General features: G+C 39.0%; 1 protein-coding gene across 2 annotated transcripts; it reads left to right on the forward strand.

Annotated features, from left to right (window-relative positions):
- Window positions 1–44,386: 44,386 nt before the first annotated feature.
- On the forward strand, window positions 44,387–121,405 carry SLC2A9 (solute carrier family 2 member 9). Of its 2 annotated transcripts, none has more exons than XM_036382309.1 (12): window positions 44,387–44,473; window positions 48,071–48,169; window positions 52,975–53,135; window positions 56,946–57,070; window positions 58,363–58,508; window positions 73,135–73,267; window positions 81,168–81,355; window positions 84,768–84,878; window positions 92,889–92,990; window positions 95,509–95,584; window positions 111,747–111,874; window positions 120,949–121,405. In XM_036382309.1, exons 1-12 carry the CDS (start codon window positions 44,387–44,389, stop codon window positions 121,204–121,206), a joined length of 1,614 nt encoding a protein of 537 aa, XP_036238202.1. In that variant the 3' UTR covers window positions 121,207–121,405. The 2 variants fall into 2 exon arrangements, with proteins under 2 accessions (XP_036238202.1, XP_036238204.1); XM_036382311.1 differs by having other exon boundaries at window positions 44,387–44,464.
- Window positions 121,406–121,896: the final 491 nt, after the last annotated feature.

The raw sequence follows: 121,896 nt of genomic DNA on the forward strand, positions 1-121,896 counted from the left end.
CCCCCCAGCCAGAGCTGCCAGGCAGGGAGGTGCCGCAGCAGAAAGCGGTGTCTCAAGGGGAACAGGGCTGTTTGGCAAGGGTTTTACAGCCGGTACATTGTCTCAAATCACCGGTGCACCATAATGATGAACACCGTTCTTTATTATTTACTATGTAGAAAAGGGCCACTGAGAGGGATAGAACTTAAGCAGGCAAAAAGAATCATAAAATCCTAGAATGGTTTGGGTTGGAAGAAAAATCACCAATCTCCCCTTGTTGTGGACAGGGACACCTTCTGTTAGACCACATTGAAATAAATAGATGAAAAGGTAAGCAGTGTCAAATATGCATTAATAAATGTTTGTTATATTTATATGACTATGTTTAAAGGTAATTTTGTGACAGTATTTCCTTATAAGGGCAGAGAAAGTGATGTCTGGTCTAACTTGAATCAAAGACAAGGTGATGAGTCCTCAATCTGCAAGGCAGGACAGAGGACTTGGTGGAAAAAGATGTGTGCACTGGAAGTTTAGCACTTGTAAAAGTGGTCACTGCAGGAGTTGAACAGTGCTAAGAGAATAATTTTGGTGTTTGATCAGTTCGGAAAACCTCACAACTGAAAACAGTGGAGGTTTGTATAATGGCTTTGATACTGTAACAAAGTATGAACAAACCAGCCCTTGTCAGGTGACCAGATCATCTATGACTTACCAACAAAACAAGTAATCAACTCCCCTTTACTGTGGTCAGCACAATTTGATTTATTAATGTCTAGGTTAACAAAGTGATTGACAGCAGTTTATAACAAGGCAGCAAAATCAATTGTACAAAGATCTGGAGCCGGAGCTTTGCTGCCTCTATTCTGATAACATTGAATGCACAGAAAACGTCACAGCTGGACTGTGCAAGGGTCAGTGACCAGCTGAGCCAACAAAGAACTCATATGAAGGGAAGGTCTTTCAAGGTGGGTAGATTACACTCCTTGGCAGGGAAGTGCTGCTGGGTTTTGGAGCAGCCTAGTGCAGCTGACAGGTTTGAGCAAGCTGCAGAGCCAGTCGTGCACTGGCACTGTGGGCAGGGTCTCAAGGGCTATGAAGGATGTGCCTCAGCAGATACCCAAAAGACAATGCCTGACAGACTTAGGTCTCCCAGCAGCATAGCTGCTCCAGGCTTCTTGGCGATGCAGCTGTGCGTGAGGGTACATACACAGCAGTCTTCCTTGATAATATCATTTCATCCTCTCACATGAGCTTTTCTGGCAGGACAGAGGAAAGAGGCTCACCACCAGTGATGATTCTGGTCACCATCTCTCCAGTCGTTCCTCTTCATATCTGCAGAGGAATCTGGATAGGCTGCATCAATGGGCCAAGACCAATGGTAAGAAATTCAACTAGACCAAATGTTGAGCCCTGCCCTTGGCTCTCAACACCCCCAGGCAGTGCTACAGGCAGAGGGCAGAGTGGCTGGAAAGCTGCCCAGGGGAAAAGGACCTGGGAGTGCTGTTTGACAGCAGCTGAACATGAGCCAGAGTGTGCCCAGGTGGCCAAGAAGGCCAATGGCACCTGGCTTGGATCAGGAATATCATAGCCAGCAAGAGCAGGACAGTGACTCTCTCCCTGTATTCAGCACTGGTGAGACCACACCACGAGTTCTGGGCCCTGCAGTTCAGGAAGGACATTGAGGTGCTGGAGTGAATCCAGAGAAGGATTCAAAGCTGGTGAAGAGTCTGGAGCACAAGTCTGATGAGGAAAAGTTGAGGGAGCTGGGGGTGTTTAGCCTGGAAAAGAGGAGGCTCAGGGGTGACCTTATCACTCTGGACCTGGTTATGGAATATCAAAAAGGAAAGGAGGCCAAGGCTCACACCGGTTCAAAGTAATTCAGCTGAGTTGGGTTGTCTTGTTAGGCCCAAGGGAGCACAGCACATCTGGGCATGGCATTGTGCTGGACCATGTGGCTGCTTGAGTTGTGTGTCTGGTGTGAATCAGGCTCCGTGTCCCAGCAGCTGGACAGACAAGGACAAAGTTGCCAAGTGGCCCTACTTGGCCCCTGACAGCCTGGTCCCTGGAGAACACTGGTGGGATGGGAAGCTATGCCTGCCCTCACCAGAGCTGGGCATACTCAGTGGAGGCACTGGGAGAGCTGAAGGTGGGCACATGGCCTGGGAGCCACACAGGGGGAGTAGCAGGGTCTGCAGGGAGGTTTTCTGGGGACAGAGGCAGACAGTTTTCCCATGCACACAGAGGAGACTGCGTAGAGATGGCTGGATTTTTTCAGTGATCTTTTTCATTCCATTTTCCAGAAGATGAGCATTTCTTTATTTGAAAGTTCATAGTTCAAATTTGTGTTATAATCTAGAGTCAAAACTCTTTCCATGAGCCAGAAATATGCATTTTAAGGAAGAAGCACAGGCAGTTGCATTTTTCAATTAGGTTCCTGTCGCAGTAACTGGGATTGGGTAGAGGTTTTGTATGATCTGTTTTGTGTATCTTACCTGGCACTTCTGTTTGTCCAGAAAAATTACTGGGAGCTTGGGGGACACTTATCATCAACTGCTATCAGCTTCTACTATTTCAGTTGTTAAGAAGTTAAAGAAGTTAACCTCATCTCAACTGTGGCCCACCTGCAGAGAGCAGATGTTGTGGCACACCCACATGGACAAGTGACTAAAAGAGAGTTTTTTAATAACATGTAGGAGGAAACATCTAGCTCAGCCAGCCAGATAGCTCTGTCCTCTCTGAGAAATTGCTGAATTTCATTTAATAAGGCTTCCAATGAATACAAGTATAAAAAACTGCTACTTTTTGCCAGACTCTAGCCCTATCATGGCTTTTGAAGACCTTTTTGGTTTTTGGATCTTTGAAGAGGACCTCCCTAAGATCAGCCCTCCAGACCAAAAGAAAATCAAGCCTGTTTCTAAAGCATTGCTGCTAGGCCCATGTTTTATCCCTTGCTTGGATCAGGTGTATGGCTGGGTGTCCATGTGTCTGCTCTCCCATCCCGTATGCTCCACTGGGAGAGCAGTGAACCTCTGAGCACTGGAGCACTGAGAGAAGATCTCACCCATCACCACTCACTAGCTCCAATGTGATGGTACTGGTTCCCAGAGGGTCTCAGAGTGTCTTCACCAAGTCCTGCTAGACCTTTGGTAATGCTGTTCTGAGACAGAAGCTACTTCATTTAAATGCTTTAGGTCATTCCATCTCTTCCTGTTGCCTTGGAGTAGGTTCTGAATGACCTGATCAATGCACTCTCTTCCATAAGGGAAGTGATGGTCAGCAGAGACAAACCCATTTCTGCTCTGAAGCTGCCTGGCTTATGAAAGGAAAACTTGAGATAAAATCCACCCTGTGCTCTTGCTGGTAGTTTTTCCCAGATCCACAGAGAGTTTACTGGAATGCAGCATCCACCCAGCACTGTGATCTGGATATCCCATTTATGAGCTTTTATCCCTTTTTTCAATGTCTCCTCCTCGTACCTGGTGATACACAGAAATGTAAGACTGGCTTTGAGTGATTATTTACGGAAAGGTGAGTCACTTTCCCAGCTATTGTTGCTCTCAAGCTTCTCTATCACCTTGGCATGAAGATATTATAAGTATTAACCTCTGGAACAGCTTCATTGCAATTGAAGCAGCAATGGTGCAACACTGGCTTTTAGGAAGGTAGAGTGCCAATCACTTACTAAAATTGATTCAAGTTCTGCCAAGAATTTTAAACTTTCTGGATATTTTTAAAGAAAAGGAAAGCAGTTTGGATAATGTAAACTGAGTGTGAAAGATAACATCATCTATGAGGGGCTTTCTAAATGGTGCCAGGTTCTGATAAATGTAATAGATACTATTTTTGAATATTGATATATGTGTCTGTTTTGGCATTGTGTTGTGAAGTTCACTTTAAATCATTAAGCTTTACATTATTAAATTATGATGGTTCCATAAAAATGCTATACTTTGAAGAGGGATTAATATATAAATCATAATGGTCCTGATTCAATTCACAGTGGTTTGATTTCTCCATGGAACCTACAATCTTAAAGAGATAGGCTGTTAAAGAGATCAACTAATTTATATTTTGTCTGCTCTTTTAGGTCGAAGTCAATTAGCTTAAAATTCTTCAACCATAAAATCCTTGTTCTTTACCATCTAGGCAAGCCCTGTAATAACCACACTGCACTTACTGGTATGTAGATTGGAACTGAATTCTTTTAAAACTGGAATTCTATACCTTAAAATCTTCCTCCTGTATTTTTAGATGAGTTTGTCCATTATTGGCCAATACATGATGTATCAAATACTTCCATGATGCATCAAATACTTCCATGATGCATTCTCATGGCCATCAGTATGCTAGTGCAGAGCAGTGTGTGTTATTGAAGGTATGTATGGTTTGCACTGTTTATTTGTCCATTTAACTCCTCCTTTTGCTCAATTATTTGTCTTGTTTATTATTAGTACTTGCCCTTTCAAAGGAGAAAGCGAGCTCAAATGACCACCAGCAACCACATCATGAGTATTTTGGGAAGATTGCCCTTTAGAGATGTGCAGACAGTGTGACCACCTCCCATTCGCAGCACAAAAGGTCTCACTTCAAATGGTTTTGGTAGAAGAGGAGCCTCCAGTCACTCAGTACAGAGTCTCTGCTGAGTCACACGTGCCTGCCTCAGGAGCACGGCAGGATTGGTGCTCTGCCAGGATGATACCCTGCCAAAATTGTGTCCTGTGTGCTGTAAGTGGCCATTCATCAAGTGCAACTGATGACATCCCGACAACTGAGTCAGGTTTATTTGATTTTAGAAGAGACTTTTTCATTTGCAAGCTGTAAGTGGAACAATCTCCTGCTTGCTATGATCACAGTTTCCCTGTTTCTTTTGCAACACATACCAGTATAATACACCTAAGGTAACACCTACATTACAATCATTGCTGCATGCCAGCAGATTTTACAGGAATATTTGACATGACCATATGTTCCTGTTACCTTATTTAACACAGTGCTCTCTTAGTACTTTTTTTTTTTCTCGTAAATTGTGTCATTTCTTTTCTTAGGCAAGAAGAGGCTTTCCCTGTCACTTATTACCTGAGAAGATGGGAATGTATCATGCCAAAAAAATTGCTAAAGGAAACATTTCAGGCCTCTTTTCTGTGGGCTGTAATTGGCTACCCAGTGCCCCCTGGTGAGACACCTCCCCACGCAGCATATCTCACCCAAGTTAAGGTCACAAGGAACTATTAGATCATCAAATTTGGCCTGATACATATCAAAGGCATTCAAGTTTCACCCAGGAATGTCTTGCTTGTTACATATTAAATTTTCAGGTGATAAAACTATACCATTGTCTAGTGCTTAGGAGAGGCTGAGGTCACTTAGTTTGTTCAGCCTGGAGAAGAGGGGCCTGAGGGAAAACTTCATTGCAGTTACAACTTCCTTGTGAGGGGAAGAGGGGGGGACAGACTCTGATCTCTCCTGTAGTGACCAGTGACAGGATCCAAAGGATCTGCTTGAAATTGTGTCAGGGGAGGTTTAGGTTGGATATCAGGAAAAGGTTCTTCACCCAGAGGGTGGTTGGGCACTGGAACACCTCCCCAGGGAAGTGGTCACAGCAGCAAGCCTGGCAGAGTTCAAGGACAGTGCTCTCAGACACATGGTGTGAATTTTAGGGTGATTCTGTGGAGGGCCAGGAGTTGGACTTGATGATCCTTTCAGGACCCTTCAAATTCAGAATGTTCTATAACTCCATGGTTTAACAAGATTGATCCCTCCCTGTGCCCCAGCAGAAATATTTCTTGTTCCCGCCAGGACCAAGAAGCCTGGAGGCCAAAGACCCCAGGCTGCATACAGACTGCAAACAAGCAGAGCCAGAGACACACTGCAAGATAAAGCCAGGTTAACGTGAACAGCTTGCTCATGTCCACACCACACTGTGCTTGGATTTGTACCTCTCCCAAGTGCTACACGTTCTGATGAGTTCAACAAGTCTGAAGTTATACAAGTGCTGTGTTGCAACCCATCAGGGGCATAGTTTGATAACATGACATGACCTGGGTGTGTTGCATGCCTTGAGAAATTGCCTGAGGGTACAAAGTCTGCTGGGATAACATTGGAGGATTGTGAGGGGTGGAGGAGCCAAACCTGACACAGTTTTGTCCATAATGCCTATTGTGAATGCTCCTTGCAGTCTGTTGTCTTCTGGACTGGGCCATTGTCTTCTCGTAGTGGGCTAACTGGGACAGGCCAACAACATGTCACATACTGACAGCTGCTGTGGTGTTGTTTCACCTAAGGGTTGGTTTTACCTAAGACCTGAAGGTTACTGTGGGTAACCTTTCAGAATTCTGCAGGTTAACAGAACTCCCATATCTTGTAACTGTGTCATGCAGGCCTTTCTGACTGATATAGGGAGAATGTGATTCCAGCTTAGAATATATACCAGTACAGAAATGGGACCTAGAGTTAGAAGATCTGGCCTGTTTTTTCACCTAGAACTCACAAACTCATGTAGAAGTCACAGACACATATAAAGGTTTTTGTTGACTAAAGATGTATTTTCTTTGAACATCCATAATGAAAATGGTTGATGATAGAATAATTCTGTCTTTTCCTCCTGAAAACCTCAACACTGCATGAAGGATGAACCTACTTTTACAACACAGGAGATTCCTTGATTTTGTAACAAACTGCCAGACAAGGAAATGGCTGGATGTAGAATTCCCCGGAGTGTCAGAAAAACCTGATTTCAGTAGGGTTATGCTGACATAAATACTGAAACAACACAGTCATTGATCAAGTAAAAACAGAAAGGCAATATTTTACTTGTTTTATTAATTCTTTTTCACAGCAACTTCATCATAGCCATTAAAACTACTTGATTTTTAAATTTCATAATTCTCTTCTAATATGTATAATAATTTTAGAGAATCATTGAGTGGTTGATGTTGGAAGGGACCTCTGGAGATCATCATGTCTACACCCCAGACTCAAGCATGGCCTCCTACAACCAATTGCCCAGGACTGTGAATAGATCATGTCTAGACATAATTACAGTAACACATATATTTCCTTCTGATGCTCATGCATGAATTTTTATTATAATTTCATCATTGGCTCTTTGAAAAGCAAGCTCGTGCTTTTCATCATCCCCAGACAAAATCTTTGAGTGTCTATGAGGAAGTCTAATAATTTCAGCAGCACTGACCTTGGGAATCTGTGTACTCCAAGATTACATGTTAGGGATTCCAAAGAGATTATTTATCCATTTGTGGACTATTATTTCCTTTTTAAAGTTATGCTCATGAAAAGATTTTCAATTCCTTTTTTTGGGAAGACAATTTTGGAAATATGGACTAGGAGTCTCATGGTCTAGATTGGTCTTCCTGAATCTACCAATTTCTTTAAAGAGCTCTTCACTGACTGTGAACTGCCTTTTGGGATTCTTAGCAGTACAGCCTACCATACTGTTTGTTCTTTCTTTTCTGATAATTTTTAAAGATTACTATGTTTCCAATGAGTCCAAAATTCCCCAATTTTTACTTAGTTCCAGTTTGATTCATGACAGCACTCCACATAAAACATCTGTGACCAAATAAAAACCATGAACAAGCAGCAACTCAATCGAACTTAATCTTTAAGTAATTGGGGCTCTACCTGAGAACATGTTATTCATTAATAAAGAAAGATTTTTCCTTCTAAAAGCCTTGCTGCTGCATACAACAACTTTCCCTGGCCTCACTGTGCTCTATGGTTCTGCTGCAGATTTCAATCCAGTTTGCCATGTCTTAGATTCTCAAATGTTTCTCACAGTTCACCTTAAATATTGAACTTGAGAAAGGACTTGAATATTAGAATCTTTTCCCAACAGAATCAGAGCATTTTCTTCCTTCTGCAGCCTGGTGACTCAACTGGACAGGACAGCTCACTGGTTCCTGATGCTCCACTCACTGCACAAGGGATCAGCCTGTCTTCCTTACAATTCCAGGTACCTTGTAGTTTAGCACCGTTTTAAAAAGATATTTGGAGTCCTGTTGTCAATGCTATGAACACAGCTTAACAAAAACAATAATCTAGATATGACAAGAAATAACACCAAAACATGTATCTCAAGAGCAAACCAGGTTCCTTATCCAAGTGTGCAATTTGTTTTCCAGCTGCTTCAAAAACATAACAGCAGAGCACAACTTTGAGGTCTTACCTATGAACAAGCAGCAACAGAAATCTGATGTGAGGGAAAGCTGCAGCATGTTTGTGCAACCATGGCAGAGCAAGGTTAAGACGAGTATTGAGGTGAAATATGTGTTGGCAATGCCAAGCCAGGTTATGGGTTAAAAAAGGTCATTGATTTTGCAACAAAAGTACTCTTTGGGTGTAGGGCACATGTTAGCCTTAACCCATCAGACACTTGATTCAGTATTGTGGCTTTCCTCATAACAATAGCGAACCTTTAAACTGAAAATATGAGTAAGAGTTACAGTTATAAATAATTGGACTTTCTATCAGTAAGCAAGAATTAGGATTCTTGTGCATTTTTTAGTAAATTAATATGTTATAACATTTTTCCTTATTGCCAAGTTCCACCCAGGATTGTCCCTAGTAAGCTGCATGACAAGATGCAAAGGTTTGGAACAGGCCACTTCACTGTGCACATGAATCACAGCCACTGCAGAGTTCTTGCTTCAACAACTTAGCTGTTGCTAGATCCTGCTGACGCCGTATCCTTGGGAGGACTAAAGGATACCTACTCCATTTTCTGTTTTCCTTTTTAAACAAAAATCAGCCCAAATCATCACAAATGCTAAGCCTTTTGAGACAAGAGGGCAAACACCAAGGATTTTGAACTTTTGTTCCTAATCCTAATTAGAAAACCTCACTGGTAATGTTTTCATCATTGTTTATACCATCCTGAATTTAATAGGTTCAACTTAACTGGCTTTAACAGAGAACCAGATAAAGAAATCTCCAAATTGGCAACTTATTGAGTTCTTTTCCCACCACTTCTTAAACTGAGCTGAAAGATTGCATTTTGTTTGAAATGTGAGAAAAGATGCAGAAGACATTATGTAACTGATGCCAGTACCAAAATGCCCATTTGTTTCAATAGGTCCAGGATTCATATGTGGTCTGATTTTTGTTCGTAGGTATTTCATTATTCATCACAAATCATAGACTCACAAACCCAAGGCCCTGCTGTTTTCAATGTTGTACAAATGCAAAAGATCTGTTCACTTTCTGTCTCTCTCCAGAGCTGCACTTCATAATTACATGTAAGATACAAATCCGCTTAAAAGAGAACTCATTTCATGTGACTCAGTTGTGAGAGACAGATGGGGCCATGTTTACAGCCAGGTAAATTCTTTGTTGTTCGGAAATTTACAGTATAGCTAACAACGTTCACAAATGCATTCAAGGTAAAAAAGGGCTCTACCTCCAGTTGTTTTGGAGTCTGTGTGTAACAAATAAAATGCTGTTCTTCTTGTGCCTTGATGCAGATCTGCCCAGAGCTTTGCAGTGCCGAATATTGTCAGCTGAGCTGCTTCAGGTGCCAAAAGGAAAAAGCCCACAATGGCTCAGTGCTGCCCTAAGGTGGAGAAGAAGGCTGAAAGTTAATCATTTGTATTCTTTGTGTGGCAGGAGTACCCAGGGAGACGGCAGTGCTACACAGCACATGCAACCATTTTGTCCATATTCTCTCTTGTAAAAAAGAAAGTTGAATCAAGCTCCAGGGTTTTCCTGTGCAGGGTCAGGAGCTGGACTTGGTGATATTTCTGTGTCACTTCCAAATCAGGGTATTCTATGTGATGCTCCACAGAAAGCCTATTCTAAGGGGTAAATTGGAAATGTAAAATATATCAAAAGCCCTCTTTTCTAGAAAATTGTTCCAATTAATTAACAAGAGACATAAAACCAAACTCAGCCTTTGAGCTGCCAAATGCTGTGACACAAGTATTTCCTTGCAGAGCTGAGTCTTAGGGCACTTGGAGAACAGTCAGGAAAACCCATCAGAGAGTATTACTAATGAATCGACAGAGGCTTCACTAGAAGGCTGTATGTGGAATTATTTTATTCCCAGCTTCACTATCCATGCTTTCTGTCCAGCAACACTCACTTTTTGAGGTCTTATGATTAAATCTGACCTGCCAGTTCTGTGGAAATTTCCTACTCCTGTTACTGCTCAGCCTTTTTCATGCTGTGTCTGTCACAGCAGCCACTTGGTGCACTTAGAGAGAGAATACTGCTCATCTTGACAGAGTATATGGACAGCCCTACACCAACATGTTATTATGTTGAAACTTGTCCTCTTTTAACCTTACTGTTGCTATTTCAAGAGCAATTTTCATTTATACAAATTAGACCTAGTGAAGCACGCAAATATCAACCAAATGTGAACTCATGGAAATTTCTCCTTGCTGAACAGCGGCATTTGAGCAATTCAGAAGATTTGTATTTCCTGTTCATAAATAAAAAATATCTAATTTTATATTTTTGCCTGGTATCTTTATTGTAATTCTGTGTTCTTCACTTTCATTCAAAATGTTTATCCTTATAAGACAGTTTGAAGTCGACTTTAACTATAATATATACCAAATACCTGGTAAGAGAAGACTGTCTCAGACCAGATTAAGACAATTTCACTAATTTTATTTGCTTCCAGTGTTTTCTGGCATTTTTGAAATATTCCAATGGTCAAAAAGAGTAATAATTTAGACAGAAGCACGCTGCCTTTGCCCCTTGGCTGTCACAGCCATTTTGGCATCAGCAGATTTCTTTTTAACAAGAGAAGAGAATGAAATGAGATCTGTTTGTTGGTAGGATTAGAATTCATAGATCAAAGCCTCTCAGAGAATTTTGACGTCATGCTATAAAGCCACAAGAGGTTCAGAGTTGTATAAGGTAAAAAAAGATGTCTTCCCCAGGCAGTTGTTTCCTGAAACTAATATATAGTCTTTGTATTACTCCTTGGAAAAAGAAGTGGGTATTTTTTCTGTTTCCTTAATGTTTGTGTTTGCTATTTGTGCCATTTACTCTGTGTAAGAAGAAGGAAATTCAAGACGTGTAATGTGATGGAAATGCCCCAAGGAAAGTAGCAGACATGGATGTAGATCTGAGTCACAGAATAGGTAAGGTTGGAAGGGACCACTAGTCCAACCTCCCTGCTCAAGAAGGGGGAATTTTGCTCAGAATTGTGTCCAAACAGCTTTTTAACATCTCCAGGGAACAAGACTCCACAAACACTCTGGGCAGCCTGTTCCCACAAGGGCTCAGCTGTCCTCACAGTAAAGAAGTTCTTCCTCATTTTCTGATATTCAGAGGCTCATTCTACCTGTTTATCACAGGTATCTGTTACCCCTCTATTAACTACCAAAAATATGGCTTATTTTAATTTTCTGGAGTACTACTTTTTTTTTTTGTAGTATTTGGCAGGAACACTCTGATAGATTTTCTTTAAATTGAAAATTTCTGAAAATATGTTCATTTGGACTAAACTTTCATTGACAACCAGGAGAAAATTAGGAAGGTAACTCTCTCTGCCTTGCTTTCAGAGGACAGACCACAACACAGTCACTGCAGTGTTCTTTAGGATATCAGAAACCACTGAGGTGGTTTCTTCTTAGTATAATAAGGGCAGGAGATAAGAAGATATATTAATGGAGAGAATTTCATTTCAGGGAGAAATTGTGTGGCCAAGGGTTGTACAAAGCTCTAATCTCTTAACCTGGGTTTTCTTCCAAAAACATTGCAGTAAAACATTCTTGACGTTATCATTTGGACTAATAGACTCAGGAGCTGAAACAGAGGATGAAGAATTTTGTTATTAATGCAGATAAACTTTTGCACTTGATCCTATTTGTTCAGTGTCAGGCGAGCACCTAGGAGCCCTTTGCTGACTGCAGCGTCTCTGAAAGTGTATTTTTAATGCAGATAGAGTAAAGGGCTGTGTTCCCTTTTTTTTTCCTTAAATACTTTATTTGGTAGTTTATTTCCACAAATCTTCAGGAATACACTTGAACATTGAAACCTATTAAAAGCTGAACGAGTAGCAATGTGAGTGGTTTCCCTCCTATTTACAGTATAGTTTATCTCCTAGAAACTTTATAAGGAATTACTCTACAATTAAGAAGCACTTAATTTTACATATATATTATTTTAAGGTGGGCTGTGAGAATTCACACCACATTATTTACTTCCCACAGTGTTAAATGATCACATTTCTAAACCTGCTTTTAAAACATTGTGATCTGAGTCGATGACAGCTCTTCAGCAAAAATCGTGGGTCTGCATGCAGTAAAAAGTGATAGAAATGGCAACTCCATTCTCCAGTGCTAGTCCTTGTGCTGTGGCCTGTTCCATTAGCTGGGAGCTGAATATGCTAGAAAAACTTTTTTGCACTCCCTTGCCTAGAAGTTGGATCTGGGGAAAAAGAAGAGCTGCTCTTAGGAAGGATATTCCTACCTGAGCTTGAGCATAGGCCTTGGCAAAGCACCGCACAGATTACTGTGTCTTGGTCCCTAGAGCAGTCTAGTGTTGCCACCTGGTTTGCAGTAATATCTGTTTACATTTGCATGTTCTCCTCTTCCCCGAGTTCTCCTTCAGACCCAAGCCCCATAAAAGCCCCATTCAGTGATACTGCCTCAGTCACAGTGAAACAGTACTCCTACTACAGGAAAAAAATTACTAACAATTGCATCATGACAAACAAAGTACCTGAATTGTCAGGAGTTGGCATAAATCAGGAAAACATTTATTTTTCCCCTTGGAAGAGGCCTTAGTGCAATAGAACAAGACACGGACAAAGAAAGTAGATGTTAACAAAGAAAGGAGTATATCTTGCAGAGGAAGAATTTGCTGAGAGAGAATAAAAATAATAAAGAGGACTTGGTTCTCAGCCAGACAAAAGTTCAGCAGAGAATTAAGCTGTGCTTACAGCAACCTGATAAAGGAGTAGAGCCTGGCTTTTCTGGGCTTCTAAAAAGGAATCAGATGTGAAGGGTGAACAGAAAGATCATTGCATTTTGGAAAGGGGACCATTTCTAAACGATCTTTACTTTCTTGTTCCTACCCTAGAATAAAAAAAAATAGAATCTTAAAAACTCCATCTAAAGACAGTCTGTTCATCTGCTTGTTTACATCAGTCATCTCTGAACCCAAGACTATCAGTAAATGAGAAGATTCAAATTTTAAAGAGGACTGTGTTGATTTGAGGGATTATTACTAGACATTGGGATGGGTAATTGGCTCAAGGACTCTTGTGTCTCAGGTGGAAACTGGAGACAGGATTATTATTTGGTAAAACAAGTGCTTGCAGCCTGGGAGCTGTGATATAAAAATGTATAAAATGCATATATACATATATACAATACATGCATATATCTACAATACAATACAATACAATACAATACAATACAATACAATACAATACAATACAATACAATGCATATATACAATATACATATATAATGTCATATATAAATGAATTATATATTTTAATATTCATTGGCCTTGCAACACATGATTACATTTATATATTAAAATATGTGATTTTTTTTGTAATATACAAAATATAAGAATGTGTTAAGCCATAGAACATTATAAGTCTAGAGAATCTGACATGCTAAAATGCTGTACCCAACTTTCAGAACTTACAGGCTGTTCCACAAGTGACCTTTTCAGACCTTAATTTATAAAACTCAGTGAGTATGAATTAGATACTTTATTAATCAGTAATTTGAAAAATTTAGAGGGAAAGTCTATTTTTTGTTATTTAGTATGACCTTGGTGATAACTCTGGCGTCCATGAAGTTCCAGTTCCAAAACACTCCCAGACAAAGTCCTAGTATCTTCCACCAAAGCTGAAGGACTGTGCTTAGTTTTAATCTGGAAATATGAGATGAAATTGGGTTGCAATACCTGCATTTGTGATCTCATGGAAAAGTACAAATGAGGAATCTCTTTTTATGCAGTAAAAACTCCTGTGTAATTTGAGTATATGGTTTATGATGTCAAAGGGAAGAATTTCATATAAAAGAAAGTCATGACACTGCAATCAAAGTTTATGGTTTTATTATCTATAAAATGTGTCTGAAATATTTGTATAAAAACAAAGCAGTAACTCTTTTTGTATGTATTTCAATGTATAAATGTTGTCATTTCCTACTTTTCTCTCCTTGAGGTCTATTACATGACTGTTCTATTGGGCAAGTCATAATATTAGTTATGTTTTATGTTCTGGCATTATCTGTTGATCCCACAACAAGCAACAATCAATCATACACCTTGTATCTTAACCTGTAATCTAGAATATTTCATCTACTAATAGCTGTGTTTGGAAAACTGCTGCCAGAAGGACAATGGATAATATAGAAATCCAGCTTTACACAAAACAGGTCTGGGTTATACTTGTTATGCAACAACAGCAAGCAAGCCTTGACTCAAAATGGGTTGTGTTTCACTTGCATGGTGACTATAATTCTGAAATATATAATTCTGATGCATTTGATGATCAAAGGGATGGAAAATCTGCTCGGTGAGGAAAGACTGAAGGAGTTAGGTCTTTTCTCACTGGAAAAGAGAAGATTCAGGGAAGAGCTTCACCACAGAATTCAGGTTTTGAAGCATGGCTACAAAGAGGGCAGAGGCTCTCCTTTCTCAAGGAGCCACAAAGAGAAGGGGCAAGGGATGCCAGTTATTCCAGGGGAGGTTTCCATGTAAGAAAGAAATCTTTCATGGTGAGTACAGTTATGGGAGCAACCCCACGTGGTAGAGTTCCCATCATTGGAGGTTTTCAAGGTGCAAATGAACAGGATGCTAGGCAGTCTCACCTGGGCTCCCTTTCTCATGAAAGATTGTGTCAGACAATTTTCTGATGTCCCTTCCAACTTGGCCTGTTCTGTGATTCTCCAAAAATTTTGTGAAGAAACCCTTCCATGCGTTCAAGAATTTAATTCTGGATGTGTTTGAAAATTCCTGGGCAATATGGGTCAATGATACATATCTAATTTTTATTTCCAAAATCGTCATTCACAAAAATGTTACAGGCTAAAAGATCAGGGATTCATATAGCCAAGGGACCCTACAAATAAAGACATATTAAGACCACTAATACAAGGTCAAGAGTGGTGGGAAACTGAATATCTGTACTGTAGAATTGAAGCAGTAGATGACTGTACATTTAAAGACTAAAGTATAGTACATATAGAAAAAGATCACCCAGGAGTGTAAGTGGTACATTCAACATTAACTTCTGAGTCTGAGTAATTGAGTATTTTACCATGCAATTATAAGGTATGGGTGAGGTGAGGGAGAGCATGGACAGTCCTTATTCTTCTTCATCAATGCCTCTTCTGTATTTGGGCAATTACTTCCAAATCTGTACTTTTATTTTCCAGTGAAGGGAAAAGGGAGAGAGTGGTTTCCTTGGGCCCTTGTCCTCCTGTGCATTTAGGACATTGAAGTGAGTGAGTGCACCACTAACACTGTCAGCTCTGAGTTCACCAGGTGAGCAGCCCAGCCAGCCCACAGCCGCAGCACCTGGGTTTTAGGGAATTGCAGGTGTTTCCAGCTTGATAATCACATTAACTTGTACCTATATTTTCTTAGGCATGTCTAAGATTAAGAACAGCATAAGAACTGTTCAATTTCTAGTAAACATGTTTTCTTATGTCTTTACAAATGCTGAGTCTGACTAACCAGTCTGAATTCTAGAAGGAAGTCAATACCATGACGGATGTGCTTACAAAGTGCCCTAATATCCAATGAGTCACATCTACAGATAATCAAGGGAAGTTATCGCCTCTCAATCATGGTTGTTAAACACAAAAAATAGGTCACTTGGCCTGTATGGATGAGAAGTGAATCTAAAGAATGAAGAAGCTCCATATGCAAGCAAGACACTGAAGTAAGTTGAAGGATGACTGTGATTTACTCATAGATGGAAGCAGGCTGCACAGACTGAAATCAGAGGTGTGTGAAGTCTAGACATTGCTTCCTGGCATAATCTTCAACAGTTTTCCTACTCTGTCTCTGTCCTTAAGGGAAAAATCAGCTACGCTGCATGCTGTGTGAGAAGGCACTGTACCCTGGGAGATCTCTCCCTGGAGAGAAAACAGATCTTCATGAAATAGAGACACCATTTTCTGAGAGGAAAACAAAGGGAAAAAAAAGCATATGGGCACTGACAGCACCAGAGAAAATTAATGTGTGTTCACAAGAGGCTTAGGAAGGATGCCAAGGATTTCTCTAGAAGCCCTGGTTTGTGGAGACACCAATACTCTGAGCCTTCAAGTGACCCTCCCAAGATATTTTCTGACAAACCAGAAGAATTCCAACATACACAAACCAGAGGAGCAGGATTTGAAAGGAGCCCAAATGTGGACTCAGAATCTGTTGTTTATTTTTTCACATTTTAAGAGTTCTTGGCATGCTGTTATAGTTCCACGTGACACTGAGAGAGAGGTGTTGGGATGGTCTTTAATGAATAGTAGGCATTTATTCTGGCTTATACTTCAAATTTGAACAAAAGCCTATTTCTTAATCTGAGGGTCATATTTCCACCTTTGGCCTTCACTTTGATCTTTTTCTTCACATACTGGATCTTACTTTTTTTTTTTTTTGAGAGAGAAACTCTGATTTTGAGTTTGAACTTATATTTCCTTTTTTATATGCCCAAAAGACACACATTGGCACTAATAAGGCAGGAGAGGCCAGAAAGTGCTCATAGCCTTTAAACCTCTGTCCAGTTAGTCTTTGTGCAGTATGTCATGATAGTGAATATCAGAATTGTGGACTTTACAATTGCTATGCCTCAATTTCCTCATCTCTAAATAAGGTTTGTTGATAAGGGTAAAATTATCCATGTACTTAAATTATATGTAAATCAAGCATCTAATAAATGTATAATCTCTCAGCCTGAAGACTTCCTGAATTTAAAAGGTACTTGAGGGTCCCCTATAGGTTCATTTCTATCAGAAGGAGAAGTCTGCCCTCAATTCTACATTGTTATACACAAAATCAAAATATTGCTGCTGGCAAGCTGCTGGCTGAACAGCACAGTGCTGGATGGTATCTGAGACACCAGGGACCTCAGCTGCTGTGCACTACAGAGTAGAAACGAGCATTTGCAAATTCCAGAGCAGTTTGGGAATGGCAACAGAAGGAACTGAACTTTTGAAGGCAAGAAATCTGCCTGTGGGAAAAGAGAGAAGGAAGGCAGAGATTGGTAATTAAGAACCAAGTGAGAAAGATTAAAGAGCCATGAGAGTCCTCATGAGCAGAGGGCAATGGGCAGCCAAGAGAGCCATCATCCCAGCTTCTTGCTTATCACAGAATCAGATAGGTTGGAAAAGACCCTTAAGACCACTGGGGGCAAGGACAGCTGGCTAGTACTGTATTAGAAAGGTCAGGAGCTCAGTAGATAGAGCTCTTCCTAAGGATGTGTGATATATTGGTGCCCAGCTCCATGGAAGGATGGAGGTGAATGCATGAAAGCAGTATTAAATATAGCTGGAGCAGACAGAGAAGACTAAAAACACAAATAGCAGGAAAGAAAAGATAATGATAAATAACTCTCCAATTCAGTAAGCTAAATAATCATGAGAGAGTAAACTATAAATAGGCTAGTATTAGGGTAGAAAAGATCTTCATTTTCTTTTTGTGAGCTGCTCCAGCTTGTCATCTATATAGTCAAAATATCTTTTAATATGAAAAGTGTTAATGAATGTCATCTAACTCCAATATTCAGACTATTTCTAAACCTTTATCACAGGCTATGTTTACAGACTGTACTAATAACTGGCTTTATCTGCAGTGCAGGAAAGCTACAAAATGGAGCAGAAATAGAAGATTACTTAAGGTCATGGAAACCACGTTGTGCTTAAAATTTATCAAAGACATGTCAAACACAGTCAAATGTATAGGAAGATGTAACTGTAATCTTCAGTCCCCTTTTGCCCAAACCTAATTAAGCTGAAGTTTGTTGACAGAGAATTATATTTTTGTGGTCTGTCTAATGAATAGATGAACAGAAAGTTCTGTATTTTAGATTACTAAATGATATGGAAAGTAATTTAAGTACCAACTTGGAATATGCATCCTGATCCTCCATCTCCTGCATTTTAAAGATCTTTGTAATTTACATATATGATTGAATCAATCATTTCCACAATAATTTTGTGAGTTGCCTAGAACTAACTCATCAAACTACAGACTTGATGATGGCTATGGTGGCTAAAAGAAAAAGGTTCTAAAATTTTCACTTTGCCTTGACAAAGTTCAAGATTAAAAGAAAATATCAGTGGAAGACTATTAGTTTTAGGCATATCATGTATGACAGAAAAAAAACAAAACAAAGTATGATAGGCAGAATATGCTTGAAGAATGAAATCTTGGAGTTGACAACAAATTAACCATTTCTTGCAAATCCATAAAGTTCCTAGGACAGTGAGCTTTACCCAGAAATCAAACAGCTCAAAGTCCAGTGGGGAATGACAAATAGCCTGAAATATTCTGTGGCTGTTAATGTGCCATAATAACAGCCACAATATTCCTCAATACTGGATTTGATTTCTACACTTAATCAGAAATGGTTAAGATTTGCACATGTACTATCCTCATGTTGACCACTTACTAGGGATTTGGACTGGAACTACAGGAGGCAATTGTCAGTTTTCATTGGTTTTATTAGTCTGACTGCTATTTTGGTCTTTATACACAGGAAAAGATCTAAAAATAAAGTGAAGTGCACCAATTAGAGAGCACTTTTGGTAGTATAATTTATTTCCTTAAGGGAATTGGTATCATTTATGTTGTCAAAGGCTATGTCTATTAAAATTATTTTGTCATATGATCATGAAATAATTTAGATTGGAAGGGACCTCTGGGCTTCACCTAGGCCAGATTTCTGGAGTAGCAGTGTGGGAGTAACTTCAATGCTAAAACAGTTTTCTCAGAAGTTGCTCTGTGTACCTCTTTAAATGATCCATTGTGAACATTATCTTTTTGAATATACAACCAGAATTTCCCTTCCTGCTTCAAAGAAGAGCTTGTTCATGTCCTTTCTCACCTCCCCCTACCTGATGAAGTGTAAGACAGTAATTAAATTCACTCCTAAGCTTCTGCTTCTCCAGACTGAACTCCTTCAGACTCTGCCTCTACGCTGGATGTTCCAATACCCCGAGCAGCTCCTGAGTTTCCATCCGTCTACACATCCCTCTCTCGTCCCAAAGGACCCAGAGCTTGGCAGGGTATTGCAGAGGCAGCACTGCAAATGCCAAATCATCCATTATCATGTCCCTTGACTTACTGCTGAGGCTGCCATTAGTCCTGTAATCACTTTTTAGAACCAACACTTGCTCATATAGAAATCTCTTTGAACACTAAAGAATTAAACTAACATATTATTGAAAAGATCTCAGAGATATAATTTTTCTTTGAAAGTCTAGTTTGGGAATTTCTCTAGATTGTGTGAGTTTAAAGATCTGTATTTATATCTCAGAGTAGCTAAATCCCTACCCTAGACTTTTGCTAAAATATAAGAGGTATTATGGAAGAAGCCAGCATTAACTTATCATGTTTCTAAAGAAATCACAAACCATTTCTTATAGGAATTTCTTGCCCAATTTTACTTTGTTTGGAATCAGAGAACTTCTGAAAATACTGAACAAAAGGCAGAATCTTATGTTCTTTTTTTCTTTAAATTGAATACAATTCATATGATATTTTAATTTTTTTTCAAGAGCAATATTCATAGGAAAATGCTCAAGGAAATAGTTCCATTTTTCCCAACAGTCACAAAAGTGTGAGCATTTCTCTCAGAGTGGGGTAGAGTTCTTCCCTTTCCAGGAACAATTGAGCAGAGGAATGCAGCTGAACAGCTTTGTTTAATTAGTGAGTTTTTCTGAATTAAGGATGGACTAACACTCTTAGAACAAACACTCTAAAAGAGGTTTGGCAATGATGAAAAGGAAAAACTGAAGACTTGTTTTTGAAAGAATGAGTAAGAGAATAAATGTCAGCCTGAATTAAGACCTTAGTAAGTAGAATAATATATCTAAACAACCCCTTTCTTTTTACCCATTTATTCGTGTATTTTACAAGCTGGGATGTTGAACTGGGGAGTTCTGAACTAGTTAAAAGAAGAGTGTAGGTGCCAGGGGAAAGTGGGTGGTTTGTGCCATCTTAATTTTGTGCCTTCTTCACCTGTGTATAAATACAGTATATATATATATGTATATGTATATGCATACATGTTGCATAGATTGTGATCTGTTTAATGCTTGTATGACCAGACTCCTAATGAGCTGACTAATACTGTCTTCTTATAATCACTTGGATTTCTCCACATATATATTTTTGTCTTTAATTTTATTGGGTAAATTTATTTGACTTGCATATTTTTATAACATATCTACTACAATTATCTTGGCACACATCAGAATCCAGGTCTTTCTTCCATTTATATTTCCATCTTCACATCCATTAATCCATTGTTGTGTTCAAATAACTCAGGATATATCTTCTAGGAGAAAAAAAGAATGTTAAGTGATGGTAAATTTGTTTTCTTATTTTATTTTATTTTTTTGATTTTATTTATAAAACACCTTAAAACTGAAAAGTTTATGTCCCTTGACCTGCCTACAGAACTGGGAAAACTTCCAGAAGGGATTTTTTTCCTTTGGCTATCTTTCTAATTACTATCACTGCTGAATAACTGATATTACAATTGTTTGAATTAGCCATAAGAACCCCAGAACTGCCATCCTTTGGGACAGATAATTAACCACAATCTATTCTTGAATAAAATTTAACATTTGCCATAAAATCCCAGAGGCATATTTATATTTTACAAAATCTTAGTTCATCACATGGTGCACAACGGAGCATATTTATTAGCAGAGCCTAGTCTAGTACTGCTACCTCTCACATTAGCATGTATTTACTGGGATCAGAGAGGACTGCTAGAAAGGAATTTCTCATTCAAGACTAAACTCTGCTTTAAGGGTAGATATGCTTCCTAAGAAGAAGAAAAAAAGCAACAAACAGTACAAATACTAATAAGAGCAGAAATATCTGTTAAACTGATATGGTGTTATGAAATAATGGAGCTTGTCCTTTTATATTTTCAAGTAAGTATTTGTGCATAGTTCATATGATTCTTGAAACAGAAACCAAGTTAATTTTAAAGGCCAGGTCTTCAATTTTTCAAAGTATAAATATTATACACTGAAAGCAAGTTTGGGGTTTTACTTATCTTCCAGGGTTTCTAGTTATCTTCTCCTTGGTCTGTGCTCCAGGATTAAGTATGGCTTGTTCTGGCTCAGCCTAAGGTTCAGATATATACAGATTCCCTGTGGAAAATAAGAACATGTGTCTGGACTGCAAATATATTTGAGGGAATATTGAAGTCCATGACATTTCTTCGTTTCATCAAAGTTTTTTTCTCTGGATTAAGTTCTTGTGCATTTCCACAGAGAAGTCATCCTGGTACAGGAGTCATCAAGTTACATGAGCATGCTGTCTCTCGAGATCAGAGATTAATCACTGGGATAAATACCTGATATTTTTTAGCTGTGGCTTGTGTCCTTCCAGGATATATCTAAGCTCAGTTTAACTTGACCAATGTGGGTTTAGCAGTCCTTGATCCTTACCCTACTAGCTCAACATTTTCACCATATTTTCTTGTCAATAGGAAAACTCCTTAAGGTTTATTTCAGTAGAGTCAGTCCTATTTTTTCCAATCTGCAGCTACTTCTGCAGTGGCTGTAGGAGCACAGAGACTCCTGCACCCACACAGTGAGCTGGTACACACTCCCAGCCCAGTGTGACTCGGAGGTGAGGTTCCAGGTCTGGGTCTGTCCTGTACCTTGCCCCACGTGCAGCTCTGTGGACACGAGGCTGCTGTGCCTAACACTGCCTTTTGTCTCTGAGCCAGCTTGGAGACTCCCCACTCTAATCTCCTGTAAATCCTGCTCCAGGGTGGAATGATGATCACTTAGTGGCTGCAGATTAACAAGATTACATGGGGATTTATTTGGCATATTAGGTTAAATTCAATGCAGGACTTGGATGGAATTGGAAGATTCAAAACTGGCTTTATAAAGTCAAGCTAAATTTTATTTTCAACTCAGTTGTGTGAACTGGATAGCCATAAACATAGTAAAAAACTGTAGTTGTTTGCTGTTTCTGCAGCAGCCACAGTGCTCAGTTTGGGGTGAGATGATAGAAATCATGTCAAGTAGGAATTTGCTCTGAGCAAACTGAAAACTCTCTAACCAGGTGCTTTTACTGCATGCCTCAATGTAGCAGCTAGGAGCACACCTGACAAAAAGAGGCAGTCACAGACATGAGCTGGAGGAGCAGCTTCAGTGACCTCTTCATTCCAGTGACTTTCAAAGGCTTGCTCACCCCCAGACACAGACTGTTGGCTGCTCTTGAGTGGCTGAAGGGATTAGGATTGTATCACTCAGCAAAAGTCCCACCAAAGGCAGTATTTCTTTAACTCTGTGTGGTGAGAGTGACTCCAAGGGTCTGTACTGGAGTGCCATGAACAGCTGTGTAACAGCATCAAGCTTTCCTTTGGCTGTACATTTTTCCTTTTCATTGCTGCACACTCAGTACCATTTTTTGCCGGACAGGTCATGGCAGTGCCTTCCAGGTCTCCAGCAGTCCAAGCCTGATCTATGGGAACTGGAGGAATAGAAATCACTCTCCTTATGCCGAGTATGAGACTGAAGCAAAGTTCCCCACTTGCTGTTGCTGTTCCAGGGGATTATAGTGGCATTGCTAGAAACGGTAACGCCCAAAGTTTTTAGGGGAAAAACAAACAGGCATTGGGTGTTAGTCTGTTCCCACAGAGAATGGCTGCTGGTATTGTCTTCCCAGCAGGTTTCTGAGCCATAAATCTCTGAAACTATACATAGGCCATGGTTACAAGAGACAAACTGAGCAGCACACTCTGTGACTCATTGTTCATGGTATATGTTTGTCTTTACACCGTTTGCATGGTCCTGAGACGAAAGTTCCTCAGCAAACTCCTCATGGCCCAACCACAGTCTTGAAAACTACCAACTCTTCATTACTTTCTGAAGTACCTCACTGATGTTTTAGAATGATCCTGTACTATGCTGGTCAGAAAGTTCCAGCAGAATAAGATGAACGTGTATAGCATGACTGACTTACTGGGACTTGCCCTTTCTTCTTTTGTTTGTTTTTCTCATATTATTTTCTTCACCCCAAGTGCAGTGAACTCCCTACAAAGAAGCTCTTTATCTGCTGGATAGTGAAACAAAATGGCAAACCTGGGGCTTGTAGTCACTACTGTGTAAATATTTAATACCAACGATAATGGTTCTTTGGGAATAAAGGGTGTATCACCCATAATTGTTACTGGCATTGCTATTACAGTCTCCTGGATCCAAGCCAGGAGGTCTGGCAGATGCTAGAGGAAGCACACTCAGACCCTTAAGTGAGGCACTAATGTAAATAGAGCAGTGTGTCCTCTGTCAGTGCCTATTCAAGCACTGTGTGGTCCCTTTGACAGGACAGGACAGTGCTGAGTCTGAGGAAGTTGCTGTGATAATTGTGAACCCAAGGCTGAATTCCAATGAAGTTCAGGCAGAGAAAGATACTGGTTTGAAAAGAGTTCTGAGAAAAACAACTAGATTCTGGAGTCACCTTCCAATTTACTAAATTTATTAGCATCCATGTGACTAAAGCTGAAAAATGCAGAATTTCTTAGATGTGTCAATTCTTTAAATATTCAGCTTGTGTGTTCTTTTAAATGCTCTCTTTGTAAGACTGAATGAAAAACAGCAAGTACAGAACTGGGTATTTCAATGAATAATAATTCTATATTATTGTATTAATGCTGAATTTTAAATGCCTGTTCCTTTTTTTTTCTTAGCTCAAAGGCTTCCTAAGACAGGTGTTATTGTCTTTCTAAGGCTTTTGTTGCAGTGAAACAGATTGCATGAAAACCAACGAAATGAAGAAAAACATGTTGTTTTCTCTGAGGAATTACTTCACTGATTTTTTTTCTTTCAACTTTATTCTACTACAATTAATGACTTAATATTAAGGCAACAGATTACCTTATCTGCTGTGTATTTCTTCCCCCACCAGCTGACTTTGTTCCTTACATACTATTCAGTTTCTTCCCTCCTGAGGGAATTAAGGCTGAGTACTTATCAAGCCAACGCAGGCAGGGAATATGCAGGACATGTTAGGAGCTTTCTTGGGGAGCAGAGAGGTGTGTCTTGTGTTGCATTTGGTTACTGTGCACCAGAGGAACAGAGGGAGCCCTGAGCAGTCTCTGCCCCATAGGGAGGGCAGTGACGCCTCCCCCGCCCCCTTCAGCCATGCACTGAGTGAAATTCCACTTGTGGGCAGAGGGCTTGGCTGTCCAGAGCCTTTTCTGCTCACTGGGAGGGAAGGAAGAACTTCTTCTCTTTGTCATCCTTTCTCTTGAGTGCCAGCACAGCAGAGGATGCCCAGCAACTCCCCATCTCTTTACTGATTCACAAAAGGTTTGTTTTTATGGGGAATCTTCTGACTGAGAGGAGTCTGTGCATGTAATGTCCCAGGTTTTATCTTCTGGAGGAACTGTTCTGTAACTATGGCATTCCTTGGAGGCAAAAATATTCTTTAGTGCTTTCTTTAATTGATGTAAGTATAGATTAATCATATGCTAACTTGGCAAGTGGCTTTATTAAAAGTAATTTCTGTCTTCAAGCAGTACAGCTTATTATAACAAAATAGTAAAAAACTCATTATAAAAAGGAAACAAAAATTCACGGGGAGTTGAAGCTCCATGGCACAGATTGTGAGTAGTAAACTTGGAGTCTGACATAAATATTCTAACCAATATACAAGGGAACAATCTTGCAACAATAAGATCCAAAAAAAGGCATGGTTGTTTCTTAGAATGTGCAGTAATTTATGTGGAAACTCATAACAGATAGATGGGGACTCTTGTATCCTTGTTTGTTTGATTTTAGAGGGATCAAATATTTCTGTTAATGGGAATTTTTTCACTCAATCTTATGGGACCTACTATGAGTCTAAATACATTTTGAGAACTGTGAAGGAAATTTTCTTTCCACCATATCCTTTACAAAACAAATTAAGACGTTCCTTACTCAGCCAAGGGTCCTAATTCTGTTTTACATATGTTATTTCTAGTGAGGCAATTCAGGGGGCAAAGATTTACATTGATCTCCTGAAAACACTGAAAAGTAGTGTACACCATACAGTACTGAGGTTGTGATCTTTTATCTTTTTTTATCCTTTATCTTTTTGAGTCCAAAGGTAGAAGAAAGTAATTCACAGAAAGCACCCTTTGCTTAGCCACACAGTGTGAAAGGCAAGCAAAGATCACAGACTGCCTCAAGTCTGTCAAGAACATCCTAAGAACAGACCCATCTCTTTTTAATTACCTTCAGTATTAAGTGATTTGGAGTAAATTTTCACTTCATGATTTTTGAGAAGAGTACCTAACACCTGTAAAATTCATTCTTCCTGCAAGCACTTTTTGGATCATCTATCCTCAGAGGTAGGAGACAAAAACTGGCAATATCACAGACTTTATTACCTGCTTGCTTTGAATTTTGTTTCTATGTTTCTGTTCTAATGCTCTATGGTCTAATGGTTGTCCCCAGTCTTTTTGAGTGCAACATTATGGTTAAATCACCAAAATTCTTTATTTGGAAATTCCACTTCCACTAAGTCATAGAGTTAAAGACTCTAAGGCTGAAAAACTGCAAGTTAGACAGGTCAAGAACCTGGTTTGACAGTGGGTACCTCCCTCTCCTACTGGTAGACTCTCCTAGTGAATGTATTTAATGCTAATCATAAAAGGATGAATCAAAATGAATACAAAATGTGTATAAAATCCAAATCCCTTAGTCTCAAATACCTGTGAAGGTTGGTCAGACTCACCCAGTCACATTGTCAGGGAACTGGAGAGCCAGCTGATGGCAGGCTCTGCATGCTGCCCTGTTTGCTCCTGAAGCAACCTGATACCTCCCAGGCTCCTAGTCCAGTCAGGATTGATTCTCTCCGTATTAGCCCCTGTTCAAGTCTCACTAACCTCCTATTTCTCATTCTTCCCTTCCTCTGCTCCTCATGTGAGGAAGGGGTTTGTTCCTCTGCCTGTGTAGGTGAGATTTGCTCTTTGTTGCTCAGTCACAGCGCTGAGAGGGCAGGGGTAGAAGAAGAGGAAGCTAATGGCTCTATGGAGAAAACAAAAAATGGGAAAAATCTGCTTCTCAGTTCTCATAACGTGGGGTATGTGTGGTGGTGGTGGTTTAGTGGGTTTGTTCTGTCCTGTTTTGCTTTTCAAAACAAACCTTTCTAAATAGCACTATGCTGAAACATGGAGTAGCCCTCCCTATCCATTGCCACATCCAAAAACCTTGATAATCTCTCTGTACTTCAGGAATTTGTGTTTCCCAGTGAGTCTCATGTTATGGAAACAAAAAGTCAAATATAGGTTCTATAATTTTTACATGTATATAGGTACAGCAAATCACTGAAAAATAATCTTCAGTCCTTCTTCACAGTAAAAAAAGGGGCTGATAAGAAATAGAAATTAACTACTTGTTTCTGACACTAATCTATAACGTCAACTGTTTAAAGACAGTTAATCTCTATTTCTGGATTTCCAGTCAAACAAAACTAGTCCATGAATGAAAAAGAAGAAAATGGACAAGTAAAGGAACGAGGGGTTTTCCTTCTTTTCCACACTGCACTGAAACAGAGGAATCCTACCAAGGGATACAGCTTTCTCATTACTTTGTTTTAGCAGACAGACGTTGTTCCTCATTCCTAAACTGTGTGTTACAGTGGAGAGGAAAATGAAGCTTTTGACTCTTAATAGAATTTTACTAGGAAAGAATTTTATGAACAAACATCATAGACAATGGGTAGAAGGAGAAGTAGTAGAGATTTGTTTACAAAGAGTTGTCAAATAAGGTTTCTCTAATTGCAAAATGATTTTGAGGTGTGCCACAAAGTTTGGAAGATGTTTATTACTGTTCCATTACTTTATTACTGCTTCTTAGTTTACAAGTTGGCAAGAGATTTTGTGGTCATACAACAATACATTTTAATTTAAGTTTAAAAGGAAGAACAAATAGGTAATATTGGAAGCTACTAGGATTTCCAGATGAAAAAAACCCTTCAGATTCTGCAATAGGAAGCTATTCCAGTAAAAATCTTTTTGATTGCAAACTGTTTTTAAAAGGATTAAAATCCCCCCCAATTCGAGTTCTTGAGCAAGTGAAGCAGATAGAACAAGATCATAACACAGAGACTGGAAAATTTGAAAGGAATGGTATCAGCTCCTAGACTTGGACAAAGGGCTTGGAGTCTACATTGCTACAGAAACCAAATCATTTAATTTCATGCTAAAACACCTAACAGTAACCTTGAAGAGGAGAAACTGTAGTTAACATAATGTTTTGTCTGCCAAGCTGTTAGTATTTCAAGGCAATACTTGCAAACATGAAAGAACATGTAGAGAAGAGGGCAGCTTAAAGGAAGTCAAAACCAGATTCCTCCCTCCTTGGATTTTTGAAAAAAAGCTAAGCCACTTGTGATCTAAAGCTGTGAGATCTTCTCAGTCTCCACAGTTGCTTGTAGTTGTCACATTATCCCTTTAATTGCTTTCATATCTATAAGATCCCTCACTCTGAAGTCCAAGAATTTCCTTGGGAATTTAGGTGGAAGAATCTGTATCAACAGTTCAGATCACTTCAGCTGAGAGGCAACAGTGAATTAGGAGAGCTTTGGATGGTTGGTGTCCAAATGCAGTTGGAATCTTCTCCATGCTTTCTTTCACCTAAAGCTTACCACAACATAAGTGTAGATCCAAGGAGTAAGACCTGAGAAGTAACGTCACATGTAATCTGCTGTCTCTAAAATCTGTGGTCAGTCCTAGACCGACAAACAAGACACAAACAAGGCTTGATTAGGCCAGAGAGGGCTGTGGCTTCCGTGTAACTATGTGTACAGGCATGAATCAGAGCAAAGATGTGCATGGCAAGGTGATGCAATCTAACCTCTGATGTGGGAGATTATCTTGTCTCTGATATATCCCACCCACAAAGGATACTAGACCTCAATCAGCTGATGTAGGTCAGGACAGAGGTCACCAATGAGGTCTGAATGCCATAGAGCTTGGTATGGTACACAGTCTTTGGCTGTTATATCTCTTGTGGATTTTTGGGTAAAGAATCAGTATACAGTTATGTCCCCATAAAGAGACCAGGAACAGCATAATATGTATTAATTCCAGCAGGAATTAAATTACTTACACACAGAGAAAGGAGTTGAAGAGTTAAAGCTAGGGTTTCAAACAAAATTGAAGCTGTGATAATTGCAGACAGCAGGATATTGGGGCAGTGCTTTGCACCTAGAGGGAAAAAAATATTAATCAAAATGATCAAGGATGGGGGGGCCATGTGGCAGTACTGAGCCTCAGATAACACCATATTATGATCTGGCAGAGATAGGAGGAAAGGCAAGATGGGGAGAGCTTAAGGAGTTTCATGAATGAATTAACTAAATAATTTGAGGGGCAGACAGGAAATTATAGTAAGAGAAGAACAGGAGAATGAATGGAGAAGATCATAAAAATTTTCCAAATTTCTGTTTCAAGAGAAATGCAAAACCTCTTACATCTGAAGAATATGGCATTTATCATACCTTGCTGCCTTGAGGACTGTTGGGAGCATATCAAACTACAGCTGACACCAGCATTTAACCCTTTCAAGCACTTAGATATATTCTGGGTGTTCCATGAAAAGAGTTTATATGTTTGTAAGTATGAGCTTATGTGTCTACCCAATGCAGCTTTGGTGGCAGATCCTGCAGAGAGAAAAGTTACTATGGTATGTCATCATTTTCCTTCCTTTGAGACAGTAATTCATGCAGGAGTGAGAGAGACTACATTAAATGTAGCACATCAGCACACCAGGTGTTTCTCACAGGCTGGATAGAAGCTGCAAGCTCTTTTGCAACTGCAATTATACAAGTCAGATTTTTAGTGCTCCTGCTTCCCTGGGTTATGTTTTTTCCAGTCCAATGAAACAATCAGGCAAGTTTCCAGCTGTTAGTTAACTGCATGTGAATTTTTTTTTTGAAGAAAGGGAAATATCAGAGTCTGTAATAACTAGGGAAACACCATCATGAGTTTCAGTTTATACAAATGCATGGTGTTTCCCTCTTCCATGGTGATTCTTCTCTCAATGTCTATTAAAATCTTGTGCAAAAAGTTGGAAAAACTGAATGCTGTGGCATTATAATCATGTTTGCTTGCAAATGATTATCTTGTTCTCATGCAGCAGATAAAACAGTAATGGTTCTATTTAAATGTCATACCATTTGTTGATAATGAGTTATTAAACTACAGGGTGGATATTTGCTCTCACTACTTCTGCAGAACACCATATTATGCCTATTAAACTGTTTCATCTGAAGCTTAAATGCCACTCAGAAGATTCTTTCAGGGACAGGATTAATTATGTTGTCTGCATCTCACTAATTGATACATGACGTATTATGGAACATCAACAAACTGTTTTAGAATTAACCATCTCTGGAGCAGACCTCACAGTGGCATTTCAGACAGTTTTATGTTCACAGTTCAGCTGTCAGGAGAGTGAGGATAAGAAGAAGAGCAAATGTGCATAAGAGAAGGATTTTACTATACCTATTGCTAAAAGCTCTCAATAGTTCCTATAAGACACATCTGTTTCTGCTGTCTCAGTTACCTGCCTGGCTGTCATCTTGTTTTTGACCAGACCTAGTCTCACTAATTGAGAATCCACTCTATTTTGCAAAATAAATGAGAGGAAAAAGGTTAATGAATTTCCCTATTTGCCTTGTACCCCTCTATAGTGAGATTTGTGAGTCATGGTATTGAAGCAGTTTGCAGGGCTCCAGAGCACACTCAACACTCACAACATGCACAAACCTTTGCTGTGCAATATCAGTGAACAAAAACCACTCTGAAAGCCTGATGTGCACACTCTGGAGAGGGGTTGGGCAGGGGGAAAAAGGGAGCAGGCATGCCAGGCACTGGTGGTATGTAACACTCTGATTCCTCAAATACAACCCATCTCATATATAATTCCTCAGCCACAAAACCATGCAAGTACAAGAATCTCTATATTTTTGCTTAACTACAATATTTCTTTTTCCAGGACTTTAGGAATAAATGGTCAGAAACCTGTGCCCCTCTGCTCCAAAGACAGTACAAACCTGTTTTACCACAACTGAAGTAGAAAAAGCATAAGGATTCATCTAAGAAGATGGGAGTGAAGGGGCGAGAACTATAATTAAACCTTTTCTGAAGAGGAAATAAACTGAGCAAGGAATTTTTTTTCAGGAATCTTGAGAGGATGAAAAATATGGAGAAAAATTAAGTTAATTAAATATTGCCCCAAGGCAAACTAATAACTCAGAGTAATCTAATAGAGGTCCAGTCTTCAGTCAAGGTGTGATTGATTGCCTCTGCTCTTTACTTCTTATTCTCAGCCTCTTGCCCTAAGAGAGTACACTGAGGACTCTGCCTCTGTAGGCTGTAGTGCTCCATATTGTTGATAATTCTGCTTTGCTACTTCTGATGCCCTGCTTTTCCCTGTCCTGGAGCATCTGGCTCCAGCTCAGGTTTGTCTGTGCTCTGAGTGATCTCTTGCACCAGTTCCTGGCACTACTGCAGCAGGTCAGAAAAAGAAGTGAAGAATTTTGCCAAAACAGACATTTCCTGTCCATAGCAATTCCTTTTGAAAATAAACACACCACAACACTCCTGGCAGAGGAGAAACCTGAGGCTGAGGTTGCCTGTTACAGCATTACATGAAGAGAGATTCCTTGGGCACATTGGAGAGGTTATGGTGCGACCACAGTGGTGTTTTTGTTTGAGTTTCAGCAAACCAAGACATGTTCTGGCTAGTAAGGCAGAGTAGCCTTGAAGCATGTGGACTGGATGTCTTGTAAAGTCTAGGAAAATGAGAACTATTTTAGTGACTAATATATATACAGCCTGTGAGATGTAACTGCTTAATGTAGCACAATAGGAGTGTGCCCAAGGGACCAATGCAGGGATGTGCAGGTAAACCTGCACAACTTCACTTAGGAAGAGTATGGCTGATAAGTCTCACAACACAAGAATTAGGGAAATTCCAGATAAGTAATCAGAAAAGAAGTCAAAATTGACAACCCTGTCAAGATAAAATTGAACCCTGTCAAACTCATTGCCACAGGAAGCTGGAACAAACAATATAAGTAAATTGGGCAAGTGACACAGAAGAATGGAAAGTGGATCCAAATACATACTTTAGTTTGGGAAGTTTTTAAGGAACCTATTACCAGAATCTGGACACATAAACTTTCTTTGTTTCTCATAAGATTAATTTTATTGTTTTTCTTGTTTTTTTCTGTCTCAGAGAACTCAACTGTCAGCTTTCTAAGACTATTCACAATGGTTTCAGGATCTTTCAAAAAATAGCTACATGTGAGTCCATTTCTGTGTATTTATTAAGAGTTTTTCTACATTAATATGCATATATAGCAATTAATTTTATCTGCCACTTGATGTACAAAGTGACTTTCTACAGGTCTTTCTAATCAGCCTTAGATTTGAGTGTCCCTAGTTCACTTTTATGTGAACTTTCTCCTTACATTTCCCCTTCTTTTCAAAATAACTCATTGATAGGTTGAGCAATACAATTCTCAGATAGCCATATTATTGTGTGTTGTTCTTTCATTTAATGGAATTGATTTGATACAGAAGCAGCTCAATTCAGCAGTATTACCAAGGCCAGGTTTAGCATAGTGCTTTAGCTCTTGCATAACTTGTTTGTGTGTTTGGATAGCATTTACTTGCATCCTATACTGGTGTGGAACAGTGAATGACCCTTCAAGCAACAAAGCCACGGGAAGTATTTAAAAACCTGATTTTCATGACAACCATAAATGGGAGATAAGGGGACCTATAAACAGAACTCTGCTGTGCAGCTATCAGTAATTCCAATAATGGCTTGTGGAATAAGATGACTACTTTGAATATTCTTCTCAATGGCTTAGTGTGCACTACCTATAGATTCCTGTTTCTGTTCTCAGGTTAATGTTTTATTAGTTGACAACATAAGTCTTAGCATGAAAGCAATGCCCCTTGAACCAACAGCAAAGTGGAATGCAGTAACATAGTGTTGTTACAGGATTTTTTTGCCATACATGGCATGAGTCATGCACTTGGACATAATTCAGTCACTATCACACCCTGTTCATATAATTGGCAATAAAACTAGGAACAATTTCACTGTTAGTGACTTGCCCTATGTCAGTGTTCTTGCTTTCACACACTACACCATGAAATTACAGTAGTTTGTTCAATTTTTGAACCTTTAATAGCAAGAGTGGGCAGAAATCAACTCTGACTGAACCCTAAACCAGTACTTAAGTCTGAAGAGACCAAAAGGTTGCTACAGTGGGAAATGCTGGAGTAGAAGGGAAGCAGAAAAGCTGGAATACAGTAGCTGTCAGTAGCAACACAAACAAAGAATATTGGGCTATATAGGATGTCATACAAATTTATAACCTGGGGATTTTGCGTTGCCTAAGAAGCTGTGCATCTGTCTGGATACTTGTGCAGTTCCAGAGTAGGCTATCACAGAATCATAGAATCATTTACTTTGGAAAAGACCTAAGAGTGATAAGGTCCCTCCTGAGCCTCCTTTTCTCCAGGCTAAGCAACCCCTGTTCCCTCAGCTGCTCCTCATAAGAGAAGCTCCTCCCCCATCATCAGCTCCTTTGCCCTTCTCTGAACTTGCTCCAGGACGCAAATGTCCTTCCTGAACTGAGGGGCCTGGAACTGAACATAGGATTCCATGTGAGGCCTCCCCAATGCTGAGTACAGGGGGAGGATCCCTGCTCTAGCCCTAGTCTTTCTCTCCATAGGAAAGTCTGGACCCTAAATGATGGCTTTCTGTCAGTGTCCTTTTATTTCATAAAATGAGATAAAGAATATCTTATTCACTCAAAATTACAGTGACATTAATTTAATTTCTAACATCTTCCTAGGATACGCTGTTCTGCTTACATAATTATTTCCATGAATGATTAGACCACCTAAATAATTAGGTGGTTAAAAAGTATTACTTACCATCCTAAGCAAAGATTGACAATGAAGTTTACTGCAGAAAAATTGTTTTACAATTCAACTGCAACTGAAGCAAAGATGATCTTTTATGGAGAATTCCATTTGCTGTCATTAGTGCTCACCTGCTGAGAGAGTCCTGCTTTTGACAAATAAAGATACTGTACTAAACGTTTGCAGTATCTTCTACCTCCCTGTCTGGACATCACATTTCAAGTGACTGGCTTTCAGAGCAGAAAAACATGGAACAGAAACACTGCCCAAAGCATTGTTTACTGTCAAAGAGGAAACATACCTTAGATCTATTAAGACTTTACTGTTAACTGTGAGCCTGTTTCTATAATTGAGATTTTAAGAGTCTCGCTATTAGTCCAGATCTACTTATTACAGAGAAAGAGAGAACAACAGTGAGTCAGCAATGTTACCCCACACTGCTCAGATCCTGCTCCTCTCCCTAGCATGACACTCATCCATCCCCTGCTCCTCCCAAGGCTGATGGTTTCACCCTGGTGGGGGTGGGTTATGGCAACTCACCTGCACCTCCAAGTCCTTTGGTTCTGGGGTTTTTTTTTGCCTGCAACTCCACAGATGCTGGATTTATGATATAATTGTGTCTTTCATGCATGTTTGATACTATTTCTTTGACAATTTCTTTGTTTGACTTCCAGTCACCTGGTAGCAGTGATCAGGCTCAGCCAGAAGCGCGACCTGCCCTGGTGATGAGGCAGGTCTGGGGTTCAGATGTGAACTGAAGTCACCAAGCCAGGGCCAGATACAGCCCTGTGACCAACAGGCAAGTCCACAGTGATAGGGCAGGTCTGAGTTAGTCAGGGTAAAGTTCAGTTTTACCTGGACTGAGGACAGGGCTGAGAACGTCCCTTAGGTGCTCTCCTGAGGGAGGTGGAGGGGAGTCCCCCTCATGGCTGGCTGCCATGAGCTGCTGAAAATGGTAATGACTAACAGACTTTGATCCCAATATCTTGGAAATGCAAAGCAGGCACTTCAGCCACCAGAATTTCCAGTGTTTCATAAGCCTTGGCAATGTAAGGGAGTTTTGTATCTTTATGTTCGCGTAATTGAAACTTACTGAGTGTGACAAAGCATTTTTTGTACCATTTTTTAAACTACAACAAAAGACATTGAAATGCCTCTGGAAATCACAGCTAAAGCTTGAGTGAGGAGGGAGGACCTACCTTACTAGCTTTTTCTTTTATTCCCCAGTTCCTCAAAGTGGGAGAAAAATACACATGTCTAAATCATGCAGGATTTTACCATATTTACATATCAAGATTTAATTACACAAATTAGGGTAGTGATACATTGACACCTATTTTTGCATTACATCACCTACCCTACTTTTAGAGGGGAATACTTTGATAATATCTCTTAACCTTCAAGAGAATAAATCGTGAGCCACTGTTTGCCAGGTTTCATGAATCTGAGAATGGGAGAATAATTTGTTACACAAATATCCCTGATTATTTTTAGTCCCTAGATGAAGAAAAATGAAACTTCAAACCTAAAACTACAGCTAGGCAAACTAAAAGGGTTTGACTTAGATTGAAGCAAAGCAGGGATTGGGGTTATTTAAAATAGCTGGACAGGTTGGATAGGGCAAAGTTTGGCAAAGTTTATTTTCCTAGCTTGATTTCCAGGACTGACTTTCAGAAGAAAGTAACATGAGTATATATTTCTACCCTAGGCTTGTTCTGCATCCTTTTTAGGCACATTCAGCCTTGAGAGGAATGTGTGTACTCCAGGCTCAGGCAGTGCTTGCTGCTCTCAGGGGACTGGAGCTTTGCAACTCAAGGTTTGAGCAAGCACGTGACTGGCTGAGGTTGCAGTGCATGCAAAGGCATTTTGATTCTTTCTTCTCCACAGAGATTGAGAGCCATGTCTAAGGCTAGAAGAAGTCATTATATCAGTGAGGATGATCCTTGAGTCAGGACAGAGAGCTTGTTCTGTAGGGTTAGCAATTCAAGTGATCTTTCAAAAGATCACCAGTTCTCTAAAGATTTTGAGAAGTAATAAACAGTTCCTGAGTGTTATAACACTGCTCAAATGTCTTGATCTCAGAAACGTTGAAATATTCTTTGACGTTCAACCAAAAGGAACTCAGATGCTGGGTACTCTGCCTTCAGGATTGAGTCCAAATTTCTCATCCTAGGAGGGCTTCATTTTGTGGCATCATCCTTCTTTATAACACAAATTGCTTAAAAAGTGTTTCCTGTCCACCTGGAGTGAACTTATACAAGGCAGCAGCTCTGGTCTTACCTCAGGGCATGACCTCACAACATAAAAGCTTTCACTTGTCAATATTTAATTCAGCATTTACTAAATGGTACATAGATGCTAGGCTGATTTCACTGGTAATAACTTTGCAAAGATTTAACTAGCTTTACTGTACATGGAGGGTAATGTTGGAAATAACCCTAACATAATAAAAAACATTAAACTCATGGCTCATAAGATTTTTCCTAAATGATGACATACCAGACTTGCATGTGTACACAAGAAAAAATGGTTAAAACAACACTAATGGCCAACACAGCAAAGAGTAATTATTAACCACTTTTTCTTGCAAAATAGCTGGAAAATACTTTGTTGTAGCTTACCCTATGAACTGTCATATAAAATCAACAAAAAAACTATTTTAAAATATTCAATATTCTTGTTCTGTTCCCCCCAGATCTGTTTGATCTCGTTGTACAGAAGCATAAGGATTTGGAACTTTGAGATTTTTAAGATTAAAGAACTTCTAAATAAAAATAGTCAATGTCCTTCCTTTTCTCTTAAAACTGTGCTTTTAGCAGTGCAGGAAGCACTGCATTTCACTAATGACATGCAGCCATAAAAAGACACCAAATTCCAGTTTTGGTGGTTTGACTGAGTGAGAAGCTAGATATTCTCTCTTTCACTAGAAAAGTATTTATGGATATGGTTAATTTTCCTATGGAATTAACTTAAAACTAAACTGTATGCTACTCTTTTGCTAGATCAGAACATTTTTGTAGACCCAAAATCTTAGCATCAGTTTAAACCTGCATTTCCAAAGGGACCTATCCATCTTTATGTGTGAATGAGCATTCACACCCATGGTTACAGACACTGTACAGCCTCTGGTTATCACATTTTCTCTAGCATTTGTGTTTCCAACTTCCTAATAATGAAAAAAACCATTGCAAGCAGCAAAATTTCACAGCCTTCTGTTTGAATAGTCAATTTGTAAGCTTTTGACATGGGCTTGCTTGTAATATTCTAATTTTTCTGTTTTGTTTGTGATTTCTTTCTTGTATGACTTCTAACATAGAAGTTCATGTTTTGATTGTGCTTTTTCTTGGTCATGTCTGTGTAAGTTGCCTTTGAGATGGGCAAAGTTTCTTTGTATTCTTGATCAAGATGAAACAGGGCAAACTAATAAACCTGAATCTACAGTTTGGGAAAACTTGGATCAAAGAGGTAGTTTGTTTAGCTTGAAAGGATTAGTTTTATCACAGAATGAGCTTCAATGATCATTGAATTAATGCTCTTTGAACATGCATGTGTGTCCAAAGCATACATAACTATGTGAAACTTGTTTTATAATGTAGCAGTACCAGCTTTATAGTTCTTCTTGTTTATTTTCCTGTCCTTATGCCAATCATGGGACATGCTGAGCAACAAGACCTTTCCAGTAGTGACAGGTGCTACTAGGAAGCAGAGCATCTTGGTTTTAGTTTTCATAACATAATAACCTTGGATTAATTTTAAAGTTGTAAAAGTTTCTGTTCAAGTGTAGATTATTTGAAGTGAAAATTAAAAGTATACCAGTCTGGAAGGCATCATCTCTCATTGGTAGCTGAGATATAAGATTTGTTTGAAACTCACCTGTCTGCTCCCTCATTCGCACTCCAGAGAATGAATCTCCTATTTTCTTTTAGCCACCATGTTACATAGAGCTAAAGTACAAGAGTGTATATCCTGTTAATTGTAAGATATTGGATTCTAAGTCTAAAGACACTTTTACATAAAATATGCCAGGGGATCTTAAGGAGAACTTCTTTCCTGTTGCTCAGAAGTGGTGTTTTCTTTGATTAGCATCTTGCAACTGGAGAAGGATGCCTATGTTAAGCTGAAGAGAAACTGATGCTAATATCTTTTGAGAACCTCAGCAAGGTTTATGTAACAGGGTCAGAGGTGATCTGTAGAGCTGCCAGAACAATCACAACTTGAAATACAAACCAAGTACCACATGCTCAGTAATCCCACTTTCACCAAAAAACAAGGTTACTTCAAATCCCAGCCAGAGTTTACAGTTTCAGCCAACTCACCTCTGCACAGCTGCTTCTCTACCTAACATATCTTGGATACCTTAACATCTGCAAATTTAGGAATAATCCAACTAAATTACCTATCAGGTCCTTAGAAAAATGCTGATGAGACCGATTTAACATACCTTGAACTTTCCAAGAGAGCAATATGTGTAGGATCAGGGAAAATTCAAGGCAGAGAGCACTTTTTTACAATGGAGTGTTCTTATCTCTCTTAGCTTTGGGATGTAAGGAATTTATAACAAAGCAAAACTGCTACACCCTTGTCCTGATCCATATTTTGTTCAATTTTTAAACTAATGTTGATATGGAGCACCTCTCTATGGCACAAAGCCAGAACAGCAAACAAGGTAAATCTTTTTTATTAACTCCTGAGAGGTTAATTAGTGTACAGTATGTTCTGTACTGTACTGTCCCAACCTTCTATCATCTTGCAAAGAGGAGAATCCTTACAAGTACCAGACACCAGCTCTCATGCTGACCTCCTGGCTACTGTTAAAAGCTATTTATAACACATGGAATGCTGTGGGTGTTCCTCAGTGTAGTCACTTGTAATCAGGTAAAAGTATAAGAATGCAGGTCCTAGCCTTAGGCACTTGCATTTCAAATATCTAATGGTTCAAATTCGGGAAGCAAAGCTTTTTCATGTTTGTGGCATCTGAAACAAAGACCTCTTGTAGGGTGTCACAGCCATACAAGGCAGTTTGTTTTCTATTGGGCAAAAAAGAGACATTGCATGAATTCCAGTTGAAACGTCATACTATGCTTTGTTTTTACTGTTAATTATTTATTACTTCTGAAATGGTATAAAAGAGTTAAATCTGGCTTTACATTTGACTCAATGACTTAGTTGTCCCTATTTTAGAGAAGAAGTCAGCAGCAGCAATTCTGAGGAGGACTGCTTCTGAGCTGCACTGAACTTCACTGGAAGAGAAGAATACTTCAGATCAGTGGTGAGTAGCATCTAAAAGTTGGACTTGACACTTTGCAGCAAATTTGACAATGTTCTCAAGGGGTTGACTTGGGGAGGGAAGAATAGATTTATCTTGGTATAAACCAATGTTTTGAAGTTCATAAACAAATAATTTCCTGTGCTAGCCAAGTACTCAGCTTCTCTGTAACTAGTCATTAACTCTGAAATCTGTCTTCCTCTCCTAGTGTAACACATTTCTGTGGAAAATAGCTTTAATTTTCACCAGAATTTTTTAGAAGAAAATCCACCCAAAACCCAACAACAAACCACAACAGAACACTTTGAGATAGAAACTCAGTCTTTCCGCTTCTCAGTATAAGAGGTCAGATTATGACTTGTATGAAATATTGAAATGCAAATGTAATAATTCGTCATTTTGCAAAGGCACTTTAGGATGGATACTACAGGTACAGGAAAAAAAGACGTGTTTTTTTCCCACTCAGTTAACTAATTACATATGAGACATGTATTTCTGGGATGGGGTGTCTACAGCATTTGAGAATAACTTTTTCTAAATAGTTCAGTAGCATTGGAATGCTCTGTGTCTAATTAAAGTCATACCCCATCTGATTCCATCAATGGTATTTTAATATTGGTACTCCGAGATATTTTTCATGAACAATATAAGGAACATTGACCTGTACAGTCTCACTAGAATCAGACTAGATGTAGATTAACAAAACTGCTTGAGAAGAAAAGAATCCCTTCAGTTTTCAATGGAGTTCCATTGTACCTATTTTAACCAGACAGTTATGTCACTTCCCAGGATCTAATACATAAACCATTACTGCTTTGGGGACACAGACACTCAGAATGTGTTCTTCACATTGGATGCTCTAATTAATCAATCCTTTAATTAATCGATGGTGGATTTCTTCTATGTGAGTGTGTATGTGTGCTTTATGGTACCAGGGAGAGGAGCGCATTCATTGTAGTACACACCACAAACTAGGGGCAGACGTATCTGTCTTGAAGCACAGGCCAGTCCTCTGCTTGCATGTCTTACACTGCAAGAACAGCTCAATTTTTGAAAGGCACAAGCAGTCAGCAACAGAAGACTTCTTCTATAGCTGAGTAGAAAAAAGATAGCAGCACATAAGCTATGGAATAAGAGTGAGATGCAAAACTTTTCTCCTCCATGCTCTTTTGCTAGAGTTTTAGAGCTGAATCAAAAAAAAAAAAAAGAAAGAGAAAAAAGATATTTTGAAACATGGACTTATTTCCAGTACAAAGCACAGCAAACCAAAGTAATTGAGTTGGGCAATTTTGCCTCCCAAAGGCAAAAATTATTAGATGTCAGTCTATCATGGACAATAAGACTTGCTGAGTGTATTTGGGTTATTTTTACCCCAGTGTTTTACTAAGCTTTGCCATTCACACCTTATTGTGGTGTTGTCTCTCCTGGTGCTTTTTTCTCCTGCTTTTAGAAGAAAGGAAACTATTCTGTGCTTCAGTTGAGAGAGATGTGTCCTGAGGGGTATAAAGCCCTTTCCATCCCTGAGAGGTCATACTAGTTTATAATTACAAGTGAGTTTTGTCAGCTGGAGGCTGCTCTTCCACAGTTCTCCTGTCCATAGTAGTGCAATGTTGACAGAGACATTATTTTTCCATGGAGATGGTATAATTTTTTACTTGGGATACAGACAGGGAAGCTGTGCATGCCCATCATGAGGAATTTGTGACAGAAGAGTCTTTTATATCACAGATAAACTGACTGAAGCTTGTTTGTGTTTTGCATTGGGTGGGGTGACCAGGGCCTTGGTGTTAGTCCAAGCTCATCTGATGAAGATGGCAAATGGGCCCTCAACGGCTACTGAGCCTTGTGCTCAGACTGGACAACAATAATTGATCCAGTCCACATTTTATACACTTCTGGCTTGGTCTCATTGGTTTTTTAAACATCTCTGTCCTTTAACTCAGCTTTTCTGAGGTGGTCATCCCCTTGGTGATTTCATCATCTAACTTAGCAAATATGGCTGGTTAGAATCTTAGTCCACCTGAACAGCTCCCTTTGCATATTTGCTTTTTCTGAACAGCTTTCCAACAGCTTTTATTTTTCCTGACTTGCAGTCAGTAAGTGAAAGATGAATGTTCAATAGAAGCTCAGAATTAAATCTGGGTTACAGTTGGTTTATTCATACCCCTCCCAAGTCAGTTTGCTGTGCCAGTCATAATGTTCCTTTTTTGTGAACTGCTGAGCCTTCCTTGCCAAAGCTAACAATTCATAGGACTCAGCTGGATTCCATGTCCTACTAGTGAACTCAACCCATACATCACCAAATAAACTGTTGGATAAACAGATAAGCAAACTGTAGCTGAAATTGAAGATGCCCTGGGCCTGACATAAATGAGCCTTTCCTGATTTGTGAGTCACCTCCTGACTAACTGTGCAAGCTATGGAACAGAAAAATCTAATCTTCTGTGTCAAAGAAAAAATATTGAATGAATATCTTTGGATCAACAACTTTAGAAACTTTACCTGGTACTAGCAATATGAACTTCAGAGGGAAGGAATACTTTTTTACATTATCTACTAAAATTTTTCAGTGAGTGATAAACAGTAGCATCAGAGCAAATATGAACTTTTCATTACCCTAAGTGGATCATCACTTCTTTAGATTTTGTCAAACTCTGCAATCTGAAGATCAGGTTTCTGCTTGCTGTAATCATGTCTCCCTTCCCTGCGCAGGAGTCAATAAGATGCAAAAAATAACATTGACACAGCCATACAGGATTTCAGTGATTTCTACTCCATCTCCAGTCCAGATTTCTTATTTTTTGCATCAACTAGAATGTCTGTTCTGGATATGATGATGTTCCTTTTGCTATACAGTCAAGTTGATATCTTAAAAGAGTAAAAGAGGGTTACCTGAAATATAGGAAGGATAGCTCAATCTTAACACACTGATGGTGGATTGCTAGCAATTAAACTTTCCAGACATATCTTAAAATGTTTTAAAGATGTTCTGAAAAAAATTCAGCCATATAAAAATAAGTTCAGTGAGGGAAGGCAGATGTAAGTTATCCTGCTAGTGGCTTAGCTGTGAGGCTATGCCTCCTAAGATATTTAGCAGATTGTTTCTGACTTTGTTGTTTCTGTTTCAGTGGTATGACCCATATATTCTTTATCTTGTCGGCTCTTAAATTCCAGTTTGATGATGCTTTGTTTGTGCTCTGTCAGAACCTTCATTAATTTAATTATCTAAATTATCCATATATGAAATCTGTATGGGATGTGGAAGCTTCAGTGAACAGGTCACGACATTATTTTTCATATACTTGTTAAAAGTGGCATGGGACAGGAGAACTGTTTGGGGAGACTAAGGCTCTCTCCTATAAAGTTAAATACATTTTCATGAAAGTCCTTTTTGAAGAACAATTTAGCAGGAATTGACTAAGGCCCCTTGAAGCAGAGGAAAAGGAGGTTGTTTGCAGGTTGTTAGTACTGACCGCACTGGTAAGTAGAGAGGGAAGAAGGTAACTTTTCTGGCTTTAGTGCTTCTAGGATGTTGTTACCTCTCTGGTTTCTCTCACTCAGAAGCTCAGACTGGTTGCTTGGAACAATCTGATATAATGGCCTCAGTAACGTCAATGTCTCATGGAAGTGATTCCATCCTAAAACCCTCTTGTAAATGTGATGGCCACAATAACCCAGTGTGCTGCTTCACCAAACTGCCTGTTACTCCCCATGTCTCATGGCTCACTGTCTTGTAGACTCCTGTCTGGAAGACAACTTGTATTCAGGACTGGATCTATCATTACCACAATGGCCACGCAAGAAAAAATCTTGAAATGCACTATCATCTCAAGAGGTTGAAGCAGAATAACACAGTAATCCATGTTCCAAATTAACTGAACAAACTGGCAGACTGCCCAAGATCATACAATGAAGCACCATGTAAATATCAGATTGTCTCTGAAACCAGTTTAGTTTCTTCATAAATTAAGATTAAAATGCCCTTTAACATTGTTTAAGTACCTATGGTGACGTACAGGCAAGGATTTTCTTGACAGAACAGTAAATAAGTGGACTCCTCCTTTGCAAGTGCACAATGACCTAGCTAGTTTAGGTCTAATAATCTTTAGAATCACACCAACAATTAATCCAAGTGCCCTGGCTGGAACCCAGCCATAGTAATGTAGTTCTACCTGACTGACTAAACTTCTTTTGTAGTTGCAGTGGGTCTGATGTTCCTACTCTAATAGTGACAGTATATCTACTAAAGAGCCTGTATCTTTCTTCCCTCCTGAACAGTAGCACAACTTTCCTTCTTTTCTTCCTCAGCTATTATTTCACAAGGTAACAGAATGGAGAACAAACAGCAAAGCAACGGCATGACAAAAGGAAATAATGCAGTAAAGAAAAATGTGGTGAGTGAATTCATCAAATCTTCTGTCAAGGCATTTGTTTGCTGTTTGGAGACTGGAGGTGGAAAATAATTATAAAATAATTATTTGGAACCTATATGAATATTTACTCTTTTTTTTGAGTAGCATATGTTTAGTTTCTGTAACGAACCAACAGTGATTGGAATGGGTCAAAAATTGTGAGTGTGTTAAGGTGAGAAATTATGTACATATTAATCACTTGTACATATCAATCACATGTAAACCTCACAGCTAAGCCATGGTATTTGTATTTGAGTATGAACTGAACTACTTGCACCTATTTAACATGAAACAAAACAAAACACAGGTGTCTGATTCATCTCAAATACACTCTGTATATTCCAGGGGCTTGATTCTCCTAACTTGACTTATTTTTTTGACTCTTACAACAATTCAAAGGGATGATAGATGTTGTCCAGATCTTCTATCAACATGTACAATAATTGTACACACTCATGAGTATCCTCTGGCTTTCTATTCAAACACCAGTCATCTTGATCTGAGCCAATGACACCTCGAAGTTGCTGCATCATAAAGTGTTTCCCAGCCTGCATTGCTCAGTGGTGTTACTTACTATGTGTCTGAGAGCTCTAAGATAGTTCTGAGGTATGTAACATATCAGAACTGAAAACAGCTCAGATTTACACCAATATCAGCTACAGTCACTTGGGGACAATTCCCAGATGCACTTAATACTCATCATTGCCAACTAGAAGGTGTCATTTGACTCTTAGCAGTTCAAAATTCCATGTTTGCAAGTAGGTACCTTCAACTATAATAGCTGAAAGCTTTTATCTTCCCCAGGTGGCATGTCTAATCCCCATGCTTAACACAGCAGTAGTGTGGCGTGTCAGATCTAAACCTCCTAAGGCTGTGGAAACATCCGAAACATCTTAATTGGCTACAAGTCTTGTGGTACTTTCACTTTCCAGCCTCGGCAACACGGGAAGTCTTCCCCACCTTAGTCTAGAGTCTAGCTCACAGAAAGGCTGCCTGGATCTCCAGTCGGGACCCTGCAAGCCGTGGTCCCCCAGCCCCACTGCCACTCGGCGGCGGGGCCGCGATGGACACGAGTGGTGACATTGCCCTGCCCTACCTGCTCTGCTGGCTCAATCCCCGCGGAGGGACGGGCCCGGCCGGGCAGCCCCAGGCACGGCGGCGAGCGGGCACATTCCCCTAAGTTATGTGCGAGCACGCACAGCAGTGCGCTCGTGTTCCCTCCCCATCGCTCGGTCCTGCCCGCAGCCCCGGGCACCGGCTCTGTGCCCTCCCGAGAGCCGCCTCCTCCCGCTGCGCGGCCGGGACAGGGACAGGGACAGGGGCCGGGGCAGGGACAGGGATAGGGATAGGGATAGGGACAGGAATAGGGATAGGGACAGGGACAGGGGCAAGGGCAGGGGCAGGGACAGGGGCCGGGGCAGGGACAGGAACAGGGGCAGGGGCCGGGACAGGGGCAGGGCCGCAGGGCCCCGAACGCCCCCGAGCGCCCGGCGCGTCCCCCTCGCCCGCCGCCGCCGCCCCCGCGGCCGCGCCCCCGCTGCCCCCGGAGATGCGCGGCCGTTGCGCCCGTGCGGCGGCGGCGCGGACGGAGCCATGGACGGAGCGGCGGAGCCCGAGGCGCACACGCTGGTGAAGCGGGGAGCGGGCGGCGAAGGCAGCGCCCGCAGGGGCGTAAGTAGTGCGGGGCAGCTTTCCGTGGTGCGGGAATGCCCGCAGCCCCTACCGCGGAGCGGGAGCGAGCCCGGCGGCGCGGGCGGGGAAGCTCGGCCTGCGATGCCCACGCCTCGGGGAGGATTAACGGGAGAGGGGGTGATTCCCATCCTCTCTGGCGTGATGGGCAGGGTGGTGCACGGAGGCTGCGGGAGCCGGAGTAACAGCCCGGGGCTTCCCCGAGGGCCGGGCAGAGCTTAGGTTGCACAGCCCTTCCCCGCCCGGGACGTTGTTGGTGCCGGTGCAGCGGAGGCCGGTGGCGGGCAGAGCTAAAGGCACCGCAGCCGCCGAGCCGGGACCCGGAGGATGCGCGGGGTCAGCGCGGGGCCCGTCTGTGCCGGGCCGGGGGGCGCCGCCGCCGCGGGTGAAGCGCCGGCCGGCGAGGGCTGAGCAAGGCGAGGGCGCTGCTGCTGCTTCCTCGCTGCTCCCCAGGACCATCCTATTGGCAAGCTCTCAGGGCGAGGGCAGAGCCGGGGAGAGAGGGACGGAGGTTTCCATTCATCGTCCGCAGCCCCGAGGGCAGAGCTGCCGGAGGGCGCCGGGACCGCGGGCACCTGCCGGGAATGCCTGGCCCGGGCCGGGTCTGGGGCTCCCCAGTAGGGTGCTCCAGAGTCCAGCCTTCCTGTGTCAATCAGCAATATCTATTTAAAAATATTAAACTTCCTTATGTATGCATGCAATGTTAACCACTAACAATTGTGCTTAATTTTATTCTGAGGAGGGGGCTATAACTAGCCAAAGTACAACACTCTAAACTGTGTTTTGAAAAATGAAGTGCAAACCGTCATGCAGTAAATGAAAAAAAAAAAAAAGACAAATTGAGACCCATGGTAGCCAGCAGAAATATTTCACTGCAATCTGAAAAAGGACTGGAGTTGAGAAAAACATCTGTAGATCACAGTGCCCTACGATCTGTGATTAGACCAAAAACGTGGGCTTCCACAAGTAAGCAGTCCTCGGGTATCTGCAGGTGTTTGCTGTGAGCTGACATGCAGCTTTCCTGACTGAACTCTTATTGCTGTGGTGACGGTGACACGTTCCTGCCCCTGGGCGGACAGCAGGGACGCATGAGCACACACACGGCCGTGAGGCCAAGGAACACCTGTGAAGGAGGCGTGGTTGCCTTCTTGCTTCCTGGCCATTTAAAAGACACTGGGGGTTGTGTTTATCTTTTACTAATGTTGCCACAGGGTAAATTTTTTTTGAGCAACAGTTTGATTTTTTGGGATTTTTTTTTTTGCATTCTTGCTTCATTGTGCTTTTGTCTTTATCTGGTGTTGCTGAAACCTGAGCAAATATTTAAAATAGTGAATGAGGAGACAGGACATGGAGAAGTTGAAGTTCATGTTCCAAGTTCCAAGACCTCTGAATTGAGTGAGCCTGAATTTTTCTGCAGCTGCCTATATACTTAAAAACTCCATAGTACTGAATAAGTTTCTAAACCCAGCTATCACAGTGCAAGATTTTCTAAGCACTTCTGTGATTTGCCCTACAGTATCTTCCACTTAGACTCATGTGCATATAATTTGCCTGTACTGAAATTTTATGCATTCATTGATGTTTTTAATAACCATTTGGCTATATGTTCCAAATAATTTTGATTGGAGGATTTTTCTGATGTGTCTAATGTTGTTGAAGTAGAGCCCTTTAGAAATACTGCATCAACATTACTGCATAACTCTTGGGAACTCACTGTTCGTGAACCCTTTGGGAGCAGCCTGGTAGACCACCAGAAATATTTTCCCCAGCGTCATTCATTCAGAGTAGTAGCAATTCCTTCTAAGTGGAGGAATGTTTGTGCATAGCAGAGAAATAATGAGCGCCCAATATGAGGTGTTATCATCAGAAGTTAAATAAAGCCTTATGTCAAGTTTCTGCATTTTGTTAACAAAGTGATGGTGCAAACTCTGTGTGTGTGTGTGTGTGTGTGGCAGGCTCATTTTAAGAAGCTGGCTAATAACAATAAATTGTGTTTGGCTTATGTAACGATCTCAACGGGATATATTTTGTATACAAGGCTTTTCACCCCCTGCACACTTCCTCCTGACCTGACCAAAAGCAGGCTGGTTAATGAACTGTGTAATCTCTTAAAAGGTTCCCACACCATGTGGAAGAAGTTAAAGCACTCAGCCATCCTGCAGGGTTCATTTTGAACACTCAGAGCTGGCAGGTCTGAGCATGGCAAACCCCACATGTACTGGGCAGTACGCTGTGCTCCCCACCCTGGCACCTGGGTATCTCATCCCTTCTCCACAGGTGACAGAGCCTGTGAGAACAGTGTGGCACAGGAGCTCTGGCACATGCCAATAGCCATGGCATGTTCACCTGCCCACAAGGCTGGTGGAGCTTGTTCCAGTCCACTGTCACTGCAGCTCTGCCATGAGCCAGCTACACAAACTTCCTTCATGCTCAGGACCTGCATTTCCCAAAGTGAACACACAGCTTTGTGCAGCTGACAGAACATATTCATTCATTAACCTGTTGTGGTGTGGTCAGTGGTAGAACTGAAGCTGAGCTCCTTAAGCAGGTCTTCCAACTTTTGAAAGGATTGGGGCTCCAGTGAGTGAGGAGGCTGGGCATAAACAGCAGTGAACTGTGCTCGAAATTCTATATTCTTGTCATAGCTGTTTTTTAAAATTGAAAACACATTAAAATACATCCATTTTAATACATTCAGAGTTGTCTTTCATTATCTACACAATTACATTTGCAATTGACCAGCCACCCAAACACTAACTTCAATGTCTCTTGGGAATGGCTGGGAATGGTCTCTTCTGCCATATTCTGTGACCCAGCAGGAGAAGTGAATGGCAGAAAGTAATACTGGGGAAGTTGGAAAGGAATGCAAATGCAAAATGTCTCAAATCAAAGCAGTTCTACCTTTTATTCAACAGCTGTTGTGGAAGCAGAAATTGCAGATTTGGGCTAAAAAGAGTATGAGGAGAATGAGAGGAGGGAGAAGTACAGATGTGCCACTGGGAAAAGGGCACTGGAGAGTGTGTGTGGCAACAAGTTACTGTTGGAAACTGGCATGCAGATTGCAAAACCTAGTTTGTAGGCATCATTTTGATGGTTTTGGTCATAATTTCATTAATCCTTTGGGGGGGGGGGGGGGCGTGTGGGGCATGTGTGAGAGTATGGTGTGCACACCATCTCATGAATTTTCAGCCAAGTCAGATCTACCCACAGACCTGTTGTATCACATATATGCTATACCTTACTTCATTGTGTTAGTGATATACTGTCAACAGCTTCCTTTGCTGAGATTATGCTTCCCCAGCATTTTACTTTTTGGTGTGGGAGCTGCTACAACACTTGCAGCAGAACTCTGTAAGGTTGAAAGAAGTTCAAATGTTCACTTATGCCTCCATAGATGTTAAGTGACATGCTGTCACTTCAAATGTAATGTTTCTCAGAATGAGCAGGGGGAAGTGTTTCAGGCTATTATTGTGCAGCAAGGACATCTGCCTGCAGGAGCTATGCAAGATAGCTAAAGGGTGTTTAAAACCTGAGGTATGTTAATTTTGAGTGTATTATCAATGGCTGCATCTTTTCTTTGTTTTGCAGAATTGGTCTGGGAGTCTTATTGTAGCCTCCTTAACTGGTGCTTTTGGGTCGTCTTTTCTTTACGGTTACAATCTGTCGGTGGTGAACGCTCCCGCAGGGGTAAGTGACTGACTAAAGAGGAATTTAATATCAGTAGAGGGCAGCCTTGTCCAACTATTCTCTCCTCAGCATCCTGCCTTTATAGTCCTCCTGATTACATAGTAGAAGGGGATTAAATCTCGTATAGTAACCCTGGTTGCCCAAAACCTTCTTTCTGCTTCCCGTGAGGTTTTCACATAAATTCAGTAAAAGTCAGAGAGCTAAATGCTGCTGTTGAGGTGAATGGGTGCACATGGTTTGCTTCTCACTCTCCCAGGTCCAGGCTAATCATGACTCTTCTTGCACACTTTTATGTGATAAAGTATTTGTAATATCTGACTGGTGAGTATTCAGTGGCTGCATGCACATGTTCAGCAGCTTCTGTTAATCCAATTCTAGAGGGTTGCACAACATTTCATTCCCACAGTACTGATATTGTAAATAATGCCTCTGGTTCCCTCTTAAATAATGGGCCCCCTCTTCTGTGTTCTGTTGTGATGTCTTCTTTGGTTCTGAATTCTAAACTTCTTCATCTATTGGCTACAACATGTGAGATTGATTTGATGAATAGAGCACTGTGAAATCAGTATACAAAAATGGTGGGGATTTCATTAAAATATCAGGTATTACAAATGGAAATCTGAACATTTTGTTTTTACACTGGCTATCTAGAGACCCCCAATTCAGTCAAGCATAGCAGGAAGCAATTCAGGGGTGTTGCAAGCAACACTATTTTGAAAAGTAGCTAGCAAATATTGGAAATAAACTGTGCCAAATATTTAGTTCCTTTCCAAAATAGTTCATTTCCAAAGCTAAGCTCCTTCTTTTATGAAAATCTCCCATTAAAATATGTTGCCAGATTTATACCTAAGCAGGTTTTTCGTGTTAAAGCTGGATGCAATATTTATGCAAATAACAAAAGAAACATTTTTTTAAATTTATGTTCTATATGTGGATTTTATTTGGTAAACTGTTGATCCAAAGGAGCAGGAAGAGACTCAGCCTATAGAAATCTGTAATTGCTTGCTTCATAACTTCTGGGAGTTTTCTTCAAGTTCCTTTTATATACTAGTTAGTCAAGGCTGGAAAAACTGGATGTTAGCATGACATGTCCAGTCATCACTTTACCTTGCAGTCATCAGAGGATAAAAACAGCTTAGAAAAACTCAGCAAGAAGCTGTAATTCTGTGAGCAATGGTGTTGATTGTCCTGATGGAAAAATCCTTCCTGCACTGCCTTGGGGCTGTCAACAGAGCAGTGAGAATGAGCCAATTTCTAAACTTTTAAGTACCATTTAAAAAATGGACTGTCCTGGTAGTCAGAGCTTTCTGTCACTTTCTGCAGGAGTAAGGGAAAGAAAGGATAATGGGATGTGCTCCTTGGCAGCACTCAGAAAGTTCTCTTTGAATCATGTGATAGATTACAGTGGTGTGGGTGGGGAGGTTGAAGATGCAGCCCTGTGAAAAATGCTGAATTCCAGGTTTTGTACTTAATAACACTTCCAGGATTGTCTGGTTCTGTTTGAAATCTTTAGTGTGGCTTTTGTGCTGAAACTGGGCACTATGATGCTGGCTTTGGTAATACCAGTACAGGTATGCATGAAGTCTCCCTTGGTGTTCAGTGTTTGATTGAGAACTTCATAACTCTCTTATTCATCTTAAGCCATCCATTAGCTAGGGCCAGGGAGTAGTCCTACTGACAAGGAAGCTGTGTAGTTCAAGAAGAAAATACCACTCTGTCCTCTGGCCCTCTCTCCAGCTCCAGGATTAATGTGTGTCTCCATTTGCCTACAACAGACCCCTTTCCTGTCCCTGTCCCTGGAGATGCAGTGACCAGGTTGAAGGGAAGAGCAAAGGCTGAGGTCACAGCCATGGTGGGTAGCAGTGAGCCACATCAAAGCTGTGCTTCTTGCAGCACAACAAAAGGAACCTTTTGCCCCATCTGTTTTCTCCTGTATGTGACTAAATCAGACTGCTGCAAGGTGACCCTTTGGGAATCCTGATGTGATCTGATGGAGAAACACCAAAGCTGAGCATCTTGTAGCTGTACAAAAACCAGCCTTGTAAGAGGTTATACTGGGAGTGCAGTAATTCCTGCAAGTTATAAGCTGTGTTTCTTTTATAAACTTGGTAGGAAGAATAATTTCTTGTGGTGACATGTGGCTTACATCTGACATTGTCAGATTGTCCTTTTCTCCATAGGATGCTGGGTATGTTCTGCCCCTGTTTACCTCAGTACAACTCTTCTTGATGCTGAAGCCCTGAAGTGAAAAAGGGCTCGATTAGGACAGTTGACTAAAATACAGAATGTTTCCAGGATCCTTGAACTGAGCATGTCAGCAGGAGCTGATGGAGTGAAGGGAGTTAATTTAAGACTGAAGTGTTGAAGAATAATATGTAAATTCTTGTGTCCACTTCCTTTCAGTGCCACAAAATGTGTCAGCTCATCAAACCACAGGGGAATTCTCCTACAGTTCTCACTGGTGGGCTTTATTTCAGGTCATCTCATGAGGCAGAGTTAGTCTAACTTCCTGATTGTTACAAGGGGGAAATAAGCTGCACATACTCTGTTCAGAGCTGAGATTGCTTCCCACTCAGTTCCCTGTAGTTCTGTGGGAAAGAGCATGGCCCATCACAGGTATGATTCCCTGAGAAACCCAGAATTACAAGTTTCCATGGGCTTGTTCAAAGAGTCACCAGAATTTATTAAAAACATATGGGAGCATTTGGCAACAGGAAGACAAAAGCTTTAATTGAATACAAGATGAAGCTGTCTTTTTTCTGAGCTGGATTTCTACAGTTCATTTCATGAGCTGATTGTGGCAATGCCTGTGAAACAATGATGTGCTTTGTGCTCTGTGAGGGAAGCAAAGTCCCTGCTACTTTCTGCTCTGCAGCCCTTGCCCTCTTCCTGCAGGAGGCTGCAGCTCTGAGTTCCTATGGCACAAACATACAGCCTGCTGTGAGAGCTGGCTCTGTAGTTGTCACTGTGTGTGAATGACCTCTGTTACTATTTCTGTTCTTTTAAAATATATCCATTAAATTAATATATATATAAATTTATATATTCCTTCTATTTCTCTTCTCTTTCTCATCCCAGCACTACTATTATAATGAAGTGAGGCAGTTGAGAAAATAAGACACTGATATCAGTCAGCCACCATTTTTTGTAGGCTTTGTTTAGACGCTAACATTTTTGTATACAGGTTTATGCTTTTAGTGTTATTGAGACACCTGATCAAAAACCCCAAGAGAGCTTTTACACAGAATTTAATGGATTCAAAATCAGTGGATTTGTTCTACCAAGTTTGTTTTGTTTCATGTGCATCTTCTGAAAACTTCTGTGTTTTATTAGCTTCCTATTTATTGGTAATGGGAGTGCAGAGAGAGGTACTAGTACATGTCAGAACATCCATCTATCTGTTACTAGTGAGTGTTTTAGTTTGTACTTTCTTTTCTTGAATATTTGCAGTTATTTGATGTCTCCTTGTAAATAACTAAGATATGCTGAGAAAATTAGTCATAACACAAGGGGAGAGTAATTTACATACATACTATTTTTAGCCATTATCATTAACAAGAAATGCTAATAGTGTTCTAAAAGTGTTTTCTCTCAGTAATCATTACTATCAGAAATTAATTTCAAATAGACAAGAAGATGTCTGAATCTAAATATAATCTGAGTATTGGTGTTAAAGAACTAAGATGTTATTACTTGATTTTATGGCAGATTCATTTTGAACCTTACTCTGAGACTCCTAAATGATTCAAGAACCAAAATTACTTGTCTTTTTTAGTTTTATTTTTAAGATTATTTTTAAATGTTTTTTTTCCCTCTCTGTTTAGAAACATTCAAGATGGGATGGGAGAAATAACCCTGTTCTCCTTTTAATTCAGGGCACAAAAAGTTTAATAGAAATTTGATAGATAGAAGACAAGCAATTGTATATTCCACCTTCACCTTTCTTAGCTATTTTATAGATGGAGAGATGATGATTTTAGTCTGCTAAAAGCCCTCAAATAGAATATTTCATGTGTCCAAGGCCAGACTTTAGGCAAAGTTTGAAATTCCTGGTTTGAACAGGGAAGATGTAGTGGCTTACTATGCTGAGAAGAAACTGGGAAGTAATTAAAGATACAAGATTAAACTTTGGATACTGTAGAGCTTGAGAGCTTTTCCCAAGTGTGCTGTGCCCTTCTGCTGTAGTGACTGCAACTTCCTGGCACTGTATCCTCACCAGAGCACCAGGCACCACAGCAGCATTTCCTTGGTTTTGAAATAGGAGCAGCATGAAAACAAGGACGTTTGACTAAAGAGAAAGTAAATAGGAGATGTCTCTGCAGGGAAACAGAGACTGTGTTAAAACTCTGTCCTGGAGCTATAACATCTTTACCTTTTAAAAAGATGAAGAACTTTGTCTAATTAAACATCAGGGAAGGGAAGTTGTTAGAAGGCATCCTTCAAAAACCTGTGGTTGTGCTCATGTGAGGAAAGCAGAGGAAGAGTGTAAACGTCAGCAAGTTAAAGGTTAAAGAGTGATCTTATCCTGGGCATTCTTCTCTGCCTGTGGAGTTTTTTCCCCATCTGGTTTTGGTACTGCCTTCTAGTTATATTTATATATGCTTGGACTGACTGAGTTAGTTTTATTGCAGTTTTATCTATAAATGAAGCCCCATTTTTCAGAGGAGAGAGACAGAAGAGCAAGAGTGATTCCTGCAGGAAAGCTACTGTGGGTTTTCTGGGTTTTTAATTCTGTTTCTCTCAGTTGTAGTCCTCAAGTGTGATATATTTTTTTGCACATATTTTTATTATTTCTTTTCTTTCAGTATATCAAGAACTTTTACAATGAAACTTGGGAGAGGAGATATGGCTTCTCAGTGGATGAAGGCACCCTGACACTCCTCTGGTCCATAACTGTTTCCATTTTTGCCATCGGTGGCCTTGTGGGTGCCATTATTGTTACCCCAATTGTGAAGTTCTTTGGAAGGTAAGTGCTTTGGAAAACTTGCATTTTCTAAAGTCGTTTCTCACTTAGTCTCTCTAGAAAGTTTTACTTTTATTACAAAACAAAAAAAAACCCAAATCTTTAAATTCTGAAAGCTTACTGTGCATCATTTGAGTCACAGAAGCCATTTGCTCTGAAAGGGCAGTAGGTTGAGATCTCAAGGAGTGTGACTTGTCAAATATGCCAAAGGAAAACACATAAAATAGAAATGATTTCACAAAAGACTGGCAGCATCTTGTTTCATGAGTTTATTGAATATCTTACTGTAAACAAAGAAAGCTATCAACATATCTCATTTGCTTCTTATCAGCGTTTGCTGTCATACGGTAATAAAAATTTACTCTTTTTTCAATCCTTGTCAACTCAAAATACAGTTCAGAGAACTGGATTCAGATGAAGTTCCTGTATGGCCTTCCCCAAGAAGGGGGTATGCCATCCATTCTGTACAATGCAGTATTTGACCAAGTCTTGATCAAGTCATATTCCTGAGAATATGAGTATTTTAGGAATGTTTGTGTTGGTGTGTGTTTGCATTTTTGCTGCAGGTACTAACTAGGTATTTCTGTCAAATTTTTGTGTCATGCAGTCCTTCAAATAGAATTTGAAAGGTCATTTATAATTTATCTATATTTAGAAGGGCATGGGAAAAAAACCCACCATTGTAGCATTCATCATAACTGCTCATTTGGATTTTTCTTAATTGTAAATTCAAATTATTTGATATCTTTTAGTCAGTTAAATTACAGGAGAACATCATCATTGAGGCTTAAATATAAGTATAAACCTTTAGTGTTCTTACTTTCCTATTTTACACTTTGACTATTTCTGTTAGATTGTACTTTCCTAGGTCTATTTTTCATTCTCCCAACCTGTCCACATGTCATATTTCATCTCAAAGGGTGTATTTTCAGGTTCCTCCATTTCATGCTTACAGCAAGTCAGTATTCTTAGCTATTACCCATTCTTCATGAATTTATTTTGTCGCTTCAGCACTTGATTTTCAATTTTTAAATATTTTCCATAGTTACACTATTTATTTTTTTAGGTTTTCAATTTCTTCTGCCAAATCATGCATTTGGCTTTAACATACTTGTTAGAAATATGAAACTGTGCCTGACTCAGACTGATTAATTCTCAGAAAATTGTTGAGTTTTTATTAAAAAGTAAAAATGGGTTCACAGAAGGCTAGAATTTTTAGTGAAGAGTAGAAGAGCTTTGTGTATAGGTTTGTTAAAACTGTTAAATTGTTAAAAGAGTTAAAATGGTGGCTGATCTCTGCTTTAGATACACTTCCACTGGAGCTGGTCAGGTTTCCATGGCAGACCTTTACACTTGCACGCTCTGCCCCTGTTTGCCATGTTTATCTCCATTAAGCCATGAAAACAGCTCTGTTGCAGACACAGGGGGTGAGTGCTGGAGCAGAGATGGGAAGGGGCTGTGTGAATAAAGGCTGCTCACCAAAGAGTGGTTCTTGAGTTTGCTGCTCACACTGCAGAGTGTTTGTCTGGTCTAGGAGCCCAGACTGACACGTCATTATGGTAATTGAGGAGCACACAGTGAAATGTTGACAGAACAATAAAATACTTTGCTGTGAAATTGCTCAAGTGTAGGTTGGAGGGTGGTATCTATGATGAAGCTGAGCTCCATTTACACTGACACAGAATAATGAGCTAAGGGGGATTAAAAGCACTAGTCAGAAATAATGTATGACTTTAAAAGAACACTTTTGAATCATATTGCTTTAAGGTTAAAAACATAAATTCCAAAGTACTAGATTCCTAGGCCCTATTTACTTCAAGAGACATGTAAAGTAATTTTTTGAAAGGGAACCTTCATCCACATAAACATAATTCCCAAGTTCAGGTGTGGCTTTAACTCTTTGTAATTTAAATTCTCCTCTTCTAACGAAGAGGGTCTGCTGCTGTTTATCCTGAGCACCCAGACCAATATGCTCAAGGGATTGTTTAGGTCACTTCCAGGGTCTCCCTAGAAGGAGGGAGAGGCTGAGCATCACACCAGGCTCCTCTCCCTGTTCTTGGTACCACAGCCATGGTCACACTCAGTGCCTTCAGTGAGAGAGAAAGGGCAGTGCAAGGGCTTAGGGTCAGTGTGCAGAAACTCCTCTGTGCCATTCCTTGCTCCTCACTCCCCTGTGCTCCAGAGTGGGTCCCTCTGGGGATGTCCCTGCTCAGGCCTGGATCACGCTCTCCTCCAGTGACCTTGTTACACCCTCGCTCCATCTCCCCACAGAAGCCACCCCTGCAGCCCCAATACTCCCCAAACCTTTCCACAGACACTGCTTTCCACAGCAACACCCTAAATAGAGTGTTCTCTTGTTTTCATTTCCTTTTCATTCTGCCAAAGTCTCTGTTTTTATCATGCTTAGTTAGGCTGTGCTTTTCTCTTCTTAGCTGCATAGTATAAAGATTTGCTGGCCAACTTTTTCTCAAAAATATATATTTTATAGTTTTTATTTAAATTAACGGAGAAAAAAGCAGTATTTTCAGATGAATGTATAAGACTTGTTTGACCTGAATGAACATTTTCTTTCCATTTTTGTCATTATTTGTATCACTTCAGCCATCTCAGAGTGTATATCCATCTGAAAAATCTGTTCTAAACAGTTACAGTCATCAGTCTGATGGTTGTGTTGTATAGACTTTAAATGAATTGCATCTCATTTTTCCATCTTCAAGCCATGTTATTCATTCAGTGTTCAAAACTCATTAGAAATCAGGAAACGTGATTAAAAACACAAGTGTTAAAAATATTTCCTTTCAAAAACATATGCATCTGTTGGGAGAAGTTGGGTGACTTTTTCAATGGGGGTGAAATTTCCTCTTGATACTTACATATTGAAAAAAATTAGATCTGGTGGGACAGTTGTCACCTGCTCTAGAAAGGAAAGGGATAGACAGCCTTCCTGGTCACTCCTTTTTAATTAATCCCTCAAACTTGAACAGAAAGTTCTGAGAGATGAAAACTAAAAGGAATTGGGGTGTTGGCAAATTAAAAGTTTAGATGTTCTGAAAATTTTAAAATACATTTTTGTGATTTGGTTTAAGCTTTTTAACAAAGTAATAATTTGCCACAAAGAGTATTTCTTTTATTTGAGAAATAAGACCCTAATGTTTTATTTCACTGTTATAGAATGAAATAATTTCAAAGGGGGGAAGAAATACGTAAACCTGTATTTTTATTAATTCCAACAATTTTTAGAAAAGCGTTGATTTTTATTACTTGAATGAGCCCAAACATTTTTCCTAACTCTACAAGCAGGAAGTAATTTTCCCCAATGTATAGTTTTAATATTGAGAATTTAAGGATGAATTTTAATGACACAGATGATGTCACAGTTGGGAAGTTCTTGAAGTGTGAAAAACTGTATGTAACATTAAAGAGTCTGTAGTTATATCAGCTTATTGCTATTTGAAGTACATTCTTTGGGTTCTTTGTACAGACATCTATCCAGAATATGCTTATTTAAATTCATGTACAGACCTCAGACCTGACACTTGGGTTTTAGGATGCATAAGCTGGCTCCTTGAGGTGCTGTTGTAGTACAGCCCTTTAGTTATCTGTTATGTTTTCTTTTAAACTGTGGTGTAGGGTTGAAACTGTATCCATGTGGGTACAGTGCTGTTTTTCAGAACTCTGCACATCTAAGAGGCAGAGTTTGTTAGGTGCTTTTTATTTATAGATATTTAAGAATAATAGCTTAGTGTGCTCCTAATATAACCAGATTTAGCTGCCACAATGCTGGTTTCTACCTAAACCATCTTTGCCTTTTAGGAAATGCACATTGGTGCTTAATAACGTGTTTGCACTGGCAGCTGCACTCTTGATGTCCCTGTCCTTGCTGGCTGGGTCATTTGAAATGCTCATCCTGGGCCGCATCATCATGGGTGTGGATGCAGGTAAGCTTTGGTCACACTCTGCATGTTTGAAATGCTTGTGCTGTGCACACACTGCAGGTCAGCTTTGGTCACACTCTGCATGTTTGAAGTGCTTGTGCTGTGCACACACTGCAGGTCAGCTTTGGTCACACTCTGCATGTCTGAAATGCTTGTGCTGTGCACACACTGCAGGTCAGCTTTGGTCACACTCTGCATGTCTGAAGTGCTTGTGCTGTGCACACACTGTCTCCTCTTCTCCCATTAGAATTTTCTTTACATCAAAGAGGTGTTCCAGGGACTAGCAATAGCCACACTGATTTCACTGGGACAAAATGGCACACTAAGGGCTGGAAGATCTGATGTTTGGAGGAGACACTGGAATGAATGCTCACCACTGCTAACAAAGCTGTTGTTTCCCCCCCTTTCCTCTTCCAGCCATGGCAGACTGTATTTGTTTCCATGCCATGAAAATCCCTTGACTAGGAGAGTGTATTCTGCTATTAACACTGCTTTTTGCTCTGCTTAGCACCTGTTGGATCCCGTGTTAATAACTGCAGTGCTAGGGAAGGTTGGTACTTCATCAACTGTTCCTAGAACTATGGTCTTCCCAGTTTGAAAGTAAACTGTGGGGGCACTGCAGCACCAGAATAATCTTGCAGCTAGAAGGAAGGGTTTCTGCTAGTTTTTGTCCCAGATTACCATCAAGCAACGAAACTTCTGGAGCTGTGCAAACATTGCCATTGTACTGACCAGGGTCATGCATTTGTTTGTTCTGTTCCTGGCTTTAAACAGCATTCCAACTCTTATTTTATGCCTATTGTGAAGAGTTCATTGCAGCAATAAGCCTGTATTGAGAGGAACATCTGCTAATACTGTTTACAGTAAAAATACTCCATCTGACAATGTCTGCTCTGACTGATGCACTGGGCTTTTTTTCCCTTACCCACACCTGTGTTAACATGATTTTGCTTGCTTTGGGATGAGAAAATTTAAAATATAAAATCTGTTCTCCTGGAGATTCTCATCTCTGAGTAACCTTTGGTGCTCCACATCAAAAAACAGCCTACGCATGTTGCTGTAGATCTGTAACAGATAATCAATCCCATTGTTATTAAATAGTGTGAGGCTAATTAGACATGCAGGGAAAATAATTCATGTTATATATGGAGAGATATAATTCTGTTCCTTGCATGTTTTTATGCCACCCTTGTGAGCAGATTATCACTCAGGCTCCTTTCAATAGAAATTTGTTGCATACATGGCATAATAAATATGTTTTGACTTAATATATGGGTTTTGTTCTTCTTTTGTAGGCATTTCATTAAGTGCCCTCCCCATGTATTTGAGTGAAATATCTCCTAAGGAAATCCGTGGTTCATTGGGTCAGGTCACAGCAATTTTCATTTGCATTGGTGTTTTCACTGGTCAAGTTTTGGGGCTGCCAGAAATATTTGGGCAAGTAAGTATTTAACAGATCTTTTCTATGAAAGAACACAAGCGTGATCTAAGTGTCATATTTTCGTATTTTGACTGGATTATTCACAAAAGTGGAAAACAGAAGTATTTCTTTCTCATTTTGAAGCACTTTGAAAAGTAGTTTCCTCCATGTCTTCTACAAGCACATACTAAAAGCATGGCTAAGTTTGGTAGATGTGGCCAGCAGGTTCAACAGCTTAAGTGGCTTGTGTATGTCCTACACAGACTTCCTTCTCCCCCTTTTTTGATGTACATCTATTTTTTTAGTTTCCAGTTCCTTTGGACACCATGGAAATGCTTAAGAGTTTTTATATTTTTGATCTCTAATTTTCCAATATGAGATAGAGCTGAAAAAGGCTTGGTTAGAGTTATTATAAGAACCTGAATAGGAAGACTCTTGCTTAGTGGTTATAGTGTTCCTTTTAGTGCAATCCTTACTTGCCCAGCTTTTAGACATAGTGATAGAAGAGCAGAATTAACATACACCTTTATGGAAAGATTATCTATTCAGATAAGAGGTTGTCTTGCTGTCATAGGCTGAGATTAACTTGGTGGCCACTGGATGTCATTATTACTCTGAATAAATGAACTCAGAGTTTTGTTCAGGCTGGCAATTGGAAATACAGAATCACACAACAGGTAAGGATGAAAGGAACCATGCTGGTCATCTGATCTGACCAGGTGCTTTCCATTCAGAGATGATTCTTCAAGGCAGTGTGGAGGAAAGGTCTGCAGCAACTCTCTCACAGTGAAACTTGAACTCAGAATCCCTTCTGTCAGCCAGAAAAAGTAGTAAGGAGTTGGAAAGTGAGAGGACCTTTTCCTTCTCTGTCCATCCAAAGGCAACTCCTTTGTGGATACATGATACCATCCTCCCTGACACTTTTATTTTTGCCTGACCAGCTTTCTTATTCTGTACCTTTATTCTGTTTAGCTCTCCTGAAGGCAAATGATTTGATTCAATTTGCCCTTTATTGAAGGACAGATTTCTCCCCTGCCTATCCAAAGCAATAGATTTTGGGAAAAAACTTTAAATGGCTTTTGTTGTGTGACTTCAAAAGATGTCCCTTCAGTTAGCTTGGGAGCAAGTCTATGACAAACAAGTGTATGAAATTTCAAGGCCAATATGATTGCTTATATGTCTGCTTGTGAGTATGGCAGCCCTTATGTAGAAGGAGGTTTTTTTAATTTGGGTTTTTGAAACATGTATACACTTTTAAAGTTGAGGTGTCATGCAAATTCTTATTCCTTGATTTCAGCTCATTATTGCTGGTTTTATTTCTCTTTTTGGCTTCCTTTCATCACTGTTGTTGCTGCTACCAAATTATGGAGGTAGTGTTTCTGCTTCTACAAATTCCGTTAGTGTGAAGTTAATTAATATTGCACCATTAAAGACAGACACTGTAAGAAGAAATATGCTTTATCTACAGAATTACTTTTCTCAAGATGGGTAACATCAGCATGTAAAAGAAGCAAAGTTTTGGCTGATGTGGATCACAATATTTCCAAACAATTTATTGGAGGCATCTTGAATATTCTAGTTAGGGTATGTGGGTGGGTTTTTTTTTCTCTTAATTTCTCTTGGTTTCAGTCAAGCTAGGATTTTTTTTCCTTAGATTTGTGAAGTTCTCATTGAAACTCCTTCAGTGGGAGGTAGTTTTTATTTTGCTGGTCTGCAGTTGTTTGTTTCTTATCAGAATTTGTTATAAATAATACCACTTACAAATACCTGTCTTCTGTCATGGTTTCATAAGGTTTCTGATGTTCTGCTAAGATCTGTTATGTATCTATTACTTGTAAATTGAACAAATATCTAAGAGATTGTTAACCATTGTATCTAAGCATTGATGGTTTTGAAGAAAGGAGGGACAAAACCAGAGATGAGTGTCTTGCTGGTAGAGACTCTGAAAAAGGGATGGACATAAGAATGGCTGTCAGCATGACTGAGGTCCTTCTTGTAAGAGGAGGTGACAGCAATATTGCTTGTGTGGTCAAGTAAACAGAGGGAAGGGACAGGAACTGACTGCACCTTGTTAACACAAGAAACAAGGAATAGAGTGGCTTAATCTCAAAGACAATATAGCTACAAGAATGATTTTTTTTAATAAATATTGTGAGAATAATTGCACGCTGAAATTTGTCAGAGTGATGTTTGGAACAGACTCCCGGCTGAAGTAACTTGAGCAGAAAATTAAAATTTTAAATTGGAGCTTGATGCATTTATGTGAATTACATGAGGTTGTTGCCTTAAGTGGTTCTGTAGAAGTCTCTCTGCAGAAAAGGAAAGTGTTTATGTTGGCTGTGGGGCATAGTGTTAACAGGCACTTATTAGCAACCTAAGTGATGATTTCCTCTGTTATCAAATGCAAAAGTGTTTCTTTAAATGTGAAATTGTGATAAAAATAGCTCTAAAGCAATGAGTATTACTTGAGGCAATTCAAAAGTCCTTACTGCTTTTTGTATCAAGTATGTTAAGGAGCCCTAAACTGATTTTTTAGCGATTTTTCTTTTGTCAAGATTGGTCAAGGTGCAGCAGGAGGGATGTGGGCAGCCCCAGGTGCTGTGCTGAGGGGCAGTGTCAGCTCTGGCTGGGTTACTGCCTTATATACTGCCTTATACTGCCTTATACTGGGTTGGCTGCTTCCTATTCCTTCAGTTTTCCCAAGCTTTCTATTGAAAGTGCTGAGGATTGACAATCTTCTCATTTCCTTCTAATACCTTTTCATGCCAGTTCTGTCAACTTATTCTCATTATTCTTTTGATCAAGTTTTATTTATTCCTTAGTACTTTTCTGTTTCTTTTTTTTTCACCACCTTCTACAGTGTGCTTCCTCCCTCCTCCCCATATCACTTGTGATCTTTGTGTTTCAGATTAAACTTCACCTCCTCTAGTAACACAAGCTCTTTAATCTCTTTCTCACCCTGTAAGCTGTTGTCTTGAATAGTTCCTGGTTTAAATTCAAACCTAGGAGAACAAGATTATACAGCTAATCCAGATGAATTAATACTTTAAAAAAACAGAATTATATTAAATATTTCCTGGTTTTCCTGGGAATATTTTGTCTGAAGTATTGCAGAAATGCATTTAATTCTTTTCTGCGTCCTGCCATATTGACGTGAACTAGACAAACATGACTATGTCCAATTTTTAAATTACAGTATTAAAGAGCAAATGGAACAAAAATTTACAATCTAATAAAGATTGTAACACCTAAGTACAGGCAGTTTTTTTGATTCTGGATATAGAATATATATATAATATATATATATAATTATATATATTATATATATAATATATATAGATAATATATAGATAATATATATTATATATATATAATTTTATATATAATTATATATATATTATTATATATATATAGAATTCTATTGTATTTGTCTCCAAAGGTACTAATTTTAGAATGTGTTTCTTTAGTATGCAGTGCTTACCAAGAGTGATTATTTGAGAAAAGTTCCAGTTGTGATAACAGTCCTCTGCTGCAGTGACTTGATAATCTTACTTGCTTCCCACAGTCCTAATTGCCTCTCATCCAACAAATCACAGCTATGCTTTTTGTTCAAGATTCTGATTCTTATAGGTCTGGAAATTGCACCATGGTAAAGGGGGCTGGTGATAGGAGTACTGAGCACGATGGCTTCATGTGCTGGTGACCTGCTTCTCCCCACCACCCCAGCTGCTGAGAGCTGTGTGCTTGTTTTCATGTGCTGGCATCTTGTGTTCTGTAAGCCAGAGTCCTGAACTCTTCAGGAAGCCATGGCATCTGTAGGTGACAACTTGGTGCAGGCCCACGGGTGTGCAATGATGTTATCTGCTGTAATGTGGGCACTGAATTATTGCTGCTGGCTACAGGATTATTTAATTCAGGCCATTTTTGGTTGTACAGCATGTGCAGCTTTCCATATATCAGACTGAAGGAAAAAAACAGATAATAAGATAAGGACAAACTATCTTAGACCTGTCACGTCTTCAAAAACTGCCCTTCAGGTATTTCTGTTCTCTCTGTTTCTGTGATTCTGCAATTGAATCACCCAGCCTATTTTTCCTGACAGATTGCTCTTGCAAAGCAAAGGCCAACGCACTGTCAGCTTCAGTTTTGAAAGTTCAAATTTACACTTACTGTCTTGGGGAAATATTGTCTGGCCTGATTCTGACACATTCCATGTAACTTTAGGTATCACTCTAGCTAACTCATCTAGTTCCTCCTGCAGGGAATGTCCTGCTCCACAGGTTTTCCTTAGCATGGTAACAACTCCTAAACATTGTAAACTGTCTGACTGTCTATTCTATGGCTTCATGTTGTTTAATGAAGGTGGGCTTTAACTTTTCCCTAAATTATAGAGGATTTAATTTCTGAATCCATTTGCAGTAGTCACAGTATTCTTATTTCAATATACATTGAGCTTCAATATCTCTTTCATCTGTGTATCAATACCAGAGAGAAAAAAATGTTTCACAGTGTGTATATTGATTCAGGACAGGTAAAGCTGACACAGTTGCCTTTGCCATGCTTTCCTCAGACCTGGCTTGGAGCCCCTTTTCCTGTGTCTGGTGTGGCAGGCTTTGCCGAGCTGCAGTTGTTTTCCCTGGAGCTGGCCCCAGTGGCTGGCCAGCTCTGGCTGCTTCTCTGACTGAGCAGCTGCTCTTCCCATTGGTGCACCAATGGACAAATAGATTTTTTTTTTTTTTTTGGTCTGCTTACTTCAGCAGCCTTACTTTAAAAAATTCAAGAGTTTCTAGGTCACACATGCAGGAGCTTCCCTGACTACATGGTTGCATTTTTTCCTAGTGGATAGCATGTTACTCTAAAAACTTTACTTTGCTTGCATCCTAAAATTCACCAGGGGAGCATGTCCTGAACGAATCCATTTGAATCCATTTGCTGTGTTAGTGTTTCAAGGCAAAAAAAAAAAAAAAGAAAAAAAAAAAATAAAGGGAAAGATCCTGATGTGTCCATCTCTTGAATGTTGCGAGTAGGTTTGGTCATTCTGTTTTGGAAAGAGTGTAATCAAGCAGTACAAGGTACGGGAGTGAGCAACAATGATCAGATTTGGGAAGTGGCTTCTTGAGGAGAAAAATCGGGGTTAGATAGCTCTTAGGGGTAACCCCATGCTGGGGAAACACTCAAAGCCTGAGTGCTTCAGAAACAAACTGTACCAGAGAAGGTTTAGAATTTATTCTGAAATAGCATGCTGTCTTTTCTAGACTCTTCTCAATCTTTCCTCAAAAGCACTTGGAATTTATTGCAAAAATCTTGTGTACATGGTTAGAGTTACAAACTTTATGAATTGGATGCTGTCTTTGTCAGAGAAGACATATTAATTAGTCTAATTAAACTTTTTTGAGGATTTTTAGCAGCTTTAATGTATATTTGGCTAGAGAATACCTCTTTTTAAAAAGGGATTTAGCTGGAAATATGTTTGTGATACACAATGACACTGGCCAAATCTTCCTCCCCATAACTCATTATTTTAGCAAAGAAATTCTGTTACTGATATAAGTATCAATATCAATTTTGGCAGCAAATTGAGCTAAATCTGGAAAAGGACCAATTAACTCCATAGACACTGTACAATATGTCTAGTAAGGAAGCATCTTTGTGATGAGTCCCTTTCAAGTTAGTTTTTTAGACAAGTGAGCCTTGCTGAGGAATAGTTGTGATAAAGCTAAAAACTTCTGTAGATGCTGTGTTACACTCTCATTTTCTTTACCAGTCTTCTTAAAATGATGTATTTGATGCAACAGATAACTGTGTATTTAGGAAAGTTTATATAGGAGTGTTACATTTTGCTCCACCAAGGTCTTTTAAAAGTACTCCTTCACTTGCACAAAAACAGTCATGGAATAGGTTGTACAGCCTGTGCAGTTGAAGGCTGTTCTGAAAATAAGCTTTGATTTTACTTGTCAAAGCTTCATTTCCAGCATGATTTTGCTTTGTTTTTTTGCTTTGTTTTTCTTTTCTTTTCCTTTTTTTTTTTAATTGATCCTTCTTCCTAAGACTCTTGACTCAGATTCAAGGATTCCTTAAAAACTGTCAGTGAATTATAGATGAGTAGAGAAAGCAATTCCAAGTCAGTCTAGGGACCTAAAGCCTGCAGGTGGACACCAATGGCAAAATGGTCTTCTGGAGATGCTCTTGAAATGAATCTGACACATTAGCATGATAACACAAGGTATGAATCAACCAGTTTCTGAGTATTTTTCTATGAGCTCTTTTGTTCTGTGTGTTTATCTTCTCCTTGAGCCATGATAGTGACTGTAGTTAAAGACACTATTCTTTAAAATACAAGTGAGAATTTCAGAGTATAGAACAGAGAGCTCTTGTGGCAATAAGAGACGACAGGTGAACTCTTGCAGCTTCATGCAGACTGTTGGAAATTAAAGCAGCTTATGCCTTATGCTGTCTACAGAATATAAAAAGATGTTTGTACTTTCCATTACAGGAGGACAAATGCCTCCACCAGTTTAGCATTTTCCATTTAGCATCACTTGAAATCCTAAAGTGTCCTCTTTGTAATAATTTCAAACATCTGGCTACAGGCTATGTAGGATAAAAAAATGCCATAACATCTTCACTCTGCCTAGTTATATTCTGAAAATAAAGTGACCTGAAGCAAAGTCTAGATTGGAAGCCAGTAATTAGTGGTGTGGCCCAGAGTTCCAGTCCTGTTCAATATCTTCAATAATGACCTGGATGATGGTGGAGCTGTTTGTATCTGTAGAAACATGATGCCTTGTGGAGTCTATTTTAGTATATGAATTGCTAGTCCTCAATGAGTTCTTAAGAGCAAAGGTGAGTGTAGGACTTGGGAAAAATAGCATAGGAATTTTTCTCATCAGCTCTAGTTCCCAGTTGTGGGGGTTTTTGGTCAGGATTTGTCTAAGTTTAGAGCAAGTGTTTGAGGAGGTGATCTCATAGTACTTCTGGGAACCATTCTGCTGTTAAGCCAGGCTTGCAAAAGGTTACTCCAAGTTACCCTGGTCCCTATTAATTCACTGGACTGCTGAGCTTGTACAGTATTTCTTAAAAACACAGAAGCAAAACTGCCTTATATTCATGTAGTAAAATACAAAACTGAATGAAAAGCTGAAGCTTCCCTGAAGAGTGTTTTAAAACTTCTGCTAAGGATACAGGTGACACATTGCTGCTTATAAGTGGCTGCTCAAATTTTTAAGGGAATGTTGCTAAGAATAACTCAGAGAAACATCCTTACAAAGAAAGGAATTTCTGGAGGTAGGGAGGGAGGGAGGGAGGAAGGAGGAGAAAGAGAGAGAGAGAGAGAGAAAGAAAGAAAGGCCAAAAATATTTCAGTGCTCATTCAGCTAGTCACTGATTTCAGCAGGTGTTTGGTGTCTGCCTGCACTTCCTGCAAACTGCTACCAGACACACCAATTAAGAATTGCTTGAGGCAGTGATTTTGAAGATGGAAATCCTTTTTCAAATATTCTCAGTTCTTTTCCTTTTCTAGCCATGGGATGTTTCCATCCTCTTTTCACAGTAACACATAAGGCACGAAGTTTGTTACTGCTGAAGCAATTTCCAAGTCTTTTATCAAGGCACAAGCACTTCATACAAGCTATGAGCTGCTGATCTGGGACATGAAGGCCACCTCACCCAAGGGTTGATTGATCCAGGCAAAGGAAGATGCTGTGTAGGCACCAGGCACAGCCTTGGTGGGTCTGATAAAAGTGCAGAGATGCTGCCAGGACCCTCTGGGTTCTTGCACATTCACGATTCAGTAGGACCCATGGGAAGAGGTCTACTCTGTCATACCAGCCCTGCTGTAGGAGTGTGGTAGAGTTGATAAATTTCTAATGGAGACATTTAGTGAGGTGCTTTGTTTATATCTATTGTGGATCAGCTGAGATTATGTATTTACTGGAGATTATAAATCAACTTTTTATCGGTTCCCTGAGACAGACACAACAGTATTTATTCATCCCTTTTCTGTACAGAACTCATTAAGTGATGCATGGGAAAACAGCTGTGTGTCTGCATGTTTGCAAATGAGTTTCAGTCCATTAAAGCTGTGCTGTGAGGCTTCAATTCCCAAAGTTGTAACAACATATGGCTGATGGGCCATTTGTAATATTGAAATGTTGCAGTTTTGCATTTGGGAAGGACAGCATCTTACAGGAGAGGAGTTGTCTGAAAGTGGAAGTGTGATTATGGAAATAAGAGCACTGTGGAGATAGATATATAATTTAGACTCAACAATGAACAAAAGACTTAATTGCAGAGCATCTAATGTTGGGATGAGAGTTTATCATCAGTGAGGACTCCTACTCATAGACAGTAAAACAGTGCTCACCTGAGTCTTGAGAAGATTCTATGTAGCTGTTCTCTGCTTAATTAGGTCAGCTGGAAATGCAGTAGACAAGCTTTCCTGGAAAGATATCCTCCAACAGATGTGAAGGAAAGAAAGACATCAAAACACCATGGAGGCTGATAGCAGTTGCTGATCATTTTCCCTTATCCACTGAAACATAGTTAACACATGTAACTAAACTTGGAGCATTTGCTTATACTAATATTTAAAATATGACTTTCTGCTACTTTATCAGACTTTAAAAGGTGAGGTTTTTTCACTTACTGTAGCTGATCTAATAACAAATAGTATCTGTCTATAAAACTCATCTTACTCTGTGTAAGTTGGACTCTGCTTCAAATGTTTAGAAGCAAATGAACATTTCAGATTTTCCTGTTTCCTTAGTGCTTGAGTATTTGATAATGCTTACAAATCTGTTATTAAGAAATAAATCTAAATAAATTTGACCTGTGACTTCCTTCCAAGTGTGTTTCTCACACTGGGGAGATAATCACCACTTAAACATTTTTGAAGGTTCTTAACCTTCAAGATTAACATTTCAGTTTTACTTTCTATTATACATTGTAAAACTACCCATTATTGCAAATTCATGTCCTAAGACATAAATTTATCCTCTACAAATTAGTTATTAATGCCGTGGTATGTTGGTCAAGCCCTGTAGGATAGCATGCAGTTATCATATTGAGTAGGAGGGTATGTTTTCTACTCTCGAGTGCCTTTGCTTTTGAAACTACTGGCAAAAGAAAAAAAATGGGAGGTATATTATTGATTAGTATTTTGAGGGATTTTTTTAAACCTGAAGTAAATGTCAAGTTAAAATTAATTGGGTTTTGATTTTTTTTAAATCCAAACCAGATTTTTTTGTCATTAAAAAAATATTAAGATGAAATATTAAATAATTTCCATTGTTTTTAAAACAGCAAATGTGCTTTGGGTGTTTTTATGTTTGTTTTTCTCTTAACCTTAATATACCTTAGTCTAACTTTCATAACTTCAGTTTGGCAAAATACAATAAAATAAAAAAACATTTGCATCTAATGCAATTTCTAGATGCCCTGGAGCACTTATTTTCATCTCCCACTACCGTCCCAAAAGGATGCAGGTCTCTGGATTTCCATGTGCTGCATCTGCCAGTCCCACAGGGACATCTGAGGTACCCAAGGGCATCAGAATGATAGTATCTTCTCATGTTAAAAAGCTGAGTCTTAGCCTCCTCAATTATTTTAATTTACTATTTTTATATTTTGTTATTTATGGATGCTAACCTGAGTCTAAATGCATCACTGAAAGGAAGTTCTGTCAGAAATTTTGTCTAGCTCCAGCATACCTCTAGTATTTCTTCCTAAATAAGCTCAAATATATATGCTGGTTGCTGATAATAATCCTATGTGAAAGCTTCCCATTTCTTATCTCTGAACTTTTTGCTTCTCTTGGAGATGAATAAATGGGGACAAATTATGCCATATAAGTGTGCAGTAAAAAGTTAGCTGTTAGTCTAAGAAAAAGCTGCACAAAAAAACCATCTGGGGAACTTGTAACAGATCCTTTAATTCTCCCTCTCAATACTTCCATGATCTAACATGCCATTTAGTGAAGAGAAAATCACGGGACTCAGACACCAGACACTTTCAAAGCTGTTTTAAGTTCTCAGTACTCAGTAACAAAAATCTCCTGCTGATTTCTGTGAATTTTACATCAGACTTGTACAGCCTTGAGTCTGTGATTTTCTGTACTGATTATTACCTGGGAAGATACTGATACCTGAATAATCTTCTTGTCAGAGTTATAGCTGTAGTAGTGACCTGTAAAAATACACATCTGGGTACAGAACAGAGGTGAAATACACATATTATCTGAGTTGCCTTTGTTTTAAACAGGAAGGTAAGCAATTTGTAGCTCTGTTATTGAAATATATTTTGACAAATTGGGTTACAGAAATGGTCATGCAAAGAGAAAATTGTGTCCAGCAGGGATATAACTGTGAGATTAGCATCCCCTGCAGCCAGAGGAGATTGTAGAGCAGTGCTTGGAGTGGTACAAAGAAGGTAGGAGGAAGGCAGTTGTTTTGCACCTTACTTGAGCAGCTGCTCTGAAGCCTGAGATGCAGAAGTTCTCTCGGCTGCCACATGATCATCACCACTGTGCCATAGCCTTGGCTAAAGGAAGAGAAGATAGTTCTAAAGCTAGAAATTAGTTCCATCTCAGTGCTTTTTCAGTCCTTGGCCCCAGGCCAGCATGGTTGTCCTTTACTTTTAGGAGTGTTTTATGTGGTGTGGTAGCAGATTAACAGAGAAATGCTGAACTTGTGCAGTATTCTGGGCTTTGCATGCCTAAGTAAATTTTCCCAGTCTATTCTGAGCAGGGATACAATTTTTTTTTTTTTGTGGGGCAAATGGAATATTTCTGATATATATTTTTTGTGCCAAGTCTGTACAAGAAAGGACAAAATTCAATTGCTTGAATATGAGCAGATAGTTTCATCTTGATGCCCTATGGTACCTTAGGTGTCCCTGTGAGACTGGCAGATGTGACACAGAATATCACAGAGACCTGCATCCTCCTGTAGCTGCAGCAGGAGGCTGAGGCAAGATGCTCCAGGGCAGCTAGAAATTAGACTAGACTAGATGTAATTATTTCTGTCTGTGTGTGTGATTATATTTTGCAAAATTAGAATTTTAAAAGTGTTCCTGCTTTTTATAGAAAATGAAAAATTAGAGACTACCAAATCACTATTTCCTGGTTATTTTCAGTATCTTGCATTGGATGCCAGAGGTTTTTGTCTCTTTGTTCCCCACATACAAAATGGGTAAAATATGTCATTTTACACAAGAAAGTTATCCAAAAAGGTAATTTCTGTTTATAAGTTGCTCATCACTGCAGTAAACTCATCACAACCGCATCCCCAAGGAATTAATTCCAGAATAAATACTTAAACGGTGACTACTTAATAGTAACGGGTAAATGGACTTGCTCACTGAAATCACAGATCATCCTGTGCACTGAGTGCTAAAAAGGGGAAAAGAGTATTTCTTTTGATGCCATCTCCTGCACGTTTCAGGCAGCAGAGGTAGCCAAGCCCTTGACAGTGCTGTGAGGCAGCATGGTGGCTGCACAGGGATGCAGAGCAGGGCTGGGGAGTGCCCTGTGCTACCCCATGTCCAGCCTGAGCCTAGGAGAAGGTGTTTGGGGTGTGGGCACTCCCCTGTGACTCTAGAATGGACAGGAGACAAGATGGGGGAAGCTTACCTGGGAGCAGCTGGGGTCAGGATGCTCAGTGGGACTTGAGGATCTCTGCAGCACAGAAACCCAGACTCTGGGCAGAGAGCAAATGAGGACCCTGACTGTGCAGTAGGGGCTGAGTTGGGAATGGGAGACTGTCCAGATTATATGTCCAGATATGTCCAGATCATGCTTTTAAAATAAATAGATAAAAAAATTAAAATCTATTTATTAAAATAAAAGAGGAGAGGTTTAGCACAGATGTTAGGAAGAAATCCTTCACTATGAGAGTGGTGAGACACTGGATCAGACTGCCCAGAGAAATTGTGGATGCTCCAGCCCTGGAAGTGTTCAAGGCCAGGCTGGAGAGGTCTCTGAGGATCCTGGGATAGCAGAAGGTGTCCCTGCCCACGGCAGGGTAGTGGAACAAGGTGATCTTAGAGGTCCCTTCCAACCCATTCTGTTTCTCTGTTTCTGTGAAATTTTTTAGAGGGAAACAAAGAGAGTGAAGCCTGTCACAGTTGCATATTTCCTTACTCCTGTAATCCATCTTATTCTGGGATATTTAATTGGCCACACTAAATCTTTCAAAAAATGGGTGCCCATGTCCAGGGCACTACAGCACTTCTTCCCAACCTCTGTTGCATGACCTTGTTAACAATTCTCTTCTCCCTTTAAAATGTATCTATATGTACATTGTTTACCTGGTCTGTGTTGAGAGTGTCTTCACATTTCATCAAAATCTTCCAAATTGCTGAGAATACTAAATGTAACTGATATTTAAATAGATTATTGAGTTTGACAGGGATAGTTCAGCTGTCAGCAGTGCCTGTTGACATTTCTCCATGCTACTTTCTTTTCCATCTTTTGATGGTTACAATAAGTTCCATTTTCTGCATTTTAGCTGATGATTTTCTGACATGGCAACATTTTCTTTACTGTAATTCAGTGCACCATAATCTTGTTTCATTTGCAGCTGATAAATCCATGCCATACTTTATCTCCCTCCCTTCCACCCAATCTTCTGTCTCTGCAGCTTTGCACTTTATTCCATCAACCTTTGAATGAGTCTGTGGTTGTCAAACTTGCTCTACTGTTTAACTGTCTTTTGTAAATACATCAAAGCCAGGTTTTTCATGCTCCAGCCTAAGCAAATATCCATAATGTGACAGTTTAAAATGAAAATTTTACCATCTTGACATGTTATTTGTACCAATTCTGAGCAGGTGATGAAATCAGGTCCCCTGTAATTAAAACATTTCATGCTCTTTTAAATTTTCCCTGGAATAAAATGGGATGTAGCTGTTTTCATTTCTCCCAGCAGTGCCTGTGTGCTTCTCCTTACTGCTGACAATTGAGGCAAAGTGCTTTAAGTGTCTTCTCAGTCACCTACACTGTCTTTTGCCTTTAGCTTATTACTGCTCCTGAGCACTGTCCCAGTATGTGTCCTATTCTATTCCTTCTTAAAGAGGTTATGAAACCCTCCTTTTGCCTGCTTCTCTTAGTTCTCTTTAGAGGGTCTAGTTCAACCTGATTTCCAGCAATTTAATGAATCCTTTAAGCTTATATTACTCCTACTATTTCTTTTCTGTAGTGGGAGGAAGGAGTTAAGATTGTATAATGTAAATGAGGAGAAAAGCAAGTAGAGCACACACTCCATAGTGTTGAATAGGCATGAAATCTTTTGAAATGGATGGAGAGGTTTCCACTGGCTTCAGTGACTTTCTGGTTAATTCACACCAAAATGGCAATTGGGAGCATATTTATGAGCATTTATGAGTATTTCTTAAGGTTTTAGAAGTTAGCATGATAAAAAGTAAAACAGAAATCTTTAACAGAGGAAATAAAGGAAACTCCGTGTGTTATGTGGCAAAAATAAAGGGCTTTTCATTTAAGTAGCAGGGTTTGCTATTTATTGTGAAGGGTAATTTCAGAGTCTTGTTCATAACTTTTTCAAAATAATACTCTCAAGAAGAGTTATTTGAGATAAATGTGACCAACTTATAAACCATACACTATAGGAGACTTTAAAAGGAGTGTAAGTTTATTCCACAGGAGTCTCCATAGGTAGGAGGGCAGAATGCTGATAATAACAGTATACAAAAAATACTTTTTTTCCTTTAAGAAGCATCCTTGACATGGTGGAAAAAAACCTTCAGAAAATATGATGGGCTGATCAAGAGTAACATTTTTATCTGGAGGTATAGTCAAAAATTATAACACCCTATAATTTTTTTATATGGTACATAGCAAAGAGGTTTATATTACAGGAAATTATTCCAGGGCAGATATGGAATGAAGGTGACAAGTTCTACTGCCTGTTTTCCTAAATTACTGCTACAAAGCAGTACCCACTTTGCTTATATAATTATTGACTAGTTTTAAAGACTGAACCTTAGTTTTCTAGTTTTTAAAATAAGATCCAGGCTTGTTTGTCCATAAACAGTATTAACTACCTTTGGTTCACCCACATTACAGAAAGCTTTCCACTCAGGTGGAAAAAAAAGAGAAAAAAGGAATGAAGAAATAGGGTCTTGAAGCCTTCATGATAATGTAGGCTCTTAGGGTGACCAATTACCTCAAGCTTTAAATTGTTTGAAAAAACACCTTCTCAAGTTGTTTTCCCATCCCAGGAGAATTTTTTAAAAACAACTCTCTCACCTAAAAGGGCAAGTGAAAAGTTTGATTAGGAGATACCACACCAATTATTTCTGGGAGTTATTTGGTTTTCTTGGGCCTGGTTTCAGGCTTGAGGCATGGATTACATCCCATACCATGCAGAACATTGTGCTTTAGGCTTTGCTGAAATGAAAGAATGTAAAATAAAAACTGACAATGGAAAGTGCTTTGGGGACTTGGCCCTTGAGTAAGGTGATCTGAGAGGGAAGTGCTCAAACGACTTACGAAGCTTAGGAGGAACACATCACTCTGGTGGTGGACACAATACTTTGAATGATGAAAAATTGCAGTGTTCCCTATCAAAGCTATTTTTCCTCCAAGTGTCACTATGGGAGAGTATTACTGACTCCTGTTTGCATCCATTTGCAGGAATCTCGGTGGCCTTTCTTATTTGGAGCAATCATTGTTCCATCATTGATACAAGTTGTGATTCTGCCTTTTCTTCCTGAAAGCCCTCGGTACCTTCTACTCGAAAAGCATAACAGGAGCAAGGCAGAAAAAGGTAGGATATGTTCCTTTTTGCAGCAAAGAGTGTTTATTGTAAGAATTCAGGCTGGAGACACCTGATTCTGATACCACACTAGAAGCAGAATATCCTCATAGGAGAGAATCTCTTGGCAATAATTTTTCTCCCTTTTTCATTTGTCTCTGTATGCGTAAATATAGCTGTAGCTTTGAAGTTTTTATAAATTAAATTCTCCAGCAAGGTAACTTATATAACATTACACACACAGTGATATAGAACTAACCAAATCATCCTGCTATTGTGTGCCAGCCACTCTGTGCAGGGTTCATTTGAAAGTAAAAGGTGGTTTCAGTCACCATGACTCTCCCTTATCTACAGTTTTGTCTAATAAAAACACAGATTCCATTGCTGCTTTTTTCCCCCCAGTATTTGCTGTGTTCTGTAACTCAATAACCTTTGTTGATCTAATAAAAACCCCATACATCTGTTTAACTGAAAAATTCCAGTGCTTCCATATTGCTTCAGCTTCAGAGACACGGAATATTTTGTCCTTACTTCAGGTTCCAGGTATAAAACTATTGGCTTGCGTGATCACAGTTGCTGCATTCTTCACCCCAGTAAATTTACTATTGTCCCAATATAGGTGAGAGAGTGTTAAAAAATTTAGTTTAGCTTGTTATAACAGCATATGAAAAACAGGAGTCTATAAAAAGGAGTCTGATTATAATACCAAAATACCAAACATAAGTTCTTTACAAATTATTCTTAAAAACTTCACTTGAATATGACCCTTAACATTTTTAGTCATGAACTAGTTGCTTGCAAAAACTTGTAAAGTGTGTATCAGCCCCTGAAATATAAATTTAATAATCTTTAAGCATGAAATTAATGCAACTCCATCCAGTTTCTTCTATTTTGAAACTAAAAATTGGCCTTTTTTATTCTGAAGAGCCCTCTGAAAAAGCAATAGTATACTGGTGAAGAGACTCCCATGTTGTCTCAATTTGGTATTGAATGAAGAATTCTATAAAGTTTGGAGCCTCAGACACTCAGAGATACAGTTCAATGCTTAAAAAAAAAGGAGCACAAAAGCAACAATGTTTGGGAAAGTGTTCTTAAGGACTCAGCAGAGTTTTGAGGAGGCAGAGAGCTTCTCCAAGGAAAGGGCTGCCCTGCCAGCTGTGCTCAGAGCACCCAGCAGAGGTGCAGGACCCAGCTCAGGTTGGCTCTTGGGTGGAAATTTCTGCAGCATCATGGCTGGGCAGGGAAGAAATGCTTTTGGGTGCCAAGTTTAAACTGGCTCATTTCTGCCTGATAAAACTGTAGATATATTTCCAGAGCTATGGCTGGCAAAGGCTCTGCATCTGCAATGCAATTGCATAATGTTACACTTGCTCTGAGGAACCATTGAAAATCCTGCTACAGTACCTGGGGACCTCAGCTCTGACAGTGAAACTGGACCTCTCATAGGCAGAGTTTAAAAATTAGAAAACATGGCAGTAAAATAACACCACCTGCCTTGAAATTCACACCATTTACTGTTGCTGATAGTGTGCCAACTGCACTCTGGGATGTTTTCAGCACATATGTTCTGAAAATAATTTGAAATCTAATCCAGAGGCATTGGAGGTAGGTTTTGGAGTAGAAGGCATCAGGAGAGCAGTTACCTGGGGAAATGAGCTTTAGCCACTGGTTTACTGATTAAAAGAAGATGGCTTTCATGAGCCACCCTAAGGACTATAAATTTAGATACTCAGAGAAAAAAGAGACAGCTGATATAAAAAGCTTTTCAAAGTAACTGCATATGAATATATGCTTTTGGATTTTATTAATTCTATAAGAAAAGACTCAATTCTGAGATATGTTGTAATACACCGTGTAACTCATTTTGAGTGTGGTCTGCAGTGAAATTCAAAAAATAGGAGAGTGAATCAACAATCGAGACAAATCATCTGGATATTCGCATTATCAGCAGAAATGGGGGAGGAAAAGTCTAACTATTAAGGAGACTGGAGGAGTTGTGATTTATTAAAATGCCCTTCTGCTTATAAGTCATATAATGACAAAGCAGAATTCTTCATTTTAGTGATGACTACAGCAATGTTTTTAAATTATTTGCCTCTTAGCTTAAATCTGCATATTAATATTGGAAAATTGCAACGCTTTCTACTGACTAAATCCCTTTTCTTTCCCTTAATGGATCAAGACTATTCATGCAAATATATATTTCACTGTGGATTATACCTTGTCAGAGAAATATAAAACTATTATTTGCAAAAGGTCTGCTGTATTTAAAGCAGATGACTATGTTAGTTTATGAAATACTCCAAAGTATGCATGTATGTCAAAGCTCCTAAAATGGACCCGACAACATTAATCTTCCTAATTGTTATAGAGCAATAATATCCAGTGAGATAATTTAGGTCATTGAGTTTCCACAAAGTTTTGCCCCTGCTTTCATCCCCTTCTTTTCTTCTCTGTCAAGCTCTTTTCTGGCAGATGTCTTTAAGGGGCAAATAAGAGATGAGAGAAGGGGAAGGACCAAAATGTGTTGTGTAAATGATGAAAAAATGAATGGATGAGGGTAGAGGGTTAGAGAGGCATCATGTGCAAGCCTAAGCCACAGCACCATGAGAGAAGCGGCGCGCTGCTGAGCCGACCTCTGGCCGGTCGGACACACGGACACCGTGTCTGACTCGCTGCTCTCTGCTGCCAAAAGCAGCACTGACAGACGAGCTTTGCTCATCTTCCTGCATGTCACCAACCTGTATCCTACTCCCTGAGACCCAGAGGATCTGAACTATCTCTCATATTCCTGTCTCACTGCTGAGCATGGGAGAACTGATCCATATGTTTTGGGGAGAGAACAGTCCACTGGAACAACAGCATAATCTGTAAACTTGCTTTGCTCAAGAAGCAAAATCCAGTAATGAAGCAAGGGCAGAACCACTCTAGCTCCTCTCCCAGCTCCCATAACTAATATTCTTCTCATTTGATAAGAATAGAAGGGAAGAAATTGCCTAGCATTTAACTGGTGTGATCCTTCTTAATCAAGGCCAGACAGCAGAGGAGAAATGGATATTCAAGGGGTTGAAGAGAAGGACTTTGGAAGGAGATTGTGGAAATGAAAAGTGACAAGGATAGAAACAGTAAGAAAAAGAAAAACTTGCTGCTATAATTACATCAGTTTACCATCCAAGTTCTAGGACAGTTAAGACAGGGATTTCACACTGTCTGTCTATTAGTTTCATGCCAAGTGCACCCCTGACCCGTGAGTATCACAACGATGTAAAATAAATAAAATCAGTAGTAGTAATAAAATGGAATATTTGTTACAACTAAAAACATGGGTTATTAAGACTTGCAGTTGGTGAGTTGAGGTGTCTTTTTTCAAGTGCACTGTTACAGGGAGGGAATCTTGCATTTTCTATGCAGCCACAGTAGCAGGTCATGTAAATCAATAATTCAGCTGGTATCCCAGCTTTCCAGAGAAAAAAATATTGTTATGTCTTAGGGGTCAGACAACTTGGATAAAATGTCACAGCAACATCTGTTGGTGGCATACAAAATCTGTTCATGCAGTATGTTCGGTCATACATTAAAAGTCCCATGGTTATGAAAAAAGCATTACAATAGGTATAATGAGAAGCATAGGTTTAAATTTTTAGAAAGATGGATTAGGGTTGACATCTTTTCACGTGACAATAGAGCAAGGCCACTCCTGATTTAAAAAAGCAGGCAGCCAATTTTTGACAAAGCCCTTCAGGGGGCCCACATGGACTGGAGAGGTGTTAAACCCAAACTTTAAGAGCACGAACAAATTGCTACAAATCCAGTGATTAAAATAGGTTGTTATGACTGACAACAAGCACATATATGATTTATTTTTGTTTCTCTGTGGGTTTTGTATGTCTGTCAGGATTAGAAACTATTCTTACTGGAAAGGAAGAGACAGCCATGGCTACTACACTTGCTGGCTTATGGTGATGGCTTCATCTCAGACACTTACCTGAAAAAAGCTGGAGTGATTGTGGTGTGTCTGATTTGTTTTTAAACTTTTCTTAAGCCTCCTGTCTTTTAGAAAGGATATTATGTCATTGGACCTTTAATACAACTCTGTTTACCAATTCTTGTGTTATTTTAGGGTGGCATGTATATGTTTTGTTTTACCAGTACATATTGGCTAGTTTCAGGTGAACCTGAACAGGCCTATTGATGTGTGTAAAACCACACCTACAAACAGGCAAAGATGTAATCCTTAACTGGATAATAACTCAAAAAAGATCTGTGTGTTCTTTATTTAGAAGAAGAGGGAGGTGACATATGGGAAAAGCCTGAAGTCATTTGTCTGTAGTTATATTTCCTGAGATTTTTTTCTTAAATTTTGCTATGCTGCATGCTAGTAGATAATCTATATTTTTCTAGATTTAAATAGCATTATTATATTTATATCTCTTGTAGGAAGATATACCTGGGTTATTCTTCTGGATATTCAGTACTCTAATAAAATTAGTTTATATGAAATAACTGTTAGTTCATTTTGTGAATTATTTCTGTGTTAACATGGAGTTATTACAGGGAAATTTCTACTAACTATCTTGAACAGTGGCCAAATAAGATCCTGTTTAAGCAGAACTTAGAAAAAGATGTGTGAGACAGTGTGACACTGGATTTAATATAATTGATCATCAGGGAAGTGAATGTATCCATGGGAAACAGATGACAATAATACTCCTGCAGCTTATTTTAGTTTTTTTTCCATTTCTTTTCAAAGAATAAGCCTAAGCAAACTTTGACCACTTCTCTCTTTTTCTGCCCCCCTTTGCCTGGTGCTGGCTTTATACTGTAAACCACTCAATAACATTTTGATCTTTTAAAATTTCTTCTCAAAGTTCACATGCTAATTCTGCTGATAACTACTTTCTTTGCCAAGTCCTGGAAGTACTATAGTGGAAAAAGAATTAGTAATTCCCTATGTTGCTGAGATGTTGAGTGCCCTTCTTCAGTTAATTTAAAGGCCTGATTGGTTTTAGAGATGGTACCAACTGATTTTTTTTCAGATCTTTGAACCTTTTTCAGGTGCTTTACCTTCACTTAGGTGAGATGAATAAAAACTGGTGGAGTAAATTGAAGGGTTTCCTGACTTCTTTCCCCTTGACTGGAACCATCCAGTTCTTTTCCTCTTTATGAAGGCAGTATTCCAGCTTTTGGAGGCTGAGCTTCTAAAACCTTCTGATCCAAGGGAATTAAATAGGAATCTGGAAAGTTTTAAAAGCTTCTAGAACTTCAACTCCTTAGATGTTTTAAGTGTTACATGAAAATAAAGCTTCCCTACAGAGAGAAGCAGCCAGTCACGGAGGGAAATGAGTCATTGCAGTGAGGAGAGGAATGACTTCTGTGCTTCCAGTGCCAGCAATGCCAGGGTTTAGACAGTAAAACTAATAAATTGAACATCACACATTGAAAGACATTTGAGTTTCCCTATCTCTCTACTAATGCAGAATTTCTTTCCACATTATTTATATATAAAATTGTGATTCTTATGGTACTGAGATGTTGAGTAGCAGGAAAATGTTTTTCCAAGAAGGTTGGGTGATGTCTATTCAAAACTGTGCATGGATAGCATAATAATTTCTTAGCATTTCTTGACTTGTTGGTAATTTTAGTATCCATCACCATTGCCTAGTGGCATTTACATCTTTTTACTTAATGCCATGAAGGAAAGCAAAGAAATCAGGTATCTATGCTTTTCCTGCCTTGTACTTGACAATTTTGGTAATTGCAGTTTTTTAGTTCCTCATCCCTCTAGAAATACAGCAAACTCCCTTGTGCAAAAAAAGAGAGATTGCTATCTTTTTACTTGATTGCACCTATATTTTTGACTTGTGTGACCTAAAGAATGCTGAGGATTTTAAGAACAGGAAAAATAAAGAAAACTGTGCACTGACCTATATTACACCAGATGCTTAAAAATCTGAGAGAATCCTTCCATGCAAGACTATGGTGATATATGTCTGGTTGTTCTCATCTTTACCTTAATTTTTCTCGATCGGCATTCTAATAGTACTGAGGAAAGTGTAATTTCAGCATGAGACATTGACTTAAACATACTGTAGGCCCACATTGTTTCTAATTTTACATCTCTTATCACTGTCTTTAAATATATCACACTGGCTAAAATGGGTGTTTAGCATGTTATTTATTAAAAAATGGGTAATAACCAAGGAAAAAACTGAGCAGCTTAACTTTAGTTCTGAGGTCTCAAATTGTTAATTAATTTCTGATTGTACAGCCTGTGTGAAAAGATAAGTGAAAGTGCTTTTACTGAGAGATTTAAAAGTTCTGACCTCTCCTCTCACAAGAGAGAAACTGGCTATCAGAATATATGAATGTTATGAATTGACTCAACACTCAGAGGTGGTTCATGCCTTAAAAAATCATCCTCCTTGTTAAGCAGAATCAGGTGGGCCCATTAAAATGCATTAGAAGTGCTGAGTGCCTCAGAAAAGCTTGGCCCAGAGCTCAACTTAGTTCCTTCCACTGCCAGGAGCAGGCAGAATGTGCAGCCTTGTGCATTCACCAAAGTATCAGAGAGGGAGGCTCTGGGAGGCCACCAGTTCATTTGTGTGTCCTATCTGTCACAGAAATGAAATGCCACAAATTGCCCTTTTCACCTGGGTAAAGATAAAATTTTGCAACTTCAATATCTAAATAAAGTCTGGAAGTATTAACCATGACTAGTCAGTATCTCTAATTTTCTTGACCATCAAAGGGCTTTTTATGATCCAAAGATGTGTAAACATACCGAAATATGTGGTCACTTGTTTATAGGCAGTGTTATGCAAAGCTGTGGATAAGAAAAAATGGTTTTGCTCTTAGGTGAACTAAATGAACTTATTCATTTAATAAAAATGACAATTTTAAGTGACCTGCTGTGTAAAGGATTGTTTTGAATGTTAGCATCCTACTGGGTCGCAAAGCCTTGTTGCAGGGGTGTTTGTAATGTCATTGTTTCTCTGCAGTGACTCGGAGATGATGAGCATTTTAAACATCTCTTAAAATGCCAACCCCTGGGGTATGTTCATTAGATTGAGACAAAAGTATCTATGACTGCATAGACAGCATCTGTCAAACAAGGTTGGTGGAGACTCATCACATCCAGTTGTGGGTATCTCTGTCTTGAGGGAGGTGTGAGGTGTAAAACCTGTCTTATTCACAGTGGAAGGATAATTCATGAAGCTTTCAGTGTGCAATACTAAATGGTGTGGTGTGTTTCTGGGGATTTAAGGTTGGTTGGTTGCTTACATTGGCCATGTAAATTTGTTCCCATGACTCCAGCAATGACAAATATAAAGTCTTGAAATGCTCTGGGTAATTATTTCTAGTATTAATTACCTTGACAAAGTGATTTCTTGTCTATATGCTAGTAAAATCAAGAGGTAATATGAAGAATAGTAGTTATTCCTTTCCAATGTCTCCCTTTTTTTGGTTTACCAGACTTACATGCATTTTTACATCTTACTACTTCTTTTACATCTTACTACTTCTCTGTCCAATCTATCTCCAGCAATGAAGCCAGCTATACTGTTAGGCTGCAAAAGTCAAGTCAAATGTTCAGAGGCACTCTGGTAATATTTTCAAGTCACACAGACTTTTCACTCTTCACTGGACCTTAGGCTGTATTATATATGAAATAACATAAGAGAGATCTCTTAGGGAGACAATTTATGGTTGTGTTTCAGTTTTTGAGCCCAATAGAAGGGATTAACCAGATCACATCCAGAGCAGAATGATATTGTTGGCAGAAGAATAATTGAGTTGTAGCCCATGTTTGCCTCCTGTTTGTGCCAAATATTTCTATTTTAAAGAAGCAAGACAGTTATAAATGCACACAGTGCCAAGTGTCTGGCCTAAAGTACGTGTCCTTTCTTTGCAGCATTTCAGAGATTCCTTGGGAAAGATGATGTGTCTCAGGAGATAGAGGAAGTTTTGGCAGAGTCTCGGGCCCAGAGGAACACCAAGCTGGTGTCGGTCGTTCAGCTGCTGAGAACACGCGCAGTGCGATGGCAGATCCTGACCGTGGTCGTCACCATGGGCTGCTACCAGCTCTGTGGGCTGAATGCTGTAAGTGTCCTGCCTCAGGCCATGGCACCTCCTGGGGAGCCCCTTTCCCTTATAACGAGGTTTGAATTACACTATTTACCCACCTCTGTGAATTCCCTTCAGCAGTGACTCTGTGAGAGCAGTGTGTGGGAAGATCCACAGAGATCTGTATTGCCTGGGGGCTTGTAAGACAAAAAATGTTTGAGGAAAGCCATGTTGGGTTAACTTTGAAGGAATACATGGAAAGGTAGAAAAGATCAGCAAAGGAAGAGGATGCAGCTTTCACATCTGATACTCAGATTCTCTGTTTCTGAACATGCCCCACACTTAGTCAGAGTTTTTTCAGTAGACATTTCAGCTTGGATTCATTCAGTTCAGTACTTACAGAAGTCATCAAAATCAAAACTTCCTATAAGGGATTTTAAAAGGTTGCACTGCATATTTGTTGTTTTTTTTGTTTTTGGAGGTTTTTTTTTGTTTGGTTTTTTTGTTTGTTTGTTTTGTTTGGTTTTTTTTGTTGCTTCAATATTCCTGTCTTGGAAAGTGAAGCAAAAGAGGTAAAAGGCATCAAACAGTGAATCCTATTGGCCATTAATATGTCTAAGGCTAATGGATATCAGAAGTCTCCTTCACCACCTATCTGAGCCTATATGAGAAGGTCACAGGACAGCTTAGGTCTGAAGATCCCTCCACCTTGTCCAAGCCCTTGGTTAGAGCAGGAATGGCTTCAGGGCTGTCTCAGGCTACTAAGGGCCTTGTGCAGTTGTGTTTTAAACATATTCAAGGGTCAAGAGTCCATAACCCTCCTGGGCAACCTCTGCCAGGTGTTTACACCACTTACACTGTGGAAAGTGTGTTCTTTATGTCCAGCCAGAACTATCCTTGCTGCAGCTTGTGGCATCTGGCTTAGATGCTTTATGCTGCACAAAACAAATATTCTCATGAAGCACCTCAAAGGGAAAGGGATTTTTGTCATAGTTCAAAGGCATTACTTGCTTATATATATAAGTAATATTCTTACTGATGCAAGGAACTCTCACTGTGCTCTACATCACACTCCAGCTAGATTTTCCCCCCAGGGCTAATAAATCTATGTGCTTTTGTATCTGTGAACATTAGCTCAGGCTTATCTCAGGTATCTCTATAGCTTTAAGACTCCAAATAAAAGTAATTTGTCTAAGACTATTTAAAATATTAATGCAATTGGAACTCTGGTATCTGAAAGCTTTTTGCAAAATACTAGGAGGGCATTAAAAGAGTTTTTTCATCCTGTGGGGTAAACTACAATAATGTTTGTATAGGTGGAATTTTCTTCTAATGGTAGGATTTCAGTGCTAATGGCAGGTTATTTTATTCCTCATTGTGGATATATTTTTGAGGAAAAAAGCCCCAGAATTATCTTGTCATCCAGTCTTTCTAAGATTTATCAACACATAATGGAGAAAAAAATGACACTTATAGTAGTAAACAGACTGTTCAATGGAGCACATTGCCTATAAGAAAAGATCACAACTAAATTTTCTGGGGAAACTGAAGAGTTTTGTGACTTTGAGAATACTTAATAGTTGATGGAAATTGTCAAGTATTCTGTGGCAGAACGAAACCACACTCTCATGGCTTCAGTGAGGGTGTGGGTAGATAGTCAGGCAACTTAAGTCCAAAATGGATGCCAGAGTTACTTAAAAGTCTCATTGGATGGCCATTTTCTGAAAATATGCCTCAGAAAAACTGTCTTTGTCAGGGAACCTGTGTGTTGAGTTGGCTATTTCAAGCCTTCCTTTTTATTATTACTCTGTTTCTCCTCTCATGCAATGTCACCAAACATGAAAAAAAATTATTCACACAAAAATTGTGTTCTGAAATGGATTATTTAGATGGTTGTAAGTAACAGTTAATAGTAAAACCAAGAGAATTAAGAGAGAGGTCAAGAGAAATAGCTGGACCACTTGGCTTTCCTGGCTGATGCTGCTCAAGCAATCTGAAGCTCCAAGATGAGAGGACAGGTCCAGGTGTGCAGATACTGGTGAACCTGCGCCTTGGTTTGCCTGAGTGCATCTGAACCAACCTGCTGGGTGTGAGCCAGCACCAGCCAGGTTTTGCTGGCAGGGAAGGCTCCTTCTAACTCATTTGCTTTGTCTGTAGTGCCCTGTTAGTCAGTCTGGTCTTTTCCACAACTACCATCTGGACAGGGCATATGGGAAAGTTGGGATTCCTTCAGGCGACAATCTCAGGTCGTTCTCCAGGGAAATTGCCAACTGGCAGATTTGTGTAATCATCCTGCTGGTACCTGAGAACACTTGCTTCTTTTTAAGGATTTTACTTAAGATCAAAATTTGTTTTGCTTAAAACAGTACATTTGTTTATTTCCACATGGAACATAAATCATGGTGAAGCTCCAATCATGTTAATGTTTTCAATTAGAACAAAATACCAGACAGCCTGACCTAAACTGACATAAATAAAATATTTCCTATTAGTATCTTTTACTCTGTTAACATTTACCTGATACATATAAGTCTTAATAAACTTGTTTATCCTCCACCATTTTGTCTCAGTTCTAAAGAAGTCACAAAACTATGGTGAAGTTTCACTGGTGAATGTTATACTTTTTCATATTGAGGAATACACTGTATGACATACTGCTCTAAGGGGGTCATTCCCAAAGTGGGAAATTGATGTGAATGAGACCCTGATGCCTACCAGACTTGCTATTTTAGAATATTGCCACTATATATTCTCTGCTTGGACATGTCACTGCTGGATATGGTTTTAATGACTAAACATGACTGACTTCCTCTAAGTCATACGACCTGTATTTCTGCCCTTTAGTGACGGCTACTTCAAGCCTCTGATTAAAACAGCATATTACTTTTCGCCAAGCAACTCTACTCTTAAAAGTATCTTTTCTTTCTGTGGATAATAAAGAGAGATTGGGGAGATGGCTTGACTGCAGATATCCACACTCCAGTAAGGTTAATAACACCTCACTCCTTCTGTCCAAAAAATGAGCAGCTTCTTGTTGCCTCACAACATCTCTTTCCTGTTCTCTTCTCTGTTGTTACATGCTATTGAAGTATTCCATAAAGCTACACAAACCTGCTTTGTAAGCCACATGAAACCTGTTTGTATCCTGTTGCTCAAGCTTAAAGTGAGTTTCTTTGATTTACTCCCAAAGTGAATTAAGCTAAATTGAGTTGAAGCTGTTTGTAATTCTGCCTGGGTCTGCAAGTGGAACTACAGCAGCATTGTGCCTAATGCACCTGGAATTTGCAGTTTCCCTGCATCTGTTTTCCTGTTCAGCCCTCGGTGACTTGGGAGTGCTCAGAGTTTTAACAAGTCCCACCTCAAGCAGACTGAATGGTTGGACTGAATACCAATATATTGTAGTTCAACCTGTAATGATTAATAACTCCTTTTATTCTCTCTGATGCAGATCTGGTACTACACAAACAACATCTTTAGTGAATCTGGGATCGATCGGGAAACAATCCCTTATGTTACACTAAGTACTGGTGGTGTTGAGACTCTGGCTGCTGTTTTTTCTGTAAGTATGGTTATGAAAATCCATTAGCATGCTTGATATTTTAATATGATTAGATTTTATTTTCTCATACAGGCAAAAATATAAAAAGAATAGTATGTTGATGAAGTGTAATGGTTGATAATGCAATTCAAAATATTATTTCTAATTTTAATCCTAAACCAAATTGTTTTCTTGGAATATTTTTTTAAGATGCTCTTTAATTTTAGATCCACAAAAGGAACAGAAAAAGTTGGTATGTCTTTCAGTGCTCTGTATGTGTGAAGAGAAGTAAGTCAGAAACAGCAAGGGCCAAAGTATATTACGTGGTGACTCATAAATGAGTTCACCTGGGAGAGCAACCTTACCTGGCAGAGGTTTATTCACATCTCAGTCTTCTCCTGTGCATGCTGGGCAGCTGTGGTGCTGTTTGGAGAAGGCTCAGGCAGCTACAGGCACAGTTCAGTGTGGCTGGCAGGAACAGCCACCCAGGAGGTGGAACTGTAAAGGCAGCCTGCTGGAACAAGGGAGTCCCATGTGGTGTTCAGTTGTGCTGCCTCACTTAGCACAAACAGGCATCCTTTCCCAACCCATGAGCTCCAGAGCAGGTCCTTTGCTCTGCTCTGAATGTAGAGGGAGATGTTAATAGAAAAACTCATCCATGCACAGGAAAGGACTAGGGAAAAAATACACTAAATGAGCAAACTAAAACTACAAGTAACTGCTAAAGGAAATACATTTATGTTTGCACTGCAATAGATAAGAAACAATGGGAGAACTCTTAGGAATGGAAAGCTGCAAACAAGCCAGTAGTCCTTTCTTTGTAAGAATTTTTCCTTCATATATTCTATACCAACTCTACTTGAACAATACTGAACACAGAAGCAAGCATTTTTAAATGTCAGAAGAATGGTTTTGGAAAAAGATTCCTTTTCAGTGGCAGAGTAACTGCTTGTGGCCTACAAAATGTTAAACTAAATCCAGCTATCAGGTATGTTTTCTTATAGTCTAGGACATAAGGACTCTACAGGGTCACAAATTACCTTCTGATGTTTGGGAATTTCCACAAATCTGGTTTTTTTAATTAAAGATACTTTTATTTTATTATTCATTTTAATAGATAGAAATAGAGAAATATGAAAGTGCCTACCTCTTACAGTTTCTTTGTGATACTGCACACATTGTTCTTTAAGATATATGGAAAATAATAATGATAATTCTACCACTGATTTAAGTGAAGAATACACCTCTTTTATGTGAAAACAGATGATAATTACATGGAGATGATTCCATGATATAAAAGCCATTCTATAAATAGGGTCTGTTATTTTCCAATTCCTTCTGTGCTGTCGGCTTGTGGGGCTTCTCCAGAGCACACTCTTCATACATAATGAGGTGGATGGGTGTGCTTTGGCTCCTGGTATGTGTTTTAACTTTCTGTACTCAAGAGGAGCAAGAGGAGGTTTTCTTAATAATTTTTCTGTTAGTGCTACCTGCTGTGCCTCTGGAAATGCTGATGTACCAATATACCTGTTCCCTTCCAATTTCTCAGTTCGGACACACTGCCTTTTAGCCTTAGTTTTATTTCCTTAATCTTCATAAATGTTTCATTTCTGTTGTTTAAAGGAACAACAATATGAATTTCATTTTTCAGTTGAAGATTTTGCAGCTTCTTTATTTAAGTTCCTATCAAGTTTTCATGCCTAGTGCTGAGGACGGGATTCCTCCCACTCCCAACCTCTCCCAATGTCTCCTTTTGATAAATTTTTTAAAAATCTCTTTCACAGCCTTAAATGTTAAGCCAGGTGTATGCCTTTTATATTACTCAGGGAATAAATAGAAGAAAGAAAGGAGAAAACTCAATTCAATTTTCCTGGTATTTTTTAATATGTTGTGTTTGCTAGCAGAAACTAGATTTTACTCCCAATAAACTCCACAATTTCAGTAAAGGTAAACAGTTATAGAGGTATAGTTTCTGTCCTCTTAAATGAAATAGCAATTGGAAATGTCCACTAGAAATCATGCACCATCTGTGATCATTTTGCATAAATTAGGTGGTATGAGATTGAGCCTCAGTAAGAATACTTTGGTATTGATGACCTCCATTGATGGGACCCTTACAAATGCCAAAGGAAAATAGTGAAATAGAGATGTATTTCATGGAGAAACAAAGTAATATTTAGGAGATAAAATACTGAAACTGTGAAAATTTTTGAAAGTCTCCCTTTAATTCATCTCTTGGGAGCAGCAGCAGCACAACAATAATAATGTTGATGTGGTCCACGAGGAAATACAATTAATATTCCACCCTTTTCATGGCTCTGTATTGCCTCAGATCCCTTGATATGCCCACTTGTAGCATGAGTTGCCTACAGCTCCATCCCTCCTCCTTTCCAGCAAAAGCCATATAAACAAGACATTGAAAGATGAAACATTTATCATAATTTTCCTTTCATTCACATAATTTGGCTGCAGCTTCCACTTACACCAACTCATCCTAATTTACCTAATGAAATATGTATAGCATTGCATACCTGATGCCCTGGCTTCTCTCTAGGGAGACAATATAAATTTTCTGTATATTTTTTGATTAGTGATAGAGAATTCCACCCATTGTACGTAACACAGATTTCATTTAGAGGAATGGCTAGACAATTACTTTTTAGTGGGGTGCTCATTAATTTAAGTTTGTTTCTGAAGGTTTTTATCCGCTGGAATGAAATACTGAGTAGATTTACTATTCATAGACATGTTACAGCAGTAAGTTATCTAACCTGATGCAATTCTTTGCAGCAGGGTGGAATATACCTAAATAATTCCCTGTGTTTAGTAGAAGTCGGTTCTATCCCTTCTAAAGTACCACAAACTTAGTTGTTCTTCCGTAAGAATGATTACTGTTGATGTTTTCTAAGTTTTAGTATTTCAGTTTAATTTTAGTTGTTGCCTTACTCTCAGTGGGCAAAGAAAACAATTTTCCAGTGCCTTTCTTTAGCACAGCAGCAGGGTGAATGGAAGGGGAGACAGAAGGAAATGTCTGAAAAGATTCCTTCCCTCCTCCATGAAGCCAGCCTAGAATAAAAGAGAATGTTATTCAAATTAAGCATCCCACATCCAATTTTGCCATCTGTGGCACCAAATTTGGTTTTCTTACAGTGTTCACAGAAAGAGTCTAGACGTGACTATATTGAGAAGACTGTGCCCCAAGTATTTCCCATAGGATGATGCATGGAGGTGTTACTAAAAGCCTGTGACAGAGACAAGCTGTGTGAAGGCTGGAATGAGTTAAAATACATTGCAGTACTAGACCACAAAAGAATGTAGGAAAGCCTTTGCAGTATCACACAGAAGTCAGGGAAGCCAGCCTTCTTTAGCAAGATGATTCTTATCTGCTTTAGGATGTCATGAGAAATGGCTCTTAGACTCATTCTTTGTTTCTTATATTGTTAATAGATCTCAGTATAGAAGGAAATATTCCCTGCTCAGGGCATGGCACATCTTAAATAAAGGGTATTCCAGATACTTCCAGAGGTGTTCTCATCTCCAACACATTTCCTTCATGGTTTCCACAGGATGATGCAAGACATCTCCACTGAAACTCTGGATCCACTGTCAGAGGAGAAAGAGATATGTCCAAGTAACAGCCAGTCTTAGCAAGTGAAAAAAATTAGGTGACAAATACCAGAATCTCGAGGGTTCCTAGGAAGTTCTTAGCCAGAAATACCAGAATCTCAAGGGTTCCTAGGAAGTTCTTAGCCAGTTAGAATCTGATTTTTAGTAAGACTTTTAATGCAGTCCCATGTGACATTGTTCCCACCAACTCAGAATCAGCCTTCACATACCCATCATTTCCAGGAGGATGTAAGTAGGGAGGTCAAGAATGGGGCAAACATGGCGTTTCCCCCTATTTCTCCCCTCACCCTGCCAAGCTGTTGCTCAAGAATTACCAGAATTTGAAGGTGATATCTTGGTCTGTAGCAGACTAGATAGAGACAGCAGTAGAAAAGAGATTGGTCAAGCAACATCTCAGATCATGGTGTTTGTCAAAGGCCAGAGGCATTTGGACATATTTTCTCTGCAGAGTGGACTGCAGAGAGAGACTGTGCTAATGCACACTGCCTTAGCCCACAACTGATCAACAGGATTGCTTTTAGGTAAAGATATTACTCCTTTGTAATTGTTTTAATACACATGGATTTTGAATAGATGAGGACTGCATGTGTTGAAGTAACTGTATAGTGCCTTCCAGAAGAAAAAGTCTAATCATGAAGGTCTGCCTTACAACACCACTCCTAAGACCCAAGGTATGCATGGTTAAAGGCTGCATTTATGTAGTACAAATTCTTTGGCAGGATATATTCAGAAATTGGAAGTTTTAAAGATGTATATTCTGCTGCTGAGGATTAAAAGCATTGTGTTTGAGTAATTCTTTTATCAATCTATTCAGGATGATCTGCATCAGGGCATTCAAATACCATAATTAGAAAATAAAGCATCAGCCACAATAAGTTGTCACAGATCAAGGTTGAGATCCAGTCTGGCTTTTATAGCATAAACTTGATAGCTCAACACTTTTAATAACTGAATCATCACTAGAAGGAGCTTTGCTTCTGAAGCTATTGCTTCAGAAATATCTACAGTTTACTCAAGGGACAGAATAAGAGTAAGGAAATGAATGGTTTTGTGCTGCCCTAGGGGCTGTTGCCAAGCACTGCTGAGGCAAAAAAGTTTCTGGCTGAGTCCTTGCATGGGCTATGTCCTGGCTGTGCTGGTCTTGGCAGGCATCAAGTATGGAGAGCATCTTTAGTGAACAGAAAATTTCACTGCCAAGTGAAGCTGATTAAGGATGCCTTATATAAGATACATTGTATAAGATCCTGTTGTGGCTTTAATACAGATACAGGCAAATTGATGTGAGAACCTTGCAGACAGACATTTCTTTAAGGCTTGTGCTTATGTGGTCAAAGTTGATCCTAGGCCTCTAAATTCCAGTTTAAGTACTTAAATACAATACCCCCTTTTTTGTTTTAAAATTAATAATTCATACAGTAGACTAATGGATATACATCAAAGTATGAATCAAAACCCCCCAGTTTATAATTCTCAGTCTGCTGTTCCTCTCCTTTTCCTGGGTACAAGATACTACACATTGTGTCATAGAGTGATATAAATGAGGTTATCCATTTTAATCCTGATATTTAAAATGGAAATAACACAGTGTTAACTTGTCATGTTAAGTCTGAGTCTAGTCACAGAGTCTTAGACCTTTATCCAAAATACATGAGAAAGAAAGTGTGGCTATTCTTGACATTAACTTATAGTGCAAACTTCTTCACAGAGCTGAGACATCAAGAAAACCTGAGAGGGTTTCTTTAGTATAATTTAGGGCCAGGATATAAGTAGGGAATAGTATGCAATGACCTGCTATTTGGACTGCAGGACTTGCTTGCACATTCATTTTATCCAAGGAAGCTTGTCTGATCTATTTTAATGCACTCTGCTTTCATTATGTCAGCCCTGGTATCTGCAGCTGACTCAAGTGAAAAGGTTGACATTTGCTTCTTTAACTTTATTCACAAGTGTTTCCTGACAGACAGAAGTAAGTTGTGTGAGCTGTTAATGTAGTTTGTATATCAGTTGCCTTTTTATCACAAAACATTTGTGTTATGAGAATTTTGGATGCAATATTTTTTACACATTTTCAGTCATTTCAGTTGTGCTAACCATCATGGCTGGGTATAGGTTTCTACAAATGCGTGTTTATGATCACACAGAAACAAGTATCAGCCTACACAGCCTGGCACATAACTCAGGTGTTATCACAGAAAACAGTTCTAATGTTCTTCTGTTGTCTGTACTTGAGCATCCACTGGATTTCTTGTTATTTCATTTACTCTACTGTACAGCATATTTTGATTTGCTATAGATCTTCAATAGGTAACAGTTACCAGTACATAGCAGTGGAGCATTCAGAACTATAAATACTTGGAAACTGGTGAATCATATTCCACTTCTTATGAGTCATAAGCATCTTAGTGGGTTTTGCAAGTGAACAAGTTTTGGATTTGTATAATCATAACTAAAAAATTAAGTTGTTGTCTGTTTACACCCTCAAAACCAGCATTTCTTTCACGAGGAAAACTTTCTTTTATGGAAGACCAAGTCCAAACTGTCCTTCCTTACTGGAATTTGTTTTGCATTGAGTTTTACAAGTGAAAACTATATATAACATTTTTCCCATGTTTTGTATGAGAGGCATCCATGAACTTTTTCCCTCTAAGAGAAGCATCATACCTGACCCTGTTTTAATACAAAACCCCTCAGCTATGTAACACCAAGATGTCTTGATCATGGCCACCAATCCAGCATTGAAAAAATAAGAGAAATTACACAGCATGTCAAATTACATGTGCAACATTTATTGCTGAACATATGATCCACTCCAAATTACATGTGAAACATCTGTTGCAGAAGTTTCTTGCAGAAATTGCAGAAGATGGGTCTTACAGACCTATCAAATAATTTTTTAGCCCTCCCAGCCATTGAAGTTGTCTCTTGGTTCAGTGTCTGTCTGGTCATGTGTGTTTGCAAGATGGATTTATTAATCATAATGGGAAATACCTGCCATATTGTAGAGGTTTTGACAGTGAAACAGTTGCAGTTTTGAAACATTTGGACCTCATAACATCTTCTTAAGATCAGTGCAGGTCTTTTTAAAATTCCAAAATTCTATTATGGAAGCCGTGGAAATTGTCCAAATTAATATATTTCACCATTTAAAGAAAGAAAGAATGAAAAAACTTGCCACAGAGCTGTTTTCAGTGACCTGCAGCACCACAGAGCATATCTCTGGTGAGGAAGTTCAGCTCAGGGTGCAACATCAACATGAGTTTAGGACAGACAGCCTGCCCTAAAATCCACTGGTGAGCTCCAGACTGAGGGAGAAGCACTTGCCTCTCAAGGCATTTGATCTGTGGGTGTCTCTGTACTTTGCTTTAACACATTTCTTTTGGTTGCTGGCAGTGGAGTGATGTGTGTTGTTTCCCAGAATTAAGGGTATTACTCCAGATTTCATTTTAGTTGCCTGTTTTATTTTTTTCCTCAAAGGATGTGCAGAAGATGGCATTCAGTCACCAGTCAATAATGATATGGCAAACAGTTTTGGGATTCTGACTTCAACTTATTTGAAGTGGTACATTATAATCTTCATAAAATCCTCTTATTTTTCTTATAAGAAAGCCAAGTGTAATTAGTAATTCTAGTAGTTACCAACATGAAATGTACATCAGCTGTTATGACAAAATGAGTCAGACTAGCAGAGTTTCAAGTTACAGCTTTTTAAGAAATTTTTCATTGTGTTTTTCTCTAGTAGATAAGTATTTAGATTTTGTGGTTTATATTCAGATGTTAAATATAAATTGAAAATAGGTGTGACTGCACAAGTATCAGTGTTAACATCACTTCTCTGAGCAAAATTTTCTGCTGCATGGATTTCTTTTGCTTAGATATTCTAATTGCACTAATTATCCAAAATGAAAATTAAATGCTTATCCTACATTTGAGAAAGAAAGAAATTTAAAATAAATTTTTGTTTAATTAAGATGTAATTTATGCTAAAAATATTTAAATCTCAAATTTTAAAAGTCTTAAGCTTAAATTCAGAGAGATGTTGAAATTAGGAAACAGTCAAAATGCAAAAGCAAGAGACTATAATTCACTTCAACGCAGTGGTATTTAAAAATTATGTATTGTAAGAACATTGTCATAGAAATTTAGTGCATATTTGTAAGCCATTCAAACAATGAACAATTTTGTCAGTGGTCTTAGATAAGGATACCATACTGACTTGTTCTTTCAAACATGTTAAATATTGTAAATATAACTGTGAGCACAATTATGAATGTCATAACTTACAAACAGTGTAAAATCAATTCATGGTTGAGTTTTGATCTTCATATTTAATAGGAGAACATATTTCATGATCCAAGCTTTTCAGTGTTTTCTCAAGAAAGTCAAATGCCGCCTTTTGTTTTCCAGGGCTTGGTTATTGAGCGGCTTGGGCGCAGGCCTCTGCTCATTGGAGGTTTTGGGCTGATGATCGTCTTCTTTGCCATGCTCACTGTCTCCCTGACCTTACAGGTAACTGTAGATTTTTACTCTCTCATTTACCTATTTTAAATCTGCTTGATACTGGTTTGTTTCAACATTCTTGCATGAGCCAATCCTTTTAATCAGCTTGGCATGAGGAGGGAAAAGTCTCTTATACTAATTTATGAATCTGTTTGCTCCAAAGCTTTTGCATTAAAAAGCTATAGGGACTTTCACACATTTTCACATTCAGACTCCTTAACTCAAAGATTTATGCATATGATGAACCATTATGAAGACAGTTTTACCCATAGCTGAATAAACAGTTTACCCATATTCTGTGGGTGTATCTTTGTAATTCACTCTCTCTGAGATTTCTTTCATGCTTTATATGTCATTCCTACTTTACATTTGGAATTTTTTTAGTGAAAAATTTCCACATTTGATGTTTCTTTCAAGTTACTTTTCTGGTGTTTGTATAGGCAATAAAAAGACTCATCCTTTGGAGAACATTTGGCCTTAGAAGAAAGATGGGAATAGACTTTTTAGCAGGGCTTTTTGTGATAGGACAAGGGGCAATAATTTTTAACTGAACCAGGGTCAGTTTAGATTAGATATAAGGAAGAAGTGTTTTGCACTGAGGGTGGTGAAGTGTTGGAACAGGTTGTCCAGAGAAATGGTTGATGCCCCATGTCTGGAAACACTCATGGCAAGGTTGGACAGGCCCTGAAGAAACTGATTTGGTTGAAGATGTCTCTGCTCATTGCAGGGGGATTGGAATTAGATGAGCTCTAAAGGTCTCTTTCAATCAATATCTTCCTAGGATGATATGGTTTTATGTTATCAGATGTTATTAGTACTCAATTCTCCAGATGTTTCAAATTATCATATTTTATTTATTAAACCAGTTTAAACTCTGGCCCTGCATAATTTTCCTTGTTTAACTTCCATCTGTGTAATAATGTGGTTTGTTTATGTTCCTGAGGACTTTAGAGAAGTAAAACTGAGATTTGCAATGGCACGGATTTGAGTGGTGTTTCATCAAAGTGTTTTCCTGCTGGTTTTGGTTCCTGTGTGGTGCCATTAATCTGACTTCCAAATCTTGTTTCTTGTTTGAAGGGAGTCAGTAGGTCAGGTTGACTGGCAGGTCTGTGCCACAGCACTGCAGTGTAATTTGATTTACCTGTATGTACATCACAACAAAGCTTTACTTCACACTCCTGCCAGAACAGCTGTAAGAGAGCTCTCCTCCTGAAGAGAGATGCTAAGGCATATTTTGTATGCCGAATGAAAAACTTCCTTCCAGATCTTTTAAAGCCAAACTGGGGGTGTGATGACCTTCAGCTATTTAAAATCCCTTTCAGTTTTACCTCCTTTCAAAAGGAAAATCTTTTCAATCTGTAAACTATTAGAGATTTGCTTTGAACAAAGGATCACAGTACAAATAGGCTTAATCCCGGAGAAATTTATATTTACTCCATATTTGCACCTTTTCTTTCTCAGAGACCTTGGATTTGCTTCCAGACAAGAACCCTAGATTGTGTAATTTTAATAGATCTAGAACCCTTTTTGTTAATGTTAATGTCCAGGAGACCATGGTTTCCACATAACTAAGGAAATAACCCAGACTAGAAGAGGAAAATATCAGAAAATGGGGGCCTTTCCTTAACACTGAAAAAATAATTACTTCCTTTAGCAAGGATATTTTTAGAGTGCCATTCAAGGTGGTGATAGTACACTTACATGTATGGTAACAAACTTTTCAAAAATAGCAAAATTCTATTAAAAATATCATTCACACTTTGCTGCAGTAAAGCACCTGTTGGAGAGAGAAAGAAATGGGCATATATGTTTTTTTCTCATCTATTAGTATTAGACTAAAACATACACATTCATGATTCAGAAACAGTGTCCTGCAAGCTCCACAGGAATTGCTCTTCATATTTCAAGTTCCTGATATTTAGAGGTCTCAGTAGAGAAAAATCTACTTAGAAGTAGAGGAAAGATAGCATACATGGCCTTCCTTGTCTGCAAAACCAGATTATAGCTAAAAAGCCCTGGACTGTGGCTTTCCCATGCTTTGGCAAGGTTCAGATCCCTGATTGAACTACCAAATGTCAGCCATAGTCTTCAGCCAAGCCTTTCACTGGTGAACTGTGAAGCTCTGTGGGCCATCCTAGATGCTCTTTTAAAACATGACTGAAATAATGTTTTAAAAATGAAATTAAAAAATTTTAAAAATCCACCTGAGGTGGATGGAGGTGCTGAAGTGTTCAGTGTTCCAGGTTGGCTTGAGCTTTGCCACAAGAAGCTGTGATTTTTTGGAGTTCTGACTGTGGTACATTGCTTGTCTACTGTTTCTCTACAGGGATTTCAGAGAGACCAAGGCCTCTAAACACAAATCATCTAATAAGGTCCTATAGAAATGCTGGGATTTTCTAAAGTAACCCCAAACTAAATTCTGAAATAGATCAAGAATCATGGAAAACACTATCTATTATCTGCAAGTTTTTAAAAATATTTGTGATATGTACAATATATCTAAAATCAATGTCTTTTATCTACCCAGAACACTGTGCATTGGCTTCCTTACCTCAGTATATTTTGTATCCTTGCAATCATTGCATCGTTCTGCATTGGACCAGGTATGTTTGTACCTATTTTTTCATGTTTCATTGTACATCTGAGGACAGGTATTTTTACACTGGCATTATGCTAGCAAATCAGTTGTACAGAACTTCGCCTTGGCAGTAAACCAGAAAGTAAGACTTTTGTTCCCTTGAGCTTTTGGAGGTTTTTTATGCACTATTTATTGCCTCTTTTTCTTTGTAAGGAGTTTGACATTAAACATTAATCAGCTGTTTATACATCTTCACCACTGAAGTGGTCTAATTGATTGATTGTGGTTTATTTGGGGAAGAGTTCCTGATGTTTGATATGACTCTAATGAAATACTCCTATAATTCCATCGATCCTCTTTTGAAAAGCTGAGAAAAAATATGCTTCTTTAGAGAAAAATGGGGAGAAGACCAAGATATTTCTTTTACTCTTTTTTCCAGGAAAAGAGTTTGTCAATAATTTCTGTGCAAAATACTGTGAACATACTGGGGAAAAAATAGCAATCCCTTTGTCCTTCAGTAAGGACAAATCTCAGGTTCAGCTAAGTCCACTGTTCTGCTGACATATGTTTCTTAGACTGAGATCTGGGGGGTGGATGTTAAAGAATTCTGTGGAATAGAACTTTTCTTGAATTTTAAATACCTTAGGAATGTCAAATGTTGACTTGAAACTTCTTTAAAACTTCTTTAAAACTTCTGGTGTTTTATGTGGTTCAGAGGGTTTAAGTGCAGCTACCTGCAGTATCACCATTGGGGTTTTTTTAAATCTCGGTTAAAACAAACTGAAGTTTTTTCCCTATTACAGATATGTTCCACCAATTTTTAGAACCTCCAAATCAATGTGTTATATTTCCAGCATATTAAAATTAACCCTCTGCTTTTCTTCTTCATCTTACCATTCTTCAAAATGGGTTCTAGAATTCCTCATTTAGATTCTTTCTCTTTACTGACGTTATTCATGATTTGTGCTGCACTTCACAATCTCTTTGGACCAAAGTGTCTGCAGATGCATCCAGGACAGACAGCTATTGTTAGAAATTGCTTGCTTGCTTTCTACAGCAATTCATTAAAATTAAAGCTTCTATTGTGTTTTTCACTGTGCTCAGTGCTGTTAAAGTCAAAGAACATTAATAGTGTACCAGCAGCTACCTAGTTGTCCTCTCCACCTTTCCTTGTGTACAAACATGTCATATCCGACAATAGTGGGAATATCTGGGTAGCACTTATAATTGAATTGCTTTTAATGAAAATCGTGGTAATTGACTCTTCAGCTGTTGAGAAGAAGCCATGAAGAGTCATATTGTAATATCTCTGCAAATCAATAGCAATATTTTAGCTGACTTTGATGGGGCTTGATTTATCTTCAATGAAAGTTCTCTGCTCTCCTTAGAAGATCTTAATAGATCTGAATTACTTTACTGCCTTTTAGCTGGGCAACTTCCATTATTAGCAATGTTTTGAGATGATTGAATAAGAAGAGAGCATATATTTTTTTTTTCTGAATAAAGAAATTATTTCCAATAAGTCCACTTTGCATCCATTGCTTTTTGTGCCACAAGGCACAACTCAACAATTGAAAGCAACTACTATGTCATGTTTTGCCCCCCTTTTCTTGTATGGGAAAGACATCAATAGCCTGTGACGAGTCCATTGGAGAGTCACCATGTCAGTGTCAGGAGACCTGTGAGAAGGGACTGGGTGAACTGGACTTGTCCAGCCTGAGAAGAGACAGCTTTGGGGACCTAAAGCAGTGCCACTAGCTGTGAGAAGGGTGTTGCAAGGGCAGAGCCAGTCTCCTGTTGGTGAGCTGCTTGAGAGACAGAATGAAAGTGTAAAAAAAAAGAAAGATGCAGAGAGACTGGAAGGAAAACCTTTTTGACTCTAGGCAGTCGAGCAGGCTACCAAGGATACTGAGTCCTTAATTACTACAGAAAGATCAAAACTGAATAGTTGGTACTTCTCTTTTTCTCCATTGCAGTGGTTGTAGGGAAGTATCCAGAGCAAAACACAAACAGGGCAAGTAGGTGAGAAAATTTTAGAGAACAAATGCACATTTTTTTTTTCCATCTTAGGGTCTTTCTGATGCATAGCTTCTAACACTATCATCGTCTCCCATGGATTTGTTAAATCTCTGTCTGAAACAGCAGACTTTTAGTATTCTTTAGCAAAGAAAACTACATGTCTACCACGTTTCATGCATACACTCTTTGTTATTTTTGTGTGATACCCTCTAGGTCTTGCAGAAACAGAGCAACTGATCCTCTTCCTCCTTTTCAACATTCTTGTGATCTTGTAAACTTTTACCTTATCAACACAGATTTTTCTGGAATAAACTATGAAGCTATTTCTTCCTGCTACCTTTTCTCATTGATATTTTGTGACATCCCTTTAGCAGGAAAATTTCACACTTTGGTGTTCTTTTGTAGCACTCTGATGGTTTAATGAGAAAACACTGAAGTTCAAGAATAATTTTCCCACCTTTCTGGTAGTAAAATGGGTTTTCCCCATGAAAATTAAGATATATATTCTTTTTTATAAAGCTGCATATTTTTTATACTTCTAGCCTTTTGTAGAAGTCTTGCCATTCATTTGTAGCGCTTAAGCAGGGACAATTGTCAACTAATCCTCAGTATCTTAATTCCTCTCTAGTTACACTACAAAAACAATTTGTAATGATTCCATAGGTACAAATCTTAAGCTAGGAAGAATTTCGTGTATGTTCATTGAATTATTGGTACTTGGAAAAATTATCCCATCTAAAGACAACAAATAACATGAGGAATTGAGTTTATAGAAATACTGCTTTAACTTTCTAGAGCATAAAATTGTCTTTAAATGTAAAATATTTTCTCTCTTGTTAGAACATCTAATACCTTCTTGATAGTTTAGATGGTGTGTAAACCATTTTCTGATAGCATATGCATGAGTCCCATCTGTTCCTTTACAGTGAGGATCAGCTGTTACTGTAAACTGTGGAGGGTGTTCATTGGTTTCATTTTTCTGAACTCAGCTTTTCAGCTTGCAGGTATTTTTGAGGACTGAAAGAGTAAAGCTAGCAACAGGTATGTTCAGACACGTGTAGGGTTTGGTACTTCATCGTTTTTGTCAAGACAAACATCAGAAAGCTTTCACTTTCTAAAAATTAAAGGGGCCCTTATGCTTGATACAGTCAATGTGTGATCTGAGAGAAAATTATTTATTGTTCTATAGATTAGGGAGCCATGTTGCCCCAGACAGTTGCTTCATTGTGCCTATTTAGTTAATTTTACTCAAGTTATTTGCTGGACCTGAAATAAATACAGGATACATTTCAAAGAATTGTTTCAAAGAATAGGATACAAATGAAGAATAGTCATCCAGCAAAAAGTAAATGGAAAAAACTGAGGGAATTGCAGCTGAGAAAACAAATCAAAGGAAAAAGTAAAAGAACATTTTCAGGATCTGCAGAGAGCATTTGTGCTGTTCAGGTTATGCATCATGAGCAAATGCATTGATTTGTAATGCCTTTACAGAATGGGTAAATAATGTGCAGTTTTTTGGAAATTTGGATAGTGATAGACAGGTTTAGGTACATGTGAAATGACTTCCTTCTTTAACTTTGCCTTAGTTAATATTTAATAAAAAAGGAAAACTAAGATTTATTCCCACTTTCTCAGTTAAACCTATGTGGATGCCTCTTCAAGGACTGAGCACTCATGTTCAACTGTGCCTGCAGAATCAATCTCTTTAAGGAAAGATGGTCTAAAATCTGACTTAAACAGAAAAAAGAAAAGCTTCTGATTATTTTTAGCTATTTTCTTGAACTCCCCATTCACCCATTGTACCTTTACAACAGTTGCTGTGCCAGCAAGAGATTTTTGATTTTTCAGAGAAAATTGAAAAATTGTGCATTGTAGTTTTAGAAAACCTGCTACAGATTGTTCCCTTTTACCCACCAGCCAAATATTTTTAAAAAGAACTGAACACCCAAAAACTGACACGGAATGTATTCCATTCAGTTTCCTGATTTGTCTGAAGGGATTTTGACCCCATTTTTCAGTAAGTCTGTCATGCATTTTCGGATGAGGGGCTTGCAGGTTTTGATTTTGAAGTTTTTCCCACTCACATAACACAATTATATGTTCATCCTCTGAACCAAATAATGGCTTTTCTGCCACCTGTCAAGATGCATCAGGTGGTGGAACATGTGGAGAAAAAACCTGATCTGATTAATTGGGGATTACAGAAACATTGGCATGAACTTCCAGACAACCTTCCTAGTGAAAATAAGTGTAACAAAGACAGTCAAGACCTTGAGAGCTTGGAAACCTGGCATAAAGCATTTCCATGCATTATCTTTGCATTAAGTGATTTATTGGTATTTCTTCCTTAGAAGCATATTCTGTTTAAGTGTAACACCTTTCCATCCTGTTTTGATAAGTGGAGAAGGCACTACTGCAGAGAAGGGACAGGAAACCAGGGTGGCTGAGGTTAGGCATGATGCCTGTCTTTAACTAAATGGAAGGATGGGAGGAGGTGGACGGAGGTGTATTGTTTTGATAAAATACCTAGCTTTGAAACAATCTTCTGTTACCGCCTTCTTTCAGAAACTGAATAAGTATTGTTGCTTTCAAATCTCTGCAAATTTGCTGGCTCTGGAAACATGATGCACTGAAGCACTGGAGTTATTTTACCACTGGAAATACAGAAATACTAGAAATAACCCCAGACCCTAATTGTGGCAGGAAGATCTGTAAAAAGTGTTGGTGTAGCACAAATGTGTTGCCTACCCTTTGACCACTGCATCTGAGAGGGAGATCAGCCACATGTGTGCACAGGAAGGCACATGGTAATGCTCCTTCTTCCAAGGAGTTCCTTGGAGTCCTTTGGAAAGAAAAGAAAAATTGCCTTTTTATTACAACAAAGAGTAACACTCATGGAAGTTCCAAAAATTGGGGGAGTTGATTTTATATCAATTGCCTGATCCTGACAACTCAAGCCATTTTTGTGCCAGAAATCTGTGTTATTTTGGTGACACTCCAAGTTTGAGATTAGTGATTTTGTGCAAATCTTTTGCATTTTGCCCATTTCTAAGAATGGGACATATATGCCTGTATGACCTGGAGAGAAAAAGAGGCTTAGAAACTCGGAACAGGGTGAGGATTTAAGATGTCTGAAAAATGCCAGTTAGCTAGAGAAAAATATAATATCTCTAAGTATCACATGGAAGACTTCCACATAGCTGATTATATTTTATCTAAGTAATTTGAAAAACTGTTTTATATGAACACTCTGTATGCACATTCTTTTACATGTTTTCTTAAAGACCTAATACATCGTATTGTCATGCATTGTCTCACTGTATTGTAATGTGAAAAAATGCTCATTGTGTTGTCAGGCATCATGTCATCGTTTTTGAGATGACTTAGAGCTGAATGTTGGAGCATAAAACTGCTCAGGCAGCAGTTAGCAAAGAAGGCCTGCAAAGGTGAAGAAACCATGGAGGTGAAGGAAATAGATTTATACATAAAAAAATCAAGAATAACTTCAGTGTCTCACAGAGAAGGTTGAGAATTAAATAGTGCCTGAAATAACTGAGGATTGTATTTGAACCAGATGATCTAATATGATCCTGGATTCTTTGATCTTCTAATCTTGTGTTCTTTTTTTATCTCTGAGATGCTCAGTCCTCTGTATAAAGTCATACCTTGTTTCTACCTGTCTAAAGCCCTTGGTATCTGCAAAGATGCACATGTGGCCAGAGGGATTTTCTAGTGGGTCACTGCAACAAAATGCAGCCCCTGACTTCATTTATGTCAAAAGCTGCTATTTTTAAATCAGTGGCACTAGAGAGAAGAAAGCAGGAGTCTCTGGCTAAGTCATACACAGTGGCTTCAGGCATTTTGGCTTTACAGTCTTATGTAATGTCTTAGAAGTACTAATTCTGGTCTTGAATCCTGTAAGTGGACAAGTAGCATTTCCCCACACAAGTCCTGCTGAGTTCAGTGTAGCACAGATAAGGCTGAATTTAGCGTGATCAAACATGAGTCTGTGATTTTACTTAAATTTCTGCTTTTAAAATAAGTTTCTATTTAGTATGCATAAGGATGACAAAATCAGATCAGTGGTATGTTTCCAGTCACACTGTGATTACAGGAAAGAGAAATCAGTAAAATTCAAACTCAGATGAATTTGGAAAAAATAGTAATTTTATGGTAGCAAGATCTTCATTTTTCAATTGTTACTTTTTATAGTAATTGCATTTTCAAACACAACTGAGAAATATCAACGAACCAGGCCATTCCAGAAAAATGTTTCACTTATGCTTGTCTCTTTTTGAGAGTTTTATAATATTTGGCATGGCTTGTGGAAGGTGAGTGAAGTCTTCCCTAACACAGCTGAATACAATGAATACAACTGAATAGCATTTTAAATTGACATTGCAAGGTAAAAAAAAGAAAACTCAGAGGAAATCATTGCTGTGCCCTGAGGCATATCAAAGATACTTTGGTATTTAAAGTTTAAATCAGTCCATGCTCTTACTCTGAATGCCAATGTGCAGCTGTATTGACAGCAGAGGGTTTGTTGTCCTAAAAGGGTCACTTTGAAAGTCACGAGGTTTGTTCAGCCTGAAATGTCATGAGTTCATGAAGAAGATAAAAATCAGCTTTTAGATGTGAAACAACCAAAGGTGTGATAGCACACATGTAGACAGAAAAGTACTGCAATGAAAGGCAGCATCAGTATTATTGCCTGAAGTAGGCATTTACAGAGGCTTTGTGCCATGCTTTAGCTTCTCCACTTACAGTGAGATGTAAGGATTTCTAACACACCTGGCCTCCCACAGAGGCATTATGCCAGTCCACTTTGAGAAAGATTTTGAGCTTTCTTGAGTGCAAAAAAAAACCTACTCTCTGTACCAGAAAAGTGTATGCAGTAAAAAAGAAACAAATAAACTGATGTTATTCTAAATTTAGTTTAAAAGCTGTAGATTTGAAAGGTTAGGTTAATTTTCAATTTTTTTTTTAATTCTATAAACTAGAAGCATTTCCAGTCTTCCCAGCAGATAGGCATTTTTTGACAATGCCAAGTAGTCCCTGCATTGGATATGGAGGGTATTTGTGCAGAAATAACCTTTAGTTTTCCCAGGTATTTAGGAAAAGGCTTGGTGTGTTATAGTTATAAGGCTTTTGTGGGCACAACAGCAAAATTAAAATATGCTGCATAAATAGCAGTTAAATACTCCAAATGTGAGTTATGGTTCTGTTCAGAAATTTGTAATAACCTGCAGACAGCACATTCCAGTCTCAGCTGAAGATTTTCTGAGACCCCTGGCCCCATTCTCTTGCTCTCAGGTGCCATCCACCCAAAGCAGGTGTCCTTGGGATGGGTGTTTTGCCCTGCCAGCTGCAGCCATCACAGCCTGCCCTGCCAATGCCCTTTAACAGCTGTGGCTGTGCAGCACAGCCACAGGAGGTTCACTTACCTTCCTTTCTCTGCTTCTCTCCAGCGATGGAAAAACTCCTGCCTACCCCCGGGGCAGGAGTATTAACTACTTCTACCAAGTGAAGTAGTTGAGAATTTAGCTTTTGATTACCTTTGAGTGAACAAACTGATTTTTTTAGGCTGTTAAGAAATAAGACTAGAATTGCTTTCAAAATTCATTGAATTTTTGTTGGGGGGGAGGATAACGTGTCCCTTGAATAAATTAAATGCAGTGTCATTCAACGTATATTTTGGGATTAATGCCTGTTTTACATTTTCTTTGAATTCTTCTCTCTTAAAGAGCAGCATAGAGAAAATGTGCAGCTTTTAACAGTTCTGCAGCAAAAGTGATTAAAATTCTTCATAATTAGTGGCAGTTCTAACGAAAAATGAACCCTTAGTATTTGAAAGGTAATTGTATCTGTTGAATAAAGGAATTGCTGGAGGTGACACCTGGAGTTCTCAGCAGCAGGAAAACTTATGAACTTTATCCTGCTAACAATAGATTAAAAAAATTATCTTAATTGAAGCTTTCAAAATGTGAATACTTTGACACTTGACAGCACTCCTCCTACCTGAACTAGCAGCTTTTCCTGAATGATCATTAATTAGTTGCTGATGGCTCACAACTCTATCCTGAAGAAATGTACTGGTTCAAAAATGCACTCGTGTTTTAGAGGTCCATGTAACCATGAAATAAAGCATTTATTCAAAAGCTGTGTAAGTGACCTAGGTACATTATTCAGATGAATAGGCATTTGATATGGAAAGCATAGTAAAAAAATGTTTCACAGAATTCATAGGTTTTTTTTCTGTGAGTTCGAATAAAATGGTTATACTTGCAAAGGTGCAAACTAATAAATATTTAGAACAATAGATGTGGAATTAATGAATGTAAGGCAATTAAAATATTTTATTTCCCTTATTCCCAGGCACAATGCACAGCAAAGAAAAGTTTTCTGTTCATCTCATCTATTTCTGACTAATCTCCATGGCTAAGGTCTAAATGCAGAAGTTTATTAGTTTGATGTTGCAATGAACACTGCTCTGGAGTCCAGACAGTGTTTCTTGGTACCCAATGCACTGCATAGAAAGATGAATAAACACCAGCAATAGACTTTCAGAGGAAAAAAATAGGTCAGGAGAACTACATGAACAAGGGTACTCAGTGCCGGTTTGACCAAGCAAACAGTCAAAGCAGTTGTTTCCTTTAAATCTCCAGATGTTCTGTCCTACTCCAGAAACTTCACTTTTTTGAAACACTGAGTTATGAACTCTTTCTGAGTTTGATCAGAAAGAAGGCTTATATTGTTCATCACAGCAAGACTGTTACTGTCTTCAGCTGGTACTTCTAGTCAAAGATCATCTTCTGAATCCCTCTTCCTTTTCCTTTCTGTTTGTTAGCAAGCAAGTACTGCTATTTGTTATATTTGTTATATTTGTTATATTTGTTTTGGTTATTGGTCACAGTAAGTGATTTTTTTTTTGTTATTATTATCTTACCTTTTTCTTTTGTTATTATCTTAGTTCTACAACTACTGCTCCTCAAACCTTGTCCACCATCCTGTAGCAGCAACCAATTTCTTTAATTACAGGCGTTTGAGGCTATGTGTCCTAAAAACTTCAGCAGTTTCCAGAAATCATAAGCAGTGAAGGCATGGTCTGTTACCCATCTTAAACAGCAGAAGGACAGGGAGAACTCTTCAGTCCCAGCTTCTCTGAAAATTTGGCCCACTATTTTTACTGTTGGCATCCTTCAGGATGAATGCAGCTAAACAATTACATAATTGTGCACTGCTAGCATGAATAATTTGTTTGTTAAAATATACTGACTTTACAAGACTTCTTTAGCTTGCAGGTTCACAACCAGCAGCATTTTGTGCTAATGGTCTGTCAACTTGAATTCCTTACAGGAAATCATGTCTGATGGTTTTATATTTCTTTCAGAAGATTATCATAGAAGTAATAAGCCTAGAATAGATAGGGGTTGGTTTTTTTCTTCTTTTCAGTCCTCATACAGTGATGTGACTGTATGAATATTTCTCCTACCTAGGGCTGAACATGAGTCTTTAATTTGGGTATTTCCACACTCCTTCCATCTGTATAGTGGATGAATATACAAGGGACACTTCTGTGCTTTTATTATAGTAAAAACTCTTTCATCATTGTTCTCATAATTGAGATAATTGGTTTTAACAATTTAATATGAACAGAAGTGCCTAATCATCATTGTTACTGAGAATAATTATAAATTTAATTCTATTATATAGTCACAGAGTCATAGTTCAGTAAAAAAAATGTTCTTCACGTTCAAATAGAACAGAAAGTTGGGCTATAATTAGATTTGTGATGTTATGTGGTAGATCTGAATATATGGCGGAAATGTTGAAAATATTATTAACTGTTTACGTGGTTATAAGTTGAGTGTACTTTCTTAAATTTCATTTTATTCTTTGGTAGCTATGCAGCATTATAATTGAAGCAAAAAGAAATGTTGCCAAGAACCAGAGGAGAAATTTAATGTTGATGTTCCGTTTTTACGAACAAAAGCAAAGACCAAAAAAAATCGAACAACAATTTAAAAAAAAACAAAAACTTATCAAATATCCCAATCGACTGAAACTGTTACCAAAAAAACAAAAAACCAATGTATTAATTTTGTTCAGAATGGCCTACATACTGCTGGTTTGTCTTACAATAAAAGAGGCAAAAAAATAAATATTACATTAAATTAATACATTAAAATAAATTCAAGATTAAATATATTTCTTACATTTACAGCCAACAATTATACTTCAAAGGGAATTTTTATAACTCATCTAAAGAAAAATATCTTTAAAGTACTGAACATATTTGGATTCATCAGTTGTATGATAAGTATTTTGTCAAAAAAATTTTCAGAGGAAAGTGATTCAGTTAGTAAAGGATTGCTCATAAAATTCTGCTTGAGTGCACTGACTTATGGAAGTAAAAATTATAGGAAATACGCTAATTAATATTCAAGAGGGGGAGAATTTCACTGAAGAGGAAATTATCAGGTGGTTCATGTAAGGGTAGTGTGGTTGGAATAAGGGTAGTTTTGCATGGAATATCCACTGTAGAACTAATTACCTAAATGGACCTAGAAAGAATTTTGTTGATTTACTATATTTTATGTAATAGCCTTGTTGTTGTATGTCAACCATTTTAGTGTAAATTACCTGATGAGAATCAAGAAATAACATTTTAACTACCGAGGTTAGAATAGCGTGAATCAATATTTTTGTTCTCCACCATCGCTTAGTTTTGTTTTATTTACCTTGAATGATATGGGTTGCCTTGCACCAACAAAGTTCAGAATACCTCCAGAAATGGCCTTCTGAATGCTATTGGAATAGCAGGTTTTATATAGATGCTAAACCAAAGGCCAATTAATCAATGCAAAAAGTCTTTCACACAATACTGAATTAAAAACAAGTCCTTAATAATTATAAATACTATTTATTATAATATCAGAGTTTGCAAGGTATTATGTGTGTGTTTTAGTTTGGTCTTATCATTTGCACTTTTTGTTTGCCACAGACTGACTGCTTTAAATGTCTTTTACTCAAGTGGCCTTTAATCTAAGAAAATATTCAAATGGTACAAATTAATATGGTTAATGAACTATACCATTTTCTATAAACAAAGTGCCTGTTTTACTTAATTATCCTGTGGAGAAGAGCTGCAGACAGCTAGAAAAGTCTGTAGCATGAAGCTGTGACTCAGTACACCCCTGTCACACCTTCTGTTCCCAGTTCTCTCAGCAGGATTAGCTGGGAGTACAGCTGTCATATCTGACTGTAATGTCATATTTGGTGGGGTATTACTCAATCAAATACAAAGTGCAAGTTAAAATATCTAACAGGTGACAGAACACCTTTATAAAGATTGAGATATCTATTTTGCAAATTTTTTATTCTATCTGTAGACCTACAGAAATGGAAGAAACTCAGTAGCTGCATTGCATCTCTCCCTAGCAGTATTCCTGAAGTATATTTTCCCATGGGTTTTGTTGCACATTTTTGGGGGTTTTGTTCATTGGTTAGGTTGGGGTTTGTTGGTTTCTTTGTTCTTTTTAAATAACTAAAGTCTGGTTAGAAACTAACAGCCTTTTGTTCTCCCACTGAAGAGCACTGGGTTGTTTTTCCAGCAGTTATCTTCCAGGAATTTTGTCTCACTTCCACTGCTTCTCTCCCAGAGCTGCTCTCTAGAGGTCGCTTGACTTGCAAATAGCAAAACCTTTGGCTGGGACAGTCCTTTATCTCCCAACCCTATTAGGATATATCAGTCTTCCCTACATGCCCTTCCTTGCAGACAAAGCCACTTTGCTTGATCATATTTGGAGCTCCACAGACTTCTTTTTCCCCCAAACCAGAATATTGTTGCAAGGTAATTGTCTGTTTTCTCAAAAACTTTGAAGCCTCCTTGTCTCAAAGCATGGAGTTGGAAAGCCTGGGAGCTCTTGCCCTAATCAGCCTTTTGGGATTCCCAGACTCCCCCCTGCAGAGCAGAATTTGGAGAGCTGAGTCCTGCAGGAGGTCACCAGGCTGGGTGGCCATGGGTGATTCTTCTGGTGGGGCTGGAAATCCCCTGGCTGCCATGGGGCCACTGCCTGAGCACACCAGGGTTTGGCTTGGGTGGGTATTGAAAGATGAGCTGCTAGCTCAGGGAGAGTTCCTTTCTCTTTAGTTGTTCTTGGGGCACAAAGTCTCTGTCACCTTTAGAGGTGATTTACCACTGTGACCAATCTCCCTGATTTATATTAGGCATTGATTCTTGTAACAATCTCATTTCTTAAATCATATATATATAGCCATAACATAAATTCCCAGTTAGGTACTGGATAAAAACAGAATGAGGAGTTCAGCATTTTCCTTCCTTTGTCATGTTTTCTGTATTCAGGTTTCTGCACTGACTCATGTAACTTCTGCTAAGCAATATTTATTCATAACTGCTCACTGAAAAAAACAGTAAATATGAGCACCTATTTTTTCCTGAGAAAACATTTGTATAAATTTAAATATATATTTGAAGATCTAGAGCATGGATACAAGAATATTTTTTCTGTTCTAACATTCAAATTTCATGCATAAAAGAGTACTGGGTTGAGAGTCTGGAATTTCACTAGCACATGACATTGATTCTATGTTTAACTGGACTAATTACAGAGATAAATTAATAAAGAATACATAAACAGGAGTATTTATGCATGTCTAATTGTTCCATATGGGTTTAATCTTGTTTTATAAAACACCTTATTGTTATACAAGTCCTGCAGTAAGACATTTGTAGTTTCCAATAGATGTAGAATCCTATAGGTATAGCAATCTTTCTTTACTAGCACTGCAGTATGTTAACAGTTTTTTAAATATGTTCACTGCAATGCTAAAAAGAACAAAGTATTAGAAATTAATCACTGTAATTATGTGGTCAATGCATTACCTATTTAAATTCATGTTTGGAAGCTACTTTGCTGAAAAACTCCTACGGGAAATCCTAATATACACTTTTTTGTTTTATGATCAGAGCTAAAATAAAGCTGCTTCACTGAAAATTATATGGAAGCTTTCCAGGGGAAAAGACAATGCCAGGTTCATCCTCCATGAGAAAGATCATGTAGCGTTTTTGTGAATTGTTTCGCCCACATACAAATACGTGTTAAAGCTGCAAAACTCATGACAACGTGTTTAAAGGCTTTTCCAAAAATACAGAGGTTTGGTTGGATTGCTTTTGACAGTGGTTTCCAAGCTTCCATGTTTGAGCACAGGCTGCTACAAACCCATCTGGCCTAGAGATTATGTAGGGTACCTTGCAGAGACCGACTCTGAGAAGTGGCTGGGAAGATGTCACAGTATTGTGATCTCTGCTCAGATCCAGCTTACGCAGGCAAAGCATAACACAGCTTCCTTCAGCCCCAGGCACTCAGATTTGTATCTCAAAGAACAGTGAGCTCCAGGAGAAAGGGACTCCTTGAGCATATCCCTGACATCTTGAAATGACTGAGGGTGGAATGCTGGGGATGTAAGTTCAGCTCATCTCAGGTGCCAACACTGACTGTGACTTTAAGGCTTTACAGTTTTCCTTCAGCTCTCCCAAATTTCTTTTTCCCTTCACTCAGTTGCAGAGTGTGTTTTTCACAGTGGTGTGGCCCTTGGGAGGCATTCACATGCCCTCCTCTTCATCTTCTTAAGGTCAAGTCTGTGCTCTTCCAGGCACACAGCAATAGACAGCAATGACCTGGCTTTATTCCATTTCTTGTGTTCCCAGACCTGACCTGACTTTCACATAACTCATGTACCACTTTCCAGGCTCCTGGGTTCCTCCTTACAATTCTTTATAGTCATCCCCCTACATAAGCTGACTTTCTGTTTTGTGATGCTGTGGCTATACTTCTCTAGACCATGAGAAAGATGGGAGGTCTGTCTGTGCCACACTTTCCATTCCTCTACAGAATTTTTAAAAGTTAGAGATAGTTGATATGTTCTTAGAAATTAAATTGGAATTTCAAGGAACCTGTTTCCAAGATAGTGCCCATGCATTTTTATTTCCATTACACTTATGCTTTCTGATAGGTTTCTGTCCTTTCATACTTCTTTTTTTTTTTTTGCCTCTGGCTTTTTTCTCTCTTGTATAATATGTATTTTTCCAAATGCTGCTTTTCCAAATGCTGCTTCCAACAGCATATTTTATTATACTGACAAGAGCAGCAACACTTCTGTAGATTGTCCTACAGCAAAGGCATGACAGAATAAATGATTATAAATAAGTCATCTTACACAATTTCTGTGTTTCCAGTCCTTCAGTTCCTCTCTCCAAGGGGCAAGTGTCCTGGCAAACTGCTGCCTCATATGGTATTTAAGACCCAAACCAGATGCTGACAGAACAGATGTGATTGCTGACAGAACAGATGTGATTTGAACCCAAATCCCAAGGGTATGATAGAATGGCCACTGGAAGCCATCAAGCATTGATAGACCCCATCTTGCTGGAATTTTGTTAAGTTTTGGGGGTTCAGATATTTATTCTACATGTTCAAACTTCTGCTGGAAGGGATTACTTTTTTTTTAGCAGAATTCTGATACTACATATGTCTTGTAGAAAGGTACAAAGCTGCAGTTTGGATGGCTTAAACTCTCCATATCTCAGTTTCCTATGTATAAAGTAGGAGTAAATAAATTTATTTATTTATTCTCCACTTTTTTGGTGTAATTTATACTGACACTCTCTGGCACAGAAAGTTCAGTTGAAGGCTTTGCTACCACTTCAGATGTGTTCTCTCAAAAAGCCACACAAGCTCACGATGGAGAGCAGCTCTTTGCTGCATCACATTGCCTTTATTTATGCACATATTCATGGCTTCTGCATCTGGAAGGGTGTCTGACAACACGTGTCATCTGCATGTCATGTTCTGTGTTTGCAAGTCCCTATCTCACGCTGCTCACAGGGGCTTCTGGTGCATGTGCTCAAGCTCAGGGCCATTGAGCACATAAGGATGCAGCCCTATAATGCACTTAGAGATGTATTCCCAAATGTCCAAGGATAAAGGTAGTGCAAAAGATTAGCACATAGACCAAGGGAAGATGTGCGAGGAGAAAACCCAGTGGATGGCTAAGTCTGTAGTGGTGTTTTCTTATTAATTTATAAATCTTTTGGAGGTCAGTATTGCTATAGAGGTTTTTGAAAGTAAATATATATATATAAATATGGTTTTGGTTGTTTACACTATCTTATTAATATGCTTAAAACTGAGGCAGGACTTACATAATCTTCCACAGTGTATATGGGTCTTGCCTACAAAGCTGAATGGTAATACCAGCACACTTGAGGACCTAGAGGCAGAAACTGGTAAGAGCAAAATACTGATGTTACTAGCTGTACAGTTCTTCAAACTGTAATGAAATAATTCTGCAAGTAGATATATGTCTGATCAACAAGTAAAATCCAGGTTTTGTTCTCTAAAAATAGAAATACTTCCATGGAAATATCAGATAGGAATGAAGGAAGCCAAAGATCATAAATTGAGACTTTCAGCTACTAGACAGCTACTCCCTGGGGGCTACTCCTATATGCCAGTGCTGTACAAAATAGTCCACTGCCTAAGTGGAAGAAAACACGTCACAAATGTGGTATTCAAATGCAATTGTTATTATGGAGGTCAGAGTCCTTGGCTGATGGGAGAAATAGACCTCGCCAGAAGTGCCAGAAGTATCTGGTAAGGAAGCATACTAAATAAGCATCAATGACAAATGTACTCATAGGGAAGCAAAAGTTTTGTATTTTATTGCTGAGAAATTGGGTAATAATTATAAAAAAATAGGAGTTAGTCTCTTTGGAGCCATCTTTCCAACTGTTAAGATCTAAAAGTATTTTGGAGTATCTCTGAATTTTCAGAATTTCAAGCATTGTAGTAGAAACAATTGTTCTTATTTTGAATAAACAGTTTATCACATGATGCTCTGGAAGCTGGTGTGTGGATTCCTGCTCTGTTACCTGCTTGTCATCCCTAAAAAGAATGTCAAACAGGAGATGTGATGGCATGAAAGAAAGAAGTGTCACTTCTCTCAAATATGATTTTGACAGATCTGTTTCAGAAGGCCCTGCAGAGCAGCGCTAGTCATGGATGTGTGCGTCACGAGGCTTGTTCATCTCTGCTGATGGGTGGGGGACTTTACTAATACCACTGTCTTGTTGGACCCTGTTTCAGGTGGGATTCCCTTTGTCCTCACTGGAGAGCTTTTCCAGCAGTCACAGAGGCCAGCTGCATTCATGATAGCTGGGACAGTCAACTGGCTCTGCAACTTTGCAGTGGGACTGCTCTTCCCCTTCATCCAGGTACTCCACGTCCTGCTAATTGACATGCTGTGATACCACTGCTGCAGACAATTCCCTTGAGGTTTTGAAAACCTGACCTAGTCCATGGGGCAGCCCCAGTTCATCCAGCAAATGGATGCTTCTGTGTGGTTAATAGGTTTTTCTTCCAGAGATGAGGAGTGACTATTTTGGTAGCATTAGACCCTCCCCTCCAGCCAGCTGGCCAGGCACTCCTGGTTCCACCACCTGCACCCATGGCAGCTGGGTAGGGACAGAGAACAAGATCTCAAACCTAGGGACATTTACTCAGAATACTTTCATTTAGGTAAATTTTTAGGTTTGGGGTTTTTTTGTTTGTTTGGTTGGGTTGGTTTGGTTGGTTTTTTGTTTGTTTTTGTTTTGTTTTGTTTTTTGGTGGGGTTTTTTTTGGGGGGGGGGGGTGTATTTTTTTCTTCTGTTTTTGTTTTTGTTTTTTTAATTATCCAGACACATTTCTTCAAAATTGCAGTTTCTGCCTCCTGCACAAAACCAGGGATAACCCTGAGTTCTGCTTAGCTGTCAGATTTGAATTAATGCAACTCATGACAATCCCTACTTGTTCTGCTAATGCTACCTGACAGATCACCTGGTGAAAATGCTTAAAAAGACCCTCAATAAATTCAAATTAAAAGGCAAACTGCATTTTATAATTTTCCACACGCATATTAAAGCTTTTTGAGTGATTTAGTATGCATCCAGATGAAGTTTGCTGTAGCCTTGGGGAATTTATCCTTATGTGTCATAAAAATATCCAGCTGTGTGATTAGAAAATTATCTAGTTTATTTTTAATGAGGATAAATTTTATTTCCAGCTTGAAGGTTTTTTTGGGGGATTTTTTCTTCTTTTAAAGAAAAGAGAAATAAAAAGAGAAAAAGCTTAGAGTTTGTACCTAAAGATGAAAGCAGTGTTACTCAGACTTTGATTTTTAAAGCTTTTTCACAAGATCAAACTAGAACATCTCCCCTTTCCCAAGCTTTAACTTTTTTCCTATTTCAGTCAACCTTATTCTCAAAATTCAGTTTATGAGTCACCACTTTCTTCACATAGAGGCAATATCTTCTTAGCTCATTTTATAAACCTTAACCAGGAAAAAAAAATCTTTAAGGTACCTTCACAGGATGAATGCATAATCCTGCCTGTGTATTTGAATACTAACCTGATTGCTTGAGAAACAGCAGCCACTTTTTTTGATCCTTGGTGTGCTTCTACAAAATTATTCCAAACATTCGGGAAACAAATCTGTTCAGTTTAGGGTTACTAAAAAAATCAACCAGTAATTAGTTTTCCAAATGTCACCAATTAACTAATTTGAATGACTAGATTTTTGCCCTTCAACCATCTGTAGATAAATATAATCAAAGAGTGGCTTGAGTCATACATTAAAATATATGGATGAAATTGAAAAGCTAGTATACAAATAAATTTTTGACAAATTTTAAAAAGAAATTGGATGTGGCTTCTCTTCCAGGCCTCATCACTACCTATTTGAGGTGCTGAAATGTGAACAGGGTCACAGTAAATCAGAAATTAGAATGTATATATGTGGAAATGGGTGCAATGAGCTGAAGCAGGCACAGGGAACAAGAAACCAGCAGAAAAGTATGATCTAAAAGGCCAAAAACTTCTGGTGCAGTAGGATAGGCTTCTTGTGTTAAAGAAATACTCTTCATTAGTTTGCAGGGATAGACTTCAGTAATTCAGTGGTGTAGCAGGACCTTAAATTCCATGTCATCTAGAAAAAGTTTCTGTTTACTTTTTGTAATATGTTGTGTAAATACAAAGAATTGCTAAACATCAATAACTACCAAATAATTTCCCAACATGCTATTTTTAATACATGCTGATACACTTTTATTTCATATTTCAAGTTGTGCTATTAGATTGTTATGAGGCACTTAAAGACTTCATGGTAAATTAGTAATATACTGAAGGAAAATGTACCAGATTTCTCCAGAAGTTTTCTGTCCTAATAATTTCTCTTTCTATAAAACTGTGCAGAGTCTTTTTCTGCTGTCAAAGTCACATTGTAAATTCAGTACATATTCAAGAAATATTTAAATTGTTGTGCATTTTATAATTTTAATTTTCAAGAACAGCTCATCTTCTGACTTTCCTCCTAATACAAAAGTTTCCAATAACTGGGGAATGCAGGGGAATATCCCATTGTGATTAGGGAACTTCTATATGGAAAACTGATTTGACTCTTAACTGGGCTTTGACCAAAATAATCTGCTTGGATCTGTGATCCAGAAGGAGCTCAGTATCATATGGGATAAAGGTGCTACAGGCCTTGAAGGCTTAGTTCAGATTGCCTATTAGTACAATGCCAAGACCTGTATGTGTGTTTATTTTCCTCCTTTCAGAAACTAATTTATTTGTGCCTGGGAAGTAGTACTTCTGAGTCACTGGTTTCTGGAGGTTCTCTTTTACTCCTACTTTATTTCTTCCTTAGTTTAACACTAGAGATTTTCATTCTCAAGATTCATTTACATTGCAATCAGCAAGATTGTCTTTTGGTTGTCCTTATTATTTCCTTACTGTGTAATAGTATCCCTTGACTTTTTCTATCACTCAGGATAAAGGATTTCAATAACAGGTGTGCCCAGAAAGTTATGCATAGTCTCCCTGAGCCAAGGTGTTTTAAGCTTCTTCAAATACATTGGATGTTTCACGTAAGGACAGTGTCCCTGTGTTAGGGGAAATGGTTAAAGTTCCCCTCAAAGATGAGAAAATGAAATTTGGCTATCAGAGGGTTAGATGTGCTTATCTTAATTAGAAGCAACCCCCTTTAGAGATACAATATAAGGATGTGTAACACTTTTATGAAGAGATAGTGTGTGTGTGTGAAGGTCATGGTTGAAATTGCAGTTCATGTCTAAAAATGTCTCTATTTTTTACTTAGGAATTATGTTTCATGAGCATTACACTTCAGTCCTTCTTCATTGTCCTGCACTTTCAGCAGAACCTTAAATTATGTCTGGAACAGAAGAAGGACAAAGGGGAAAGGACACAAGCCCTTATCCATTTGTTTCACTGCATTATATCAATTTGAAACAAAGTGAAGCCAAATGTCTACATGAATAACAGTTTTTCTGCTGATCAATTCTGTAAGACATTGAACCATTATCACTTGACCTCAGCACTTCAAAAGCCAGTTTGACCCACAGCTCATGACACTAATCTTCATGGCAAGTTACAAATGCAAGGAGCCTTTGCTAGTGTCAGGGGCTGTGACTTTGCAAGTTGAGAATTTAGAGTCACGTTTGGCATTTGCTGGGAAGAGCCAAAAGTTTTGTTTTAAAAATATTAATGTGTTACGTTTGTTAAGTTAATTCAGATTTTTTTCATTTGCTCATTTATTTTGTTGTATCTGCCCTAGAATATATGTTTTCCAGTATCACAGTCCTGCTTAGAATTTAACTTTTGCTACAGGGTGTGTTAAGTCAGTAAGCAACCATTGTTAAATAGCACATAATGGTCCTCTCAACTACTTTTAGATTCCTCCAGAATATGGTGTTCACAGCATGCAAGCTATTAACAGGAAGACTGTTCTCAGCTAGATTGCTTCAAAAGTAGCAAATTGTGCAGGTTTTGTAATTAAAACAAGAATTCTGGTTATTTCAATGTTAGGTTTTTTATTTGTTTCAGTTTACTTTTTAGCTTTAAAAAATCATTCATTTTGGGCACCTAAAGTCAGTTCATGATGCTAAAAATTAAGTATTCTTTACTATTGTGTCGTGAACGGCGGAAGAAATGCCTCACACTATATGCGTGAACAGCAAATCCCAAAGTTTATTGAAAGCTCACACATATTTATATTGGTGTTAATGAAGCTTATACATATTGCAAAAGCTGAGCTCATTATTGGCTAAAGCACACTTAGATCAACCACACCTACTTCTATGCTCTAATGATTATTTTGTTTCTATGTTTACTTTCTTATAGCTACTCTACCTAGGCTATCTTCATTTTCTGGCAAACGATTTTCTCCCCCATCTTCCCGTTTCAGCGAAGGTCACCATGACCTTTGTCAGTGATTGGACACTTATTACTTAATCCCCAGCTTGTTTCCCCTATCCTTATCCAACGGTATCACATCGAAGTGGCCTTTCTCAGCTAGCCAATTATCCACAAAGCTCTCCACACTATTGTATTTAAAGGGAGACGGGGGAAATGCCTGTACATTCTCTCTAACGTGTATAGCATCCCCCCACAAGCTGGGGATAGGTTTGTTCACCTCTTTGCTTACAAAAATGTGGCAAAGCTGCACCTGCTTACTCATACATGTTGCTTATGCAGCTCTATTTCATCCTCAAAGTCAGGCTTGATTGCTTGCCATGCCTGCGATCTGATTTGGGGGAATTGCTGAGTACTTCAACTTTGATTCTTTTTTGTGGTAATTGCATGTGTGTCTTAGGTATATAATTTCTTGGTTTTCTTTTTTTTTTTCCCCACAAATAAAAAGACTTAATCATCTGCAGAAAAGACAAAAATGAGCAATTCAGGATTCAGCTGTCCAGAATTTGTAGAAATGCTGTTTTTCAAATGGCCTCCTTAGAAAGCTGGCATTGAAATAGAAGGTGATGCATTTTAAAGTTTATGCTTAACTATTAAATATCCTGTATAGTAATAGCCCTCACCAGCCTCGAAAAATCCAATGTAAATCCAGCTTTGAAGAGGTTTTACTAGTTTGCTGACCTAGTAGGTGCTTCCCTCAGGAGATTGCATCAATAAGTGTGTCTGCTGTTCTTTTGCCCTCCCCACAGACCTGATAGGGCAGGTGACCCTCAGTAACCCCAGAAAGCCTGGCCCTTCAAGGATCCTCACTGTGTATCTGCCCTTGATATGGAATGGATATCTACCAGGAGACAGCACTGCTCCTGTTTAGGGATCCACCTGAAGCTCTGCTCACCTTTGAACCTTGGGTGTTCCTGCAGGAGGTTATGCTTAAGGAAATGCTAAGGGAAAACAGCTGCAAAACACAGCCTGCTTGTAGAGCTTTGTCCTGACCTCCTTCTGACCTTTGGGTTTGTAACCCTGCAGGTAAAAGCCTGGCTTCAGGTACTGCTGAGGAAACGTTCCCAGCTCTGGCAAGGCTGCCTGGGGGTGGGGAAGGAGAAGCAGCTTTGTTCTGTGAAGGTGCAGCGTGTTCTGAGCCTGAGCAGGACGTGCAGGCAGTGTGGAGAGAGCAGCATGGGTGGATGTGTCAGTGGGACATGGATGGGGCTGCCTTGGAGCTTCCTGCATGCCCAGGGCTGCTGCTGCTCCTGCTTGGAGCAGAGGGTGAGGCAGTAACCTGTCCTTACGTGAGGAAATGCAGAACTACAGAAACCACACACTTCCCTTGAATTTTTTCTCTATTTGCTTAGAACTTCCATTCAGAATTGGTTTGCTTTTACTTCTTCCTCTGACATTCCCTTCCTCTTTTAGCTGCACCTTCCAGCTGTTCAGAGGTGGTATGTTTTGAATACTTGTATGCACCAAAAGAGTCAAGCTACTCTTCTGGTAGACACAAGTATTCAATTTTTTGATCACTGAGGCTTCTACTCCATGTAGCAGGTGAAATACTGTCACAAAGCATAGAAAAAGGATTTACTGTTTCAGTTTTATCATATATATTGTCATTATTCTTGTATCATTGGCAGTGCACATGTCAGTGAGGAATCTTGAGGCCATCCATGTTTGTAGGCTCAAATACTCAGAGCTGCAGAGAATCCGTGCCTTGTCACCAAAGACTTTAACTGAAGTTCTTCCTCAGCTTTTTACTCCCACCCCAGCCAAGGATAAGCAATATCCTTGGTTTTACTTCTACAGTAGCAGCAGCAGGCTCACCTCTAGCACCTTGGAAGGGGTAAAACAACAGAGAAACTACAGGTTAGTTAGGAGACTATGGTGATTACAAATAGTGAGGTATACAGGTTTCATAGACAAAACATAAATAATATCCAATATAAATAAAAGAAAGTACACTAATCTCATGGAACAAAGATCTTGTTTCCTGGCAGATCTGTCTATTAGTACCTTTTCTGTAGTAGCCATTGTTAAATATCTCAGCATTTACTGCACTTCACCACATTATTTCACCTTCTAGGTTCCCTGATGGGCCCATCAGATATGTTTAGGCCAATCTATTGCTTGTTCCATACCTCAGATCTTTCCTCCAGCACCAGGCAATTCAAAATACATCAGAAACAGATAAAAATGAATTAAACATCTAGGCTGAACTGTATCTCACCTATGTCCCACTAAAGGTTTTTACTGAGTTGGGATTTGTGATTTAACATTTTCCTCCCGCTTTCCCTGTATTTCTGTCTTACAACCTTTATCAGAGTGCAGTGCATATAGAGGGTTTCATGTTTATAATGAGTAATTTAATTAGTATGTGATGTTCTGTGTCAAATGCAGGTTTGGGTGATCTAAATTGAACTCTGGATGACTTATAGAAGGTTTATGAATTAGTGGTTTTCTTTGCTGTGAGTGTAAATAATAACCAGGTTTAAGAAAATATTATAACTGAAGAATGGCTGGAGATGAAAGGGCTTTTTATGGTCACCCTGCAGTGTTCCTCCTGTCTGGGAATTATGGACCTGTTGGACAAATCCTGCAGGACACAATAAACCCTACAAAACCCACTTGTAGGATTTATAACAAAATTTAATTTTTACCTTATTCTCTGTGAAACTTCAGTTGGAGGTCCTTGAGGGTTGCTTCTTAAGGGATTGTAGAAATTAAGAAGAGTATGATTATTAAAATTAAATATAAATACATTAGGTAAAATAATTGCAAATAAAACATGCACTCATGAGTGTTTAGTTCAATTAGAAGAGGTTTACTTAGATATGAATCAAAGATAATAAGCACTAATTTATTTAGCTCATGGACAGCAAAGAAATCAAGAGGAATTAGAAAGGGGGCACAAAGTTGTGGCTGCATCACCAAAAGACACATTTATTTTAATTTATTACAATTGATTGCCATGTTTATTTATATGGCGTAGTAAAGGTTCACTTTCATCATGGAGAATATTTAATTCTGTGAAATTTTAAAAATGAGAAACATGATTCTGGGTTGAAATTCTGCCATTCAGCTGAAGAGCAATTACAAATGCGGAAGATCCAGATGTCAAATTTCAATTCTTAGCATGACAGGATGATTTATGAGGCACTGCAAATTATTTTCTCCTGTCTACTCTATCCTTTTGCTTCTGCCTCTGTATAAGCTATTTGTTCTATTAAGTTCTATCTGTTACATGCCAGAATATTTCCCCCCCCACCATGTTATCCATGCTGTTTGGCTTCTGACTGTCAGCTTGCTCAGGACTTCATGCTTCTAGGATTTAATGAAAAAGCATTGGTGATCTCTAGGGTCCATAAACAATATCAGAGTATGCACTTGCTGGCTTTTCCTGTTACAGGCAGGATTTGAAGCACTGAACTAGGTAATGAATTATCCACAGAAACAAAGAACATTGTGACTAGGCAGGCTGGAAATCAGCCATGGTATTAAAAAGCAGCTGCAGGAAAGGGTTTGTTCCATTTTTTCTTTCTTGTTCCACGCAGGAATTAATGTTCTTCTTGCACACCACGCATGATGCATAATGAGCAAGTGAAACATAAAAATAGTGCCAAGAATTGCAAACACCTTGAGCACCCAAAGCAGGGAGTTAAACCAGCATGCAGTGTAGGACTTGTGTGACTAACGAGGCATGATGAGAGTCTATTACAAAAATGTGTAAAATGAAGGTTACTGGCTCTGTCTTACTTGTTTCAGTTACATACCTTTAATGGCATAATATGTATGTTGAGGAAGACAGTCTGCTTCTTCTGTCCTGAGTGGCTTTCCCTGGGGTAACCTCAGCCTTGCAGCACCTGAGGTGATGTGTGAGGAGTTTGGCTCTCCTTGGGTTTGCTGGTGTGAGGAGTTTGGCTCTCCTTGGGTTTGCTGTTCAGTACCTGACACAGGGCACCACAGAAATGTCACCTTATTTTTGGCGTTGGAGATACCCTTTCTGGCTTAATTCAGCCTTGTTAATAAAAGCAATTAGAAAAATATGGGTACATAGCATGTTTGAGAGTGTAAATCAATAGAGGAAGGGAGGTTTCCTCAAATGTTGCAAGTGGCTTCTGTGGAGCCATAATATCAAACCTGTTCCAAGTTCAACAAAGCTCAGATGGCAATATGGTATTTATCAAATGTTTTTTTCACAACTGTACTGCTGAAAGGTATCTGGTAGCTTCTAAATGATCTAATAATCACCAGGCAAGAAATAGTTATGTTTCAGTGAACTACAACTCCTACTGGCTGGTTGGAGCCTTTATAATCAATTTATAAATGAACTTCTTTACATCTACTCTCTTTGGTTTTGCAGTGAAGTAAAATCCATAACATTCAAATATGGTCTGTACTTTGCATTCCTTTAACTAACTCTTACACTTTCTAGCATGAAAAGAAATGCATTTTAGGGACTTTTTTTTTCGTTCTGTGAACTCCCGTAACCATAAGAGTGATAACAAATGTGTGCTATTTGGGGTTTTTCCTCATTTATTTTGCAAATCTCAAAGCCTGTAACTGCTGTGATGAAGATGCCCCTGGCTATGGCAGTTTTTCCATGGGTTTTGTAGAGGTGCACAGCACTGCTGAAGCGTGCCTCAGCTCCTGTACCTGGGACTGGGAGGCAGTGTGCAGAACCACCCAGTGAAACATCTGCCCCATTTCCAGCAACCCCAGGGCAGTGCCAGGCTCAGCTGAGCACAGTGCAGGATTCCTGCTCTCCCCCAGCTCAGTCTGGTGTCTCCCAGCACTGCCCAGATTGCAGCTCTCTGTGCCTGTGCCAGGAACCTGCTTTGCTGTCGACAGGCCACAGGCAGTGTTGGAAGAACCAAAATTTCATGCATTTTTATGAACGTTTCAGTGCTCCAACTAGCAATGAGTGCCAGTACTTTACTTGGTTAAAAATTGCTCCATATGCCCCATTTTTTTTTTTTCAAACCATTCCTGCCTTTCTTCTGATTTTTTTCTCTTTTGTAATGACCATCTCCTCTGTTTTCATTCACAGGCTGGTTTACAGACCTACTGCTTCCTAGTGTTTGCTGGTGTCTGCTTTGCAGGAGCAGCCTACCTGTTTTTTGTCCTGCCTGAAACAAAAAATAAGACATTTCATGAGATCAGCCAAGCATTTGCCAAAAGGAACAAAGTAACTTTAGAAATGCAGGAGGTGAACCACTACCCAGGGGAGAGGAAACCAAGTGAAGAACAAGAATCAAACTTCACAACTACAGTGGACAATGGGGAAACCTTAAAAAGGATTGTGTAAACCCATGATGTTCTTTCAGGGATGGGGGAGAGAGTGCTCTTTTCATTTATAGCAATGCACAACTTGTATATTTTATCATGAACTGCTTCTCCTTTGAAAATGTTCTAAGTGAGTATGGGTGAACTCATTAGCAGCTGGGGTAACAGTTGAGACAATGAGGAGTGGGAGGAGTGGCAACTGATGAATTAAATGAGATGGAGTTTCCTTGGCACCTGTGAAGCAAGTTGCTGTGGTGAGTGGGATGGGGAATATAGACTTGGAGATGTGAAGTGGCAGTGGGGAGCCAGGGTGTTGAGCAGCAGCTGGCTGAGCACCCCTCTGTGCTCACAGGGAGGTGGGCATGCTCTCTCCAAGAGGAGGAGGAGGCAGAGACAAGGGAAGAGATCCCAGTGGGGGTCTGTGGAGAAGCAAACCTGGAATGGCACCGGAATGAGTTTCTCCATGTTTCCCAAGATGTCATTCAAGCTCCCCATGAGATCTGACATGACACCTCCCTGACCTCCCATTCCTTTTCTAGCTATTTTGACTTTCAGTTGCATTGTTTGAACATCTCCCACCTTCCCACAAATGGGCAGCTCAGGGCCCTGATGAGTTTCCTTATCTCACTTGCAAATCCTGATTCACTAGTAATAGAGTTTGTAAAAATCGTGCTCAACAAGAGTTGTCTCTAGTTTCTGGGTTTGCTGGCAC

Source organism: Molothrus ater, chromosome 4 (assembly GCF_012460135.2).
Source record: "Molothrus ater isolate BHLD 08-10-18 breed brown headed cowbird chromosome 4, BPBGC_Mater_1.1, whole genome shotgun sequence".
Classification (NCBI taxonomy): Eukaryota; Metazoa; Chordata; class Aves; order Passeriformes; family Icteridae; genus Molothrus; species Molothrus ater.

Excerpts from the sequence above, each read along its gene's own strand:
- SLC2A9 (XM_036382309.1), top strand. The coding sequence starts at position 44,387 with ATGGACGGAGCGGCGGAGCCCGAGGCGCACACGCTGGTGAAGCGGGGA. Across the intron at positions 84,879-92,888 it reads CTCTGGCTGCTGTTTTTTCT|GGCTTGGTTATTGAGCGGCT; the intron begins GTAAGTATGGTT and ends TTTGTTTTCCAG. Across the intron at positions 111,875-120,948 it reads TGCTCTTCCCCTTCATCCAG|GCTGGTTTACAGACCTACTG; the intron begins GTACTCCACGTC and ends TTTCATTCACAG.